The sequence below is a fragment of the Chlorocebus sabaeus genome, chromosome 8 (genome assembly GCF_047675955.1).
Source record: "Chlorocebus sabaeus isolate Y175 chromosome 8, mChlSab1.0.hap1, whole genome shotgun sequence".
NCBI classification, from domain to species: Eukaryota; Metazoa; Chordata; class Mammalia; order Primates; family Cercopithecidae; genus Chlorocebus; species Chlorocebus sabaeus.
Genome location: NC_132911.1, coordinates 93,691,504 through 93,800,186, shown reverse-complemented (window position 1 = coordinate 93,800,186; position 108,683 = coordinate 93,691,504). Strand labels below are relative to the sequence as shown.

The 108,683-nt window shown below is 37.5% G+C and overlaps 2 protein-coding genes and 1 non-coding gene across 5 annotated transcripts; 2 read left to right on the top strand and 1 right to left on the bottom strand.

Moving 5' to 3' along the window:
- Positions 1-13,564: 13,564 nt before the first annotated feature.
- Positions 13,565-63,510, top strand: NBN (nibrin). 2 transcript variants are annotated; one of them, XM_008001042.3, is made up of 16 exons: positions 13,565-13,720; positions 15,393-15,526; positions 16,715-16,863; positions 17,348-17,507; positions 19,860-19,963; positions 27,196-27,313; positions 27,940-28,130; positions 34,160-34,257; positions 40,141-40,270; positions 43,462-43,734; positions 45,323-45,770; positions 51,104-51,175; positions 52,689-52,841; positions 55,604-55,717; positions 61,842-61,891; positions 63,329-63,510. In XM_008001042.3, exons 1-16 carry the CDS (start codon positions 13,684-13,686, stop codon positions 63,357-63,359), a joined length of 2,262 nt encoding a protein of 753 aa, XP_007999233.3. In that variant the 5' UTR covers positions 13,565-13,683; the 3' UTR covers positions 63,360-63,510. The 2 variants fall into 2 exon arrangements, with proteins under 2 accessions (XP_007999233.3, XP_007999234.3); XM_008001043.3 differs by lacking the exon at positions 52,689-52,841.
- Positions 63,511-71,957: 8,447 nt separating this feature from the next.
- Positions 71,958-96,124, bottom strand: OSGIN2 (oxidative stress induced growth inhibitor family member 2). Of its 2 annotated transcripts, none has more exons than XM_008001041.3 (6): positions 96,018-96,124; positions 89,033-89,187; positions 84,524-84,660; positions 83,986-84,177; positions 77,593-77,684; positions 71,958-74,280 (listed from the first exon to the last, which is right to left on the bottom strand). In XM_008001041.3, the coding sequence occupies exons 2-6, from the start codon at positions 89,097-89,099 to the stop codon at positions 73,260-73,262; spliced, it is 1,509 nt and encodes a 502-aa protein (XP_007999232.1). In that variant the 5' UTR covers positions 89,100-89,187; positions 96,018-96,124; the 3' UTR covers positions 71,958-73,259. The 2 variants fall into 2 exon arrangements, with proteins under 2 accessions (XP_007999232.1, XP_007999231.1); XM_008001040.3 differs by lacking the exon at positions 96,018-96,124 and adding an exon at positions 95,306-95,573.
- A 1,001-nt stretch (positions 96,125-97,125) lies between these two features.
- On the top strand, positions 97,126-97,230 carry LOC119625012 (U6 spliceosomal RNA). The gene has a single exon (XR_005241162.1). It is a non-coding gene; the product is annotated as a U6 spliceosomal RNA (small nuclear RNA).
- Positions 97,231-108,683: the final 11,453 nt, after the last annotated feature.

The following is a 108,683-nucleotide window of genomic DNA, read 5'->3' as shown; positions in this document are numbered from 1 at the left end:
ATAAGATAAAATAAACATGTGAAAAGAGGGAGTAGACGAAATGACGTTATGTCCTGGGATTATGAAATTACAGCTATCTGTTTGGGAACAACAACAACAAAAAGACAGTATTGGTGACTGAGTTCCCAAGCTTAACTTTCCTTATGGCATAGTGAGTTCAGAGTCCCTATATTCGGTTTTTCTTTCACAGGATCTTAGTTGCATCTGCAAAATTCTTTCACCTTTGCCACATACTGTTAACTAGAAGTGAGTCACAGTTCCTATCCATACTCAAGGGAAGGGAATTATACAGAGCATGAATACCAGGGACTGGACTCATGGGACCATCTCAGAACTCTGTCTACCACAACCATACACTAGACATGAAAAAGAAGGTTGCAAAAGTTTTAGGTAGACCCCCCGTATTAGTCCATTCTTGCATTCCTATAAATAAATATCAAAGACTGAGTAATTTATAGGAAAAGAGGTTTAATTGGCTCACGGTTCTGCAGGTGGTATAGGAAGCACTGTGGCATCTGCTTCTGGGGAGGCCTGAGGAAGCTTCCACTCATGGAAGGCAAAGGGACACACTTTTAAATGACTAGATCTCAGGAGAATTCCCTCACTATGGCGAAGATAGTACCAAGTGGAATAGTGAGTGCTAAACCATTCATGAGAAACCTGCCCCTGTGATCTAATCACCTTCTACCAGGCTCCACCTCCAACACCAGGGATTACATTTCAATATATGGGATTTGGGTGGGGACACACATCAAAACTGCATCACCCACACTCTACAATCTGTCAGAGGGAAATAGCTACATAAAACACTTAGGCAGCCTGGACTCTGGGTTCTGTTTTACTGTGTTCCCCAAGCTTGGTACAGAAGCAGATGGTTGAAACCTCAAAGGAATAAACCGGTTAGGAAAAATATAACCACTAGGAACTGAAAATCAGAGAGGCCTCCCCTAAAGGCCTGTATAGGACTTAGGGTCCTTCTTATGATACCCAAAGGGAAGAAAGGAGACAGGGCACTAAAGATGACTAAGGTTGAATTTCTCACAATTCCCATAATCATGGAGGGATGAATAGGGCTAAGATTGGAATTTAAATAAAATAAAATATTACCTTCATCCTTGAATATATGGTTGAACATTTATACTACTAGCTTGTCTTGAATATGAACAGAAAAAATGATTACATTATATTTAATTTTTAATATTTCCTGAAATCCACAGGCCTAGAAGTGGGGTTCATCTTGTTTCTAAGAAGAAGTTGCAACATTAGTAATATGGTTTGGATTTGTGTCCCTACCCAAATCTCATGTCGAATTGTAATCCCCAATGTTGGAATTGCGTCCTGGTGGGAGGTGACTGGATCATGAGGACAGATATATCCCTTTGGTGCTATTCTTCTAATTTCCTATCTGATGGTTCAGCCTTAGTGCCTGGCAGACTCCTACATTCCAGCAATGGCTGCTTCCCTCACACACACGCCTCCTCTCCCCACTTTCACATCATCACCCAAGTATGGCTGCCTCTGACCCCATAATCAGAGGTCAGCTTTGATTTTGTTTTCTCAGGAAAAGTTACCTTGACTTCTACACTAATTCAGGTCTTCCCATTAGGGAAGCGTCCAAGTTTGGTGGTATCTGAAGCTTACAAACTTTCGGAAGCCATTTAAGAAAAAGAATACAAAATTAGATGCAAAAATGAATATTAACTTAGAATATAAGAAGAAATTATAACAAATTACAAATTCCCAAAAATTCACAGTAACCTAAATTTCGCACAAATATAAGGTAATGTTTCAAATTACTTAAATGTCTAACATGCCTCTATTTGTAATTTCTGCCTACATTTCAGGGCTGCATTCTCTTTGATCACCTCTTCCTTTATTGAAGATTTTATACCCATATTTTTAATAGAGAATAGAGAGTTCAAGTGCTAAATCATACCTCACACACACTTAGACTTGCCATTCATAGGACCACTACAGATTTGTATCTGGCCAAGACAGAATTTCTAAAAATTTCTGTTGCATGCAATTATTATCATATACAAAAAAAGGCATGGTGCATTCATAATAGTAAACACTACATTGTGACTATTCATGACAGGGACAAACTTCTGTTTTGGCTGTGCATCCATGAAACCATATTCTCTGCTAACAGTTTTACATAATTTGGTACTAGCTTACGGCTTCATACACTTTAAACAATTCAAACTTTGCTTCTCCTCCAATTCACATTTACTTCGAGGGCTGGGTACCATTGGACACTTCTACATTTCAGTACCACCTCTGGCCCTGTACGTACATGTCACAAGGTGGGCAGAAAGTATAGTCCAATCTGCTGGAAGACAGCCGCACCAAGGGACAACTAGCATTAACTCTATACTGAAGTGACGACAAACCACACAAGTATTTCTGAATTGATCTAAGAAAGAAATTAATTCCCCAATTCAATTTAGCAGACACCCAAACTGCTGGTGACCACTCCAACATCATCCAACATGAGAGGAATTTTGACAGAAATAGGAATGGAAAGATAATTATTTTAACTCCTTTTGTTAAAATAACTTACTTTTGTGAATTTGACTGGAAAAAAAAAAATTGCCCTGGGGCCTTGAAAGAGCTGTGCAAGCGAGAGGCCCTGAAATTTACCAGCTTCAGGTAAATCAGCCCTTGCCTTAGCTATATGTTTTCACAGGGCACTGAATTTCCCTTTTGGGGCTCTTATTACAATTGCAATTGCGTCTTTCTCTTACATATTAGAGGGTGTAGGGTGGGGTGCCTATCTTTTTAAATTTACCATCCTTCTGTCCCTCATATCTAGCACAATGTTTGGTGCATGGTGAGCCCTCAAACACTTTGTTGAATGAGGTACTGAGACTGTTACCATTTTCTAATGGGATTATCACAAAAGTAATTTAGAGGAGAATGTGCAGCAGTGATAGGTGCTACTAAGGAACAGACAAGGGGCATAAAACCAAGAGGCCATTCAAAATGTAGTAAGTTACAGTATTTCCATGAGGGGGAGCCATGGAGCATGACTTCAGTGTCTGAGGATCTATTTCTCATGAAAGCTAGTATTTCTTAATTTTTTCTGTGTGTCAGATTCTGCACACAGTCTGTGTATACATTTCACTAATTGTCACAAGCACTTATAAGGCTTATATTATCATTATCAGCATTTGGGAAACTGAGGCACAACACGGGTAGGCAAACTGTCCAGCTAGTAAACAACGGTGATGGAACCTGAACCCAGCCTTGTCACGCTATAGGGCCCCTGCTTTCAGCCACTGTTTTTTACTCTTTGCTAGTGGGGTGGAACCTCAGGAGTCAGACTTCTGGGGTTCAAGTCAAGCTACATGTTTCACTAGATGTATAATGTTTAGCCAGTTACAAACTTTCTCATTTGATTCCCTTATCTGTGAGATGCAGATACAATAGTAAGAGTGCCAACCTCAAAAGCTTCTACTCAGATTTAAATGAAATAATATATTTAAAGCACTTAGAACAGAACATGACACATACAAAACAGCCAGCAAATGCTCACTATCATCATGCACATGGAGAATGACCAGTAATTAGCCCAGAATCAGCATAGAACCCCTGATACCACTATGTAATGATTTTTCTTTTCTCACAGAATCACAAGCTGTAACTACTAAGCAAATTCAACAGGATGATTACCCATGAAGTAAACTACCCTAAGGGAGAAAAAGAAAAAACCTACAAAAGGCCTTGCCGAAAGCATTGATGTCTAGAAATTATGCTGAGTGCAAATATGTATATATACACATATATAGAAGACAGAGTTTTGCTCTTGTTGCCCTGGCTGGAGTGCAGTGGCGTGATCTCGGCAAACTGCACCTCCCAAGTTCAAACAGTTCTCCTGCCTCAGCCTCCTAAGTAGCTGGGATTGCAGGTACCTACTACCAAGCCCAGCTAATTTTTGTATTTTTAGTAGAGATGGGGTTTCACCATGTTGGCCAGGCTAATATCGAACTCCTGACCTCAGGCGATTAGTCCGCCTAGGCCTCTCAAAATGCTGGGATTACAGGCACGAACCACCTTGTCTGGCCAGTGCAGTTTAATATTTTTGTTAGAGTCAAAAAAAAAAAAGACATGCAGTATCCAAAATGGAGTCGTGTTTGAATGAAATTAAGGCTCACAGCTTCTGCCCCAGGAAAAGAAGTTGAAGAGGGTGATCAGGCTTAACCAGGTTGGGAATGTAAGGGCAAACACAAATTAAGAATAAGAGGCTTAATTCTCCCTGTTGAAAATAAAGGAAGAGGTTTCCCCTCCTCCCTTTTCTTTGAGCATTTGCTTTATAAATCTTGTCATTGCAAATTCCTTCGTTGTCTCTTTGAAATGTATGCAAATCTCTCTCTTTTTTTAAGGCTAAGTAAGCCTCTTGCCAGCCTTACAATGCAGCAGTGTCTAAGGACCCTACAGCCACTCCTTTGCAAAGTAATAATCAAAGAAGATAGTGCCCCTATCCTATCTCCTATTTCTGTGGGAAAGTAGGAGCCTAACTTCAGCTGTTTACCTGGCTTCAAGTAGAAACCTACCCCCAGTCATAAAGATAAAATAAGTTAATTTTTCCTTTAAATCAACCCAATTAGTTAATATGGGTGATCACCCTAATTACCAAGTGAATTTGGTATGAACAAGGTGTGACAAAGGGTGCTGTCAAGTCCTCTTGAGGACTAATTATTGTTCCTCTTAAGAACATGTATGAAATGGTTGTATCTGCTTGCCTATATAAAGTGTGAGATTTATTTTTGTCTTCACAATCTCTAGTCAATTGCCTGTGAGTCTACTGGGATGGCAGGAAATGTTGTTTTTAACTGGACATCCCCAACAGCAGTAAGCTGCAAGTAAACCCCTTGGCACCCAGCCCCAAAGCCATGTTGTTATACCAGCCTGTGCTGCTGCGGTGAGGAAGACCCACACCTTTCAGAAATGGCCAGAGGGTTACTCCATATTATTTTGGAAATAGAATAAATAGACTGAGACACTCTTTGACTGATTTCTGACTCTCTACTGAAGAATATCAGTAAGGCCCACCTGAAAGGGAGAGTCATGCTTACGTCTGGTGGAAGGTGCCAGACAAGTGATCACTGACATCCTTACAGGGCAAGTCTGAGTCGGGGAAAAGGGAGCTACAGTGAATAATGTTCCTCCCTCTGGATTTTTGCTTTTAATTTTTTTCTAGAGATGGGATCTCACTATGATGCTCAGACTGGCCTTAAACTCCTGGGCTCAAGCAATCCTCCTGCCTCAGCCTCCAGAGTAGCTGGGATTACAGATGTGAGCCACTGTGCTAGGCCTCTCTGGTTTTTGATCCTGCCTTCACTCCCCAGATTGTACATTACAGGAATTGCTCAAGAGTTGTGCTGTGCTCCAAAAACTAAGTCTATTCCATTTGGGAGCTGAAGCGATTGAAAGAGAGCTGCAATGAGAAGCAAACCACCTGATGATACTGTTCTTGTCACAACTCTGTGACAAATTGGCTTTCTGCTACTGGACAAATTAACTTTTATCAGTTTTATTTTCCTCATAAAACTAGGGTGTTTGCATAAATGAGAAAAGTATAGAACTATAAGATCACTTGTAGTTCTAAAAATCTGTGATTTTGCAAATAAATTAGATTTGATAGAATTGCTACAGGTAACCTGGTGTGGTACTAAGGAGGACATTGTGAAATACTGTTAAAATAAAAATAACTTAAATATATATATAACATATATATAATATTAGCTCTTGTGTATCTCTGGTGTTTGAATACTCCATCTAATTTACATATTTTAGGTAAATATTAAGCTTCAGAGTTTCAAAGTGCTTTGCAATTGTTAATTCGCTTCTTGAATGACTTCTGCAAGGGAGGCTTGCCCATGGTCCCATTACACAGACTTATTTGTTCTCATTCAGTGAAGCCAAATCTTATACTCTGCAATTTGGAGTTTACATTCTTTTATCTTTAAATTTAAAAAAAAAAAAAACTATGATCAAACAGCCAATATGATTCAAGTAATCCATTGATGTGTCAATTCTATTTCTTATGCACAGATTAATCATACATGCATTGTTATATTCCCATATAAAGATGAAACAAGACACATAGAAGTTAAATTATTTATTCTAGTAAAATATATAATTATTATAGCAAAATCATTATAGTAAAGTAGAATGAGCATTGGGACACAAAAATAGAACTCATTGCTCCTTACTATCAGACATATTCATAATAATAAAGATACGCCTTGAACCAACACTTGTTCGCCACATGCTTCTCATTCACCCACACCCCACACCCCAACGACCTTCATAGTTGTAATCTAAGTAAAAGTTGGAAGAGGTTCAATGAATAATTAAGTTTAACAAAGAGTTATGTAACTTCCATGTGTTCATCACTATGGTAAATATGAGACACAAAAGTGATGTAGACAGTAGGAACACAGACATGTCTTAGACACCACCTCCTCCCTCATGGAACTAGAAAGGAAGAAAAGGAAACTCACATTTGCTTAACAACCACCATGTATATAGCATAGTATCTTGTGGAAGGAAAATAAAATCTGAGGACCCCAAAATCACTATGCTAAAAGGGAAGAGTTAAGCTCAGAAACTGAGTCATGAAAAAACTACCTTTCCTTTTGTCTTAAACTGACAGATGGCCATGCATCTCCACAGGGGGCCTCCCTCATCTGATGATGTAAATTAACACGTTATCTTCACAGGTATGGGACAAGAGGAGACCAGAAATCATCCCGCCGCCCCCCCAACCCACTCACCCTGAGACAAATGCATATTTGCTGCTTCTTCTATGTTTACTTTATCTTATGTAAAGCACAGATTTATTGAGCACGATATGAATACATCAACTGTTCCCTCTCTCCCCTCCTTTTCTTGTGCAATATGTGGATTCACAAGAGTGTGACCATACCCTCCTTCTTTTTTTTTTCCTCTTTCCCCTCCTGACCACTTTTCCCCTTTAAATAGTGAAGCCCTCAAAATCCTTGGAAAAATTACAGGCCACACATTCTACTGTGGCTTGTGTCTTTTTACCAAGCCTGTTCTCAACCTTGGCAAAAATAAACCTCTAAATTGATTGAGACTTGTCTCAGAGACTTTTTGATTTATAATCTCATTTATTCCTAACAATAACACTTCAAGGTAGCTATTATTTAAGATCACTTATGGATAAGAGGAGACTGAGTTACCTTTGTTAGTTACCCATTGTGTAATCTTGAAATAATTAAGTCTAGCACTATAGAACTTATATGTTAGCTTAACATTAGTTGGAAATTAATGGCAGGGTTAATGGAATTTTGGGGGAGAGGACAAGGTAAATATTTTTAGGGTAAGGTAAAGGAACCAAAAGGGAGAAACTGAAAATAAGTAGGAGAAAGGGATAACTGATAAAGCAAAACCCTAGGTAAATGAGAGGAGATGGGTATAAGCACATGGAGAAATTGATCCTGAACTGAATAGTAAAATCATATTAAACCAGAAATAAGAAGGCAAGGATAAGGCATGGGTACAGATTTTAAAAGACAAGAGGTTTGTCTTGTGATATGAACAGCAGCGGTGTAAGGTCAGAAATTGTAAGGAAGTTCTTGCATCAATTTCTAGTAAGATACGATACCATTTTCTTGGAAGGAAAGCAGGAGATGATCACATCTGAGGAGTTCAACAAATGTGTCAAATAGCTCTTCAGAGTTATTGAGAATAGATTTTCTTAAAAGCAGGAAAAGACACTGATCAATTGTATTCTGTAGTTCAACTGATATAAGAGTTTATGGATTGGCATTGGCTCCGTATTTTTGAAGACAGACAGATTTTACCCAGGTGTCTCAGTAGAGAAATTTGTTGTGGGATTGACTCATAGTTCTGAGTTTGTTAGGGCTTCTAGACAAGTGAGCTATGGAGCCGAGAGATCTCAGAGTAAAAGTACTTCTGAGAGCTACAGCTCAGTACTGAGAAGCTGACTGACAGCAAAGTTACTGAGCTATGGATCCTGATGTCCAGCCCGGATATGAAGGAGGATGGAAGGAGACTGACACCTGGGTAAAGTGGAAGGATCATGTGGCTGGAGTTCTGGGTGAGGCTAAAAACTGGGGCAATGGAAGTGAACATACAAAGAAGTGGGAAGGCCAGGCAGCTCCAGTTAGAAAGCAGGAAAATAAGGGTGAAGAAGGTTCTGATGATGTGAAGATCAAAAGTGTGGCCAACCGAGAGGGTGGTATGTGTGGAGTAGAGGTGAAAGTCACAGAAGCTGAGACAGTTGAAGAATGGTGAGCCTAGAGTGAGTTTTCAGTGTAGTTGAGAGTGATGGCAAGAGTTGAGATGGAGCAAAATCTCTCACATACGTGACAGGTTCCTTAATGAATATGGGTAACTGACATGGTCATACCTGCAGTAGGTAATAGGAAAAGAAGGTCCAGAGGGTGGATAGTTACACGAAATGATCCTGACCAAGGAGAGGTTTTGCAAAGTAGGAAGAGTAATACACTAAAATGGAAGGTAAAGTTTAGGGGGAAGTAGTAACCCTAGTGGCCCATAGCTATGGTGGATATGAGTGGGAGAGGCATTGGAGCAAACTAGCCTAGAATCTGTCATGGGAAGCTGTGGTCTAGGGTGACAGCAAAGTTTCACTCTGTCAATACTCTGAAGATTTAGAAGAGTTTGTTTATACCATGACAGAGGTGAGAGGAGATGCCAGCAAGGTACAAGAAGCAGGGAGCATGGAGCAATAAGCAGACCAATTTGCTACTAAAAGCAAACCCTATTTGCATCATGCTCCTCTTTTCAATTTTTTTCTGGGCTTTGATGATTAGACCTGCGTTGTTACCAAGCAACAGATAGAAATCGTGGGGTCTCAGTTTTCCTTCATCACTCTGCCACTACCGTCTTTCATCCTGACAATCAGACAATAAGCTGGGCTAAGTTATAGTGTTTCCCAGCCGGGAAGAACTGGGCCTGATACAGGAAGGAGGTGGCTTTACCCAGAAGGAGCTGTAGAACCTTGCCACCATGCAACAGCTGGAACAGGACAGTACTTACAGGGCTGCCTTCTGAGGAGGCTGAACAAGAGGAGAGTGGAAAGTAAATTTGTATGAGGGAGAGTTTATTGATTTGAGAGCAGTCTCCAGGGAGAGAGTATCGAACATTCTGGCAAGGACTCTGGGAAACACTGCTATCATGCTTCTATGATGGCTCTTAGGAGTTTGTGGAAAAGTGGTGGCCCACACTAAGAGAAGTAAAAATGCCACAGCTGCCATGGCAGATGGTGGAAGCAGGGATCAAACTGCTCAGGGAAATGGGTATGCTAGAGTGGCCATACCATGTAAGGCTGAAAACCTCCAGATGTCAAAATTCCAGTTGAGATGTGCGATTTATTAAAGAGACATGGAATTCTCTGGTGAGAAAGGCACCAGCGTCACTGAGAAGCTAAGTGGTAAGTATCCTCCGTAGGTCATGGTTGATGATAAAAGATGCTGTTATGGAATTGAGTTCACAGATAGGAAGGGGGATAATAGAATCCTGAAATAATAGAGGCCAGCTGCTGGTACTTAACCATCAGAATGGTATAATTATCCTGAGTGGCAAGATGGAAGTGGCAGCAGAGCTCTTGACCCAGAGCGAGCTTAAAAGATGCTTAATAGAATAAGGCATGCTTATGGGGAAAGACAGCTAACCAAGAATATACTCAATCTGTTCAGTGAACAGGTAACAAGAATGGAAGACACAAGGCTCAGAGAAGCAGCCTCAATAGAAAGTCACAGTCTCTTTCTGAATTTCATGACCTGAGCCACTTTACCAATCCAGAACCCATTGACTGGTGGAGAGGCAGGACTGCCAGGAAGAAGGACCCTGCAATCCCATAGCAAGAGTATATGGTAATAACCTCCCCGCACCCTACCCTACTCTCAGTCTTTCCCTTAAGGGACCTATAGCCATTCACTTGGAAAACCATACACTGAGGAAAAGAGAATGCCCACATACTTGAAGGGCTGTGGGACATGATCATTATTGATACACATGAACCCAAAATAGTATGGCTCCTGGTTAAAGCAGAGGTATTCAGAAGCCAGAGAGTTAAGGGAGTCCTTGTCCAGGTCTGGCACACAGTGGGTCCACTGAACACACAGACCTACGTGGTGGTCATTTCCCTAGTTCCCAAATACATAATCGAAATGAACATCCTTGGTAGTTCTTACAATACTCACATCAGCTCCTTGGCCTATATGGTAAGAGCTATCAACGTGGGCAAGGCCAACAGGGAGCAGCCTCTGAAATTGTATAGCCATGACAGTGAACAAAAACAATATAGGGGAATGATAGATATTAGTGCTTTCTTTTTGGTTCCCTTTATATCTCCATTTAATTCATCATACTTGACCTACAAAAGCCTGACAGTTCCTGGAGAATAAACAGCTGACTACTGCAATCAACAAAGTAATAAAATTAGAGCTGCCGTACCAGATGTGAAATCTTTACAAGAGCAGAGCAACATGACCTTAGGCAACAGGTTTGGGGTGTTTGGTATGATGACATGTGTTTCCCCAACCTTATCAGAAAGAATCCAAAAGTGCTCATATTTAATTAGAACAAATACTAGAAAATATTTGCAATGTTGACCCAGAGCTAAGTTGTATCTCCTTAACCTCTAGCATAATGTAGTCCCAAGAGACCTGAAGTGTCTGGACATGCTACAGAACATCCCACTGTTCTACTTCAGTGATGGTATGATGCTCGCCAGATTGGATGAGCAAGGATTTGGCAAACAGGCTGGAGGCGTTGGTGAGATATGCATACTTCAGAGTGTGGAAGAAAATTCCTGCAAAATGCTGATGCTTCACTAAATCAGTGAAATTTAGGGATTCGATGATGCAGGGCATACTTTTGTGTGTCCTACTTAAGAAAGATCTGCCTACTTTGAAATCATGTTTTCTTCCACCAATATTTATTGTTTTACTTTCATATTTAAATTATGATTCATCTGGAATTTAGATGAAGTCTAATTCATCTAAATGAATTAGGGGGATCAGTCTTCATTTCTTGTGTTATGTGAACACATTTTTTTGTGTCATGTTAATAAACGGGATCATTAATTTGTGGGGTGGGTGGGGGAACATGAGACTTTCCTTTGTTGCCCTGTAATCACCTTTGAAAAATCAAATTACCTTATGTGTCCACTTCTCTTAGGTCCCTCTATTCTGACTCATTTGCCTGTTTTCTATCCTTGTACCAAGCAAATACTGACTTAATAACTGTAACTTTATAATAGATCTCAGTATTTCATAATTTAAATACTCCAGCTTTGTTCTTCAAAATTGACTTGGCTATTCTAGGCATTTGCATTTCCATATAAATTTTAGAATCTGCTTATCCATTTCTATTCAAAAAAAGCATTTGAGACATTACTGAAGTTATATTGAATCTATAGATCAATTTTGGAGGAAATGACATCTTAACAATCTATGAACATGATCCATTATCCTTGCATTTATCTAGGACTTTTAAAACATTCCATTGGCCAGGCGCGGTGGCTCACGCCTGTAATCCCAGCACTTTGGGAGGCCGAGGTGGGAGGATCACAAGGTCAGGAGATAGAGACCACAGTGAAACCCCGTCTCTACTAAAAATACAAAAAATTAGCCAGGCGCGGTGGCAGGCGCCTGTAGTCCCAGCTACTCAGGAGGCTGAGGCAGGAGACTGGCGTGAACCCAGGAGGCGGAGCTTGCAGTGAGCCGAGATCGCGCCACTGCATTCCAGCCTGGGGGACAGAGCGAGACTCCGTCTCAAAAAAAAAAAAAAAACTTTCCATCAATAATGTTATGTAATCAATAATATTTTGTATTACATATTTTGATCGATGTATTACCAAGTACTTGATTATTTTGGTGCCATTATAATTATACATGTAATTTTCTATTTATTTTCTGGAATATAAGTATACAATTAAATTTTGTATCTAGATATTACATCTAGAACCTTATTAAGTTGATTTATTAATTAAAATAGTTTGCCAACAGTCTTTTTGATTTTCAATATAGGCAATCATGTAATTTGTGAATAATGACTGTTATTTCTTCCTTTCCAAACTTAATGTCTTTTGTTACTTTTTCTCCTTTATTGCATTGGCTAGAGCATCTAAAGCCATGTTGAAAATAGGTGGTAAGAGCATGTACGTCCTTGTTTCATTACTGATGTCATGGGGAAATGTTCACTAATTTACCTTAAGTACAACGTAAGCTGTAGTTTTTTTTGTAAATGTCCTTTATCATGGATGTTTTCTCTATTCCTACTTTGCAGAGAGGTTTTTATCATAAATGGGTGTTAAATTTTATCAATTTCTTTGCAACTATCAAGATAATCGTGATTTTTCTCCAATGTAAAAATTATTCTGATGAATTACATTTATTTTTTTCCCCAATGTTAACCCATCCTTTTGTTTCTGGATAAATCCCTCTTAGTTATGATTATTCTTTTTATAATACTACTTGATTCAATTTGCTAACACTGTGTTTAGGATTTTGCATCTGTGATGATAAAGAGATTGGTAAACCAGCTTTTTTTTTTTTTTTTTTTTTTTTTTTTTTTTTTTTTTTTTGGTGACAGGATCTTGCTCTATTGCCCAGGCTGGAGTGCAGTGGCACATGATCATGGCTTACTGCAGCATTGAACTCCTGGGCTCAAGTGATCCTTCTGCCTCAGCCTCCTGAGTAGCTGGGAATACAGGAGCATGCCACCATGCCCTGCTAATTTTAAACTTGTTTATAAAGACAGGGTCTTGCCCAAGTTGCCCATGCTGATCTTAAACTCCTGGCCTCAAGTGATCCTCCCATCTTGGCCTCCCAGACTGCTGGGATTAAAGGCGTGAGCCACGGTGTTGAGCCTAAACGAGCCTTTTGATAGTGACTTTTCCCCCCTATTACAGAATGCTTTTGAAAGCCAAAATGTATGTGATCAGGAGTGTGCTCTCAGATGTTTATTTGGTAGTGCGCAGGATGCAGCCTACATTATGGGGGACGTGGGTGGTGATGGGTTAGGAAGCTACTGGAATTAGGAGGAGAGCTTGAACCAGCTTGAGACAAGTGGAAACAGAAAGGAAGGGTATTAAATACAGGAGACTGCCCAGTAGTTAGCATGTGATTAGATGAAACGGTGGCATTATGAAATAAAGATGTTAGGACAAGTTGATTTGAACTTAGAAAAGAGTAAAAATAATGAGTTTACTTTGAGGTGAAATCCTTATCTTTGTCATTATTATCACCATCCCTAGAGTCCAAAAGAACACTTGCAATTTAAGAAATTGCAAATGCACGAAACTACATAACTGGTCAGTATTTTAATGCATTTAATTAAAAACGTTCCTTATGTTGCTTTGGAGTTAGTTTTTAAAATTCTTTTCGTTCATAATCAGGAAAGGTAGTAACCTTCGACACCTTAGAAACGTACCCTTTTAACGCAGCACATTTCAATACCGATTGTGTTGTTCCTTTTCCAACCACCAGGTGGCGGCCAAGCGCCCAAATCGCACTCCCGCCTCTTCCAAGGCAGCCTGCGTGGCTCCCGGGAGCGCGCACGTCCCGGAGCCCGTGCCGACCGCAGGCGCCGTATCCGCGCTCGTCTACCAGCCCCGGTTACGCGGTTGCACGCCGGCCTCAGCCCTGAGCAGCCGGACCCATGTGGAAACTGCTGCCCGTCGCGGGTCCGGCAGGAGGTAAGGGCGGAAGGGAAGCCTCGGGGCCCATTTTCCCGGTAGCGACTGCCTCGGAGGAGGGCCTGCGGGTGATGATTCCTGCGTCGCGTCGGTTCCCGCTCGGGGACGCTGCGGAAGCGGTCGCAGAAGCGGCGAGTTCGCTGTATGGCAAGCGCGTATTCCCGGTGGTGCGGCGGCTGTAAGCCGGAATGCAGCGCGGGCGGTGGGGGTGATTGCTGCGCCCCCTGGTGGCCGTCCTCCGCGCCCCTCCCCCGACTCCCCCTCCCTCCCAGCCTCACCGCGGCAAGGTTGCAGCGCCCGGGCTGGATGGCCTGCGGGTGAGCGGCAGCCGGCGCCTAGTGGGAACCCCCAGCAGGAAGTTAGCATGGGCGGACCACACGGGGGCCACACATGACTTTTGTGAAGAACTACCGGACAGTTTGGGGAAATGACTACCACGAGAAGGCTTACTTTCAGTTTTGTTTCAGACTCCTTTTCCACAATGTCATCAGAACAACGGGAAAAGTCGATTTTTTCCCCTTCATTTCCAGCGGTGTGAAATGTGATCACATATTAATTGGTTGCCTGTGGTGGGTGTGAAGGGTCTTGTTCTCGGAAAGTTTACATGATGATTAGCAAAGATCTGTGTAGAGACTAAATGGACTGGCAGGGTAAGAGAGTGTGGAGACGGCCAAACTAAATAAATATTGTGCTGTGAAGACTCACAGGTCAAGGCGTCCCTGGAGACCTGGCTCTCCTGGACTCCTTACTCTTTATCTGCCCTAATCTCTCTGTCACTTGGGTAACGAAATCACGCTCCCAGACGGAACTCCGCATGTCTCCAATATATATACTGTTACTCCAACAACTTACGATTTACAGCAATTTTAAAAGAAACTGATAACCCTTTCCCACTGATTGGAGATGCTCTCTTTAAGATAAAAACAAAATTGCAAAAAATGTACACGTGCATCTTAGTCTGGACTTTGTTGCGTTGGTCTGTGTTGTTCACTCCTGGCCCAATACCATACTTTTAGTTTTATGACATATTTTGCCATCTGGTAGGGCAAGCTCCTATAACATTATTCACATTTTTCTTGACTATCTTTGTTGTTGTTTTGTTTTTTTGAGACGGAGTCTCACTCTGTCACCGAGGCTGGAGTGCAGTGGCACCGTGTCGGCCCACTGCAACCTCCATCTCCTGGGTTCAAGCAGTTGTCCTGCTTCAACCTCCCAAGTAGCTGGGATTACAGGCTTGAGTATCTTTTTTATAGTTTCCAGATATTTTTGTTTATCAAGTTCCAAACATAATATTGTGATTGTTGCTAGGTGATACATTAAGTTTTTAAGTTAATTTGAGGGAACATTGACTTCTTTCAGCATTGCTTTCCCTTTAGAAAAACGATGTAGCCTTCTATCTAGATAACCGTTTTTTTCCTCTTTTTTATTGTGTTTTAAATTTTGTTGTTGTAACTTCTGAAACACCATAGTTAGATAACCTTTGGTATCCTTCAGTGAGGCTTTACTGAAAACACAAGTGTGACATATATAAAGTTGAGTAACATTTGAATAACAAAATAAAGATGTTTTTATTTAATATTTGTCATACTTATATATACTTACATGTATGTGTGTTCGTGTACATGTGTATGTGTCTATCAACTTACCTTTTTTTAAAAAAAATTTGTCTCAGGAGAGCCATACAGACTTTTGACTGGCGTTGAGTACGTTGTTGGAAGGAAAAACTGTGCCATTCTAATTGAAAATGATCAGTCAATCAGCCGAAATCATGCTGTGTTAACTGCTAACTTTTCGGTAACCAACCTGGTATGTTACTAATTTTGTTTTAGTTTCCAGTAAGGGGGTTGAAATCACAAAATATTCTCTTGGTGTGTATGTGAGAGAGAGATCACAGTACTTGTTTTACAGAGCTGTGTAGACTTTTTTAATGTTAACAAAATTAAATACTTATATTTTGGCAGTGGTGCCAGTGGTATTTGTTTATTTTGAGATTTGAAGTTTCTATTTCAGTAATTTACTCTTTGTTTTAGTTAGTTAGAAACTCAGAGGAAGTAGGACATATTTATTTTTATTTGCTTACTAAATATTAATTGTTTACTATTAGTTTGGTGCAAAAGTAATTGCTGTTTTTGCCGTTAGCAGTAATGTGTTTTTATGTGTCAGTAACTGTGCCAACCCTGAGAATAGAACAATGAACAGTTCTTCATGGCTCTGGCTCTTAAAGCGGTTATGTAGCTGTGTGGACACAGGCATTTCTCATATAACACAAGTTTTTGCAATGGGAATTCATTTGTTTTATTAGGGAAATGCTTACTTAGGCCCACAACTCGTTTAAATGGCTTTGAGTTTGTTTTGATCACAACCGTGGGTGATAAAAGTGCTAAAAAAAAATACATAAATATCTGTACTCATGATATCGCTGGTGGAATAAGAAAGATAAACCATTATTTTAATCAAAGATTGCATATATGTGATCTGAATTTGTTAGTTTTATTTAGGTTTTGTTTCTATTCTTTTAGGTATAGAAAAACATTATTGAAATTTCTGCAGAAAAAGTAAAATTGTTACTGTAAGTCAGAAACACTAGCCTATAACCTCATATTCTCATGGCACTAATTTTTGCAGTGTGGTTTTGATACTGTGAAACAAACAAAAAAAGATCTAAGAATGAAGTTGTCATGTTTTAAATGAAACAGACTGCACCAAAGCAAAAAATTCTCAAATGTGTGTGAGGGGTCAGAAAAATCCCCACTGACATACACAAGTAAAAAAATGTGTGTTCTGGGAGGGGTAATCCTGGGTTAAGAAACTTCCCTAAGGGGAAATATGAATTGTAAGTTGAGGGATCTTCCTCTCAAGGCTACGAAAGCAGTAATTTTCTGCTGTGTTGGGAGGTTTGCCACCTGCCTATTGTTTTTTCTTTTGAAACCTTTTTCTCTGAAAAGTGAATGTACTGAGTGGTAAAAGACTTTAAATTATTTGCTAACTTTTCAGAGTCAAACAGATGAAATCCCTGTATTGACATTAAAAGATAATTCTAAGTATGGTACCTTTGTTAATGAGGAAAAAATGCAGAATGGCTTTTCCCGAACTTTGAAGTCGGGGGATGGTATTACTTTTGGAGTGTTTGAAAGTAAATTCAGGTAAGAAATTTTTAAATTGATATTAAAATGGACAGCTTTATTTCAGCCAAATCCTGAAGGAAAATGATATTTCTGATTAATGAATTTAAAACAGTGTAATTTAGTTCCCACTTAGCATAGTATTGGACTCTGTGCCATGAGTGGTTAGTGCGTTTTGTATGTCATGGTGATGGGAGTTTGAGTGGGCCCTGAGGGCCTTCATGGGAAATTACATTTCTTCGATTCCTCATTGGTGAAAGTATAATGTTAACTTTTGGTCATTGTTTTTTCTTCATTTGGACTCAGGACTTAGGAATTGATAATTTTCTAGGTTACAAAGCTGAATAATGATGAGGAATTGATAATTTCATAGGTTACAAAGGGTAACAATAAATAAAAGTTATGATAACAGTATATGATGTGAGCTTAAAGTTTTAAAGTACTAAAAGTTGCCATCTCTGCAACTATGATACTATAACTTTATTTAACTTATTCTCATTTACAGAGTAGAGTATGAGCCTTTGGTTGCATGCTCTTCTTGTTTAGATGTCTCTGGGAAAACTGCTTTAAATCAAGCTGTATTGCAACTTGGAGGATTTACTGTAAACAATTGGACAGAAGAATGCACTCACCTTGTCATGGTATCAGTGAAAGTTACCATTAAAGTAGGTTGAATGTCTTGTTCTTATGTTAAAATAAGTTATTTGAATTTAAGCTTACCCACTATACACAGATTTTTTTTTTTTTAATTACTTTAAGACTATCAGAACTGTTAGTTGTAGATGTATATATACCCACTCCATCCCTTTGTATACCATTTAGGCTTGAGTGGCTTTTCAGGTAACCTGTTTATTATCTGAGACAAGCCAAAGCAACTAAAATTATATTTCACATTTTGTTTAGCATTTTAAAAAGTGATTCTGGTGTCCTTCCACCAAGAAGGTTATGACAGTGCATAGTTTGTGTTTTCAGTCTTAAAGCAACACAACTAGAGATTAATTGCCAGTCTTCAAAGTTAGCATCTCATGTCTCTTCTATCAATTGTCTTCCTCCAGTCTCCAGGTGATTCATCTCCTTTTTAACAGGTTGACTATAGGTTTCTGGGATTCTTTTAGATTAATATCTATAGTAAAAAACCACAAATACTTAGGTTCCTTTATTAAAAAACTAGAATTATATTTTATAGCTAAAGAGTTGTCATGGAGAAAGGCTTGCTGCTCAGCTGGAACTCGTGCTTTTTGGGGTTGTCTGTAATCAAGGGTTTTTGTTATTTTTGCAAGTTTATGAAATTGATTTTATAAATTCAGCAGTGTGATTAGCCTCCAGAGTACTAGTATATGCATATAAACTCACAAATAGTAGATTTACAAATCAAAGTGTCCATTTATGGTTTTCAGAAGGGATGCACCTTTACCAGGATATTTAAGTGTGGGCCCTAGCACAGTCCTCTTTAAGATATTACTTAAGAAGTAGAGTAGGTAATCATCCACTTGCTTGGTTGGTGTGAAATAAGGTCAAAGGTAGTTAGATTGTCTTGAGAGATATTTTACTACGTCTATGACAGACCTGGCACTTCCAGTGAGTGGGATGCTGATGACCACCTTGTGAATTGCTTTGTTACACACACCAACGTGGTTTACAGATTAATTTGTTAAAAAAAAATTCCTGATCATTCATATGCCAAAATAGAAAACCTTGTTGTTATATTATTTTTTTGATAAGTTTTCTGAAAGTACAGTTAGCTTGTATTTTTTAAGTCATTGAATGTTAGAGCCAAAAAGGAAGTCAGAGACCATTTTTTCTTACTATTAGCTACTTAAAAAAAACAAGAACAACAACAAAAAAGCCTTTCAGTTCAACTTTTATTTTCTGAAGTGTAAACTGAGGCATGACTAATTAATTTCCCAAGTCACATGTATTAGAGATTACTCAGTACAGTGTTGATTTGCACATTACTGGTTCATGCTAGTTTATTTCTTTCACTTTGGAAAGTGGTATCTTTCGGGTTCCATACTTGAGAGACACTCTAAATCTGCTTGCCCCTATTTAGACAATAAAATACCCTGTGTTATTAAAAGCATATTCATGGCCTGGTGTTGTGGCTTGCATCTGTAATCCCAGCACTTTGGGAGGCCGAGGTGGGAGGATTGCTTGAGCCCAGGAATTTGAGACCAGCATGGACAACATAGTGAGACTCCATCTCTACAAAAAATTTTTAAAATTAGCTAGGTATGGTGGCATGTGCCTGTAGTCCCAGCTGCTCAGGAGGCTGAGGCAGGAGGATTGCTTGAGCCCAGCAAGTTGAGGCTGCAGTGAACCAGGATCGCGCCACTGCACTCCAGCCTGGACAACAGAGCGAGACCCTGTCTCAAAAATAAAAAAAGCATATTTGTGTTATTCTGAATCTTGTTTTCATTGCCCACTGTAGTATTTTCTAATGTTTGTCATATTTTTTGGATGTATCATATTTGAGACTTATAGCTTAATTCACACGTGAGTTTAAGTTTCTTTTTTTCCACTTTATATGTATTTATTTTGTGCTTTTACCAAAAGTGATTTCTTTATTTACTTCCTCAAAAAGCCTTTACTGCATACAATTTTTTTGAAAGACAATTAGTCTAAAAATATCTCATGTTCATCTCCTAATATTGTCTTCCCTGCAGCAGATGTTACATTTCCTCAATTCTAAAATAATTGTTAACACTTTAATGTCTTTGAAAGTGGAATGCATTTTGAAATTGACTTTTATTTTATATTGTTGCACCCCTTCCAAAAAAGCAGTTTTAAAATTAGTATTATAATTGGTGACTTCTTATAATTGAATTCTAAAATGATGCAGTGACCAAAGACTGACTTCTATTTTATAGATTGCGGCTTCTTTATAAATTTAGAGAGATGAAAGGTAAAACATTATTTTTTATGAGTGTAGACAGCCTCTTTGTAGTTTATAATTTAAAACTTTTCTTTAAAAAAATGTTAGCATATGAATATATATATTCACATTTTCTTCATTGTAGACTATTTGTGCACTCATTTGTGGACGTCCAATTGTAAAGCCAGAATATTTTACTGAATTCCTGAAAGCAGTTCAGTCCAAGAAGCAGCCTCCACAAATTGAAAGGTATATTATGTATTTTAAATATAACAAGATGTCACTTATAATATATGATAGCATTGATTTTTATTTAGGTTGATTCCCTCTTTAATGCTTGTTTCAGAATGTAATAGTTACTGTTATAGTTCTGTATTATTAATGGAAGGTTTTTTGTTAGTATGTAAAGAAAGAGTTTCCCAAATTTCTTTGTTGGTTATCCTGTATCTCTGAAACAAATGTTAAATATATGCTAATATTTGAAGAAAAAAATGGAAAGACAGTAAATGGCACTGAGGTATGGTCAGAAGAGCACATCTGTCAGGTCCGGGCATCACACCACAGTTAGCTCTGGAATTGTGTGGTGCAGCAACCCTCTTTGGGAGCCACATAGTCCAGAATATTAACAGCACCATAGCTTTGGGAATGTAGCTCAGTTTTTCTGAGCTCTAGTTACTCATTTCAAAATTGAGACTAATACCTACCTAGCCGAGTTAAAAAGTCAGGAAACAACAGATGCTGGTGAGGCTGTGGAGAAAGAAGAACGCTTTTACACTGTTGGTGGGAGTGTAAGTTAGTTCAACCATTGTGGAAGACAATGTGGTGATTCCTTAAGGATCTAGAACCAGAAATACCAGTTGACCCAGCAATCCCATTACTGGGTATGTACCCAAAGTATTAAAAATCATTCTGCTATAAAGACAAATGCACACATATGTTTATTGCAGCACTATTTACAATAGCAAAGACTTGGAACCAACCCAAATACCCATCAATGATAGACTGGGTATGTGTCCATACCCATGCACATAAACACCATGGAATACTATGCAGCCATAAAAAAGAGTGAGTTCATGTCATTTGCAGGGACGTGGACGAAGCTGGAAACCGTCATTCTCAGCAAACTAACACAGGAACAGAAAACCAAACACCATATGTTCTCACTCATAAATGGGAGTTGAACAGTGAGAACACATGGCCACAGGGAGGGAAACATCACACCCCAGGGCCTGTCAGGGGGTGGGGGACAAGGGGAGGGAGAGCATTAGGACAAATACCTAATGCATGCGGGACTTAAAACCTAGATGACAGGTTGATAGGTGCAGCAAACCACCATGGCATATGTATAACTATGTAACATATGTAACAAATCTACACGTTCTACACATGTATCCCAGAACTTTAAAAAAAAAAAAGAGGCCGGGCGCGGTGGCTCACGCCTGTAATCGCAGCACTTTGGGAGGCCGAGGCGGGCGGATCACAAGGTCAGGAGATCGAGACCATGGTGAAACCTCGTCTCTTCTAAAAATAGAAAAAATTAGCCGGGCACAGTGGCGGGCGCCTGTAGTCCCAGCTACTCGGGAGGCTGAGGCAGGAGAATGGCCTGAACCCGGGAGGCGGAGCTTGCAGTGAGCCGAGATTGCGCCACTGCACTCCAGCCTGGGCGACAGAGCGAGACTCCGTCTCAAAAAAAAAATAAAAATTAAAAAAAAAAAAAAAGAAAGAAAATGTTATGCCAGTTAGAAATTTTACTACTAATTTTAATCTGTTTTGAGCTGTTATAAGCTATTTTGCTTAATGTTAGATTTTTAGGGACTGTTTATACCTGATAACAGCTGTTAAAAGTAACCAAAAATCAGGTTTTTCTCTTTGTTTATAATTTTTATCTGGGAAGTTTTTTTGTATTTTATACTCCAGTTGGCAGATAATGCGATATATTTGGACTTTGGAAAAAGATACTCAGATTTTAAAATAGAGACTTCTTATCGTTTTTTGAGTCCAAGACCCCTGAATATGTGCCAGGTCTGACCCACAGACCCTGACCCAGCGACAGATGAACAAATGCACTCAAACACAGGTATCCAGTGAAAGAGTGAGCTAGGGGGCTGAGCCACCCACAGACACTGAGGAGGGTGTTGTAGAGTTAGCAGCCACAGCCCAACTAGCTGGTGCTGTGGTCGTTTATTCAGTATAGATTTAATGACAAAGGCTTTGAGTCTACACACTTGTGGATAATTAACATGGTTCCTGTCCGGAGAGAGCAGTCCTACGAATGAAAAAAGGTCAGGTTCCAAGCTAAGTAACTTACCTAGATCAGTTTCTTCACATCCCTTGTTATCTAACCTAAGCTTTCAGGCATTGTGTAAGAGAATTTGGCTGCCTTCAAATGTAAAACCTTCTGGCCTTCCAAGGTTTGCATCCCTCTACATTTTTTCCCACCACCCTGACTGAACTCCTGCAAATATGAAAGCAGGCCAGGCATGGTGGCTCACGCCTGTAATACTAGCACTTTGGAAGGCCAAGATAGGCGGATCACTTGGGGTCAGGAGTTCGAGACCAGCATGACCAACATGGAGATACCCTGTCTCTACTAAAAATGCAAAATTAGCCTGCTGTGGTGGCAGGTGCCTGTAATCCCAGCTACTTGGAAGACTGAGGCATAAGAATCCCTTGAATCCAGGAAGTGGAGGTTGCAGCGAGCCAAGACCCCACCACTGCACTCCAGCCTGGGCGACAGAGTGAAACTCTGTCTCAAAAAAAAAAAAAAGAAGAAGAAGATGAAAGCACTGGTCTCTGTTCAAGAAACTTCACTGACATAACTACAGACTTGCGTAGTATTTTAACAGAATCACATTTTTCCCTGAAGCCTCTTGATAAGTCTCCCTGAGGAAGTACATAAAATCTTGTAAATAATGACTCTGGCGACAGATAATGAACTATTCTTAATTCTCGATTATACTTGACGGTAGAGGAGTCTGATAAGTTTTCACTACTAGTGATATATTTTGTGGTCTTGGAGTTTTTAGAATTAGTCATTGATTCCTTTTTTTGTTCACATTGTCAGTTGTATTTAACCTAGGGTTGTTTTTGATCAAGTTCCACATAATTTTTTTCTAGATTCAGTTTTTGATTGTATCAATGTACATGATGACTATGCAACATCCCTACCATAAGATTGTTGAATAACTCCTAATTCGGTGTTAACTAGAACAGGTTATTTATTCTATTAGCCCATGTTTGATGATGGCAATTGATAGTAAAATTTTTACACGTATGTAGTTATTTGCCTTAATAGAGTCCTGTACCTATCTGGATCCATTTTGATGTGCTTGTTGAAAGCTCATTTGTCTGAGTACTCAATTAACAGAAAAAAGATTCAATTTATAAACATTAACTAGTAGAGGGAATGGGTTACGAAAGGGATGTGAAATAAATTGTGGTGACTGTATTGATTACGTAAGTACCTCTAATGTTCCAAAAAAGTATGACTGCTAGTCCTGGATTTAAATTAGGACGCATACTATAATATTTTTTTCCAGTAAAACGTACAGTCTTATTTAGTACAGCTATGTCTACATCTTTGCACTGTTATCAAGAAACAGGATATGACAGTTATAACTTCACGTACATAAAATGATTTGCAATATCTCATTTTCCTTGACTGTCATCAAAGTAGCTGAATTAGATGAAGTCATTTTTAGAAGAATACATTTAAAAGGAGTGTTCAATTTCAATAATCTGTGCTTTAATAGAGGAGATTTATATGTCTAAATGTAAGGAGATTATCCCCAGAAAGGAGGGGGAGTTGGCTTTTATTTGAGTTTTTACAAAGTCATGTTGTAGGATGGTGTATTAATTATTTCAAACAACAAGTATTGTTTTAGGGAGATACTCTTGAGAGATGGAGTCCTCCATGGGTCCCTTGCATTCATAAACAATTTGCTGCATAGGCCAAGAATGCAAGGCCTTGATTGTCGTTTACACAGACCATTTCTCGAGGGTATGTTTGCAGTGAGAAACCTCGAGGATTGAAGTAATGTTTCCTTCCTGTGACAAAATGTAGGCTTGCTTATGACCTGTTGTAATACTGGTGGTTTCCCAAGTCCAGTGTTCCTCTGTCCTGTAACACACACCACTGTATGTACCTTCCACTGTATGTACCCTCTACGTCTTACCTATGGGACCTGGTCAGAGAGGAGACCTGCAACAAGCATACTGGGGTCATGCTGCTTGCTTTGCTGTGACTCAGGAGTGTTTGTCTTCTGCCAGCATCCTTGAAACAGGAACAGGTTGGCTTATCAGCTGGTAATCAAATCTCAGACCCAAAAGACACATTGGCCTGAAATAATCTCAGTAAATGAAAGTTTGACAGTTTAGGAAGCTTATAGAGGCCACCTTACATAGTTAATTTAAATCGAAGGCAAGAAATTTAGCTAGTATTAGTAACTTTTTTCAGGAGATAGAACCTCACATTTGCAAACTGTGAATGTCACTGTAGTCTAGCCTTTTCCAGATCACCAAAAAATAAAAATAAATAAAGCCATATAGTAAATGGTTCTAGAAATTATGAACATATGCCTGCAGGACTAATGAAATAAGCAGCTGTCCAGATATTGGACAAATAAATATGTGTGGCTTGGCATACAGTTTCTAGAGCCAGAATTATACATGGATTCAGAAAAATTGTGTATTTGCAAAATCTTGGTACAGAAGTGAAGATGATATACTGTAGGTTAGATGAAATTTATTGAAGATCATGTAACGAATTTAAGTAGAAAATGTGAATGGGAAAAAGCAAAATTTCTAGATTAACATCATTTTGTAGAATTTATGTACCAGTTACTATGTAATAGAACATAATTATTTGTAGCTCTTGAAGTTTCTATATAAATGAACCCAAAACATTTTAATTTTTTAATGATAGAAATTGGAGATCACTTTTTATTTGTAGTATCATTATATTCAGTCAATATGCCTCTAGCCTAAGTCTCTGACAGGTTACTTTCCTATTTTCCAGTTTTTGTACTAGTTTATTAAATTACTAGAGTGTCAGAAATGCTTTAAAACTTCTAGAATGTAATGCTTCAGAAATACTGATTTTTTAATGATCTCTTCACATTCATCACTAGGCTCTTCTTTCTCATTCTCATCATTACACTGGTAAAGAGAAAAAGGCTTATGTGGTATTTGAAGTTCTAGAACATAGTGTTTTTTAATCACTGTATTAATTATGTATGAATGTATCTATCGTATATCAAATATATATATTACTAAGAATAATCCGTGTTGGAGTCATAGCCTGCATTTGGTTAGCTTCTAGATAATACAGTTTTGTATTTTTTTGTTCAAGATTGATCTTACCAAGTATTGGGGCTCAAATTTATCAGTGTTCTCAAAACAAAACCAAAATACATTGTACAAGTTCTAGAATTTTAATACTCAAATCTATACTTGAGGGAATTGAAGGATGTTTATACTTTTTATTCACTTTTCAATTATTAGGTTGAATTTTTATTTATATTTTGTAATGTCAGTTTATTTCTAAATATATATTGAATGTCTACTGTGAAGCAGGCAAGATAGACTTGAGGATATAATGATGAGCCAAAAAAAGTTACAGTTTCTGCCCTCATGGCACTTAGTGGAGGAGTCAGCTGTTAAAGAATCACACTAATAAAGTTAGAACTCTGGTAGAGTTGTTAGAGAGGCCTAACAGACTACCATACATGTATGTTTAGGAACCTGGCTCAAACTTCATTGAACTAAGCTACAGTTAGCTGCTCCCTGGCTACTGTAAACTGTTATCTATGGCATAATTAAGAATGACAGTGTGAATAATAGAAAGCTGTAGATAATTTAAAAATCATTCAACTTTAGTGTTTCGGGAAAGCAGGAAGAATCTCACATCTACTCAGTGATAGTGTTGTAGTCATATATGACTGTAACACACAGTCATATGTGTTAAACATTTACATACTGGTTTTGTCTGTAACTGGCTCTGTAATCTGTCCTGGTGTTGTTACATTATTGTGTGGACTAACTGGTAAACTAGTTATTTGTGTATAAGTAAAGTGTTAGTTAGCTTTTACACTAAAAAAGTATAAGTTATGGGGGAATGTTTATTAAGAGGTAAGGGATAAAAAAGATTCAAAGAGATACTAAAATTGATCCTTTTTATGTGTCCGAATGTCTACTAACTTTCCAGTGCTCTTATTGTAGATTTAGTTTTTGTTAACAGTTAAAATAGTTTCCACTGTTCTATGTATATTTTAAAAGTAAAATAAATAGAATTTTAAAGTTGGTTATTTAGAAAAACCAGAACTAACGCAGTGTCCTGCATTCTGTCATGCCAAGTGAGTCTGCTCTTGCCTGCAGATAACTCATTTGAGATTGCAGCTTCCGGAAATCATTACTTTAAAATAGGCTTACAGCATCCGTTGTAATGAAATTAAAATACCTACATCAGTTATCAAAACAATTTTAAAGTAATATAACTGTTCAGTCATAACTCAGCTTTACTTTATGAAACATGTATGTTTCTAAGGAGAAGTCCAGGGGAAAGATGTAAGGTAATTAGTTGTAAAATGCTGGATGGTGATTCTTATTGACTGCAGTGTTTTTACCACGCTGGATGTTGATCTCTGCAGGTAGTTAACTCTTGATTTGTGACTGATTGTCCAGGTTGTGAATTTCTCCCTCCCTACATTGTCCCCTTATCATCATCATCACGGGTTAGTAATTTTTACTGAAAGGAAGAGAGAGAAGTTGAAATGCTGGTCAGTTATGAACACCTGTAGCAAAAGATCTGATTATACAGGAAGTTGAAACTCTAGACTGATGACGGGTTTAAGAATTATCTGTTGATATTTCTCCATTTTCTTATTTTCCTTTATTTTCATGGATGATTAAGATGTTCTTATAGCATTAAATTAAAGAGCTAAAATGTTATATTCTTTAGTCTTTTTTTGTAAATTTTATTTAAACTGAGTAAATAATGTAAGTTTAAAAATTTCCTTAACTTCTCCAAAGAGATCTCTAACAAAACACTCATAATAGATTGTGTTAATAGAATTGAAACATGAGCATTTTAATAGATATTGGCTCCTAAGCAAACACAAGATGCTAATAGAATTTGATCTTTATGGATGATGTTTCTCTCAACCTTTTGCAATTCAGTTACCTTGTTTGAGTCATGTGTGTTTAATGTTCATATTGTTATGATTGTCTACCTTGGATTATTTATTTTGAGGTATTAATGATCAATTCTAGCTCTTTGTGTCACCTGCCACCATATTTCTAGAAAAGGCAATTAGATGCTTTTTGTCATTTTGTCCCAGATAAAATTCTTACTTAGAAAAAAAAAATACTATAATGGTATTATGGAAATTATGCCTTTTGAGTGTCAGATAGTCACTCCATTTACAAATTTAATAGCAAACATAGTAGTATGTAATTAGAATATACTTTAATTATTTTTACAGTTTTTACCCACCTCTTGATGAACCGTCTATTGGAAGTAAAAATGTTGATCTGTCAGGACGACAGGAAAGAAAACAAATCTTCAAAGGGAAAACATTTATATTTTTGAGTGCCAAACAGGTAATTATGTTATAAGCTAAATTTTCCCGAAGAATACTTTACAAACTAGAATACATTATTAACTCTTATCAATAGTTGTTAATGTATTTCATTTTGGGATTTTGTGTAAAAGTGTGAAGTAGAATAAAAAACTGCCCAGGCACCAGACTTGCCCAGTCAGTGATCATGGCTGTGATTACAGGGTTTCTTAAAATCTGTGATAACTGGCCTATTCATAAATACACAAGTGAGGAGGACAGGAAACTTAGTTTTAACTTCTTTAGTTAGTAAGCTAAACCTCTTTAGGTAGGAAGCTAACTAAAGAAGTTCAATCTGTTGAATATGTTCTGTGTGCCAAAATGGGGTTTCTGAGAGTTTATGTTGTAGTGGAGAAATGCAGGTAAGCCCACAGTTACAGTGCTGTTAGGAAGTGTGATGAGGAACCACAGAGAGTGTAACAGTTCCAGGGCTGCAGAGACTTGTTGAACTAGGGACTTTCTCAGAGTGGGAGCTGAAATTACCTACTCAAGAAGTAGCACCAAGTCTTCTTGAATTGTACTTCTATGTTTCCCAAATCAAATTCTTATAAGAATGTGTTCAAGACATTATTACATTTTACTTTTTAAAATGTTTCCTTCCATTTTTAGCATAAGAAATTGAGTTCTGCAGTTGTCTTTGGAGGTGGGGAAGCTAGGTTGATAACAGAAGAAAATGAAGAACATAATTTATTTTTGGCTCCAGAAACATGTGTTGTTGATACAGGAATAACAAACTCACAGACCTTAATTCCTGACTCTCAGAAGAAATGGATTCAGTCAATAATGGATATGCTCCAAAGGTATAGAATTATTCTTTATTAGTAGAAAACTGCAAGTAGGAGATTTTATGTTTAACCTTTTTGGTTGCTTTTCACCTAACAACGTAAAAGTAGATACAATAATTTTTTTTTTAATTGTTTATTTATTTTGAGACGGAGTCTTGCTCTTCTCACCCAGGCTGGAGTACAGCAGAGCGATCTTGTCTCACTGCAACTTCCGCCTCCTGGGTTCAAGTGATTCTCCTACCTCAGTCTCCTGAGTAGCTGGGATTACAGGTGCACACCACCATGCACAGCTGATTTTTGTACTTTTGGTAAAGACAGGGTTTCGCTATGTTGGCCAGGCTGGTCTTGATCTCCTGACCTCGGGTGATCCACCTGCCTCGGCCTCCCAAAGTGCTGAGATTAGTGGTATGAGCTACCACACCTGGCCTAGTTTTTTTGATACAGGGTCTTACTCTGTTGTCCAGGCTGGAGTGCAGTGGCACAATGTTGGCTCACTGCAACCTCCGCCTTCTGGGTTCAAACGATCCTCTGCCTCAGCCACCCTAGTAGCGGGACTACAAGTGTGCACCACCACACCCAGCTAATTTTTGTATTTTTAGTAGAGACGGGGTTTCAACATGTTGGCCAGACTGGTCTCAAACTCCTGTCCTCAGACGATCCACCCACCTCGGCCTCCCAAAGTGCTAGGATTACAGGCGTGAGCTACTGCACCCGGCTGATACAAGAATTAATAAAAGGTTTTATAGTGTAGTATACTTGAAAATTAATTGTGACTTGGTATATTAGATATAGAATATCTTTATTCATGACAGTTTTACTCAAAAATATTTTATGCTCTTTTGTTATTTTAATAGAATTTGTAGAGTTTACCTCTGTAAATTAACAAAGTAGTGTTAAGTTTTTTTTACAGAATATGTTGCGTTTGAGAAAGTTAAAACTCAAAGGTGAAAGGTTTTCTGCAGTTGCCTAGCGTTGAAATGTAGTTGCCCTTTGATGGTTATTACCCATTAGAAATATTTCTCTCGTTATATAGGCTATTATGGGAAAGCAGAAAAAAAAGGCAGATTGGTTGAAATGATGTTTGTAGTGTGGAGGGAGACTGTAAAAGAGCTAACTGAAGGATTTTCCTTAGACCTTAATTTGCATTAATAGTCTTAGCGTTGTTGAAGCCAGTATGTATTATAGAAATACCAGGCTTGGCAGTCTTCTGACTAAATTGCTCTTCATGTAGCAAAAAGAAGGTGAGTCTTAAAGTGTTTATATGCCTGAAAAGTCCACAGCCAGCTTCCTACAAAAGATTCATTTTTCCTGTCCCAGGAATCCTTCTGACCATGGGGATTTTCTTTTTTTCTCTTACAGGCTTGCTGAAATAAAAAGTAAAATTTTAGTCATCTATCCTATACATATTTTACTTAATTGAGATGTATTAACTACTGTAAAAAAGAAGATGTACTGTATAACAAAAATACTATCTTACTACTACAACACAAATTTACTGTAGTTCCATTGTGTTTTAGGCACTGGAAATATAATGAAAAACAAGATAGTCATGGTCCCTGCCATCACTGGAGCTTACTGTCTAGAGGGAGAGACACAGAAAGACAAGTAAACAAATCATTACACATGTATATAAAGGAAGCAGTAACCTGGCAGTGGGGAAGAAGCTTACTCTAAACAGAGAAGGCCTCTTTTAGACAATGTCTTACCTATGACCAGTTTTTCAAAGAGCCAGACAAAGAATGTGCCAGGCAGAGCAACAGCAATAATATATAATAATAATGAAAAAATTATCCTACATAGCAGGTCTTGGCCTAAGAATTTATGTATGTATAAACATTTAATCCTCAACCTATATATTATTTACTGTTGTGGTCCTCACTGTGCAGATGAGGAAACTGAGGCAGAAGGGGGTTTGCATATAGCAGAGGCAGTGAGCACGGTCGCCAGGATGTGAGCCCAGGCAGTTGGATTCTGGAGTCCAGGCTCTTTACTTTCAGCATATATTGACCCTGAGGTTAAAAAAAAGTAACTGGAGTACGAGGTAACTCAGACGCTGGTGTCTTGATCATGAGGTGACACTTGGCTCCTGTTACGATATGGTTTTTTGGGTTTTTGGTGGGGGTGGGGGTTGAGACAGGGTTTCACTCCCTTGCCCCAGGATGGAGTGCAATGGTGTGATCTTGACTCACTGCAGCCTCCACCTCCCAGGCTCAAGCAATTCTCCTTCCTCAGCCTTCCAAGTAGCTGGGTCTACAGGTGGACGCCACCACGCTGCTGCTAATTTCTTTATTATGAGAGTGGGTTTTGCCGTGTTGCCCAGGCTGGTCTCGAACTCCTGAGCTCAAGTGATCTGCCTGCCTCAGTCTCCCAAAGTGCTGGGATTATAGATGTGAGCCACCGCACCTGGCCACAATACATTGTTTTGAGGGAGTGCAGTATTATATTTTGAGAAAGACTGTCACTTAAATAATACCTGTTAACTTAGTTCAAGCCAATGAAGGAGCAATTATATGAAGCAGAGTGGCCAGTAAAGCCAGCTATTGACCGAACTTCAACAGGGCAACGTTGTGATCGGTGATTGCCATGGCTGTATTGATTAGATGTCAGAAGTGAATATAGGAAATCTGTGGTAAAGATTAAGTGTCTTCTGGAGAAGATTAGAAGTCCAGGGGAACAATACAACCCTGATTTTTGTTCTTGCTGAGGCCTTTTTCTGGTATCTCAGCTCAAATTTTGGTAACTCTTCCTGTTATTAATTTAATTATTTTCTCTTTATTATCTCCTCCTGCTTTTCCTTCTTTCCTGACCTGTTCCCCAGCCTTGCACAGAATTGGATGAATCATAATCCTTGGTCTGTGACACATGCTCATTATTGATCTGTGCATAATACACATTTATTTTGTTCACCAATTATTTAATTAGTTATTTTTCAGGCAGTAAGTGTCTGAAAAAAAATCTATCATCTAAAATACCAGCCAGATCTTTGAAAATAACTTACATGGTTACCCCCGCCCATTTTCTCCTGTGTGAAATGACTGTCATCTGGAATCCAGTTAACAGTTGTGGATGGCCAGAGCCTGGTCAGAAGCTCAGGGTGCAAGGTGGGAACCAATCTTGGATAGGACACTATTCCATTGCAGAGCACACTGACACACCCACCCACAGTCACTCAGACTGGGACAATTTGGACACACCAGTTCACCTAATGTGCACATCTTTGGAATGTGGTAGTAAAGCAGAGTACACACAGAAAACCCACACAGACACTGGGGGAGAGTGCAAACTCCACACAGACAGCGGCCCTGGTTAGGAATCAGTTTTTTTTCTTGCCGATGTTATAATGAAATGACACTGAATGAAATGATGTTGTTCAAGGACCTGCTGTATAGTAAAAATCTTTTCTGTGTTAGTCAGTGCTTTAAAGATACTCACCTATGTTTTTTACTAGTATTTCGATACCATCTGTTTTTGACATTTGTTTTTAACTTATCTGGAATTCTGTTTTATACCAAAGTTACGTACATGCACTTCTGTGTTTTTGACTTTATTCTTTTTTGTTCATCAGTCTGCCTTTCTTTGTACCGATACCTCATTGTCTTAATTAGTACAACTTCCATGAAGTCCTTCTAGCTGGTAGAACAAGTCTTTTTTTGGTCTTCGGAAGCATCCTGACTATTCTTGGCCCTTTATTTTTTCATTTACATTTAGAATCATCTTTTGCTAAAGTTTGTTTGGATTTTGATTAGGAAGTGCACTGAATCTACAAGTAAACTTGAGAATGAACAATTTATGTAAATTTTAATTATTTTTATCTTTGAATGTGGTGTATCCATTTATTTGGGTTTTCTTGAAATCTCTTAATAGAATTTTATACTTTGTATATAGAGATCTTGAATATCTTACTGTATTTATTCCTAGCTAGTACATATTCTCTGATATTATTATAAGTGAATATTGTCAGTTTAATTACTTTTTCTAGTTCACTACTGCTGTAAAGAAATTCAGCTGACATTCAGATATTCATCTTATATCCAGCCATCTTGCCAGACTCCTCTTTTTTCCTAATAATTTATCTATAGTCTTTTCTATAAATCATATCATCTATAAGGAATCATATCATCTATAAGGAATGTTTCCATCCTCCTTTCTAATCCTTATTTCTCTGATACCTCTTTTTTCTGTCTCTCTGTTTCATACCAACTGGGACCTCCAGAGCAGTGTTGACTAGAAGTGGTGATAATGTCCACATTTATCTCACTGTTGACTTTAAAATAAATGCTTCCAGTGTTTCTCCATTAAGGGTGATGTAATTTCTGTAAAGCATTATTAAATATGTATTAAAACGTTTCTATTTTATGTAACCATTCTTCATAACTAATTCACATAGTATAATTTATAGTTGCAAAAGTTAGTAGAGTAATAAAATACCAGTTTTGAATTACCTGAATTATAGGTAGGTATATGTGATCACTTGATTATAAAGCTTTTTAAAATTTTATTTTTTTAGTCTGATACTTTAATTGCACATGTAACTGAATCCTATTTAAGCTCAATACACAGAAAAAGACACATTAAGCATTTGAAAAAGACCTTGCAAACTAACCATTTAAAATATCTTGACCGAGCAAGGTGGTTCACGCCTGTAACCCCAGCACTTTGGGAGACTGAGAAAGGCGGATCACTTGAGGCCAGGACTTCAAGACCAGCCTGGCCAACATAGTGAAACCCCATCTCTACTAAAAATACAAAAATTAACTGGGTGTGGTGGTGTGTACCTGTGGTCCTAGCAACTTGGGAAGCCGAGGGCACAAGAATTGCCTGAATCTGGGAGGCAGAGGTTGCAGTGAGCCATGATTGTGCCACTGCACTCCAGCCTGGGCAAAAGAGTGAGACTGTATCTCAAAAACAACAACAACAACAACTTTACAATGAGTATTAAAAGACAGGTCGTAGTTCTTTGTTAAAATTTGAGGTGTAATTTTTATATGATATTAAACAGTGTATTTTTGTTTATATAAAAATCAGTCATTGACCTTACAGAACCACAAAAAATAGGTTCACCATAAGATTCCTTTAATGTGAAGATACCTTAATTACATGTAAATTTGGCAAAATGATTTGATTTACTATACTTAAAGTTGTAACACATGTATAGATATACGTTAGGTATAGTTCTATCTACTTCTCTCCATCCTTCCTCTCTCCCTTCTTTTTTTCTTCTCTTTGAAGTTTCATCTTAGTCCTCTGATATTAAAATAATTTTATAGCACAACCATCTTTGGGGGAACAGAGTGAATGCATCTCCCTTCTCTCTCCTCCTTCCTTTGTTTTTATATTCACTCTTTTGTTATTCAACAAATATTTATTGAACAAATCATAGATTTGTTTGTAAAAGCCTGTTGTTATTTTTTTTTATTTTTTATTTTTTTTTTTGAGATGGAGTCTCATGCTGTCATCCAGACTGGAGTGCAGTGGCATGATCTCAGCTCACGGCAACCTCCACCTCACAAGTTCAGGCGATTCTCTTGCCTCAGCCTTTCAAGTACCTGGGATTACAAGTGTGCGCCACTACACCCAGCTAATTGTTGTATTTTTGGTAGAGATGAGGTTTTACCATCTTGGCCAGGCTGGTCTCAAACTCCTGACCTCAGGTGATCCACCCGCCTCAACCTCCCAAAGTGCTGGGATTACAGGTGTGAGCCACCATGCCTGGCCATAAAAGCCTGTTCTATTGTTTAATGTGGGTAGTACTGTTTTCTTTTTATTCCAAAAATTGTAGAATTGTACAGCTGGGAAGATCTATATTCTTTAGCCCTTTCTTTTACAGGTAAAGTTAGTGGAGTTACTGAAAGATGGTAGACTCGTCAGCGTAACAGTGCCCCAGCGAGTAAGCTATTATAGTACTCTGCATTTGAAATTTTGTCTATACCGTAAAATTATTTGGGAGGAAAAAAAAAAGAGGTTGCTTTATCTTGACATTGTTGTCTTAATAAAAGTTGCTAGTTTTAATATATTATCATACTTCAACTATTTTATTCTAATAGGCAAGGTCTTAGACCTATTCCTGAAGCAGAAATTGGATTGGCGGTGATTTTCATGACTACAAAGAATTACTGTGATCCTCGGGGCCATCCCAGTACAGGTAATTAAAGCATGATTTTATTGATTCGTTAACAACTTTATTATGTAAATTGATAAGCTAAATATACATTGCTTATATACTTGCTAGGGGTGAGCATATTCACCATATTTTAAAATTCATCCATTTATACTTTCATTTATTCATTCTGTAAATATTTCTGGCTACCAAGTAGCAGACACTGTTATGAAGTGGTAAATAAAGTAAGATCCTTATTATTGTAAACTTTATGTTCTGAAGATCAGGATTTAGTAAACAAGCAAACAAACATACGTAATAAGTTCAGATCGAGCCAAATATAAAGACAGGTAAAACAAGGTGAGGTATGTAACAGTGATGGTAGTAGGCTGTTTTAGATAGGTATTCAAGGAAAATCTCAAGTGGTGACAATTGAGCCGTGTGTCCTGAATGATGAGAAAAGGCAGCTTTGTGAGGATCTGGGTGGTGGATAATTCCAGATAGAAGGAACAGATCACTCTTAGGTTTGGGTGGAGAATTCTAAGGGTCAGCAGTGTAAGAGGAGATACGAGTAGAATGCTGTTGTAGAAATCTAGATGTGAAAGAGCCTGGTGCCTTGGACCAGCATGATAGTAGTAGAGATGCAGAAAAATGAACAGGTTCAGGATATATTTTAGAACTAGACCTGGTGGGACTTTCCTGTGGAGGAGTTAGAAACGACTCCTAGTTTCCCGGCATAAGTAACTGGGTGGATGGTGGTGCCATTTACTGAGATGAAGAATGTGCATTATAATAATCTCAGTGTTAATCACAAAAGTCAATGTATTCAGAGACAGTCACTATTTCCTCTTTATTATTTAAAACACATTTCCATAGTTTAAAAAAAAATTTAATAAGCTGTTGTAAAAATGGTTTCTTTATTTTCTTCTTGCTTTTTTACCTTGGAGATTTTTAAATTTATTCTCTCTACTAACTTTTCAAATTTGCCTAACTCTCAGAGCATCCATTCTGTATTCCTATATATATTTATTTGCTTCCTGGATTTGTTCCGTAGTTATTTCATCAGCAGCTATTGAACTTGGGCAAAAAGAGACAAGTTAGAGAACAGCACCACTGCATTGCACACTCTGGGGAGCATCATTCACTGTAGTCCATTGAATGGCCACTATGGAGTCAGTCAGTGTATCTCCTCGTGCTCTGCAACCTTGGTTTAAACAAGTAAGGAATGTGCTAAGCTAAATTTTGGAAGGAGTTAGCCATTAGGCCTAATGACCAGGAAGCTATTAGATATGTAGATCATTAGTAACCATGATTAGTAATAATACTGCTGCCTCTGGAGTGTGCAGAGACTAGAGTAAGCACTTTACGTACATCATCAAACTTTAATCTGCAAAACAATCCTTATAAGATAGAGGGAAGGGCATCATCTACTTTTCGTAGATGAGGGAACTGATGGACAGAGAGGTTAGGAAATTAGCTGGAGGTCACATAGCAAGTAATTGGTTCAAACTGAGTCTTAAAGCTGTTGCAACATTATTACATTGCAGTGCAAATGGCTTATATTTTAATGTGTGACGTTTTGAGAAATGGTAGTGTAGGGATGATTGGGAGCTGGTGCAAAAGGATAGACATCTAATAAAATTTGACAGGCTGTTTTTTTATTATTTGGATAAGAATGTTTATTCAACTGATATCTCTACCCTATCCCATTGAGTATACTAGATATGTTTGTGTCTGCACGTAGGTAACCTTCAAATACACACAGTCCTAAGTGCTTGTGAAGTTTTAAATATATCCAAATAACTTATTTTGGTGGAATTGTGATATGATTAATATTTTCACCAAATTTCTAGAATTCATCCATAAAGTGAAAAGCTAAAGACCAACTCTTCAGATTCCTGGCAAGGGAACTTTTTAAATGTGGACGCCAAAGAGAGCCATATTCTTGGAGGAACTACTCCTTCCTTGTCTACTAGAAATATGCCCAACTTCCTAGCAGGTGCTATACATATTATTTTGTTGATAGATTTCTGTTCTGTTACAGAAAAAAGACCAGTATCAGTAATTTTAGGTTTTAACTACAACAAACATATAAAAATGGTGATTAGGTCTAAGTTAGTAGCTCCCCTTGTCTCAGCACCCATTTGGGGTCACTGTCCTGTGTTTCTCTGTTTAGAAAATCAATTCTCAACTAGATATTATGCTTCAGAAGCAATCTTTAATTCAAATGTACATTCTCCATGATTCAGAACATTCTGAAATGCATCCTAGACATCTGAGTTTTTTGGTTTGTTTTGATTTTTAAGCTCCTGTTTCCTATACAAACTCCAGAAACCACTAAATTAGAATAATCTTGGGAAGAAATGAACTAGAGAGGAGTTGTCTTTTATATAAAAAGAAGAAACTCTCAGACTGGAAACTTTCATCATTTTTTATTCTTCCTTTTCCGTTTTATCACCAAGACCTGAAATTCTCACTCTACAGCTTCTGCTCAAGAGGTCTGTGACTGTCCCCTTCTCACAGCCAGTGCCCTATTTGAACCCTCTACATCCTTCTCTCTGGAGAGCTGATTGTATTAATAATTGCCCTAGTAATGGTGCTTACTCCAAACTCATCTCTACAGTTAATATTTCACTATACCACTATTAAATTACCTTCTCTTTTCTGAAAAACTTTAGCTCTTATTATCCACAGAATAAATCTCCAAGACCCTTTGTCTAGACTTCTGAGTCCCCAGTAGTTTAGCTGCAGCCTTCCTCCTCCCATCCTCACCTTTTTTACATAGCCTCTCTACAGAATACATGTGCCATATTTTTATAGTTCCCACACTTCCTCACCTTGATCATAACGTTCCATTCCTAGAATGCTCAGTACTGCTCGTCAAAATCTGACTCATTCTACAAATGATTACCTCCTTCGTGAGGCTCTTCTAAATTGTTTTCCCTCTCAACTCCTCCAAGTCAGATTTAACTATTCTGTTTCTATGCTCAGTAGCTCTTTTGCATTCCAGCCGGAGTTTCTTCCTACTTTGGATATAACCAGTTGTTTGCACGCCTCTTTCAGCCACTAGATATATTGTAGGCTCTTACTAATTTGGAATCCCCTAACAGCAGCAAGCATGGTACTTGTTTGTAGTAGGTATAAATATTTTGCATAATTGTACTAAGCTATTGGTACACAAGATTATGTTTTCCAGTGTGGAACAACAAAATTTTGTCACCCACTGTCGAAATTGTGTTTATAGATGAAAGGGCCTTAGAGATCATCTAATCATTCTATTAAAAGATAAGGTATATCAAGGCTGAGAAAAGTTAAGGTCTATAACTACTTCATGGCCAAGCCAGTTCTAAAATTTGGTTTTCTGACTATGAGACTGGTACTTTTTTCTAATGTATTGTTTCATATAGAAACAGAGTCATGAAAGTGAATTTAAAAGTACACGGTAAGTAGTATTACTTCTTGCACATTTTCGTAGGTAGGTTTATGTGGGTTCCAAGTCATAGTCCTCTGATATTAAAATAATTTTATAGCACAACCATCTTTGGGGGAACAGAGTGAATGCATCTCCCTTCTCTCTCCTCCTTCCTTTGTTTTTATATTCACTCTTTTGTTATTCAACAAATATTTATTGAACATTTGTTACATACCTGTGTTATGGCAAACATTTGAAATAAAGAGGTGAATAGATGGGACCAAGTTCCTGCCCTTATGGTATTTTTAACAAGGAGAAAATTGTAAGTAATCTGTCAACAATCACCCGTTATTTTTGGGTCATTAGCTTATTATTATTTCATAAAGTCTCGCTCTGTCACCCAGGCTGGAGTACAGTGGCATGATCATAACTCACTGCAGCCTTGAATTCCTGGGCACAAGCAATCCTCCTGCCTCAGCCTCCTGAGTAGCTGGGACTATAGGTGTGCACCACCATGCCCAGCTAATTTTTAAATTTTTTTTGTTGTAATGAAGTCTCACAATGTTGACCAGGCTGGTCTCTTTAACTCCTGGCCTCAAGCAGTCCTCCTGCCTCATCCTCCCAAAGTGCTGAGCAGCAGCGAGCCACTTTGCCAAGCCTATATTAAATTACTCAGTGATTATATAAACATTTATAATTGTTACTCTTTCCAAACTTATGTGCAAGTGAAAATGAATACTAGAGATATGTGTCTTAAAGGAAATGCCAGTGAGCTTCTAGAGGTCATGTCGGGAAAGTGGCAGAAGTCATATAAGTATCTGAATTTAGAATTAGTAATAAATATTTATTAAGCACATCCTATGTTGCAAGGACCTAACAGAATAATTTAGCTTAGGTATTTAGTAAACATCAACTTAAAAATTTGTTCAGTTAACAGTTTAATCTGTAAACTTTTTTACATCTACTCTATACCAATTATCGCTTTAGGTACTGGTGATATAGACATATGCAAGACTTAGTCCTTATTCTCAAGGATACACCAGTCTAACAAGGGAAAGTAGCAAGTAAACAAGTAAAGTGATGATAATGATAACAGCTAATGCTGACACAGTGCTTACTATGTTCCAAGCATTTTTCCAGGGGCTATTTAACCCTGCAAACAACTTTGTGAGGTGCGTGTTATAATTATTCTTGTTTTATAGATGAAGAAATGGAAGCATAAAGAAGTTAAGTGACTTGACACAGGTCACCCAGCTGGTCATAAGTGAATTTTGTTTATTGTTTTTTTGTTTTTTGAGATAGGGTCTTAGGCTGGAGTGCCATGGCACAATCATGGCTCACTGCAGCCTTGACCTCCTGGGCTCAAGTGATCCTCCCACTTTAGCCTCCCAATTAGTTTGGACCGCAGGTGTGTGCCACCAAGCCTGGCGAGTTTGTTTATTTTTTGTAGAGATGAGGTCTCTCGGTGTTGCCCAGGCTGGGCTCACACTCCTGGGCTCAAGTGATCCTCTTGCCTCAGCCTCCCAAAGTGCTGGGATTACAGGCGTGAAGCACCGCACCTGGCTTGAATTGTTAATAGAATGATGTGCATGGTGGTATGGAAGCAGAATTGGAGAGCTCTTAATTCAGTGCGGGAGATTCAAAAAAAGTATTCCAGGCCGGGCGCGGTGGCTCTTGCCTGTAATCCCAGCACTTTGGGAGGCCGAGGCAGGCGGATCATGAGATCAAGAGATCGAGACCACCCTGGCCAGCGTGGTGACACTAAAAATACAAAATACAAAAACAGCTGGGCGGGGTGGTGCACACCTGTAGTCCCAGCTACTCGGGAGGATGAGGCAGGAAAATCACTTGAACCTGGGAGGTAGAGGTTGCAGTGAGCGCCAAGATCGCACCACTGCACTCCAGGCTGGTGACAGAGTGAGACTCCGTCTAAATAATAATAATAATCATCATAATGATAATGAACATTTAAAAAGTGTTAAGAAAAAAAAAAGTATTCCAGAAGGGTGGCACTTGAACTGGTAAATAAAAAGATGAGGTAATCATTATGGTTTTCTGGAGTAGCCAAAGGTTATGTCTAAGATGGTTTTACATGGTTTGTTTCAAATAATGTATTCCTTATGAAAATAAAACTCATTGATTCTGATTTATATAGATGGTAGGGTGTGTATACTTTCTGTGGGGGAACAAATGTAATTTTTTGGCCCACTGACTTAAAAGATAATTTGAATTAGAATTTGCTTATTTTATTTTTCTTTCAGTTGATAATACTGTAGCACAAAGGGTCTGATGTAGCTTTAAAATGATTTGGTTTAGATAAGCCCGTCATAGATGCCAGCAGGCTGCTTATAGACTGTTTGTGTTGTGTTTGTTGGTGCCACTCATTGGAGAAAACCATGTGCGGTATTCCCTAGTTAATCCCCTCAGCATAGCATAGTCTAACAGTTTTAAGTGACCAGATGTTCATCTTGTATCTCGCAGTTGTGATTATTTCTTCCTATTTGTGTGATTTACAGGATTAAAGACAACAACTCCAGGACCAAGCCTTTCACAAGGCTTGTCAGTTGATGAAAAACTAATGCCAAGTGCCCCAGTGAACGCTACAACATGCGTAGCTGACACAGAATCAGAGCAAGCAGATACATGGTAAAGCTTCTTTGTCACCAAACTATTGTTATTATTCTATCAATAAATAGTGTATTCAGGAAGTAATACCTTTATCAGGTTGTCTCTTGAGAGAGAAAGCATGGGAGAGTGGGATCCCTGGGAAAATGATATCTTAGGACAAGGGTCAGCAGGTTTTCTGTAAAGGAGCAACGAGTAGTTATTTTCGGTTTTGGGGACTGTTGATCTCTATCCCAGCTCCTCAACTCTGCCATTGTAGGATGAAAGTGGCCATAGATGATATATGGTCTTTGTCAAGAGACAATACGTAGTCTCTTAAAGACAAGGATACTTTCCAAGAAATGCTTCCTTACACAATTTCGGCATTGTGTGAACATTGAACAGTGTGTTGACATAAACCTATGTTTATGTGTATAGAGTACTATATGCCAGGCTATATAGTATAGATAGCCCAGGGGTTCCTAATCTCTCAGCCACAGTATCAGTCCATCACCTATTAAGAACCAGGCCACACAGCAGTAGGTGATCAGCGGGCAAGCTAGCAAAACTTCATCTTTATTTACAGCTGCTCGCCATTGCTCGCATTACTGCCTGAGCTCTACCTCCTGTCAGATCAGCGGCAGCATTAGATTCTCATCGGAGCGCAAACCCTATTGTGAGCTGTGCACATGAGGGATCTAGGTTCTTATGATAATCTAATGGCTGATGATCTGTCACTGTCTCCCATCACCCTCAGATGGGACTGTCTAGTTGCAGGGAAACGAGCTTAAGGCTCTCACTGATTCTACATTATGGTGAGTGGTATAATTATTTCATTATATATTACAACATCATAAAAATAGAAATAAAGTGCACAATAAATATGCTTGAATTATCCCAAAACTGTTTCCCCCCCTGTCCCCACACCGGTAAACCCAGAACCTCACCAGGAAGCTGGTCCTGTTGCCAAAAAGGATGGGAACTGCTGGTATAGCCTATTTCTCCTAGGCTACACATGTATATGGCATGTTACTGTATTGATACTGTAGGCAATTGTAACACAATGGGAAGTATTTGTGTATTTAAACATAGAAAAGGTACAGAAAAAATATTGTATAAAAGATAAAAAATGATATACCTGTGTAAGAAGACACCATGAATGGAGCTTGTGGGACTGGAAGCTGTTCTGGGTAAGTCAGTGAGTGAGTGGTAAGTGAATGTGAAGGCCTAGGACATTACTATACATGATCGTTGCCTTATTAGCACTACATTTAGACTACATTAAATTTATATACAAAAAACCTTTCTTCAATAATTAATTAACCTTAGCTTACTGTAACTTGTACTCTGTAAACTTTAATAATACTTAGCTTAAAACACTTAAAATATTGTATAGCTGTGCAAAAATATTTCTTCATATTATTCATTAAGCTTTTCTGTTTTCAAATTTTTATATTTTGTTTTACTTTTTAAACTTTTTTGTTAAAAACAAAGACATAAACATACATGTTAGCTTAGGCCTGCATAGGGTTAGGATCATTGCAATCACTGTCTTCCACCCCCACATCCTGTCCCACTGGAAGGTCTTCAGGGACACTAACATACATGGAGCCATCATTTCCTATGATAACAATGTCTTCTGGAATCCCTCCTGAAGGGACTGCCTGAGACTGTTTTAAAGTTTTATATATATATATATAAAAGAAGGAGTGCATTCTAACGATAAAAAGTATAATATAGTGAATACATTAACCAGTAACATAGTCATTTGTTATCATTATCAAGTATTATGTATTGTACCTAATTGTATGTGCTACTGTGCTATGCTTTTATATGATTGGCAACATAGGTTTGTTTACACCAACATCACCATAGACACTTAATGGGTCGCACTGTGCTGTCAGTAGGTGGTAAGAATTTTTTAGCTTCTTTATAATCTTATGGGACCAGCATCATATGTTGCAGTCCATTGTTGACAGAAATATCATTATATGGTGTCAGTGACTGTAATTGAAAGTTTTGTGTTCTAATAACTGTGTTTATAAAAATAAGTGGCAGACCAGATTTGGCCTACAGGCTGTAGCTTGGCAACTCCTGTCTTAGGATAGTTTTTTTATTCCTTGCAAATGTACATGGATGACTGGGAAGAGTTGTTCAACTTATTTGTAACTGGTGAGATAAGTTTGAAATACATGTATTTGTATTGTATGATGTTGCCTATATTTGAATATCACTTGTAATTTTGAAGATACTTTGTATGTGTCTATCTAGCTATTTAAATAGTTAATAGTTGTCCATAAAGATAGTTTTTCTGTGGTTCTTTATCTGAAGAGGGGTTTTATTTTGTTTGTTTGAATGGAAGGGGTTAGTGCTTTTATATTATTTGTTATTTTCTATTTATAACAGTATGTTTTTTTATTTTAAATATTACATAATGAAGTGTTCATATTAAGATACTTAAGATACCACTATATTAAACCATATTTATTTTAATTTTTGCTACACTCATATTGAGGCCAGATTTAACTTTTTCAAGAGAAATTGTTAAGGTTTTGGAAGTTGCTTGAATGACAGCCTGACCTTTTTTTTTTTTTTCCTGTAAAATAAGAATAGCAATGGCAGTGTCTAATTTAACCATACTTTGTAAAAGTAAAAAGTATGTAAAAGTATACTCTGTGGATGTGTGTTTAAAATATTTTTCTGGTAATCTAGAGTTATGTTCTATCCTAGAGCCTGCCCTCTGACTGAAATATAATAATATCAGTTCATTTACAGTGACCTGAATATCTTGTATGTGATTTTATTCTGATTTTATCATTTTTAATAAAAAAGTACTATAATATAATAGTAAATAATAATGAAAGTACCATAATAATAGTGATTTTATGTGGGAATAATTAAAAATTTTTAAACAAAATGGAAATTGCCTAGGATTATTACCTAGTTTAACTTATAATAGGCTATCCTCAGTTGGTATTCTTTGTGTGTTTGTCAGTCGTCTATAGTAGAGCACCAATATGTGCTCTAGGGGGTGAAGAAGAGTAAGGTATCATCCTTTGCTTAGGTAATAAAGGAATTGCTTTCTTGGGATGGTAAAATATATTCAGTGTATTTTTGTCTAAAAATTATCTTTTAAAATTATATTACATTAGAACTATTTAACGATCTTGGTTTCTATATTAAAGTTGCTGTAAACTAGATTGTTTACCTTGCATTCATTTCTTTTTCTACAGGGATTTGAGTGAAAGGCCGAAAGAAATGAAAGTCTCCAAAATGGAACAAAAAATCAGAATGCTTTCACAAGACACACCCACTATAAAGGAGTCCTGCAAAACAAGCTCCAATAATAATAGTATGGTATCAAATACTTTAGCTAAGATGAGAATCCCAAACTATCAGCTTTCACCAACTAAATTGCCAAGTATAAATAAAAGTAAAGATAGGGCTTCTCAGCAGCAGCAGACCAACTCCATCAGAAACTACTTTCAGCCGTCTACCAAAAAAAGGTCTGTGTTTGATAACTTCTCTCATGTCTCTGGAAAAAAAATATGAAAGTTTTTTTATCCTGTTGTAGAATGGTATTGTCTTTAGTCTGTTCTCATTAAGTATACTTCTGCTGCGGCTTTTTGACCCCTTTCCCTCTCAGAAATGTCCCTGATCTCTTTCACTAGAGCCACTAGACAGATTCTCCTTTATCTCCTTCTATGCATGTACTTAACATGTTGTTTTCCTTGCCGCAATTCTCTTCAATAAGAACTAAGCTCCCATCTCAGTTCTAAAATCACATTTCTGCTGGTTTTCCTTGAGAACCACTCTCACTCCCTCTAATACCATATTCCATCAATTATTTTCTCAATTTCCATATTTTGAATATATTGATCATCCTAGATTTTTTTCTTCTGTTTTCAAAAGTTCAATCTCACCTTTATTTTTGAAAACCTCCTCTTGAGCTGGTTTCTTCCTCTAGCTACTACTGCCTTTTGTCTTGTACCGTCTCTGTTAAGCTTCTCAGAAAAGATGATGTTATTTCTCCCATTTCTGTATGAACTTTGGAAGACTTCTTTTCTTCCCCCTACTGCTCTTTATACTCTACCTTCAGGTTTTGAGACTTTATTACTGACAATCAACATATTTGGCCCTAACTTTTCCTTTAAGCTTTACTTCTTTTCCACAGGGGTTTCATGCTGTTTCCCCAGTAATAGACCTAAAACCTTTTTCTGTCCTCTCACCCAATGTGATTTCTTTTTTTTTAGTAAAATAGCTTACATTGTTACAATTTTTGACTCTTTGTCCTCTGGCTCCTGAAATCAGTGTTTTTGATTGTTATTTTCAGTGTCTGTCAATCCCTCCATTTCCATCTATTGCCAGGTTCAAATTCTGACCACCTAAATTATTACAAAAACCTCTTGATTGGTTGGTTTGTCCAGTACCTTGGCATTAAATTAGTATTAATAGAACATTGGGTTGACTATTCTAGTTCAACATGAATCCAATAAACTCCTGGAGAACAGAGTCCCAGGTCTTTGTGTCCTCTATGGGCTTAGTGCAGTTTGCATAAAGTGTTTGGTATTTATTGAATGAATGATACAGTATTGTATAGGAAACTTTTAGTGATATATTCACATAGCATTTGCAGTATATAGTCAGTACCCTATTGTAGATTTAGTCACTCTGACTTACTATCTTAAATCCATCTCTCATTAACCCATCAGGTTATATTCCCAGAGTAATTTTCCCTGCCCACAACCTTACTACATTGTAAAGTAAGCTGCTGTTTCCTGGCAACATGTTCTTTGTGTTTTTATATTTTTCTACCTTTTCCTGTAATTATCAACTAATGCAACTTAAGCAGAGAAGATAGCCATCACTATACTGCTTTAGCCACAGGGTCCATCAGTTCTATCAAAACAGCAGAAATGTGAGTTCTGCACTGTTTTCAAAGGTCTATTTGTTGATTTCCAGTAATAGTGTTAATTAATAAAATCAAGAGTACATTGTGAACTAAATGGAGGGAGTGATGAATTTTGCCAAACTAAAAGATTACTTAGCTGTGTTCATTTTCTTGTTTTGTTTTGTTTTTTTTTTAAATCTAAGGGAAAGGGATGAAGAAAATCAAGAAATGTCTTCATGCAAATCAGCAAGAATAGAAATGTCTTGTTCTGTTTTAGAACAAACACAACCTGTTACACCCTCATTATGGAAAAATAAGGAGCAGCATTTATCTCAGAATGAGCCTGTGGACACAAACTCAGATGATAACTTATTTACAGATACAGATTTAAAATCCAGTGTGAAAAATTCTGCCAGTAAATCTCATGCTTCAGAAAAGCTAAGATCAAATAAAAAAAGAGAAATGGATGATGTGGCCATAGAAGATGAAGTATTGGAACAGTTATTCAAGGACACAAAACCAGAATTAGAAACTGTTGTGAAAGTTCAAAAACAAGAGGAAGATGTCAATATTAGAAAAAGGCCAAGGATGGATATAGAAACAAATGATGCTTTCAGTGATGAAGCAGTACCAGAAAGTAGCAAAGTATCTGTAAGTAACATTTTAAATGAGAGGTATAGTACATAGAAGCTTAGAATGTTAACAGGTACTTTCGATTTTGTATTGACAGTATGAGCATCCATTAGTGTTTTTAACACTCAGTACTATAGGAATTTGTAGGTTGATAAAGTGAATGGTAAATGTTAAAAGTACAGTGATTCTTCAGTAGTGTAAAATAAATGACCACAAATTAAACTTTCATATAAGATTGTTTTAATAGATTTCCAAATTAGGCTATACTATTATAAAAGACATTTGACTGGGATGATAAGTGTAGGAGATGGTTCAGTATAAGAAACAGGCACAGAAAGATGAAGTTAGTAAAACTAAGTATCTACTCAATAAATTTTTAGGATATAACATCACTAGGAATTTGCATTTTCATTTAGGTTTTTTAATGTCCTTGTCTGTTTTCATGAATGTTGATAATTTGTCTTACCTATTTTGATCTATGAAAACACCTCAGATTATTTTCTTTTTTATATACATCAGTAAGTTGATCTGGCTATAGATTTGGTAGCTCTTTAGATGAGAGCACAGACCTGATGAAGTAAAACTTTAATATTCTGATCTCCAACATGGTTTCATTAGCTCCACTCATTCATGGCTGTGGTAATCCTCTCCTATAACACCTGTACAATAAGGACAGGAATAGGCGAAAGGATAGGATTAAGTGAATGGAAGTTATAGTTTATTAGCTAAGCAGTTGAGAACCTACAGTTTATCAAGGACCTTATAAATATATAACTACTCCTCAAAAAACAGAACGTTATGTCCTATTTGGCCTGTATATTGTTATCTTCATATAGGCAAGGGTATCCCCATTATTTGTTACTTCTTCTGAGTGATCCTAAATGCCCTTCTGTGGACCAGCTGCATTGGAGTCAGCTGGTAAGCTTTTTGAAAATATAGATTCCCAGGCCAGAGCCCCAGAGATTTTCATTCAGTATATCTGATTTTCCTTCCCAGGATAAGTTCCCTCATTGTGTTAGCTAAGAATTCCTTTGATATTTTTAAAAATTATAAAATCAGTGGCTTCCATAAGATAGAATCTTTTTTCCCCTATAAAAGTAGCCTGGAAGTAGATAATCAGAGCTGCTTTCCATGGTATTAATTTACTAGGTGTCTGTCTTTCTGCTCTTTGAGAGGATACCTCCAGCCATCAAGTCTACTTTCCAGGGAGGAAGAATGTGATGATGAGGGGACAGGGTAAAGGCCTTTCCAGCTGAATTCCTGCCTGTTTTCTGAGGAGCTTTCTCAGAAACCCAACTTAATAACTTTTGTTATTGGCCAGAATTGGATATAATTTAGCCACTCTCTATCCTCAGTCTAGAAGAGTCTGGAAATGTTTTAAACTTGGCACATTGCTGTGCTTGATAAAGAGTTGTATTTAAGGAAGACAGAGAGAATGAATGTTGAATTATCGGATTCCATTTTGCAGCCAGAGTGAGAACTTCAGAGACAGAGGGTTTTTTTTTTTTATTGTGAAGGATTTAAGACTGCTTTCATTTCACAGAAGCACTAAGTGAAACAAGAGATTTATATGTTCTATAAGTCACTTCTGTATCAATTTCTACTATGGTGGAGAGCTAGGTAAATTAGTTTAATGTGACATTTGTTGAAATCCAAGACATCATTTGCTAAGTTTAATACATTTACATATGTTTGTAAAGCTATCTTTATTCTGTTGCATTATGGATTTACATTATTACTTTAGTTCCAGACTGTTTCAGAATCTGTATTCAGTTACTTAATATTACAGGTAGGTGTTCAGAAAGTTAGGCACTTTTTACATTACTTTGGCCACAGCTTTGGAAATGCATTTCCCTTGCTGTGCTCTTTTCTCCTTTGATTTTCTCTGACATGTTCTTATTTTCTTTAGTCTTCTTGTCCTAGTACATACTTTAATCTTTTTTTGTTTTTTGAGACGGGGTCTCGTTCTGTTGCCCAGACTGGAGTGCAGTGGCGTGATCTCCGCTCGCTGCAAGCTCCGCCTCCCGGGTTCATGCCATTCTCCTGTCTCAGCCTCCCTAGTAGCTGGGAGTACAGGTGCCTGCCACCACGCCCGGCTAATTTTTTGTATTTTTAGTAGAGACAGTATTTCACCGTGTTAGCCAGGATGGTCTCAATCTCCTGACCTCGTGATCCGCCCACCTTGGCCTCCCAAAGTGACTTTAATCTTTTTTTAAGTAGCTACCCCCACCCCCCTTTTTTTCCCTTAAATTCCATCCCAGATTAGTCCACTGCTAGGGTGGCCACAAATCTGTCTGGAGATAGTTGTGGTTTTAGTTTGTAACAGCTCTCTTTGGCTCATCCTGGATGACTGCTAATTAATTTTCCTGAAGACCTGTTTTCACTGCACATTCTCCCAGGGCTTATGTCACTCAGGGCACTGGGCGTTAGAGCACAGACGGGGAAAGACAAGAACTGAGCACTATACACCCTTGACATGGGAGCCATCAAACAGTCTTTCATAGACCAGAACTTTCATTTAATATGTAAGGTTTATATGAGGTATAATTGTATCAGGAAATATAATTATTTTATTTTGCCCTGTGATCCTATAGCATAATTCCACTTTTCCTTTATTTTACTGTTTCAGAATTCATGACATTCTAAATGAAAATTACAGTACAAAATATGTTGTAGTAGGCTTTTGGAGAGAGAATAGCAGTTTAATTGCAGTATCTGTAATTGAGATACAGTTGGCCGTCTGTATCCAGGGGTCCCACATCCTCTGATTTTATCAACTTGTGATTGAAAGTATTTGGGAAAGAAAATGCATCTGTACATGTGCAAACATTTTAAAAATTATTGTTTCCTACCTAACAACTATTTACATAGCACTTACATTGTATTAGGTATTATAAGTATTATAGAGATGATTTAAAGTATATGAGAGGATGTGCCTACGTTATATGCAAAATTTATGCTATTTTTTATCAGGGACTTGAGCATCCATGGATTTTGGTGTCCATGGGAAGTCATGGAACCAATTCCCCAGGGATACCACGGGATTGACTACTACAGGTTAAATCACTGTATTCTAGCACTATAATATTTTTAGTAAGAATCTGTAATAGGTACAAAAGTGTTTCTGTTTTCAATGTAAGGTTATTTTTAAAAACTGTTTATTTTGAGATAATTGTTCACATGCAGTGAACCCTTTACCTAATTTCCCCTGATTGTTACAGCTTGCATAACTACAGCATAGTATCACAACCAGGAAATTGACATTGATAAAATCCATCAACCTTACTCAATGTGGGTTTGTTTTATTTTATTTTTGTTATTTTAAGAATTTGTCTGAAAGTCCTTGTTAATCTCATGAATTAAAGGAATTGGTGCTTAATTTTTTTAGCTACAGAAGTGACTGTCAAGAGAAAAATACTTCTTAATCCTTTAATTTTTTTGCAACTTTTTGAAGGCAAAATATGTGATACTTCTCTTTGGTGTTGGAATCCTTAGCTATATTTCAGAAAGGCACTTTCCAAAAGATGTTGATGGTAGAGCTGTCATTTCTGTTTTTGGATCTAAATTTAGATTATAGCATGTCTGTAAGATTTCCTATCAGCTGAAATGGAAAATTATTAGCTTAATATTCCTGCTAGGATTTTATCCTTATATGAATGATAGCTATGCATAGATAGCTGTGTCTTGGCCTTACTTTCAGTTTCACAGTCTCCATAAAATGCAAAACTGACTCAAGATCCTTAACATTCTTCTTAACAGCATCCCCTGTATCTATAGTATATTTCCTCTTCACTTCATTCCACCCTCCTATCTCAAGTTAAGCATTTTTATTTAGCGTTTTTTCAATACTCATTAGTAAATTCTTAAAACTATAGCATTTTCCAGTATCCTGTAGTAATAGCTACCACTTATTGGATACCTTTATTATATTTACAGCAACTCTACAATGCAGTAGTTAAACACACCTATTGAACACGTGTGGAAACTGACAGTGGGAGTTATTAAGTAACTTGCCAAGGTCACATAGCTAGGTTTGACAACTGGGACTTAAACACAGGTCTACCATGCTCTTTTGACTGTTCTTTTGTCAGCTTTCACTGTGTAATTCACTCAGTTACTCCATTATCGTAGGCATTGGACATCTACCATGAAAGGCAGTTTGAGAAGAGAAGTTTGATAGGCATTGAGGTAGAATCCCCAAGACTTGGTGATTTGCTTATCTGGGAAATAAATAGATAGGAAAGGATAAAAGATAATTTCCAAGCTTATAGTCTGAGTATCTAGGTAGGTTTTATGATTCTCTGAGTTGGAAAATCAAAACTTCAGGAGGAAGAGCAACTTTGAGAGAGTAGGGCAGGATGGGGAAAAGGTGTGTAAAGGGAGTTTGTATTCATGTATAAAGGGACTAAAATGTTCTGATTGTGTTAACAACTTTCTGTAAATTTTATGTGAAAGTACTCAGCCTAAGTAAAATGGCACGTGATAGGCCTGAAACATACATTTAATCCTATTGATTAAAATATCCTCTTTACTCTGTAGGCAAGCACAAAGTACATTTGTTTTTCTGCCCTTTCCAACCTCCTTTTTAAAACTTTCATGACTTACTGCTGTATTACTGAAAATGTGATGTAAAATGTTAGGTCCCCCACTTTGCATCCAAGAGAATTGTATCTCAAGTTAAGCATTTTTCATTACCCATTTATGTAATATTGTTTCATCCAGAACATGATCCAGACATGTTAATGTGAAAGATACTGTGACTGTATACAAGGCAGTCCACTTTTATTCCAGACAAATATCTTAAACAGTTAAAATACCTGTTTCTTCTTTAAGTATGATTTAAGACACTATTGTAAACTTGAATTCTTTTAAAATGTTTCTTTTTTGATTATAAAAGTAATACACGATCATACAGACATGTATAAAATAAAACAAACTGACAGTTTGTTGATAATCGTACCATCTACAGACAACCATGGTTAATATTTTAGTATTTTCTCTTTACATTTTATTTTGCAGACTATTAGTGCAACTTTTTAGTCATTTTTAATTTACTTATAATCATTTTCCCATACTGTTAAATATTCTCTAAGTATGTGATTTATATGAATTTAGATTGCTTACAATTCTTTGCCCTGATACTACAGTATCTCTTTCAACATATATTTTCATCTCATAATTTCTTTTGGAAAGCAGTTGAAAGCCAAATGCCTGGTTATACATAACATGAATATCTCAAGTTTTTAGAAAGGAACCATTTAACACTTCATCTTATTCAAAAAGTTAAGAAGTGATAGAAAGGTACCATTTTATAACTCCTATGAACAGTATTTTTTATTTTATTTCTTTAGCAAGAAAATGATATTGGGAAGAAACGTGAACTCAAGGAAGGATCACTGTGGTCAACTAAAGAAGAAATATCTGTGAGAAACGTTTTATTAATTTTTTACAGATTTGGCTTACAGAGACTGTCATCTCATCAGTTTTTGTCATTTTACATTCTTTGGATTATTTCTCTTTCTTAATTTTGGCTTACTTCATGATTGTGCCTAGAAATGGGTCGATCATGTTATTATTATTATTATTATTTCTTTCATTTATTTATTTATGTTTGTTTATTTTGAGATGGAATTTTGCTCTTGTTGCCCAGGCTAGAGTGCAAAGGTGTGATCTCAACTAACTGCAACCTCTACCTCCTGGGTTCAAGCTATTCTGCTTCAGCCTCTCAAGTAGCTAGGACTACAGGCATGCACTACCAGGCCCGGCTTATTTTGTACTTTTAGTAGAAATGGGGTTTCTCCATGTTGATCAGGCTGGTCTCAAACTCCCGACCTCAGGTGATCCGCCTGCCTTGGCCTCTCAAAGTGCTGAGATTACAGGCGTGAACCACCGTGCCCGGCCTGGATCGATTATATTATAACCATGATGCAGTGAAGAGTATAGAGAGAAGCCAGGGTATAATTCCCTGCCTTCTACTCCTTAGATATGTGGCCTTGAACAAGTCATTTTCACATTTAAGAACCTCAAATACTCCATAAAATGAGGTTGATGCTTTTCTAGCAGGATTTATATCAGATAGAGTGATGGGTGGGAAATATTTCTAAAAGTTTAGGCTGTTCTTAATAATGTGCTGTTTACATTCTGTCACTATCAGATGAACCTTTTCTTCTGACTTTCCCCATTTTTTTTTTCCTTTTTGACTGCTTTTATCTTAGACCTATTAGCAACTTGCATATTAATTACATAGTTACAGCAGTTAAAAGAACTAAGATGTCAGCCTTAAGCAGCTGTAACAATGTTGATGTGTAACTGACTAGTTAATAGTAAATGACATGAAGCCAAGAATCTCATCCAGCAATTGAAGGATAACAGGAAGGACTCTTCAGGCGAATTTAACAGCCATTAATCTTGAATTAAAAATGGCTTGTCAGTTAATGAGATAGTATGTCCAGAATTAATGATTGACTTTTTTGAGATATTAAGAGTAATAAAAAATACAAACTATTGACAATCCCAAAAGTTTAAGAAAAGTAGATGAGGATCTGTAGAACAGGGTATATTATAATCTCAGTGTACAATTTTAATGAAAAGCAGACAATGCTGAGATATTATGTCAAATATATATCTGGAGGTAAATTATTTACTGAGATGATATTTATTAGAATAACTACTAGGTTAAAAATACTTCACAGTTTTTAGCCTTCTATCACAGATGAGTATAAATGTTTCCAAAGTTAGAGAGCATTTGAGTAAGTAATTTTCTGATTTTGAATTAGATATGATTTGATTCCAAATACAAATTCAGGTATGAGAAATAAAACATTTTTACTAATTTTTTCAGGTATTTGAACTTTTTTCTATAGATTCCCAAATGACAAGTGACTTTTCTTTGTTATTGCTTCTCTTTCTTACCTATCCATCTTAACCCCATCTAAGAACAATGACAAACTTCAGGTTGATAGTGAGATGCTTCCAAGAAAGCTGTTATTGACTGAATTTAGATCACTGGTGATTGAAAACTCTACTTCCAGAAATCCATCTGGCATAAATGATTATGGTCAACTTAACAATTTCAAGAAATTCAAAAAGGTAGGTATTTCAGCTGTATCACAACAGGTCAGTGTTTGAAATGTTTTTAGAGATACCAATGATGCTAAACAAAAATAAAAGCAGTTTATGTTGAAAACTGATATTATTTCTTCTACTTAAAATGCTTAAAAAAATTCTTCTAGGAAGGACATGAACTTACAGTTAATGAATATATTGAACACCTAGAATGAAATAGATTTCATCAAGATTGAATATTTTGCAAGTTGCTGTTTACCTGGTTTTCTCTACCTTAAGCAGAAAGTTTTTGTTGATAATCACAGGATCTTCTCTGTTAGTCTAATATTGGTCTACAACTACCCTAAGAGGGTTCTTTAGCTCAGGACTTTATGAAGATTAAAATGTATTTAAAATAACTGAACATATTTAATAATTCAAACTATAGTCTATATTTATGTATAAAACACAATATAAATATGTATGCTGAGTATGATCATCAGACCTGAGTTTCTGCTCATTAAGGAACTGATACTTATTTTTTTGGTAATGGTTAAAAAAAGACTTCTATCCAGTAGGTATTCTTTTGTTGTCTTACATTTGCTTCTTGCTCCAGACCTACTTCTGACTGCTGACCTTTACTTATCCATTTGATCAGAGTACAGTAATTACTCAAAAGTAGTTTTTGTGGAAAACTACTTTCCTCTGTAACATGATCTTGTCATGCCTATGAGGTAGTAGAGGTTTTTCTCTCTACTGTGAGCATTTAATATTAACATTTCACAGTTAAATTAGTTTCCTACCTACTATAATAGTATCTAAAGGGTTCTGAACTCCATTTGATGGGAAGAATCTCTTCTACTTAGAGCAGAAAATGGAAATATCTTCCAGTTAAATGGCACCACGATACCTTTTTGTTTAATACCCACTTTTTCTCACCCTGTATCTGAGGTTCATGAATAGCACAAAGGCATTCTTACTACATGGTTACTTCATGTTTAATATTGTGTTACAAGATCTCATAAAATTCAAAATACTTTTTTTATAGTTTTACAAAGAAACAACAGTAATGTTTACTATTGGCACAGAGTGGTGTATTAACAATTGAAGAAGTATGAAGTGATATAAATTTCTGGAAAGTGGTTTGGAAATACTTAAAATACTTAAAAATACTGCTATCCTTAACCAAGTAATCTGTCCTGAAACTGTAGAAGAAATCCAATTCAAAATTTCTATAGGAGGGTGTTTAACTGGATTGATACTAATACAGGAATTTGTCTGAGTTTTTTGTATCTCCGAGTCATGCTGGGCCTGGTGGCTCACACTTGTAATGCCAGCACTTTGGGAGGCCAAGGCAGGTGGATGTCTTGAGCCCAGGAGTTTGAGACCAGCCTGGGCAATATGGTGAAACCCTCTCTCTACAAAAAAATATAAAAATTAGCTAGGTGTGGTGATGTCTGCCTGTAGTCCCAGGTACTCAGGAGGCTGAAGTCGGAGGATCGTTTGAGCCCAAGAGGCGGAGGTTGCAGTGAGCCAAGATTACACCACTGTGCTGGGCCAGGTATCAGAGCCCCAGCACTGGGAAGTGGTCAACTCATGGGTTGGTAAAAAGAATTTACCGACAACAGTATAGATTTGAAAAAGGAAAGTTTATTAGAAAGGAAGAACACTGCAGAAGAATGCAGAGCAGCGCCTCAGCGAGAGGACTGAGCACACCATGGCGGATTGTCCTTAGGAGCATTTATGGACCTTAAGGTGGGAGTTTGGGATTGTAAAATGAGTTTCAGCATGGCATTCCAGAGATGTATAAAAATTTTAGTTACTTATAAAAGTTGAAAGAGGCCTGGAATCAGAAGCTGACTTTAGATACTGGGGAAGTTTGATTACTTCTAAATTCCCCACATAAGGAGTTTTGCCTCCGGTTAGCCTGTTTGATGGTCACCAGTTGGTCTTTGCTCCCTTCTAAATTGCTAAGAGAAGTTTTGTCTCTGGGGCCTTTTCAATGGTCACCAGGTGATTTTCTCTCTCCTCATACTGCACTCTCCAGCCTAGATGACAGAGTGAGACCCTGTCTCAAACAACCCTCCCAATCAATGATATGGTGCTTTTTAAACTTTTAAAATACTGCTTAGGGGTGAAAAGAAATTTAAAATTCTCTTTCTACTTCATATGTTGGAATTTTAAAAGCATGTTACAAATACTAAGGAACTGTTACTATAAACAATGGTATTAACCAATAAGTATTAACAATGATCTTGATAGGCATTTTCACATGGAATTTGCGTTTCTTAAAGCACCTCTTTACTTGTAAACAATTAAAATATCAATTGAAAGTGTAAATTGTTGGCATCCCCAACATCTCCTGCTAGGACTCTGTGAACTGGAAAGTTTTGAAAAAGATTTAAATTTTCATCAATATTAGAAAGAGCTTAAGCTTTGAAGTCGTTAGAACAAAATACAGTAGTGCTGTAAATTGTAGTGTTTGTGTTCATCTTGAGTTGCTCTAATTGTTAAATGATAAGGTAAGGCCATTTTAAAATAAAAACTCCAAATTAAAAGTGTTAACTTATTTTTAATACATAAATCCCATGACATGTCCAGATCTGTATATAGTAATAACTATAAAAGATAAGGGCGAAAACAGATGGGTTTAGAACAGAGTTATTGCTCTCTAACTTTTATTTGTAGAATATAAACATCTTTAGCACTTATGCATGATTTACCATCTTTGCTTTTTAATCTTTTTTTTAAAATGGTCATCTTTGTTTGTTAATATGTTTTATCGTACTACTTTTATTATTCAATAGGTCACATATCCTGGAGCAGGAAAACTTCCACACATCATTGGAGGATCAGATCTAATACCTCATCATGCTCGAAAGAATACAGAACTAGAAGAGTGGCTAAGGCAGGAAATGGAGGTTAGTAGGAAGTGAGGCCCAGAAATTTGTTTAAATTGCACTTTGGTCCCTTATGGTGGCCTTCAAGCAAATTCTTCTTAAAACCAAATTAAAATAAGTGACATAAAGTCATTCATTCAGGAAAATCCCTGAGTTACACAGCATTAATCTATACCCCTCTGTAACACTGCTTTAAAGGAATACTAAATTTACTTTTGTTTTAAAAAAAAAAAAAAAGCGAGACCTAAGAAATTCAGTTTACATCCTAATGAAAAGGGGGAGATAAAAGCCACAAAAATTTAAGGAAAACTAAAAGAATGTGGAGGATATTACAAATATTATCACTTAAATAGTATGTCAAGGGACTGGCCTTTTTAAATCTGGAGATTGTGTTTTAACAATTCTGAAAATTTCTCATTTGTTTTCTTGAATGTTAGTTACCTTTTTGCTGTTTTCCCCATTATCTCCTTCTGGAATTCCAATTTAATGTATGTTAAATTTTCTTTTCCATTTGCCTTTCCTGTGTATTTCATGTCTTTGTTTCTCTGGGTTATGTTTTTGGCAACTGCTGCAGATCATCTTCCAATTTACCACTTCTGTCTTCAACTCTAGTTGGCATTGCATCCATTCATTTATTTTCTCATTACTGGAAGTCTGTTTTATTTCTTTCTAAATCTTCTTGTTCCTTGCTCTTTTTCAAGCTTCCCCTTTTATATTCTTTGCCTAATGATACCATTACTAAAATGTTTGATCTGTTTTCTGCTCTTACAGTACCTTGTTTTCAAGTTTGTACTTTGTGTTTTGAATATGAACCGATTGTTTTCTTTGGAACTCAATCTGTGAGGTTTTCTTGAGTCTTAAGTTCAGGTTTATTTCCCCTAGAAAAGGTATGTTTTTTATCTTCCAGTCTTCTTCTACCAGTATGAGACTACTTTAAATTAAAATATCTTCTTGTGATTCTTTGAATCACCCAGACAGTTAGTATGTATTAATATTTGGACCAGAAGACTGAGTGAATGAAGGCCAGCTTGTCATTAGAAACTTCAAATGAGATTTTTATTTCTTTCCTTCACTAAGTGCCAGGATGAAGATGGGCAAGTTTCTTTGCTAGCTCCTTCTGTGTTGTAAGGTTTATTTCTCTTTCTTCCTTTAGTGCTGGGTCTTTTATTAAAGTCACCATCTTGGGTTTTCTTTCGTATCACTCATACCCCATATAGACATTAAAGCAGAGTTCAGGTTTTTCATGACTTGCAGATACTCACAGGGCAAGGCAAAAGCTGACTGTGGTCCTTGCTGATCTCTCAGGGTTCCTTGTTTTGCTTTATAGTTGGTGTAGTGTAATTCGCTTTTTAAAATGCTTTTCTATCAGTTGTTTTTAAAAAGGGTTATTTAGGAAAGTCACCCATGAAGTAGAGTTGTTAAGGTCATTCAGGATGCTTATTTTTAAAAAATGAAAGAATGGAAATCACATCCTTTCTCCTTTCCTTTTTTAAAGAATAAATTGGCTTTATTACTTTATAACATGTGCATTCCACAGAACTATGGTAGTACACAAAGAATGAAGATGTGAAAACCTAAAGCCCAGAAATTACCTGTTTAAACAGTTAAGTGAACAATATTCCAGATATCTCTTCATTGAGGAGTACTGAGAGGCAGGGACAGACTGGGAAGGAAGGGAGACATCGATAGGAAGAAGTTAAAATGAAGGCATTGCTGAATTTCTATAAATGTTTCTTCCCTCCAAGATATTTTGTGATATCTGTCTAATATTAAGGAGGAAAACTATAAAAATCACTGTAAGTCGGATTTGGTAGTTGTTTTAAACTTCATATTTAATTTCACATATACAATTATTTGTTGGCTCCCTACAGTGATTATTAGTACTTCCTCCCACCTAGCTTCCCTCACCTTATGCCAGTCCTATTTGTCCCCTTTTTAGGTGACTTGCATGACCACAGCCATCTTTCTTAAGCTTGAAAGCCAGTAACAGTCAGAATACATCTCAGTGTCGATCATTCTCCATTAGTTTTTCCTGACATATAGTATGCTGTTTTGATTTGCAGGTGTAATTCTCTTTCTCAGGAAACTTTTTTCTATTATATATTTTAAAATATTTTGTATTTGCTGGGCTCTCTACATTTAAGACATAACTATCGTTTTATTGGATTACGTTTGTCCTCCACATCTATTTTTTCTGCATTCACTGTGGTTTTCTTAGGCTCTTTCACTGTATCAAAAATTTACATTTCAGGTGTGTCTGTAATGTTTCTCACCAAGTATGTGACCTTACGCAAATTACTTAATGTCTCTGTTTCCATCTGTGCAGAATGAGAATAATAGTAGTACCTTTATTTCACAGACATATGAGGGAGGATTAAATCAGATACTACATATAAATCATTTATAACAGTGGAAAGTGTTAGAGTGTTAGCTATTTCTAATTTATTTAATTCTGAAAGGCTGTTACTATGGTTCTTTTACTTAGCATTTGTTCTTTTTTCATTTCATTGTTCTGTTAACATCTAATTTTTTGTCATTATTTCATTGCTTTCATATTTCTATTTTGCTTTTTATTCATAGATTATTATTTCCTGCAGATTAGTTTCTTTATCTGTTTTCTGCATGTTCTGTTCCAGTATCCCTTTCCTGTTTTTGTCTTCACTTGGGTAAAGGGAAATGTCTTATCCAGATACTCTGTTTGCTACGTAGCAAATAAAGGATCATATGCCATCTTATGCAGGGATTACATTCAGAAGCAAGTTTCTGAGACAGAAGTTGAGTATAATCAAAATTACTTATAACATTCTTAACTTGCCCATAAGAACAGAATTCAGCCAGGCGCGATGGTGTTGCTCATGACTATAACCCCAGCACTTTGGGAGCAGGAGGATCACTTGAACCTAGGAGTTCAAGACTAGCCTGCACAACATCTTGAGACCCTGTCTCTACAAAAAAAAATAAATAACTGAAAATTAAACAAAAAAACACAATAAATTAGCTGGGCATGGTAGTGCGTGTGCCTATAGTCCCAGCTACTCAGGAGGCTGAGGTGGGAAGATTGCTTGAGCCTAGAAGGTCAGTGTTGCAGTGATCCATGATTGGAGCCCCTGCACTTCAGCCTGGGTGACAGAGCAAGACCACATCTCAAAAATAATAATAATAAATAAAATAAAAATTAAAGAACAGAATTCCCTCATGCCTCACTGTCAGCATGGCATCATGCTGAAACAGTCAATGGCACATGGCATGTCCCATCTAGTTTCTGTTGTCTGAAGACATTGAATCTGGGAGAGGAAGGGCTCAGCTGGAGCTGTGTGCAGCTTGGGCTAGCTGTCTCCTGGGATTTTAATTAAATGTCCTGTACCAGGGAGTGTGCCCTAGTTAAAAGAGAATAACCTAGCATTATTGGGTGGTTTACCTAATTTGTTAGATCCTTGGAGCCTATGTGTTTGGTCAGTGTCAACCCCACTTCTTCACATTCTATACCATTAGTCCCTTCCCAGCAACCTACTAGCAATTGTTTTCCCTGTTGAGGCTACCTTTTCCCCAAATTTGGGGCATTAGTAAGAACCCTCAGGTTTGACCAGTTCTGTAGCGCTTTTAATGGATTGGGACAGTATTAGGAATCAGCTGCATCAGAATCATTTGGTTCTTTGCACAACTGCACTTTTTAAGTGTATGGCATGGTTTAAACTCTTTTCCTTCATTAATTAACATAGTCAAGTTTTGTTTGATTAATTTTAGATGGGGAAGAAGTTGAGAGAATGATGATACATCATACATCTGCTGACTGTTTTCTATTTTTTGCTTATTTCATTAGGAATTAGATGGACTGTGTTCTAGATGATTTCACCAAATCACTTCTCTTTTTGCTAGAATCGTTTTAGATGCTATTGGTAGGACTTACTCTATAACAGACTTGACTTTCTTTTGCTGCATGGCTACTGCTTATTTATGTAAATGTTCTGTACTGCCATCTCATTTCCCTGTTGGCTGCAGCTATTCTTTTTCTATATTCCCTTCCTATTTTTCTTTTTCATCCCTTCTTTCTCTGCCTCTGCTGCAGACCCACCAGTCTTAGTTTTCATAATCACTGCATCAGTTCCTGAAGTTCCCTTGAATTTAGGATATTTTCATTGTGTACATCAAACATAAAAATTACTTGAACTGTATCCAACCTGATTTGAATTTGAAAGACTATGAGTAGTAGTTATTGCAGACCTCTGAAAAATGCCAGTAATATGAGGCATTTCTGTTTCTTAATACTATTTTATATGTTTTTACTAAAATATATGAAATAAAACTGCCTTCTCCTCACTGTTTTTTCTTTACTATGCTACAACTTTAAAATTATTCCCCAGGAAACCTCTAAGAATATTTAGAAAAATGATACCAGTAGTTATTTTGACAACTGTTTTATTAAAACTATGTCTTCCCATTTATGTTCTGCTATCCCTATTAGAAAATCTGAAAAGATAAGATGTAATTTTATTTCACTGTCTGATAGAAAAATCAGTCTGTAAGATCGAATCCCTGCAAGTCACTCATGTAGGCTTGCTCTAGAGATTCAGAAGCCCTGAGGCAGCCTGGTTAAGAGCTGGTGCTCTTAATTAGCTAGACCTGGTCAAATCCCAGCTATTCCATCTGAGTTCCCTTATCTTCTGCAGGTTACCTAAGTCTCTGTTACCTCATTGGTTAAAATTGAGATAATAGTATAATAGTAGTAATGAAGTTACATGAAAATGAAGTGAGATTATATATATATATATAGAGAGAGAGAGAGAGAGAGAGAGTGTGTTTAAGATAGTATCTGGAAGCGTTCAAATGTAAGTTAGTAACAGTAAAAATAAACACAGTAAGTCCTTACTTAACATTGTCAATAGGTTCTTGGAAACTGCAACTTTAAGCGAAATGACATAAACAGTATTATTTCTCATTAGTACAACAAAACAACATGATTCAAGGACCTGCTGATTGTCATCTCACTTACAGTTGCAGTTTCCGAGAAACTATCGAAAACATTAAGTCAGGACTTACTCTATCTGTATTTAGGGAACTTCTGGTCTTTTAGAGAGGATAGGGTGCAAACATAAATAATTAAACAGAAGGTAGAAATTGATAAGCATCCTGGGAATTCTGTAGCTGAAGTTTTAGGAGAGTTCTTCATAGCAGGCATTGTTTTTTAAAGAAGGGGATCAGGAAGCCTTTGCTAAAGAGGCACTAAATAAGTATTGAATGAATGTACCTTTAAAGATGATTACATGTGGGAAGAGGGAAAAAAAGGAATTAACTTCCTTGGCAGAGGGAGAAACGTGAACAAAAGCAGATAAAAGGTCACAGAATATTTATTAGGAGATGATTCTGGGGTTTCATTTTGGTTTTGCTTTTTTCTTTTTTGTGTGATTCAGTTTTAACTGGTATACAGAGCCCACGAAGAGGAGGTTGAGAAGTGATTAGGAAAGTAAAATGGAACCAGGTTATGAAGAACCTTGCACATTTCAGTGGGTCAAATGCAAGGGTTTGTGTTTTCCTTGGTAGGTGGGAGAAGTCACTGAAGGGTTTCAAATGGCATATGATAGGGACATAGCTGGACTTTAGGAAGATGCACTCAGCGCAGGGAGTTTTTGATTTTGACTCTGTAAGGTGCTGTAGTAGTTTAGTGAGTTTGTATTTAAAAGGACTTTAGAGGAGAGGTAATTTAGCAGCAGCCTCTAAGCCCTGATTTGGGACCAAGAACACAGGAGCCCCTTTAACTGTGGAGCTCCTGTAGTTGAAGGTAGAGTAAATGTTGCCCTCTTAGTCTCATCAGTGGTCTGATCCCCAAGCACTGAAATCTCGTTTAGTAAAAGGGTTTTGCTGGAAAGAGTGTTTAAAAACTCAGCAAGCTAGCAATATACATTGGTTGTCTTTGAGTGGAGATTGGTGGGAGAAAGCTGTTTAATTAGAGCTCTTTTGTAATAATACTAGCATGGAGTGAAAATATAGAAGATCTGTTAAATGAGATATTGCAGAGGCAAGAACTCATAGACTTGGTGACCTCCAGGATGTGGAAATCTCTAAGATGACAGTGACCTATCACTATAGCAATTCATTAACTATATATTCACCACTGAGCAAATGTTTGATATTATGTTAATTTTGACAGGTACAAAATCAACATGCAAAAGAAGAGTCTCTTGCTGATGATCTTTTTAGGTAAAGTTTGATTCAGCTTTCTCATGTACCTTTGAGAGATGTATATAAAATTTAGTTCTGTTCATAGAAATTAAGAATTTGTTTCTTGTGTCCTCATAGACAACTAGTCCCTTCACCTAACATAAGTGTTTATTTTTATTACTTAAGCACCTCTCGATTGGGTTAATTGAATATAGCATCGAGGTTTGGGGTTAAGTCGTATTGTAAGATACTTAAAATTTGTATGGGGGCATTCAGGCAAAAAGACGGTTCCTGAATTGTGTAAAACTGTCGTGTAAATTTGTGAGATTTTTCAGCTCTGAGTAGAATTATGATTGAGTTTTGAATTAAGACAAGTAAAATGCCAGACTATTTGTTTAGTTTTTATTGGCACATGCATAAAAACAAAAGGCTGGATTAGAGTTTCACAGCAGGTTTTTTATGGGAGGTTTTAGAGTTGTACTATGTGATTATAATTTAATTCTGATTTAATACATTTTCAGCATTCCTGCAGACCTAACAAACCTATTATAATAATTGCCTCTGAGATACTAATAAAATACTGTAGAGGTAGATATCAGCTAGGGGAGAGGAGTATTTTCCCAACTTAAAGACAAAACGAAGAAATACTTTTTGAGTCTGTTTTGCAGCCAGTTAGATTGATTCTCTAATTTCATACTTGAGAGTATAAATTGCTGGTAAAAATGTTGACAAACAGGCTGGGTAATCCCAGCACTTTGGGAGGCTGAGGTGGGCGGATTACGAGGTCAGGAGTTCAAGACCAGCCTGGCCAACATGGAGAAACCCCGTCTCTACTAAAAGTACAAAAATTAGCCAGGCGTGGTGGCCTGCACCTGTAATTCCAGCTACTCAGGAGGCTGAAGCAGGAGAATCGCTTGAACCCGGGAGGCGGAGGCTGCAGTGAGCTGTAATCACGCCACTGCACTCCAGAGCCAGACGCCGTCTCAAAAAAAAAAAAAAAGGTTAACAAACAATACTGATTTGTCATTAGTCGAATGAGATAAGTTGTTCAGCCATATTTGTTTAACTGCTGTAGGAGAAAATGTTGTAAAGTGCTAATTACATTTAAGTAGATTATGCTCTTTTATGCAGATGATATGCTTCTATGAAGGGGAGGAATGGGGATCTTTGAAGCCATAGAGAAAGAAGTATAAACATACCTTCATTTTTAAACTGTTTTCATTAATTATTTTAAAGCTTTACAGGATTTTTGTTATTGTTGATTTTTTTGTTTGGTTTTTACCATATTTTCATCAAAGCAACATCAAAGGGATAAATGAAAATAAAAATGTCAGTGATTAATATCTGATCCTAAGGACAAAATTGTCATTCCTATCCTATTTGCCAAAGTGTGACTACAGTTTGAAAGTCCTTTACCTTTAAAAGAAATACTATCCCTTATCTAAATATCATTTAACCCCATTTCTTTCTTTGCAGATACAATCCTTATTTAAAAAGGAGAAGATAACTGAGGATTTTAAAAAGAAGCCATGGAAAAACTTCCTAATAAGCATCTACTTCAGGCCAACAAGGTTATATGAATATATATAGTATATAGAAGAGATTTAAGTTACAATATTTTATGGCCTACATTTATTAAATAAAATGCACAAAACTGATTCTTTTGTGTGTAACAGTTACTCTGTTTTCAGGCTTTGTCATTGCATGTTTTTATTTTTTTTTTCATTTTTCAATGTGTTTTGTTTATTAAATAGTTATTTAGTCACAGTTCAAAATTCTAAATGTACATAAGTTAAAGACTAAAGTCACCCTTCCACCATTGTCCTAGCTACTTGGTTCCCCAGAGAAAAAATTCATGATACTCATTTCTTATGAATCTTTCCTGGGATTTTTGAGTCCTATTCAAATTCCTATTTTAAAATAATTTCCTACACAAATGATGGCATAACATATACTGTGTTCTACACCTTGCTTTTTTACTTAGTAGTTTAAAAATTATAGGAATATCAATATATTTTTTATTATTTTTTCTTTTCCATTTTGCTGTAGTCTTACCTAAACTCTAGTGATCCAAACAAAATGGCTTCAGTGGTACAGATGTCACCTACATGTTGTTCTAGTACTAGAAACTGAATGCCATGTGGAGACTTCATCAAACATGGGTTTAGTTTTCACCAGAATGGAAAGACCTGTATCCATTTTTGGTGGTCTTACTGAGCTGGGTGTGTGTCTGTTTTGAGCTTATTTAGAGTCCTAGTTTTCCTACTTAAAAAGTAGAAATGGTGAGATTGTTTTCTTTTTCTACCTTAAAGGGAGATGGTAAGAAACAACGAATGTCTTTTTTCAAACTTTATTGACAAGTGATTTTCAACTCTGTGTTCGAGAATATATTCATGTACCTGTGATCCAGCAAGAAGGAAGCTCCAATCAAGAATCACTACAACTGCTTAGTTGTCTGGAGAATGAGAAATGGAACAGTGAGGAATGGAGGCCATGTTTCCATGACTTCCCTTATAAACAGAAGCAACAAAAGGGACAAGAGGTTGGCCTCTACATCACTCTCACCTTCCAAATCTTGTGGAAGTGCATCTACTTGCCAGAACCAAATTAAACTTACTTCCAAGTTCTGGCTACTTGCAGGTGGAACTCCAGCTGCAAGGGAGTTAGGGAAATGAAGTTTTTTTTTTAAAGCTTCTCAGCCTTCCTAGGGAGCAGAAATTAGGTGAGTCAATCTGCAATTTCTGCTATATGCATTGAGATAAGTTAGATTATTGAAATATTATAGAGAGTTATGAACACTTAAATTATGATAGTGGTATGACATTGGATAGAACATGGGATACCTTAGAAATAGAATTGACAGGGCATATTAATTGATGAAATGGAGTCATTTGAGTCTGTTAATAGCCATGTATCATAATTACCGAGTGAACCTGGTGGAACATATGGTCTCCATTTTACAGTTAAGGAATATAATGGACAGATTAATATTGGTCTCTGTCATGCCCACAATCCCTTTCTAAGACTGCCCTACCTATAGCAATTTTTATATTTGTCAGTTTATGAATATAATGAATGAGAGTTCTGGTACCTCCTATCTTTACAAATATTGGTGGTGTCAGTATTTTTCCTTTTAACCATTCCAATGGGTGTGCAGTGATGTTTCATTTTGGTTTTAATTTGTATATCCCTGATAACTATAATTGGGTCATAGAAATTCTTTATACATTCTAGATGCAAGTCTCTTGTCAGATATATGTATTGAGAATATTACACTTAGTCTGTGGCTTGACTATTTTCTTTATGTCTTTTGATGAATAGAAGTTTTAAATTTTGACAAGGTCAAATTTATTTTTTTCTTTTATGTTTTATATTTTTTCTCTCCAATTTAACCCCAAGATTTCAGGTATTCTGCTTTATTATATAAACTTTATTTTTTATATTTGTGATCCATCTTGAATTGATATGTATGTTGTGAATTACGGATCAGGGTTCTTTTTTCCCCCATACAAGTATCCAGTCATTGTAACACTGTTTATTGAAAGAATTATCCCTTCCTCATTAAATTACATTGCCATTTAGTAAAAAATCAGTTAACCATAATGGTGGATGTGTTTCTGGACTTTCTGTTCTGTTACATTGAAATGTTTGTCCATCCTTGCACTCACACCACACTGCCTTGAATTACTGTAGCTGCATAGATGCTCCTTAAGTTGGGATAAACGCAACGTAAGTTGAAAATACTGTATTTTAAGTCAAAAGTGCATTTAATCCACCTTAACGTACATCATAGCTTAACCTAGCCTACCTTAAATGTACTCATGACACATTAGCCTATAGTTGGGCAAAATCATCTAACACAAAGACTGTTTCATTGTAAAGTACTGAATAGCTCATCTAATTTATTAAATACTAAACTGAAAGCAAAAAACAGAATGATTGTGTAGCTACTTATTAACATACACAGCTGAAAGCACACTGTGCCTGAAGAATGTTTGAAGCATTGCACAAAAATTGCAGCATGACAGGGAATACTACAGCAACAGGATTATCAATTTCCCTACTGATTAGGCTTGAGTAGAAGCATTGGTTGAAGGCACTAAGGGCACTGACACTGCCGGTTTAGCAGGAATAGTGTTCTTCACAAAGAGCAAGAATCAGTTTTTACCCTCCTGATGCTGTGGCTGACTGGGAGCTGCGGCTTGCTGCTGCTGTCCAGCATTGCAAGATTAAGTATTGTATGGGCACATTACTAGCCAGGGAAAAGAACAAAATTCAAAGTAGGCTTTCTGTTGAATGTGTATCACTCTTATACTACCATCTAGTCAAAAAATGGTAAGTCAGGACTATGTAGGAAGTCTAGAAGTCTGATACATCAGTCCTCTGAGCATGTCAATTTCTATCCCAAGAATAGGCTAGAATTATTGTGCTGAATCTAAAAATCAATTTGTGAAGAACTGACATCTTAAAAATATTCAATCTTCCATTCCATGCATGTAATATGTCTATTCATTTACTTCGATCGATCTACTCTTTCCACATTGTTTTGTAGTTTCACTGTAGAGGCTTGGACATCTGTTTTAAATCTGTCCCTAAGCATTTTTTTGGTACTGTAAATGATACTTTCAAAAAGTTCATCTTGCAATGATTTATTTCTTCTATATGAAAATACAATTACTTTTGGTGTATAGAATTTGGATCCTGTGAACTTGCTAAACTCACCTATTCTGGGATTTTTTTTTTTTTTTTTTTTTTTTTTTCCCCGCAGATTCCTTAGGATTTTAAGTACACAATCATGTCATTGGTGAATACAGGCAGTTTTACTTCTTCCTTCCAATTGTTTTTGTCTTTTCTTTTTCTTACCTGTTACAGTGGCTATCAATGCAATGTTAAATGTCTGTATTTTTTCTCTCAAGGAGCTATAGATGTTCTGCCTCTAGTAGTTTCAGTAGTTTGTGTCTTTTAAGGACTTCATATTTTCCAGTAAGTTGTGAAATGTATTGGTATAAAAGTTTATAGTATTTGTGTTAAAATGTCTGTAATATGTCGTGGAGTCTCTTGTTATCTGAATCTTGTGTTCTTTAGTTCTTATCTAGCTAGAGCTTTATAAATTATATTAAAATTTTTTGAAGAACATTTAATTTCATTAATTTTTCTCTAGTGTATGTCCTTTTTCTTTTATTTATTTATTTATTTATTTATTTATTTATTTATTTATTTATTCATTCAGACTGTGTCTCACTGCCACCCAGGGTGGAGTGCAGTGACCCCATCTGGCTCACTGCAACCTCCGCCTCCCAGGTTCAAGCGATTCTCCTGCCTCAGGCTCCTGAGTAGCTGGGATTACAGGCATGAACCACTGCGCCCGGCCTCTCGTTTTTCTATTTCATTGATTTTCACTTTCCTTCCTTCAGCTTACATAGGGTTAATTTGCTCTTTTTCCCTAGTCCATTGTAGATCATTGATTTTAAACCCATCTTCAAAACTGAGTATTTAGAATTTCACTCAACACACCTCTTTAGCCGCATGTGATAAATTTGGTTACCTGGGTGATCTTTTGGCTCAAAAAATATCCCAATTTCCCTGTGATTTTTTTTCACTGACATATGGACTAATTTCCAAATATTATTTTTCCATCTACCAAAAGATATAATAGTTAATTCTTATTTATTTCTATATGTTACTATTTCTAAAATTCCACTGTGGTCAGAGATCATATTCAGTAATATTTTAATCTTTTTAAATGTTTTGAGACTTGTTTTATGGGCAAGCATATTGTTGGCCCGTTTTGGTGAATATTCTGGTTGCATGTAAAAAGAATGAGTATTCTGCAGTTTAGGAGTGTAGTTTTTCTATATATGTCAGATCAGCGGTTGGTAGTGCCATTGAATATCTCTTACATCCTTTCTGATTTTGTCTACTCAATCTCCAACTATGAGTGTGAGTTTGTCTCACCTTAGTTCTCCATTGTCTTTTATGTATCTTAAAACTCAATAATTAGGTGCATATACATTTAGAATTGATATGTTTTCCATTAACTAAACATTTCGTGATAAAATATCTATCTCTAATACTTGTCTCGAAGTCTTTTATTAGTGTTTTCATGGTATGTCTTTTTCCAGTTTTACTTAGAACCTATTGGTATCTTTGTATTTGGATAAAGCTATTGTAAACCTTGTTGAAGTTTTTTATTCAATCTGATGATCTTTGCTTTTAAGTTTGTGGTGCTTAAGCCACTTGTATGTAAATATAATTATTGCTGTGGTTGAGCTGGAGTATATGATCATGCTTATTTTTTCACTGTCCCTTGTTTCTCTTTTTCTGCCTTTTTTTTAGTATTCCATTTCATCTCTTCTATTGGCTTTATAGTTGTACCTTTTACTTGTTTTTAGTAGTTACCATAAGGATATGGATTCTTATCTAAACACACCACTAATTGTATAATGTATACACCTGATAAAAGTATACTTCTGCCTCATACAGTGGCTCATGCCTGTAATCCCAACACTTTGGGAGGCTAAGGCAGGCAGATCGCTTGAGCTCAGTTTAAGATCACCCTGGGCAAATATGGCAAAACCCCATCTCTACAAAAAATTAGCTGTGTGTGGTGGCACTTGCCTGTGGTCCCAGCTGCTTGGGAGGCTGAGGCAGGAGGATCGCTTGAGACTGGGATGTTGAGGCTGCAGTGAGCCAAGATTACACCACTGCAATCAAGCCTGGGAGACAGAGTGATACCCTCTCTCAGGCGTGGAGGGGGGAAGTGTACTTCTCGTTGTCTTTCTGTACAGTGCTATAATTATTTTTTACTCTACATGTCCTAAATCATACAATTTTTTACTTTTTGTTTAAATTGTTTATGCTTAAACACATTCTCAATAGTCAACTGGATTTTGAATAATTTAAGAAATGAGAAAAACACATAATTTTTATTTACCATTTCTGGCATTTTTCTTTCATGTAGATACATGCAGGTATCATGTACCTTAGTGTGAAGAATTTCCACCTTTTGTAGTGCAGGTCTTCTGACAGCATATTTTCTCAACTTTCACATATCCAAAAATGATATTTAAGACTGTCTTCTTGATTGCATTTTTCCTAGTCATGTATTTCTTATCATTGTTCCCTTTTTTCTCCGACAGCTTTTAAACTTTCCTACTTTTCAGCAATCTGTTCGGTGCATAGGTGTGATTTCCTTTTTATCCTGTTTGCAGTGTAAGTTTCTTGGATCTATGGGTTGTAGATTTCTTAAAAATGAAATTTTGAAACTTTTCTGCTTTTTATTCTCCAAATATGTATTTTTCTGGCTCAGTCTTCCTCTCCTTTTGAATTCCAACTATACATGTTAGACACTTGATATTATCCCATCAAGTCTGGCAATTATTTTTTTAGTTTTCTTTATGCTTTGTTAGGATAGTTTATATTAACCTGTCCTCAAGTTCATTGATCTTTTCTTCTCCAGTGTCCTGTATGTTAAGCTCATCTAGTGAATTTTTCTTTTCAGAATGTACTTTTCAGCTATACAATGTTCACTTCTTAGTATTTCTTCTGAGGTTTCCCACTTCTTTAGTGTCATTTTAATATTTTGAACATATTAACTGTTTTAAAGTACTTGTCTGCGATTTCCAACATTTGTATCAATTCTTAGATCTGTTTTGCTTGTTTTTTCTGGTTGTGTCACATTTTCTTGTCTGGACACCCAGTAATCTTTTACTGTGTGCTGGACATTGTTGATGCTGTTGTTACAGTCTGGATTTTGTCTTCCTTGAGGAGTGTCAAGTCTTGTGCTGGCAGGCAGTTCATTTACTCACAGACCTGCTTGATCCTGTTGCGGCTTAGTTTGGGGCAAATTAAGGTACCCCTATTCGCAAGGCATGGCCTTTTTGGGGTTTCAGCTGAACGCTTGAGGTGGTGGCTCTGCTATTTGGCCAGAATTCCAAAGTCTTCCAGAACTGAATACCTTCAAAGTCTCCACTCAACCCCTAACTTATAGCTGCTAATCCCTAAAGCCCCATGGTTTCTCCCTGTACTGTTTAGTATTGTGCCACATGTAAGAAAATTATGCAGATTTCTGCAGCTGCTTCTCTGCAGCTTCCTCCTCCCCAGTACTCTGCTCAGCAAATTCTAGCAGGAACCCTATACTGTGTTATTTTCTTCCAACCAGACATACTCCACTTTATGTTAGTTTGCAAAGTACCTTCAAGCAGAAAGTCAGGGTGATTATGGAGCTCACCGCTTGTTTCTTCTCTTAAAAATCAGTCCTGGACTGCTGTCTACAACTGTGTGAAAACGCTGCTTTATGTATTTTCAAGAGTTTTGTAGTTGATTCTTACAGTAAAGTGTAAGCCCCATTCTTATTACTCCATCATGATTAAAACCAGGATGCCATCCTTTTATTTTTAATTTGAAGGTTTTCATTCTTTTTATGCTTTATCAGTCATCATCTTTACCTTTTTTACCCTGTTCCTTCCCCAAAGACACCATTTCTCTTGAATAACCTGCATGCGGGGGGCAGTGGGGGTTGTTCAAAATAATCAGGGTATCTCTTTAATCCTTATTTCACATACTCTTCAGACTAGCCTTAGGGGACTCAGACCCTTTATCCCCCCACACCAAGGAATGTACACAACTTAAAAGACTGTATGATCAGATCAAAATGGCTCTATGCAACAAGCAGCCTTTGTAACTGAGTTAGATTTTTTTTTTTTTTCCAGATAGTTCCACTCTGAGGCCCAGGCTGGAGTACAGTGGTGCAGTCTCAGCTCACTGCAACCTCTGCTTCCCAGGTTCAAGCAATTCTTGTGCCTCACCTCCCAAGTAGCTGGGACTACAGGCACCCACCATCACACCCGGCTAACTTTTGTATTTTTAGTAGAGATGAGGTTTCACCATGTTGGCAGGGCTGGTCTTGAACTCCTAACCTCAGGTGATCCACCTGCCTCAGCCTCCCAAAGTTTTGGGATTACAGACGTGAGCCACTGTGCCCAGCCCCAGTTAGATTTTTAAATGACATTTACATTCAGTCTAATTTTGTTCCATTCTGGGTTCTCTAGTGTTCCAAATGCTGAGATTTAGTGGAAGTTGCTTTAATAGCTGAATTTATTTAGAAATTTTCCACCACTTCCTATTGACTAATACAACCAACTAAAATTTGATGCCACAGCAATGTATTACATAAAACTTTAGATTTTCAAAAAAGTAGTTGGATATGGTTCACATACTCAAAACACTGGAAGCTGTAATTAAATCTTTTTGTTGTATCATTTGCACTTTAAATCCCCAAATAAATTCTGCTTTGTAAACAGTCTTTCAACATCTGCTAATTATGGACTGTTTGCCAGACACCAAGCCAGGCATCGAGGGATAAGGAGGAGATGCTCACATCATGCTATAACTAGACAAGTATTTAGTGATTTTTCCCTTCCATGAATAGCTAGTCGATACTAAAGTAAAAATGTAAAGTGTTGGAATTATGGGACAGAAATTTATAGAGTATGAAAGTATAGTATATCAGAGAAATGCCTGAATGTTATATACCATACAGGACAGCCTGGATTGAGGAAGAACTCAGGAAATGGGTGATTACCAAAGATGAAATGATTCACCAGGTTTATCTGCAGCTCCACTGAACCTTTATTTTTCTTGAAGTCTCTCTTTTTTTTTTTTTTTTTTTAAACAAATACCCTCATCACAAAAAAGCCATTGTTTGAGTAAGTGTGGACTTTTGAAACACAAGGGGATGTCAAAGGTTTTATCCTTTTTTATAACACTGTCATTTTCTATTTAGAAGTGACAGTAAGAAAAACATCTAATCCAACTCATGCAGAGGTCAAAAACAGGCAAGCAAGAGAGTACTGAAGCAAGTGCAGTCAGAGAATGTTATTAAGATGTGAAACTGGTTTGAAAAAAGTTATCACAATAGAAAACTAAAACTGGATTGTACAGCTTGTAAAATCAAGTTAAATTAGGTGTGATGTTATCAAGAGTCTAAGAATTCATCTGAAGCAATTAGTTGATGACGCAAATATATTCTATACAATAATATTTGTATAGTTATTTATGGTCGTAATAAGCTAAGCATTTAATACTGCAATAAAATGAACAGAAAAACACACGTAATCCACTTTTAATTCTAAGAAAAATAAGAATAACGAGAAGTTCAATGAAGACATTCCAGATGAATTGTACCAAAAAATAAGAGAGAGAGAAAATGACTGAAAAATTCAATTTGCAATGGAGAACTTCAGAAGATGTTTTTGTCTTAACATTAAAAATTCTAGCGGTTTGTGTGAAAACAGACAGTAAACACACTTATATAAAGATAATTAGAACACATAAATCCAGTAAACCATGATATGAGCTGCTATGTCATCTCCAATGAATACTATTATAGATCTCTAAGTACACCTTTGGAATGGAAAAGAAAAATGTTGACTTTATTTTTATTTTAACCTTTAATAATTCAGACAATGCCCAAACAGTGTAACAATTTTAGAAGTACTTACCACACCCAAATACCTTAGTTTCAGTGACAGAAAGTAATTCAGTGTTCACACAGGGATAAGTAGTTCAACCCACAATTTATTGAACTACACATCAGACTCGTTAAATGCTATGATAGTTAAATCTAGAATAACTCTCTGAAAAATATCTTGGTGAGTTCTTGGATGTCAAAGTGTATTACACATTATTGGATTGTTGAAATTATTAGAATATGAAGTACCTGTCAAGGTTTCAACAATAAAAATATTTTTTAAAAGACCCTATTTGGTAATAAATTAGATTTATACAATTGATAATTTCAAAATAAATAAAATCTGAGTTGTAAATGCCTCCTACCCTCACCCCACCCCCAGTATACATACCTTATATCATTTTCATTTAACACACAGTGTGTCTCAAATTTTTATGAGCATACATATCCCTTGGGGATCTTGTTAAAATGCAGGAAGTGTAGGGCCCATTTCTAACAAGCTACAGATGAAGAAGATGCTGCAGGACCTTGCACCACCCTTTGAACAGCAAGGTGGCCCATTATATATTTAAGATAATTTCTGGCATAATGACTGCACAGTTTTATAGATTCAAGGCTGTACTATTTTGGAATCGAGTATAATAAATAACCAAAAACGATCACGAAAAATAAGTTTTGGAAGAAAAGAACGTTTTAGTTAAGTGAAAGCTTAAGATACACCAAGTTGGCAGTGTTTCTATTTGTCTGACACTGACACCTTTGAAACATTACAATATAAATCAAGATACCAAATTCTAGTAACTTTTAAAAATGAAGTTACTATAGTTTGAGGCTCTCCTTCAGTTAAGTCCAGAAAATTCAAGCCAGCACACTGCAAAACCACTATTAAAAATCTTTAACAGCAAACTGTCCATTTTAATTACTTGTAAACTTGCTTTAAGCTATCCCATCTCCTCCTCCTCTTTCAACAAACAAATGCTTTTTCTTCTGTCTTGTAGCTAAACAGCGTGTAACACCCAGTGCCCCTCCCTTTAAAAATCGAACAAAATTGTCTCCAACCAAAGGACCCAATGCAAAAAGGTTGGCTTCTTTTATACACTCATAGGTAAATGTATCTATTTCCACAGGATTACCCTTACATGTGATTGGTTGGCTTGACTTATGGCCTAGGTAACACCCTTGATCCTTCAGAAAAGACAGATTAGGATGAGAACCTATCAATACTACTGCCGCAGACAGCTTAAATATTTTCTTCAATCCAGAAATGCTTTGGAGAACACATTTCATGTCCGACTTAAAGGAAAGCACATGGTGCTCAGGAAAGCTGGTATAATCAGATAAAAGATTTGAGTCTACAGAGTATGACTGAGTACACATCATATGATAAACTTTATGATATTCAGGATACAGCTTTTTGGGAAGCTGTTTGAAAATTAAGCTTGGATCAGTTACTCGTCTGCGAAACACATGAATCACGGGGATATTACTATTGTAAGCACACAGTACTGCATCAGCAGCAGTAAGCCCAGAACCTACAATTAACACTGGATCCACTTTGCCACGCAACTTTCCTTTGTTTATAGCAGCTCCAAATTCAGGCATTGAATGAAACACAAAAGGAAAATCTTCCCCTTCGATTTCCAGATGGGCAGGAGAATCCAACGTTCCAGTTGCCAGTGCTACATTCTCAGCAAAGAGGCAGAAGGGAACATGAGAACCATCAGCTATTCGCTGATAACCCCTAATTTCCCAGTTTCTCTTGATAAAGTTTGACTTCTCTATCTTTGTTGAAATATCTCTGTCTTGACTATCATCATCATCTTGATCTCTGTAGAGTCTTGATACGGAAGTTATGTAAGTATTCTCTCTGAAATTCTTCTGAAGACCCATGACTTTTACATAATGTTTATAGTAGCGAGCTATTTCCTCTGGCATAACTCGATCCCCTTTTAGGTTCCTAAAAAAGGAAAAGGAAAAATGTCCTATAAGGATACTACTTTCAGTTTACATGATTATCATCTACCTAGTAAGCTTTTATAGTTTTTTAATTCCACTGGACTGTCTTAGCTATACATTATCCTAACACTTAAAAAAAAAAAAATTCTATTTTTAGTAAAAAATCTTCACGAATTACTTTTAGTAAAAGAAGAAGTAGTTCCATGAGAGCAGAGACTATATTTAACACATTTGTTTCCCCAATGCCATGAATAGTGTCTGTTCAAACACACTGCTTGATAAACTTTCATTAAATGAAGGTATTAAAATGTGGATATTTGAAAATTGGACTACTTTATCTCACAATTATAATCTATAACTATCAACTGAATTATTTTCATGACAATCACTGAGCAGGTCTAACTGTAATATCTATGATTCTTAAAATTAAATATACCATCTTGAAATGAATTTTAATACACTGCTGTTTTCCTAATAACTGAAAATAATTCAGATCTGTCTTTTGCTAAACAAAGTCATCTAGGTAAACAATAGATGACATTTCACTCTATGTGTTTTCCTACTCATAAGCAGAGCTAAAACATAACTGTTCTTTATGAAAAACTTGCATTAGTCTATGTCATTTTCCAAAGTTCAAAGCAACAAGCAAAATCCCCTGCCCCAATCAGAGATAAGAAACAAATTACTTGACATAATTCATGATGTGGATGCTCCTCAATTTACAATGGGGTTTGTCCTGAAAGACCAATCATGTAAGCTGAAAATATTTTAACTCAAAAATGCATTTAAAAACTAGCTTACTGAACATCAAAGCTTAGCCTAGCTTGCCTTAAATGTGCTCAGAGCACTTACACTAGCCTACGGTTGGGCAAAATCATCTAACAATAAGCCTATTTTATAATAAAGTGTTGATTATCTCATGTGACTTACTGAATTCTATACTGAAAGTGAAAAACAAAATAGCTGTATTGGTACCCAAAGTATAGTTTGTATAAAATGCACATCACTTTGGTACCACCTTAAAGTCTAAAAACCTTAAGTCAAACCATGATTAATCAGGGACTGTTTGTAACTTGTAATGGGAAGTTCACAAAAATTTTTCTTTTAAAATTTAATAATTATAATTAAGATTTAGTATTAACTTTCAATTTTTACTTCTTCAGTCATGTGTCACATAATTCAATCAACAAAGGACAGCATACACAACAATGGTCCCATAAAGGATTATAAAGGAGCTAAAAAACTCCTACAGCTTAGTGACATCATAGCCATCTTAAAGTTGTGGTACAATTACTTTTTTAAAAATAAATTCAGTGTACCCTAAGTGTACAGTGTTTATAAAGTGTACCTTAGTGTACAGTAATGTGCTAGGCCTTCACATTCCTTCACCACTGACTGACTCACCCAAAGCAACTTCCGGCCCTCCAAGCTCCATTCATGGTAAGTGCCCTTATACAGGTATACCATTTTTGGTATGGCACCTCATACAGGTATACCATTTTTAATCTTTTATATCATATTTTTGCTATACTTTTTCTATATTTAGATACAAAAACACAATTGTGTTATAACTGCCTACAGTATTCAGTACAGCAACATGCTGTACTGGGTTGTAGCCTAGGAGCAACAGGCTATATCCTATAGCCTAAGTGTATAGCAGGCTATACCATGGAGGTTTGTGTAAGTACACTTTATGATGTTTGCCCAATGAAATCACCTAATGACTCAATTCTCAGAACGTATCACCATCATTAAGCAATACATGGCTGTATTATCATCTCCATTTTACAGAATGGAAAACTGACTAGTTTATTTGTTCAGGATCACAACACTAGAAGTCACAGAGTCAGACTCAAACTCCACCAATCTCTAGAGACCTAAGAGTCTTCTCTCAACACTATGCAAAGGCAGCAACTAAACCTAAATTTATCACAAAATTCATCTGCACATATTACTTCAACACAATATTCATAATTTAGAAAAGTAAATGCTTCTGGTACATAAATCATAAAGCTTTCTCTTTCTTACCCTTTTACAAAGTGAAGAATGTGTTAAGCAATTTCACTTGCCAACTTACGAAGATCAAGAACTGTACAACCTGCCTAATTTTACTTCAAGTTTCAAACCCATATATAATTCTTTTGAAAAATCTAAAATGAATTTTTTGAAAGGTTTAATCTCAATTACCCATGATGATATAAATTTGCTCTCCCTGAATTTCCTCAAATTAAGGAAAACTTCTATGAATTAACATGGTTGTTAATCTAGCAGGAATTGAAGTACTCAAATGTTACATCCCTGTTCTAACAAAGGTTACGTGACTTCTTGCTTCACTTGTTTTTGTGAATAGTCAAATTAAGAGTAGATTCTCTGTATTAGTAATTCTTCTCTAATATTTACTATCCTTGACAATGATTGATAGGATTTTCATATTTCTTTTTAAATTTTGGGATCTTTCCCTTAAAATAAATAAATTTATAATTTTCCAAGATGAGATTTCTTCTCAGTTCTACTTTTTTTTTTATTTGAGACAGTGTCTTGCTCTGTTGCTCAGGCTGGAGTGCAGTGGCGTGATTTCGGCTCACTGCAACCTCTGCCTCCCGGATTCAAGCAGTTCTCCTGCCTTAGCCTCCCGAGTAGCTGGGATTACAGGCATGTGCCACCACGCCCTGCTAATTTTGTGTTTTTAGTAGAGACGGGGTTTCACCATGTTGGTTAGGCTGGTCTCGAACTGACCTCAGGTGATCCTCCCACCTCAGCCTCCCAAAATGCTGCCACTGTGCCAGGTCCTCAGTTCTACTCTTATACTTTTTTTTTTAAATATGTCCCTTCATACCCAATTAGCTATCCATAAGCCAGATTCTAGTTTATCCATAATTTTAAATTATCAATCATACAATATACAGTCTTTACCCTAAAAGTCAAACACTTTAGGTATGCAGAGTTTAGGTATTTATATAAGAAATATGCATAAAGTTATATATCAACTCATAAAAATAAAGTATGAAAAATAATATATGGATGGATGAGAAAGTAACTAAACAGAGAGTGATTTAACAAAAGAGTAGATAAATCCATGATTAACAAAATGTCACAGGAAACCAATCTGCAATAATCCCTTACCTCTGTGCTTAGTTTTATAACATCTCTAAATGAAAACTAGCATATTATAATCACTGCTTCAAGGACACATTTTTATTTGAAAGACATGTACATTTACTTCAGCCATGACAAAATCACACATATTTTGAAATTTTTCCACATTCTCTTTTTCAATGTACATCAAAGAATTTTAATACAGTTTAATCTTTACCTTCGTTTACTTGATACCCAGTCCTTAAATTTAAGTCCAGGTAGCTCCATCCAACTTCCAAAACTGATTGTCAACATGGAGCCTTCCATATTCTATTAGAGTTAAAGGGGAAAAAAAAGTACAGTCAAAAAACAAGAAGTAACATTTTTGTTGTTGTTGTTTGTCTATTTTTTAACCAAATCCATCTCATTTGCAATAATTATGACTCTGGATAAGGTATGCTCCCACAGTCCTAAATGGTTGGATAACTTACCTCAAAAACATTACTCCAATAAACTTTCATATGCCTTCATCATTTGATATTATCCCAACAACCTTCCTTCATATAGTTACACATTTAGAAAACAGATTTACAATATTACCCAACGCCTACACAATGTTGATAACTTTGGTCTATGATCAACATAATTCAGATGTACAATATTATGTCAGGGAAACAAAAATTCACTATATTCACTTTTTGAACAAAAGGAAAAATGTTCATTAAGTTCCAAAATTTTAGATGGCTTTTCATTTTAATATTAACTTTTTTTTAAAATTAGCAAGAAAGCTTTTGCCCCCTCCATCAATTATAATTCTAAAATCTAGGCTGATGTGGATACAGCAGCATCTCTTCTTAAAGATACAGAAATAGGCAGTGGATGCCTGAGAAACATACCCACTGCTGAGACACTGCTTGCCATCAAGCTCCTTTGACCTACTTATTTCTGCTTTGTTCAATACAAAGCAAGAAAAGCCCAAAGGCCAATTATCTATTATATCTTGACCTTTATGATCTCTTTCAATCAACTCTTTTAGGCAGTGGCTTCTTTTCTCCTAACTTCTTGCCCTGCTTCTATAACACCCAGTTTGAAAACGGGACATACTATTATTATTATAACTGACTGACATTCACAGAGTACTTACTATGTGCTAGGCCCTGTGAAGCATCATTTGTGACTGTATACAAATCACCCAAGAAAGAGAATGCAGCAAACTGCCACCCTGCTTTGAGGGAGGCTAGCCCTGATACCAGGTTCAGAACCTGGAATCATCATAAAAGGAGCTGTTAAGAATGTGTTATCTATAGGAGATTATTTGGAACCTGAGAGTTTCATCTCTAACTCTAAAACCTTAAAAAACCACTATTTCACTTTCTGATAATAATTTCTTAACATTATTCCCACTGCACAAGTTCTTCCAGTTGGTTGAGAGCCCTAGTGCTTTGATCTCTTTTCTCCTACCTTTCTTCCCCATGTAACCTATATGCCATGACAAGCTGTCATGGAGACTGTATTATTAAAGGATGCAAACTAAATAGAAGTACTGTAGGAGCATACAGAAAGCATCTGGTTCTTCAAGGACACAAATGGGCTGAGGAGTGTACCAAGAGAAAGGGAAAACATTCAAGGCCAAATAAAAATTCACGCGGCAGCTTAATAAAGACAGCGAATATGAATGTCCTTCAAGAAGACAAAAGAAATTCAGCCTTGTGCCTGATAAGATTAACTTAGCAGGCCTGCGTTGTTCCAACCTTTCACATTACCGAGAAAGGCCTGTCTTCAGGACCAAGCTTGGCTGCCACCTTCTCAGAAATAACTTCTGAGCCCTTGAATATTCTACCTGATGAGCATGGGTTTTGCATGCTTAAGGCCTTGGCAATGCTATACCAATGTAACCCTGACAGTTTATCGTAACAATGTGATTTATGTGAATATCAGTTTTTGCTCTGGGAGGCAGAAGTAAGTCACATGGGAGCTGCTGGCCTATATGACTGACCCCACAGAAAACATCCCTACACACCACACCTGTGACTTTACTATGATTGGATATCTAGAAACTTACACTTGGACTCTGCCCCGTGAGACTTTTCCCATTGCTGATTGTTATCTGTATCCTTTCACTGTAGTAAAATTTAACCACAAGTACACCATCTTTACTGAGTCCTGTGAATCCTACTGAATCTTCAAGTCTGAGAATGAACTTGGACTCCCCAACAAAAGCATGCTACAGAACAGAATGTCAGAGATAAAAAGAGGAATATGATAAGATACCTAAGTAAGGGCTAGATCGGACTTGGTGAGATACATTACAAAGTCTACATACTATATATTAGATGAATGGAGAGCAACTGAAGAGTTTTATGCATTGGTGTAACATCTCAGACAGGTAATTTAGAAGGATGAGTCTGGCTTTGGTATGGATAATGGATTGGAGGAGACAAAATGAGTAAGAAAACTATTTAGAAAGGGTTTGCAGTAATTCTGGTGAAAGACAGTGGTGACCAATATTAGCAACGAAATAGATGGACCCAAAAATCAGAAATGAAAAAGGTTTGGTGATTAATTTGAAATGAGAGTTGAAGAAAGAGAAATCAAGGAAGACTCTCAGGTTCCTGGCTTGAGTAACTACATAAGAATGCCATTTAATGACAAGGAAATTGAAGGAACTTGATGATAAAGATAGTTAGCTTTAGGCACATTAAGTCTCAGGACACCTGCAGAATAATCAAGGGAATATATGAGAAACAGCAATCTGGGCTGGTTTTGATTTTGGGAATTCTGATTTGGGAATCAATTAATATCAATATGCAAGCCACTGAAATAGGTAAGATAACCCAGGGAGAATGAAGGGCATGAAGAAAAGACCCAGGCTTGGGATAAGGTCTACAGAAGCACATTTTTAAAGAGTAAGAGTCAGCTGGGTGTGGTGACACATGCCTGCAATCCCAGCACTGGGAGGCTAAAGCAGGAGGGTCATTTGAGCTCAGGGGTCCAAGGCTGCAGTGAGCTATGACTGTACCACTATACTCCACCCTGCGTGACAGAGTGAGACGCTGTCTCAAAAACACCAACAAAAAAGACAAGAATCCCAACGGTATCAGAAAAGGAGTGACCAAACAGGAAGAAAAACAAGGAGACTGAAGATTCAGAGAATCTAAGAAAGATATTAACACTGTCAAAAGCTGCAAAGGTCAGAAAAGATAAATTTAGAGACTCATCATCAAATTAAGCAAAAAAGGAAGTTACTGACTTTCAGAAAAAATAGTTTAAAGGAAAACCAGTGGCAGAAGGTAGAGTGAGTAAGCTAAGGAGCAGAAGGCAAAGCAGGGAGAAGGATGTATAGGCAACTCTTTCAGGAAGTTAGTTAGAAACCAAAGGATGAAGATCAGCTGGCACCTAAAATTTTTTTAAAGATGGAAATAATTTCAGCATGTTTACATACTGACCAATAGAAGCTGGCAGATAAATTGAAGCTACAAAAGAAATGGGGAAAGTCAAATAAATAATGTTCTTGGGAAGATAGGGATCCACAATGTAGCTGGAAGGTGAGCCTTAGATAGTAGTAATATCTCTTCCGTTATAACGGGATTAAAAAAAAGAATTAGCATTAATGTGTAAGTTTTAAGTCTGAGCATGAAATTGTGGAAGTTCAATCCTAATGGATTACATTTTCTCTGTAAAATAAGAACCAAGAGCACTTCTATCTCAGCATGAAAGAGAAAAAAGAGATAAAGGTTTGAAAAGAAGGAAATATTGAAGCTTATAGTAATGTTTTGGTCCCAACTGAGAGTAGAGAATATTTTCACAGTTGTATATATATATATTTTTTCTGGGGGGTCTGACTGCTCAAGAAAAGATAAAGTGGATAGTTAGATGAACTGCCTATCTGACAAACCCATGTGATAGAAGGACAATGGGTTAAGGGAATTAAAGAGAATAGTTAACTCAACGGACTATAGAAGCTGAGCTGGATAAGTAATATGTAATAAGTAATAATCTGTATTCAAAGATTATGTATAGTGTGCATAACTGGGTGATAAGCTTGAAGAACAGGAAACTGTGATCAGAAAGGAAGACATTTGAGAATTTAGGTTTTTACAAGCTGAGTAGTTATGAGAGATAAGATCTACAATGGAGCCACTGGAGTCAGCAGCCAATGAAGAATACAACATCGTCGAGAATGAGGAGACCAAGAAACTAAAAGGTTAAGATCTTGGTTCTGTGTCATGTTTGTAGAGGTAAAATTATTCAAGGTGATAATAAAACTTGGGATATAATGGAAGACCATGAATTAGGTGCCACAGGTTCAGTAACTAGAGACAGTCTGGAATGGTAAAAAAAGTCCGAAATGGACACAGTCTGGAGACAATCTGGAATGGTAGAAAAGCTAGAAAATGGCATGACCTGTTCAATGGAACAGGGCTTTTTACACAAGCGCATAGGGGTGTGAAGAGAAGACCAACCTTATTAGCCAACCTGATAGGACATGGGGCTATGGGAGAATGAATAGGCTCCACTTCAGAGGGCTGCAGTGGGAATGGTACCTTTAGGAAATAGCAAGCTTTCAAGAAAGAGAGCAGAAGCAGCATCTGACTGAATGGTTAAAGATATGGCAAAGCAAACAAGTTGTTTACCACTAAATTGGTTCAAGGGGCCACAGAAAGTTTGGAAGAGAGAAGAGTGATGAGAAACTAGATCACAAGAGAAACAGAAAACTATATGAAGATAAGTAGGAGAGAGGGGTGATGACTGAAGAAGTTTACATCTTAAGCCATGACTCAGGTTAATTAGGATGTACATAAACCATAGCAGGGGAGATGGTCATATAAACAGATAAATAGTACTACAGGCAAGCACAGTAAGATTAAGATATGGAATGCAGATAGGATCAAGTAATTATGTCTTGACCTTCAAGAACCTTCACAGAGGTGATGACTGACAACTGGTACACAGCTGAAATATTACTTACTTACAGCCCTATTCTAGTGAATACATGCCTGGAAAAAATCAGCAACTTTTAGGTATATTTTAACTTTTACCACTGGCTCAAAATGTGTTTTTGGTAATCAGGGTTTATCCATACTTTAACTTTTTTATACATAAGTGAAAGAAATGAAACATCAATTATTGCCTGCATATTCTTCAAAGCAGAAAAATGTAAGTAAAATAAAACCTCAGGAATTCAGAGAAGGCAGTCTAAATGCCCTCCCCACCTCCAAATACATTATGGCTTTTTTTTTTTTTTTTTTTTTTTTTTTAAAGAATGCTACTAATTAACAGCAAATATAAACACTTAAGGTTTGGGCATGACAGAATTCTTTCTTATCTTGTATTGGTGGTTTCACAGCTACAGGCATTTGTCACAACTCGTCAAATTATACATTCTAAATGGATGCAGCTTACTGTAAATAAATTAAGCTTAAAGTTGATATTAAAAAGTAAACATCATAAAACTTAAGCTAAAAGCAACAAATAATTTAGTAGTTGCTACTCATTATTAAAAAGAGAATAAAGATTTTAAAAGAAACCCATGATATATTTAATCTAGGAATGTCCCGATATCCTGAAACAGTCATTTTATAAACATAAACAACTTTTCAGATGTGCAAAAGTGCACTAATATACGAATAGCCAACTGAAGTTTCTACTAAAAATTTGGTATGTGATATATTTTAAAGTTCCCATGAAGTCCGTAATTCATAACATAGCAAACTAAATTACTTAACATCAATTTGTATAACAAATGAATACTCACTACACACTAGACACAGTGTTAACTGCTAAGAACACAGGAAGGATGAACAATTATTACTCACTGGCCCACTAATGAAATGTACTGAGTGAATCTTTAATTCACTGGTTCTCTGGTTTAACCTCTGCTATGAACTGAATTGTATCTACCCCCAAAATTCTTATGTTGAGGTCCTGTCCCCCAGTGTGATGCTTTTGGAGACGGGGCCTTTGGGAGGTAATTAGAGCTAGATGAGGTCATGAGGGTGGGTCCCTCAGAATGGGATTACTGGCTTCATAGGAAGAGAAAATTTCTCTCTCTCTCTGCTATGTGAGGACACACTGAGAAGGCAGCTATCTGAAAGCCAGGAAGAGGGCCTTTATGAGAAACTGAACTGGCTGGAACCTTCATTTGGGACTTCCAGCCTCCAGAACTGTGAGAACGAAGTCTGTTGTTTAAGCCATCAATTCTATGGCATTTTGTTATCGCAGACAAGCAGACTAATACAACCTCCTTTACATTTTTCACTTAAGATTCTGCAAATGTGAGAAAATAATGGATACTGCTTTGAAATACTATGTGAGATTCTGTAAAGTCTAAAACAAATAAGTGAGTTTTAAATATTTATTAAACAAAACATTCTTGAAATGTCTTCTACATAATTCTTGTAAGAGAGTATAGAGACATGCTTATTCTAAGACTGTACCGGTAATAAAATTTGGCTTGATTTACTGCTACTAGTAATAAACCCATATTTAACTAACTGAACAGCATTAAAATTCTTCTCAAATAAAAATGTTATAAACATCATTTATAACATTATCATAATGCTTAAGAATCAACTTGGTCTTATCAAGACAAATAATTCACATACACTAAAATGCTGAAAATTATACTCACATGCCAAGCTCCACCAGGTGGACCTTTACCAAGAACTAAGTGAGGGATATAATGATGTTGCTCTAATTTCCAATGCAAAACGGATGGATAATCATACCCAAAGTCAGCATCTGGATGAAGAAGTGTGTCGAAAAGCACTGCAACTGGATTGGATGATCGGCCCTCAAGGCCCTCAGACAAGTATTCTAAGTCCTGAATGAACAAAAGGAAGACAGAGTTTGAAAAAAGCCAGCATTTCCCAGATAGTATATTCTAATGTCTACCATGATGCTCCAATGATAAAAAGCAGTACTCCCAAACTTGACCACAGAGCACCTACTAAATCTCCACTAGGAAATAATTCAGAAAACTCTGCTCTAATAAATTCAAGAAAATATACAGATGTAACTCAGAATATATTTACGAATCTAAAATAAAAATGATACAAGGTGTTATTTAGAATAAAGGGTTTCAACTAAGAAACAAAGCTTATATAAATAAAAACTAGTCTTGTTTCAGCATATACAAATTTTTTTAATTGACATGTAAGAAATAATACCTGATCAACAATGGAAAGATGTCTTGCTTCTTCTAATTTACTATTTAAGATTGTATTTGGGTGTATTGCTTCTGATGATAAATATGGTCTGTAGCCTGATAACATATAAGAAAGGCATATTCCTGAGGGTCCATTTCCTATTAAAAATAAAAGGTGGAAAGGGGTAGGTCATGCATCTTAATACTCTCGTTCCTTGGCTTTTTTCTTACTTTGAAAATGGCTCTTTTCCCTCACCAATTCTTCCTTTTCTAATCTCTTAAAATCAGATATTTCATGAGATTTTTACCTTTGCCTTCTCTCTTATTTTCTTTTGGGAATCTCATCTACTCAAGGCTTCAACTCTCTATGCTACTGACATCCAAAATCAGTTCTCTAAATTGACCTATTTCCCAAGGATATATTCCACATTTCCATTCTACTTCTTGACTCTACCTGACAGAGTGGCCCACTAATAACTTAAACATAATGTGCTCGAAGGCAAGCTCATAAGTCCCTTCACTGAGGTGCCCTCTCCTTCTAACCCTATCCTATCTCAAAATATGGTACTAGCAAACTTCTAAGTTAATCAGTTTCTGGTTCTAAACCTAGTTTGCCCCCCACATCCTGTCAGTTGTCTTTGCTATTCTCATTCCTGTACTTTCACCTAAAAGACAAGTCTCCTACTATTTCTCTGCCCTGAGATTCACCCACTTCCAATCATTTCACGTACTCCATTCAGATAAGTTTTGGTAACACACAATCCTCATCATGTTACCCTTCCATTCTAAAGGTCTTAATTGTTTGTTTCTGACTATCCAGTGTTCTCCATTTGAAATAACTTTTGCAAAGATTATGACAGTGAGAGAAATCTAACATGGCTGACTCCATCTTGCTTCTAGCTTCAAAGGCTGGCTGTCTTCACTCATTCCTAGGTATAGGCAAAGCTAACCAAGGAAGGAATTTATAGTTTAAGGATGGTAACAGTCCTTCCCAAAATTAAACTGCCTTTCTAAAACTAATGAAAGGCCACAAGGTTAGGATTATGAGAGGTGCCTGAATTCTGCTAAGATGTAGGCAGAGTGTCTATAATTCTGTACTGCTGAAGAGTCACGTAGCCAGAGGTCACAAGATGTGTGATTTCCCTAATTGCTCTTACAGATAACATCGCTATTGTAGATCCTGAGGTTGGCCTTTTGAAATGTCTTTTCAGACTTTTGCATTTCTGATGACTGTCTGACTCTACTGTTCCCGAGATTCAAGACTCAGACCCAAGACTCAACTGAACCAGTCCTGTGGCTCCCCACCCAGAATTGGACTCAGTACTAGAGAATCATTTTCGACACCCTAGCACGGCATCCCCAACCAATCAGCAGCACCCTATTTCCTAGTTCCCTGTTCACCTAACTATCCTTGAAAACTTCTAACCTCCAAGCCATCAGGAGGGATCAGGAGTTTTGTTTTGTTTTTTTTGTTTTTTGTTTTGTTTTGAGATGGAGTCTTGCTCTGTCACCAGGCTGGAGTGCAGTGGTGCAATCTCAGCTCACTGCAACCTCTGCCTCCTGGGTTCAAGCGATTCTCCTGCCTCAGCCTCCCAAGTAGCTGGGACTAGAGGCGTGTGCCACCACACCTAGCTGATTTTTGTATTTTTAGTAGAGACGGGGTTTCAGCGTGTTGGCCAGGACAGTCTTGATCTCTTGACCTCGTGATTCACCCAACATGGCCTCCCTAAGTGCTGGGATTACAGGTATGAGCCATTGCACCCGACCAATCAGGAGTTTTATAAGGAGACTAATTTGAATAACTGCAGTTCTCTCATATGGGCTGGCCTTGTGTCAAACTCTTTACTGCAATGCCATGATCTCAGTGAACTGGTTTTGGTTGTGCAGCAGGCAAGAAACCGCCAGGTGATTACACACGTTCTAGTCTCAACCATCTTTCCAGTCCTAAATGCTGATATCGCCTTCCTATATGTTTATATGCTTTAACTAAAACCAAACTGGATTACTTGAACTACTTCCATTTATGAATTAACAATTCCTTTATTCTAGATTGCCACTTCTTTATTATCTCTGCCTTTTAAAAATTTAATCCAACTGAGAGAATTACTAGCCACAAAGCAAAAATCCTGTTCCTTGCCTAATATGTTACCCCAAATAAAATATACTCAAAGATGTAAGAAAAGTAAAACCATAAGAATACTAGAAATAGAGAAAGCAGAGGAAGATTTCAACGTATAATACTAGAATAGGAAGCCTTAAAGACTGAAAGAAAAATAAAAAAATATTTAGAACTAATCCTTCTTTTTTTTTTTTTTTTTGGAGACGCAGTCTCGCTCTGTTGCCTAGGCTGGAATACAGTGGCGCAATCTCAGCTCACCACAACCTCTGCCTCCCGGGTTCACACCATTCTCCTGCCTCAGCCTCCCAAGTAGCTGGGACTACAGGCGCCCGCCACCACACCCAGCTAATTTTTTATATTTTTAGTTGAGACAAGGTTTCACCCTATTAGCCAGGATGGTCTCAATCTCCTGACCTTGTGATCTGCCCACCTCGGCCTCCCAAAGTGCTGGGATTACAGGTGTGAGCCACCAGGCCCAGCCCTCTTTTTTTTTTTTTTGAGACAGAGTTTCACTTGTCGCCCAAGCTCTCACGATCTTGGCTCACTGCAACCTCCACCTCCTGAGTTCAGGCAATTCTCCTGCCTCAGCCTCCCGAGTAGCTGGGATTATAGTTGCCCGCCACCACACCTGGCTAATTTTTGTATTTTTAGTAGAGACAGGGTTTCACCATGTTGGCCAGGCTGGACTCAAACTCCTGTCCTCAGGTGATCCAGCCCACCTTGGCCTCCCAAAGCTCTGGGATTACAGGCTTGATCCACTGCGCCCAGAGATGTCCCAGACCTATCCCCCAGAACCTGCAAATGTTACTACACAGCAAAAGGACTTTGTAGATACGACTAAGGATCCTGAGATGGAGAGTAACCTAGATTACCCAGGTAGACCCAATCTAATCACAAGAGTCCTTAAAAATAGAGGACTTTTCTCAGTTGTGGTGAAAGGGGGACATGACAATGAAAGAAGGTTAAGAAACAACATTGCTGATTTTGAAGCTACAGAAGGGAGCCAGGAAAAGGAAACATTCTTCCCTAGAGCCTCCAGAAAGCAACACAGTCCTGCCAACACCTTGATTTTGGCCCAGGAAGACCCATGTTGAATTCCTGACCCACAGAACAGTAGAATAACACACTCACATTGTTTAAAGCCACTAGGCTTGTGGTAATTTGTTACAGCAGCAACAGAAAACATATATTAATTAGCTCTTTATGCTCAGGCTGGTGGTGCCATTGTCAACAGTAATGACACTATATAAATATACACGAGGTTAAGCTACTCACAGCTAGCTGAGGCAAAACGGGGATAGGCTGTTTTGTGGGGAGTGGAGTGGGCAGGTGCAAATGAAGGTTAAGTTTTTCTTTTCTAACCTTCCCACAGCCTAGCCACACAAGAAGACAGGGTTCCTCCATTCATTCAGGACAGAAAACCAAGGTTAGACGTAAGGGGGAAAATGAAACATAACGTTATGGTCCCTGATATCTCTTGGTTGAGAACTATTACAAAAACTGTCATCTCTATCATATACTGTAGAGGAGAATCTAGTATAGAACCTAGTATAGACGAATAATCTTGCTCTCCTCTTTTCCTTCCTTTACAGTATCTCCCACAAGCCAGAAGACATGAATTTTCTCCCCTTCCTACTAACTTTGAAACAAACTATCAAAGAAACATAGGAAGTCATATGCCACCAAGCCACCTATATTCCTTAACTCTCTCCTTTGTCTTAGTTAGCTTCACCCTATATTCCTTGTCTGAATTCCTCGTGTTTGTATATTAGATGAAAAATATACATAACAGGTAATTAAATGCATGCAATAAAACTAAATTATAAAAGTTTCTAAATCTGAATTAGGTTGTATTAATAGTTAAATTTTTAATATCTTATATGCCTATCTGTTGAGGTGATACGAAGAATATAAAATAATAATGTGTGGTTAAAGTAATTATAAACATCACCTTAGAGTACTATAATGTCATTGCTAATTGAGCACCAGTTACTAACTTGCACAAGTTACTCAATATCTGTGTCAGTTTCTCTGTCTGTATCTGCCCTACCAACATCAGAAGTCTACAAAGTTGTAAGGTATTATCCAATAATATACATAGAACACTCTTCAGAGCTCTAATAATATTATCACATCACCATGACACTGTCATATAATTAATACAAATGTAGGAGGTATTTTAAAATAATGTAGTAATATCAGTTCTTCAGTAAAAAGACACTGCATTTTAACACAGATGCTAAAATCAGATAAACCAATTACTCTCCAAAGATCTGGTTATTAGTTTTTTAGCATATCAAACCACCTAAGAACACTTTTCAATAAAATCTTAAGAACTTGTACTAACTGTAGATTTATAAAAGTATTAAGGGTCATAAATGTAATTTTAAAAGATAAAATACAATAACTTACCTATTATTACCACAGGAAAAGTCACTGATGAATCTTCCAGTAAAGAAGTTTCTTCAACTAATGGCATCGCTTTAACTTTTCGCCCCAAATTATCACCAAAGTATTGCACTAAGGAATTAAAAATCTCTCCTTCAGTTTCAGTGTCACTATAGTTTCTTTTTAAAAAAAGAGAATAAAAAGAGATATAGTCAATATAGCCTTTACAAAAATCAATCTCTACTCTGAGTTGATTTTGACATAAAATATTTTAATCGTTTCATAAAAGAAGAAAATCCTTCCGACCAATGCTTTCAAATTAATTGCTTCGCTACATGTCAACCTATACCAACTTGAACGCCAAATATCCCCAATATTAATAGCTGCTTTCTCAAAAATTCCAAATATTAATAGCTGCTTTTCTCTCACAAGTATCTTGTAGTCAAGTCCCTATGAAATAAGCACCTCTCTCAAGATCAAAGACAGCACTGTGTTGGGGAGTTCATAATTCTCTGAAACTAGTCTAGAAAGGGCTAGTTTCTCCTCTACATTTTTCTTTTTAAAAGGTGAGTGCATTAAAGACAATATATAGTCATACACATTTTAAGAAAAAGTTATGGTATTTATACATTATAAATTGTGCATTTTGGTATAAGAAATTAGGTGTATACATTTTTACTCAGAAAAGTATTACATATATACTATATATATATACTCTCTCTCTATCTATCTATCTATATATATATATATATATATATATATTTTTTTTTTTTTTTTTTTTTTTGAAACAAGGTCTTGCTCTGTCACCCAGGCTGGAGTGCAATGGCGCAAGCATGGCTCACTGCAGCCTCCACCTCCTGGGCTCATGTGATCCTCTTGCTTTAGCCTTCAGAGTAGCTGGGGCTACAGGTGTGCCACCACACTTGGCTAATTTTAAAAATATTTTTTGGTAGAGACAGGATCTCGCTATGTTACCAAAAATATATTAAATATATTTCAAAAATATATTAAAATTATATCTTAATGTTATTTTCCAATTTTTCTTTCTCAATTGGCTCTCTAGAAATTAGTTTTAGCATTCTCACATTTTCATGCAATACATGGAGTATCTCCTGAACAGCTAATGTTCTGCATTATATTACAGTTACTTTAGCATAGAATCCCTTAATTTTATCTTCATACAGTCAGCAACAACCACAATTTCTGGAAGTATTAAATTAAGTACCTACTAGTGGGTGTGTTTATTACTACTCTCAAATGATAAACAAGCATGGGATGGATCAGTTATTTCACAGGATTGAACTCACTGATCCCAGAGGAGGTTGACACAAAGAAAAGAATCAGGCAGAGACAGGAATTTCTACCTCCCTATAAACTTCAGAGTTCCCAATCTACCCTAGGATAGGGCAGACTTACTCAGGACACACTGAGAGCTTTCTTGAAGCAAAAAAAGTAACCTATACCCCAAATATTTGGTTTCCTCTTACATAGCCTCTTTTGACCAAAACAGACACTAATCAGACATGGCTACTAGGGGAAAACCCTTCTCACAGTGCAAGCCTACCCTTGGGAGGAAGTTTTATATGCTCAATCCATCGATTTCTGATTCATTCCAACTACTGCCTCTGATCAGATCCAGATGCATCAGCTGTCTTGCCTGTGCCTGCTTACACCTCTTGGCAACTGCATTTCACATGTTTTATATTCTGCTCTGTCCCTGATATTTCTCCAAAGTATGTGCAAAGGTTAGGTTCTCCTGTACCTTTGGAGGCTTCTGATCAAAGTCAGTTTGATCAGAAACCTCCAAACCACTGCTCAAAGAAATCAGAGATGACACAAATCACTGCTCAAAGAAATCAGAGCTAACACGAATGGGAAAACATGCCATATTCATGGGTAGGAAGAATCAGTATCATTAAAATGGCCATACAAACTCATACAAACTGCCCAAAGCAATTTATAGATACACTGCTATTCCCATTAAACTCCCGATGACATTCTTCAAAGAAGTAGAAAAAACTATTTTAAAATTCATATGAAACCAAAAAAGAACTTAAATAGCCAAGGCAATCCTAAGTGAAAAGAACAAAGCGGGAAGCATCACCTTACCTGACTTCAGACTATCCTACAGGGCTACAGTAACCAAAACAGCATGGTACTGGTACAAAAACAGACACATAGACCAATGGAAGAGAAAACCCAGAAATAAGACCACACACCTGTAACTATCTGATCTTTGACAAACATGACAAAAATAAGCAATGGGGAAAGGATTCCCTGTTCAATAAATAGTGCTGGGATAACTAGTTAGCCATATGCAGAAGATCTAAACTAGATACCTTCCTTATACCACATACAAAAAGTAACCCTAGATGGATTTAAGACTCAAATATAAAACCCCAAACTGTATAAACCCTGGAAGACAACCTAGGCAATACCATTCAGGACACAGGCACAAGCAAAGTTTCATGAGGAAGACGCCAAAGGCAATTGCAACAAAAGCAAAAAAAAATTGACAAATGGTATCTAATTAAACCAAAGAGCTTCTGCACAGCAAAAGAAACTACCAACAGAGTAAACAGACAACCAACAGAATGGGAGAAAATGTTTGCAAAGTACGCATCCAACAAAGGTCTAATATCCAGCATCTATAAGGAATTTAAATTTACAAGAAAAAACAACCCCATAAAAAAGTGGGCAAAGGACATGAACAGACACTTCTCAAAAGAAGACATACCTGCAGCCAACAATCATGAAAAAAAGTTCAACATCACTCATTAGAGAAACGCAAATCAAAACCACAATGAGACACCATCTAACACCAGTCAAAATGGCTATTAAAAAGTCAAAAAATAACAAATGCTGACAAGGTTACAGAGAAAAGGGAATGCTTATATGTAGGGGGGAAGTGTATTAGTTCAGCCATTGTGAAAGACAGTGTGGTGATTCCTCAAAGACCTAAAGACAGAAATACCATTCCACCCAGCAATCCCATTACTGGATATATACCCAAAGGAATATAAATCATTCTATTATACAGACACATGCATGTGTACATTCACTGCAGCACTATTCACAATAGCAAAGGCATGGAATTTCTCTCAACATTTTGTAGTTTCCAGTGTACAAGTATTGCATTTTTTATTAAATTTATTCTTAAGTATTTCATTTTTTTGATGCTATTATATAAATGAAATTCTTTTGTTAATTTTCAGATTGTTCAATGTTAATGTATAGAAATACAATTCACTTTTGTATGTTGATTTTGCATCCTGCAATATCGCTGCATTTATATATTAGGTCTAGTAGTTTTTTGCGTGTGCAGCCCTCAAGCAATGAAGAACCAAAGTTTAGTTTATTCAAATTTCCTACACATTAGTTTATCTAAATTTACACAGTACAGGTAATTTGCTCTGATTTTTCAGGAGCCACTGGTATAAACTGTGTGATAAACTATTTGCAGTAAACCTGCCTACTATTTGATAGTGGTATAACAAAGAAAAACAAGGAAACAAAAAACAGAAAGTGTGATTCACTGGTTTTACATAAAACATTAATTAAATAAGACTTTTAATAATTATTCTAAAAAATTCAGAGTTTAAGTTGTAAACTCAGTATTGCTGTACATGTTTTATAGTACATGCACAGTATATCACAAGTCTATGAACAGTGTTAATCTCTAGATTTCCAATTTGATATTCTATTTAAAACAAGAACTTATTTTGAGTAATAAAAATCCACTTTTTCTTTGAGACACAAATTAAAATTGGAAAATATGCACAATTACATTTAGCAACTACTAAAGAACAGCACTTTACATACAAAATTAGTTATTCTATTGCTAGGAAGCAAGTTAAAAGCCTATTTGACATTTAAGATGCTTTTAGAGGCCTTCCATTTTTTGTTTTTGAAACATTACAGCACAAAGTTTCAGAGAACATTTCAAAGGATAGTGTAGACATAGTATCTGGACAACAAAAAGACTTTTTCCATACTATAGCAGAAGCACGTGTTTAAATGATCATTCAAACTAAAATGAAATGCTTTACTAACTGAATTTTTATAGTCTTTGGAACCATGATCCTAAAATTTATCAAATGTATACTACCACATGGAAAGAAGGTTCTAAAGCCACAAATGAAGTCAGTCACACTCTTCATCTTCTGGAACACGAAAGAAGATTTTTCCGCTGGAAAATTAGGACAGTTCTCTCACTACTTATCCATTCAGATGTTAGACAATACAGATGCCACAATCTGTTTTATAATCTGTATTTTTTTTTTTTTTTTGAGACAGAGTCTCACTCTGTCGCCCAGTTGGGGTGCACTGGTGCGATCTCAGCTCACTGCAACCTGTCTCCTGGGTTCAAGCTATTCTCCTGCCCCAACCTCCTGAGTAGCTGGGATTACAGGCACACACCGCCATGCCCAGCTAATTTTTGTGTTTTTAGTAGAGACGGGATTTCTACCATGTTGGCCATGCTGACCTGAACTCCTGACTTGAAACTGCTCGAGAAATAGCATTGGTAAATCAGAAACATATTCCTGAAGGAGCTGGTAAACAATTAAAAAAAAAAAAAAAAAAACAACAACAACTTTAGACACAACAGACCCGTTTTTGCAATAAAAAGTGTGGTTTATTAATCATAATGTTTATCTTTGGCAGCTAGCTTGTTTTCCTTTCTGTCCCTCAAGACCAAAACATAGCAAATACTTGGTTTTCACTCCCTACTCCAAATTTCTGTGCACAGCAGGAAGCAAATGGTATTCACCACCCAGAGTTAGTCAAAAGAATATGAATTCTACACTGTATATCAAAAGGTGTCAAATAGCTTTCACACAATATTTTTCTGAAACGCATGCTAGTTTCTCATGGGCTTTATTTAGTTTAACAAGTTTCACTAGGGGAACCTATTTCCTAAAACTTTCCATAGAGAATCTGATACTCTCAAACCGCTGTCTTAGTAGTCAACAAATTTACCTAAAAGTTAAAATCAAGCAGTTTATTATATGAAACTATTTTTCCTTAATATCCACAACTTAGAGACTCATTCTAACTCATTGAGAGGTTAGACAAGCTTGGATTATCACTATTAACAAAAGAAGTTCCGAACTTTCTCTGTGCCTTACATCTTTTTTACTACACGATGACGCTTCTTGACTGCTTCTCTGAATACTGTTCTTAAATATACACAGGATTTACAAGAAAACCAATTCTATCAAAACAGTCATAAAAAGTAAACGTGATATGTATGTACATGTGCTTCTCCACTGCATTCAATAAATTCAGTAATGTGTTACTATAATTTTGAATAAGTATACAAGGCATTTCTATATTTACAACTGCAATGTGATATAAACATATTTATGATCTCTACTGATGACAGTCACACATACTACTGTGATTTGTTGCTTATATTTGTAACTGAATATTAGTTTTTAAAATTTAGAGAAATGATATACCTTTCTTTCCATCTAAGTTCATGTGTTACCTAAATTCTATCTAGAAAACCCGTAATTTAGGAACGCTTGATCAGAATTTCATATTTTACCAGGAAAGAAGTCTTACATAGAATTATTCTGGAACATCAGTATATGTAAAGCAAGGTACTAAGGTATTCCCTAAGCTTAACAATTCTTCACCCCAGGGTTAAAATCAGTTTCTAATGTCTGGTCTTTCCACCAATGACTGAGGTGTTGACCAAATGTGCTAGATCTAGAAAACATACTTTTATTTTAGAAACGTATTATCTTTTATCATCCCTAAAAACTTTCCCCATAAGGTGAGTGTAAAATCGCCTGATTCTTTAAATTTCTACAACACACATGACTTACCATGGCTAACATCTTAACCAAGGCAGAATCTATTTGTAACTAGATGACACTGAAATGTAGTTCCCTACCTTCCTCCCACTCATTACATTATTTAGAAGACTTTTTAAGAAATAATTTTTTTTAGGGAGGCAGGCACTTCGTAGAAACCTTCGCTAAAACTTTGCACTACTGGGAAGTCTCAGCTCGCCGTAACCGACTCAGCCCGGGCCTAGCCAGTCCCGCAGTCCCGTGACCCGCGCCGTCCAGCGCGAGAAAAGGGAACAACAGCGCAAGGCTCCCCGGAGCAAGGACCCCGCCACACCGCACCCCACACCACCCCCACGCCCAGCAGGACGGCCGAGGCGGTAGGACGCTGCGGTCCAGGCGCTCGCCCTCCACCCCAGTCCCGACTCCGGCCAGGCCAAAGAGCTCGAGAGCGCTGCATTCCCGCCTGCTCCCCTCCCATCCTCGGCGAGGAAGTCACCTGAAATGACCGGCCAGGGAGCAGCGGCAGCACCACACGGGCATGGAGCGCTGCGCGAGGGGCGCCCGAGCGCGGCCGCCGTGGCCGCCTCCGCCTCCCCCGGCGAGGCTGCCCGCTCCGGGCGCCCGCTCGCTCGGGGTCGCGGGGTCTGCCGGGCGCCCCTGCCCCGCACCTCGCCGTTGCCGCGGCTGTCCCGGCTCTGTGGCGCCGGAGTCCGCCTCCAGATAGCGGCTTCCGCTCCTCGCCTGTGGGGAGCCAGGCGCCGGAGGCGGGTGATCTCCGGGCGCCGCGGTAGGGGCGGAGCAGGGCGGGGACGCTGCGACGGCGGCGGCGGCGGCGCGCGGGCCCCTCCTCGCAGGTGCGGCGGCGGCGGGCGAAGTCTGCGATTGGTGGAACCGGGGCCTGGGTGAGGGGCCGGGCCTGACGGAGCCGAGGCTGCGCGGGCAGGGAGCCGAGGTCTGGCGGCAAACTGCGCGGCCCCAGCGGCAGCAATCAGGACCTGGACCTCGGTCTGGTCCCCGCCGCCCCTCCGTGTGCGACTTGGTGAGGCTGGTGGGTGCGCGCCGAGAGGGCCGAGGGACGAGCGGAAAAGAAGCTGCTGAGAACTCGGGCCACCCAGACGGCCCGGCGGAGGTCCCGGCGTAAGGCGCGTCCTCGGCCACCTCGCCGAGGACCCCAGGAAGGGTCGAGCTTCCCACGCCTGAGAACCCACCTTTGGGCATTTCCTCGCGCTGCTGGGGTGCAGACCGCGGGAGCTTCCGGGTGCCTCCACCCGTGACTCCCGCATCACAGTCACCTGGGGGACTCACCAAACCACAGGTGTCCGGGACCCGCCCCCGACGGTTCTTTTATGGAAGTCCCGCTTCCGGAAAGAGGTCATCCTCTCTTCTTTATGTCTCTCAAACACACACAAGTGTAGGAATTACCAGCACGCTGGGTGAAAATCCAGGTGCTCAGGCCCGCCCCAGACCACACCGGTCTGTGGGGAAGAACGGGAACGCTTGCTGCTTTTTAAGCCCCTGCAGGCGTTTGTGATGCAATAGGGAGTTAGAAAAGTATTCAGTAGTGAGTGTCCTTATTCGGTTTGTCAAAAATCAGAGGTGGGGAGGACAAAACCCAGGAGAGATTGATTGCATCTGCTTTTCTACGGAAATAGTTAGCTCCGCTTCTAAAAAAGCCGTGTTTTTGTGCTTAAAATACACGTTCGTTTATATATTTCAATATAATTTTGTAAAACAAATGTTAAGTTTTACTGAATGTTGTTCACTGAACAGACTTGTAATGAGCAGGTATTTTAGAGTCTTGGGAGCTTAAAAGAAAATCAGGACTCAGACTGCCACCAGGGTTATGCAATCTAAGAGTATATTAACCACTTTTAAGAATTATGTGTTTTTCTTTTCTTTTTTTTTTTTTTTTGAGCTTTTGTCGGTTCGACGCGCTCATTTCATTTGAATGTGGTTGGTTCTGAAAATGAAGCATGTAGTTACTTTTCCATTAACATACATAACAGCATTTAAAGTACCTAAATTCCTTTTGGAAGGCCGAGGCTGGTCGATCACCTGAGGTCAGAAGTTCCAGACCAGCCTGACCAACATGGTGAAACCCGTCTCTACTAAAAAATACAAAAACTAGCCCAGGGCGTGGTGGCACGTGTCTTTAATCCCAGCTACTCAGGAGACTGAGGCAGGAGAATCGCTTCAACCCGGAGGCGGAGGTTGCAGTGAGCTGAGATCCGCCACTGCACTCAGCCTGGGCCAAAAAGTGAGACTCCATCTCAAAAAAAATAATAATAAAATAAAGTACTTAAATTCCTGAAAGCAGTGCTTAATTCTGCAGCGCATGTACTAAAATTAGAACAATACAGAGATTAGCATGGCCCCTGCACAAGGGTAACATGCAAATTCGTGAAAGGGTTCCATATTTTTAAGTATATACACCTACTATGTAACCACAAAAATTAAAAATAAACACATAAATTCCTGAAAGTTATGCCAATCTAATCCACAAAATTTAATTTTTTTTATTTTTATTTTTTGTGGGTACATGGTATTTATGTTTATGAGGTACATGAGATTTTGATACAGGCATACAATAATAATTTCACATCAGGGTACATGGAGTAGCCATCATCTCAAATATTTATCCTTTCTTTGTGCTACAAACAATCCAATTATACTCTTAGTTATTTTTAAATGTTTAATGAATTATCGTTGACTATAGTCACTCTTGTTCTGTTAAATACTAGATCCAATTCTGTCTATACTTTTGTACCAATTAACCATCCCCACTCCACTCCTTAATTCCCCACTACCCTGCCCAGCCTTGTGACCATCATTCTACTCTCTATCTCTGTTAGTTCAATTAATTTTTAGCTCCCACAAATAAGTGAGAACATGCAAAGTTTGTCATTCTGTACCTGGCCTATTTCTTTTAACATAATGACATTGGTTGCATCCATTTTGTTGCAAATAACAGGATCTCATTTTTTTTTATGGCGGAATGCTACTATGTTGTGTACATAAACCACATTTTCTTTATTTGTCTGTTGATAGATGCTTAGGTTGTTTCCAAATCTTGGCTGTTGTGAACGGTGCTGCAATAAACATGGGAGTGCAAGTATATCTTAGATATACTGATCTCCTTTCTTTGGGGTATATACCTATCAGTGGCATTGCTGGATCATGTGGTAGCTCTATTTTTAGTTTTTTGAGGAATCTCCAAACTATTCTCCATAGTGGCTGTACTAATTTACATTCCTGCCAACAGTGTACAAGGGTTCTCTTTTCTCCGCATCCTCATCAGCATTTGTTATTGCTTGTCTTTTGGATATAGGCCATTTTAACTGCGATGAAATGATATCCATTGTAGTTTTGATTTGCATTTCTCTGGTGATGAGTGATGTTGAGCACCTTTTCATATACTTGTCATTTGTATGTCTTCTTTTGATAAATGTCTATTCACATCTTTTGCCCATTAAAAAAAATTTTTTTTAAGACAGGGTCTTGCTCTGTCACCCAGGCTGGAATGCAGTGGTTTGATCATAGCTCACTGCAGCTTCGAACTCCTCAAGTAATCCCCCCCACTTCAGCCTTCTGAATAGCTGGGACTAGAGGTGTGCACCACCACACCCAGCTAAATTTTCTTTTATTTTTTTTATTTTCTTTTTTTGTAGAGATGGGGTTTCTACAAAAAAACAGCCTGACCATGTTGCCCAGGCTGGTCTTGAACTCCTGGCCTCAAGTGATCCTCTTGCCTTGGCCTCCCAAAGTGCTGGGATTACAGGTGTGAACCATTGTGCCTGGCCCTTTTGTGCTTTTTTTTTTTTTTTGAACTTTTATTAAAGTTTTATTCTTATTAAAGTTTGTTAAAGCTAGAAAACATTTTTACAAATAAGTTAGCCAGATAATTTTTTACTTGTAATAAAGAATTCCTATAAATTTGAGACCTATATTTTTTCTTCCTTTCTTAAAAGGGCACAAGGCAAGTGGTGTATTCCTGCCCTAATTTATTTATTTTTTTTCTTTTGTGCTTTTTAAACTCAGATTATTATAATTTTTCCTATTGAGTTGTTCAAGCTCCTTATATATACTGGTTACGAATCCCTTGTCAGATGGATAGTTTGCAAATATTTTTTTCCCATTCTGTGGATTGTCTGTTTGTTGATTGTTTCCTTTGCTGTGCAGAAGCTTTTTAACTTGATGTGATCACATTTATCCATTTTTGTTTTGAATGCCTGTGCTTTTAGGGTATTACTCAACATCTCTTTTGCCCAGCACAATATCCTAGAGAGCTTCCTCAATGTTTTCTTTTAGTAGTTTCATAGTTTCAGATCTTAGATTTAAGTCTTTAATCCGTTTTGATTTGATTTTTGTGTATGGTGAGAAATAGAGGTCTAGTTTCATTCTTCTGCATATGGCTATCCAGTTTTCCCAGCTCCGTTCATTAAAGAGACTGTCCTTTCTCCAGTGTATGTTCTTGGCACCTTTGTCAAAAATGACTATAGATGTATGGAGTTGTTTCTAGGTTCTCTATTCTGTTCCATTGTTTTTGTTTTTGAGATGGAGTCTGCCTCTGTCGCCCAGGCTGGAGTGCAGTGGTGAGATCTTGGCCCACTTTTACCTCCACCTCTTGGGTTCAAGCGATTCTTCTTCCTCAGCCTCTCAAGTAGCTGGGATTACAAGTGCATGCCACCTCACCTGACTAAGTTTAGTATTTGTAGTAGAGACAAGGTTTCACCATGTTGGCCAGACTGGTCTCAAACTCCTGGCCTCAAGTGATCTGCCCGCCTCAGCCTCCCAAAGTGCTCAAAGTGCTAGGAATACTGGTGTAAGCCACCATGCCCAGCTAATTTTTGTAGTTTTAGTAGAAACAGGGTTTCACCCTGTTGGCCAGGCTGATCTCGAACTCCTGACATCAAGGTGAGAGGTGGCAACGTGCTAGCAGCCCTCGCTCTCGGCGCCTCCTCCGCCTCGGGTCCATTCTGGCAGTGCTTGAGGAGCCCTTCAGCCTGCTACGGCACTGTGGGAGCCCCTCTCTGGGCTGGCCAGGCTGGAGCCGCCTCTCTCTGCTTGCGTGGAGGTGTGGAGGGAGAGGCGCGGGAGGGAACCGGGGCTGCGCTTGGTGCTCGTGGGCCAGCGTGAGTTCTGGCGGGCACGGGCTCGGCGGGCCCTGTGGGCCCTGTGGGCCCTGCACACGGAGCAGCCAGCCAGCACCACTGGCCCAGGGTGGTGAGGGGCTTAACACCCGGGCCAGCAGCTGCAGAGGGTGCCAGCGCACCAGCACTGCGCTCGAGTTCTCGCCAGGTGTCAGCTGCCTCCCGGCAGGGCAGGCTGGGAACCTGCAGCCCGCCATGTCCGAGCCTCTCACCCCCACTCACAGTGGGCTCTCCCGCAGCCCGAGCCTCCCGACCGGCACCGCCCCCTGCTCCATGTCGCCCAGTCCCATCAACCACTCAAGGGTTGAGGAGGGCAGGGGCCGCTAGGGACTGGTGGGCAGGTCCGCCTACAGCGCCCATGCGTGATCCACTAGGTGAAACCAGCTGGGCTGCTGAGTCTTGTGAGGACTTGGAGAACCTTTATGTATAGCTAAGGGATCACAAATACACCAATCAGCATTCTGTGCCTAGCTCAGGGTTTGCAAATACACCAATTGGTACTCTATCCAACTAACCTAGTGGGGACTTGGAGAACTTTTATGTCTAGCTAGAGGATTGTATGCACCAATCAGCACCCTGTCAAAACGGTCCAATCAGCTCTCTGTAAAGTGGACCAATCAGCAGGATATGGGTGGGGCCAGGTAAGGGAATAAAAGCAGACTGCCTGCGTCAACTAGCGGCAACCCACTGGGGTCCATGTCCACACTGTGAAAGTTTAGTTTTTTCGCTCTTTGCACTAAATCTTACTGCTGCTCACTCTTTGGGTCCATGCTGCCTTTAAGAGCTGTGATACTGCGAAGGTCTGCAGCTTCACTCTTGAAGCCAGCAAGACCAGGAACTCACCGGGGAGAATGAACAACTCTAGAGGCGCTGTCTTTAAGAGCTGTAACACTCACTGCAAAGGTCTGCAGTTTCACTCCTGATAGCGAGACCGCGAACCCACCAGAAAGAAGAGGCTCCAGACACATCTGAATGTCTGAAGGAACAAACTCCGGATCCACCATCTTTAAGAACTGTAACACTCACCGCGAGGGTCCGCGGCTTCATTCTTGAAGTCAGTGAGACCAAGAACCCATCAATTCCGGACACAAAGGGTTCCACCTGCTTCAGCCTCCCAAAGTGCTTGGATTACAAGCATAAGCCACTGTGCCTGGCCCTCTTCCACTGATCTTTGTCTTGTTTTTATGCCAATACCATGTCATTTTGGTCACTGTAGCTCTGTAGTATAATTTGAAGCCTGGTAATGTGATTCGTCCAGTTTTGTTCTTTTTACTCAGGATAGCTTTGGCTATTCTGAGTCTTTTATGGTTCTATATAAGTTTTGGGATTATTTTTTCCTATTTATGTGAAGAATGTCATAGGTATTTTGATAGAGATTGCATTTAATCTGTAGATTGCTTTGGATAATATGGACGGTTTAACAATATGGATATTTCCAATTTGTGAACATGGAATATCTTTCCATTTTTTTGTGTGCTCATCAATTTCTTGTGATTTTCACTGTAGAGATCTTTCACTTTGGTTAATTTCTGGGTAATTAATTTTATTTCTAGGTATTGTATATGGAATTACTTCTTCAGTTTCTTTTTCAGATTGTTCACTGTTGGCAGTACAAATGCTACTGATTTTTATGTGTTGATTTTTTATCTGCAACTTTACTGAATTTGTTTGTAAGATCTAATAGTTTTTTGGTGGAGTCTTCAGGTTTTTCCAAAGATAAGATCACCTCATCTGAAAAGGATAATTTGACTTCTTCCTTTCCGATTTGGATGCCTTTTATTTATTTCTCTCGTCTGATTACTATGGTGAATAACAGTGGTGAAAGTGGGCATCTTTGTCATGTCCCAGGTATGAGAGGAAATGCTTTAAATTTTTCCTCATTCAGTATGATACTAGATGTGGATCTGCTGCATATAGATTCTATTATGTTGAGTTTTATACCCAGTTTTTTTAAGGTTTTTATTTTGAAGGGATGTTGAATTTTACCAAATGCTTTTTCAGCATCAATTAAAATGATCGTATGGTGTTTGTCCTTCATTCTGTTGATGTGATGTATCACATTGTTTTGCATATGATGAATCATTCTTGCATCTGGGATAAATCCCACTTAGTCATGATGAATGATCTTTTTAATGTGCTGTTGAATGCACTTTGCTAGTATTTCGTGTTGAGGATTTTTGCATCAGTATTCACTGCGGTTTATTTTTTATTTTTATTTGTTTATTTATTTTGATGTGTCTGCCTGGTTTTGGTAACAGGGTAATACTGGCCTCATAGAGTGAGTTTGCAAATATTCCCTCCTCTTCTATTTTTCGGAATTCTTTGAGTAGGATTGGTATTAGTTCTTCTTTATATGTTTGGCAGAATTCAGCAGTGAAGCCATTGGGTACCAGGCTTTTCTTTGCTGGGAGATATTTTTATTATGGCTTTGATCTCATTACTTGTTATTGGTCTGCTCAGTTTTTGGATTTCTACATGGTTAAATTCTGGTAGGTTGTATGTGTCTAGGAATTTTTTCATTTCTTCTAGGTTTTCCAATTGATTGGGATATAGTTGCTCATAGTAACCACTAATGATGCTTTGAATTTCTGCAGTATTAGTTATAATGTCTCCTTTTTTGTCTTTGATTTTATTTATGTGGGTATTCTCTTTTTTCTCAGTCTGGCTAAAGATTTGTCAATTTTATCTTTTCAAAAACCAACGTTCTGTTTCATTGATCTTGTTTATTGTTTTCTTCGTTTCAATTCCGTTGATCTCTGCTCTGATCTTTATTATTTCTTCTACTAATTTGCAGTTGGTTTGCCTTTGCTTTTCTAGTTCTTTAAAGTGAATCATTAATTTATTTGAAGTTTTTCTACTTTTTTTTATAATAGTATATAGCTATAAACTTTCCTCTTAGTACTGCTTTTGCTGTATTCCATAGGTTTTGGTATTTTGAACTTCCATTATGTGCTTCAAAAAAAGTTCCAGTTTTCATCTTAATTTCTTCATTGACTCAGTGGCCATTCAGGAGCATATTGTTAATTTCCATGTGTTTGTATAGTTTCAAAAATTCCTCCTATTATTGATTTCTAATTGTATTCCACTGTGGTCTGAGAAGATATTTTACATTATTATACTTTAAATTTTTGAATGTTTTAAGGAAATGTTATGTAAATATTTGTTAGGTCCATTTGTTATATCATGCAGATTAAGTCCAGTATTTCTTTGTGGAATTTCTGTTTGAATGATTCGTTCAGTGCTGAAGGTAGAGTGTTGAGATGTCCCCAGCTATTATCCTATTGGAGTCCATCTCTCTTTAGCACTAATAATATTTGCTTTAGATACCTGATTGCTCCAGTGTTGAGTGCTATGTATTTAAAATTATATCCTCTTGTTAAATTGACCTTTTTATCATTATATAATGAGCTTTTTTGTCTCTTTTTGTAGTTTTTGTCTTCAAATCTATTTTGGCTGATAGAAGTATATCTATTCCTGCTCTTTTCTGGTTTCCATTTTCATGGGATATCTTTTTGAATCCTTCTATTTTCAGCCTATGTATTTCTTTATAAGTGAAGTATGTTTCTAGTAGACAACAGATTGTTGGGTGTTGTTTTTATCCATTCAGCCCTGTATGTCTTTGGATTGGAGATATTAGTCCTTTTACATTCAATGTTACTATTGTCAAGTAAGGTCTCACTCCTGACATTTTGTTTTCTGGTTCCTTTGTGGTCTTCTCTTCCTTCTTTCCTTCCTTCTTGTCTTCCTTTTAGCGAAGGTGGTTTTCTCTAGTGGTATGTTTTAATTTCTTGCTTTTTGTTTTTTTTGTGTGTGTGTCCATTGTATGTTTTGATTTGAGATTACCATAAGGCTTGGAAATAATATCTTATTACCCATTATTTTGAACTTATGACAACTTAACACTGATTACATAAACAAGCAAGCAAAAAGAAAACTAATAAAAACTCTACCCTTCAATTCAGTCTCCCTGCTTTTTAACTTTTTCATTTCTATTTATATCTTGTTGTAGTATCTATGTCTTGAAAAATTGTAGTTATTATTTTGATTGGATCATCTTTTACTCTTTCTACATATTAGTAGTTTACACACCATAATTACAGTGCTATAATATTCTGTGCTTACTATTACCTGTTAGTTTTGTACCTTCAAATGATTTCTTATTGCTCATTAGCATACTTTTCTTTCAGACTGAAGAACTCCATTTAGCATTTCCTATAAAACAGGTCTGGTGTTGATAAAATCCCTCAGCTTTTGTTTGCCTGTGAAGGTCTTTATTTCTTCTTCATGTTTGAAGGATATTTATGCTAGATGTACTATGCTAAGGTAGAATTTTTTTTTCCTTCAGCACTTTAAATGTGTCGTGCCGCTCTCTCCTGGCCTGGAAGGTTTCCACTGAAAAGTTTGCTACCAGACATATGGGAACTCCATTGTATGTTATTCGTTTGTTTTCTCTTGCTGCTTTTAGGATCCTTTCCTTATTCTTGACCTTCGGGAGTTTGATTATTAAATGCTTTGAGGTAGTCTTCTTTGGGTTAATTCTGTGAGTGTTCTGTAGCCTTCTTGTACTTGGATATTGACATCTTTCTCTAAGTTTGGGTTTGGGAAGTTCTATGTTGTTATCCCTTTGAATAAACTTTTTTTTTTCTTTTGCATAAAATGCAGATCCTGCACAACCTTTGAATAAACTTTCTATGCCTATTTCTCTCTCTACCTATTCTCTAAGGGTGATAACTCTTAGATTTGCTCTTTTGAGGCTGTTTTCTAGATCTTGTATGTGTGCTTCATTGTTTTTTATTCTTTTTTCTTTTGTCTCCTCTGACTGTATTTTCAAATAGCCTGTCTTCAGGCTCACTAATTCTGCTTGATCAGTTCTGATGTTAAGTGGCTCTGCTGTCTTCAGCATGTCAGTTGCATTTTTCAGCTCCAGAATTTCTGCTTCGTTTCTTTTACTTATTTCAGTCTCTTTGTTATATTTATCTGATAGGATTTTGAATTCCTTCTCTATGTCTTCTCTGTATTATCTTGAATTTCTTTGAGATTTCTCAAAACACCTGTTTTGAATTCTTTTTGAAAGGTCGCAATATCTCTGTCTTTGTGGGACAGGGATTTTTCACTGGTGCCTCATTTAGTTCATTTGATGAGGTCATGTTTTCCTGGATGGTCTTGATGCTTGTGGATGTTCGTCAGTGTCTGGACATTGAAGAGTTAGGTATTTATTGTAGTCTTTGCAGTCTGGGCTTGTTTGTACTCACCCTTCTTGGGAAGACTTTTCAGTTATTCAAAAGGACTTGAGAATTGTGATCTAATTTTTTTTCCCACCACAGCTGTATCTGGATTACAGGGCATTCCAAGCCCAGTAACACTATGGCTCTTGCAGACTCAAAGAGGTACTGCCTTGCTGGTCTTGGGTAAGATCTGGTAGAATTCTCTGGATTGCCAGGCAGAGCCTCTTGTTCTTTTCCCTTACTTTCTCCTAAACAAATGGAGTCTTTCTCTCTCTGCTGAGCTGCCTGGAGCTGCAGGAGGTATTGCACAAGCACCCCTGTGGCTACTACCACTGTTACTGCACTGGGTGAGACCTAAATCCAGCACAGCACTGGGTCTCATCCATGGCCCACAATAATCACTGCCTGGCTACCACTTGGGTTCACTCAAGGTCCTAGGCCTCTACAATAAACAGGTGGCAAAACCAGCTAGGCTATATCCTTCCCTTCAGGGTAGTAAGATCCCCCTGGTCCTGAGGGCATTCAGAGATGCCACGTAGGAGCCCGAGCCTGGAGTTGGAACCCTTAGGAATCTACCTGGTATTCTATTCTACTGTGGCTGAACTGGCACCCAAGCCACAAGACGAAGTTCTTCCCATTCTCCGCTTCCCTTTCCACAAGCATAGGAGTCTCTCCCATGGCCACCACCACCCCAGGCATGCAGCAAGTACTGTCTGGCTACCTGCTGTTGTTCATTCAAGGCCCAAGGGCTCTTCCGTCAATTTGGTAAATGCTGCCAGGTCTAGGACTCTTTCATCAGGGCACTGGACTTTTCTCTGGCCCAAGGCAGGTCCAGAAATGCCATCTAAGAAACAAGACCTGGAATCTGAGACCCCCAAGAGCCCACATGATGCTCTACCCCACTGTGGCTGAGCTGGTACCTAAGCTGCAAGACAGAGACCCCTTTATTCTTCCTTCTGCTTTTCTCAAGCAATAGTCTGTCCTTGTAGCCACCACACCTGGGAATATGCTTGGTCACACTTGAAGCTAGTATAGTACTGGGTCTCACCCAAGGCCTACAGCAAGTAATACCTGGTTACCACTACAGGTTTTTCAGGGCCCAAGGGTTCTTTAGTCAGCAGGTGATGAATCTTGCCAAGACTGGGTCTTTCCCCTCAAGGCAGCAGGTTCCCTTCTGGCCCACGGTATCTCTAGGAATGTCATCCTGGAGCTAGAGCTTGGAATGGGGGCCTCAGGACTCTGTGTGATGCCTGTCCTATTGTGGCTGAGCTTGTGTCCAAGATGCAAGACAATGTCCTCTTTATTTTTCCCTCTCCTTTCCTCAAGCAGAAGGAAGGTGTCTCTTTGGAACTCTGCTGCCTGGGGTTATGAGGAGGGGTGATGCAGGCACTTTAATTGGCTGCCCTGGCTGGTGTCTCACTAGGTGACGTGCCCCCCATGTCCACTGACTGCAAACCCAGCACAGCACCAGGACTTGCCCAGGAATGGCAGTCCTTATGTCCTAGACCACCTTTCAACTTTATTTAGGACCCCAGAGCACTTTAGCCTGTGGTATGAGGTCTGCCAGAATGCATTCTGAGCACTGGGGTGGGCTGAGCCCTCTGGCTAGGGCAGGTCCAGATGACCCTTTCATGGGTTCTGCCTGAGTTCTGCCTGGTGGTGTTTTCCATTGTTACAGGGGAGCACTGTGTTCCCATGCCAGTTTCCACAATTACTGTACTCTTCCTGCTCCAAGTACATGGGTTCTCTCTTGGCACCATAGGGCCACTGCTAGGGAATGAGGAAGGGGTTGTGTTGGCAATGGAAGACTGTTTTTCCTACCCTCTTCAAGGCCTCTTTCAGTGATACGAAGTTCAAAACATATACTGTGATCACTCACATGATTTTTGTTTCTCATGACCGTACTTTTTTGTAGGGGTAGTTGTTCAATTTGGTGTTCCTGCAGGAAGATTGGTGGAGGCTTCTATCTGGCCATCTTGCTTTGCCTTCTCCCCAATCCAGATAATTTAAATAATATCTGACACAGAGTGTTTATAAGACCTTTGTATAAATTGTTCCGTTATGTCTTTGTTTTCATTTTGAGTGTTCTTGCAGTATTTTCAGGTTAAATATAAAGCGAGCATATCAAATTTTAGCCTTAATCTTAGCTTTGCATTTCACCTTGTGAATTTGTTGTCGTGGTTTGCACTTCATAATGACATGATTAAAACAGGCCACAATGACTACATAGAGGATTATTCTTACAGCAGATGGGTTATATCAGTATTTTCATATTTTTATTTTGAAGTTGTAGGTAAGGTCTTATTTAAATATAAAACCCAGAGTTGGTGAGATTGTAGAGAAACAGCTCAGATCCTGTTGGTGAGAGTGCAAATTGGTATATAAGCTAAAACTCCCAATACCTACATGATAGGAACTGAGTCCTCCTTTCAGTGCCCACAGTAGTTTATTTACAGTAGGGCTTATCTCACATACTCAACTGAGGCAGTTCATGGTACCTTCTCAGTCTCCAGTGTCACCTGTTGTAAAATCCTTACTGAACAACTCTTCTTACTGATATATAATGTAAGAGCATTTTATACGTTAAATTATAGCATAGTAGCTAAGAGGATCCTCTGTGTTGGAATCTTTACTGTACTAGCCATGTGATCTTGGTTAAGTTACTTAGCACCTCTGCGCATCAGTTCGTCATCTGTAAAATGAGGATAATAGAATTTATCTCATTGGTTGTAAAGATTAAATAAGAAAACATTTATAAGACATCATAGTACCTGGCTCATGTTAATCACTAAATAAAGGTTAATTTTTACAATTATCAATATTATAAAATATTTGTACATTTTCTAAAAGCAAAATTCTGGAAAGTATGTGCTGAGCACTAAACTGTGTCTACCTCAAAATTCTTATGTTGACGCCCTAGTCCCCAGTGTCGACTGTATTGCAGATGGGGCCTATAAGGTGATAATTAGGTTAAACGAGGCTTTAAGGGTGGGGTCCTAATCTGATAGGGTTGGTGCCATATAGGAAAATGAAGAAACACCAGCGCTCACTCTCTCTGGCTCTCCAAGAAATGGACAAACTGGGAACAGAGCACGCACCAGGAACCAAATTGGCTGGCAATCAACCAATCCTTGATCTTGGATTTCCCAGCTTCCAGAACCGTGAGTAAATAAATTCCTGTTGTTTAAGCTGCACAGTCTAGGTTATTTTGTTATGGCAGCCTGAGGTGACTAAGATGGTATGTTTATGCATTTTTCAAAAGCAAATCTAATGTAAACTATTCAGGATAAACTGTTGTATTTCATAAATTCTAGGCAAATCTGTCAACGGGCCATGTCATAAAAGACCGTAATTTGACAGTGTAAAACTCAGCGGGTTCTAGTAAACATAATATCTGACACTTTCAGAATGTTTATAAGTAACATATATAAATTTTTGCTTGATGTCTTCATTTTCATTTTGAGTGTTCTTGCAGTATTTTCAGATCAAATGGTAAAGT

Coding starts and splice junctions, on each gene's coding strand:
- NBN (XM_008001042.3), top strand. CDS start 13,684: ATGTGGAAACTGCTGCCCGTCGCGGGTCCGGCAGGAG. Junction 40,271..43,461: donor TCAGAGCAAGCAGATACATG/GTAAAGCTTCTT, acceptor CTTTTTCTACAG/GGATTTGAGTGAAAGGCCGA. Junction 43,735..45,322: donor CAGCCGTCTACCAAAAAAAG/GTCTGTGTTTGA, acceptor TTTAAATCTAAG/GGAAAGGGATGAAGAAAATC.
- OSGIN2 (XM_008001040.3), bottom strand. CDS start 95,349: ATGCCCGTGTGGTGCTGCCGCTGCTCCCTGGCCGGTCATTTCAG. Junction 84,178..84,523: donor ATCTTTCCATTGTTGATCAG/GTATTATTTCTT, acceptor TTGTTCATTCAG/GACTTAGAATACTTGTCTGA. Junction 74,281..77,592: donor TGGGTATCAAGTAAACGAAG/GTAAAGATTAAA, acceptor TTCCTTTTTTAG/GAACCTAAAAGGGGATCGAG.